This window comes from Fundulus heteroclitus, chromosome 10, assembly GCF_011125445.2.
Source record: "Fundulus heteroclitus isolate FHET01 chromosome 10, MU-UCD_Fhet_4.1, whole genome shotgun sequence".
Lineage (NCBI taxonomy): Eukaryota > Metazoa > Chordata > Actinopteri > Cyprinodontiformes > Fundulidae > Fundulus > Fundulus heteroclitus.
The window spans coordinates 22,713,876-22,840,499 of record NC_046370.1 but is presented as its reverse complement, the minus strand read 5'-3'; the positions used below and the strand labels follow the sequence as shown (position 1 = coordinate 22,840,499).

At 41.0% G+C, this 126,624-nt stretch overlaps 4 protein-coding genes and 1 long non-coding RNA gene across 10 annotated transcripts; 2 read left to right on the top strand and 3 right to left on the bottom strand.

The window, feature by feature from the left end:
- Positions 1–5,125: 5,125 nt before the first annotated feature.
- Positions 5,126–25,768, bottom strand: a1cf (apobec1 complementation factor). Of its 3 annotated transcripts, none has more exons than XM_012879090.3 (13): positions 25,671–25,768; positions 18,613–18,763; positions 18,390–18,524; positions 18,176–18,306; positions 17,486–17,724; positions 15,798–15,962; positions 15,110–15,207; positions 13,566–13,703; positions 10,387–10,531; positions 9,657–9,901; positions 9,395–9,531; positions 7,365–7,519; positions 5,126–7,168 (listed from the first exon to the last, which is right to left on the bottom strand). In XM_012879090.3, the coding sequence occupies exons 2-13, from the start codon at positions 18,712–18,714 to the stop codon at positions 7,014–7,016; spliced, it is 1,845 nt and encodes a 614-aa protein (XP_012734544.1). In that variant the 5' UTR covers positions 18,715–18,763; positions 25,671–25,768; the 3' UTR covers positions 5,126–7,013. The 3 variants fall into 3 exon arrangements, with proteins under 3 accessions (XP_012734544.1, XP_012734545.1, XP_012734546.1); XM_012879091.3 differs by having other exon boundaries at positions 9,657–9,877; XM_012879092.3 differs by having other exon boundaries at positions 7,043–7,168; positions 7,355–7,519.
- A 5,095-nt stretch (positions 25,769–30,863) lies between these two features.
- prkg1b (protein kinase cGMP-dependent 1b) lies at positions 30,864–89,165 on the top strand. Of its 2 annotated transcripts, XM_012879098.3 has the most exons (18): positions 30,864–31,652; positions 43,539–43,705; positions 63,718–63,831; positions 69,214–69,319; positions 69,638–69,701; positions 69,784–69,861; positions 69,948–70,042; positions 70,659–70,724; positions 71,347–71,421; positions 77,681–77,777; positions 86,557–86,696; positions 86,833–86,922; positions 87,740–87,881; positions 88,112–88,275; positions 88,356–88,478; positions 88,563–88,625; positions 88,699–88,765; positions 88,862–89,165. In XM_012879098.3, the coding sequence occupies exons 1-18, from the start codon at positions 31,333–31,335 to the stop codon at positions 88,958–88,960; spliced, it is 2,070 nt and encodes a 689-aa protein (XP_012734552.1). In that variant the 5' UTR covers positions 30,864–31,332; the 3' UTR covers positions 88,961–89,165. The 2 variants fall into 2 exon arrangements, with proteins under 2 accessions (XP_012734552.1, XP_012734555.1); XM_012879101.3 differs by lacking the exons at positions 30,864–31,652; positions 43,539–43,705; positions 63,718–63,831; ... (4 more) ...; positions 70,659–70,724; positions 71,347–71,421 and adding an exon at positions 76,806–77,561.
- Positions 89,166–89,267: 102 nt separating this feature from the next.
- Positions 89,268–92,421, bottom strand: LOC118564378. Its single transcript, XR_004931817.1, has 2 exons — positions 89,343–92,421; positions 89,268–89,311 (listed from the first exon to the last, which is right to left on the bottom strand). It is a non-coding gene; the product is annotated as an uncharacterized LOC118564378 (long non-coding RNA).
- Positions 92,422–94,552: 2,131 nt separating this feature from the next.
- On the top strand, positions 94,553–107,817 carry LOC105937658 (protein FAM13C). 2 transcript variants are annotated; one of them, XM_012879096.3, is made up of 11 exons: positions 94,553–95,264; positions 96,084–96,399; positions 98,137–98,278; positions 98,980–99,061; positions 101,135–101,195; positions 101,437–101,557; positions 101,652–101,735; positions 101,875–101,970; positions 103,804–104,015; positions 104,124–104,225; positions 104,494–107,817. In XM_012879096.3, the coding sequence occupies exons 1-11, from the start codon at positions 95,051–95,053 to the stop codon at positions 104,615–104,617; spliced, it is 1,554 nt and encodes a 517-aa protein (XP_012734550.2). In that variant the 5' UTR covers positions 94,553–95,050; the 3' UTR covers positions 104,618–107,817. The 2 variants fall into 2 exon arrangements, with proteins under 2 accessions (XP_012734550.2, XP_012734551.2); XM_012879097.3 differs by having other exon boundaries at positions 94,554–95,264; positions 96,087–96,399.
- Positions 107,818–108,085: 268 nt separating this feature from the next.
- On the bottom strand, positions 108,086–126,246 carry asah2 (N-acylsphingosine amidohydrolase 2). Of its 2 annotated transcripts, XM_021324787.2 has the most exons (22): positions 126,214–126,246; positions 123,835–123,963; positions 123,041–123,109; positions 121,017–121,084; positions 118,939–119,082; positions 118,492–118,668; positions 117,968–118,095; positions 115,003–115,080; positions 114,220–114,340; positions 113,652–113,777; positions 113,256–113,342; positions 112,872–112,976; positions 112,207–112,288; positions 111,999–112,114; positions 111,695–111,789; positions 110,981–111,020; positions 110,798–110,896; positions 110,552–110,647; positions 109,808–109,957; positions 109,307–109,363; positions 109,100–109,188; positions 108,086–108,461 (listed from the first exon to the last, which is right to left on the bottom strand). In XM_021324787.2, exons 2-22 carry the CDS (start codon positions 123,956–123,958, stop codon positions 108,230–108,232), a joined length of 2,283 nt encoding a protein of 760 aa, XP_021180462.2. In that variant the 5' UTR covers positions 123,959–123,963; positions 126,214–126,246; the 3' UTR covers positions 108,086–108,229. The 2 variants fall into 2 exon arrangements, with proteins under 2 accessions (XP_021180462.2, XP_012734549.2); XM_012879095.3 differs by lacking the exon at positions 123,041–123,109.
- Between the last annotated feature and the right edge of the window lie 378 nt (positions 126,247–126,624).

Below are 126,624 nucleotides of genomic sequence, written 5' to 3'. Positions count from 1 at the left end.
CTCACTCTCAGAGTATCGCACTTGAGATGTAAATAAGATCATCCCTGTTTTGGGAATAGTATTGAACAGATGAACATAATAATGACCCTTTCTTTTGAAACCTGCAAATCCAGTGAATTAAAAAGTAACAACAGCAAAGAAGTTATTGGAGCTTATGGTGCTGTAGAACCATTTCCTCTTTGGAAAGTTTAAGGCAGTGTGTCACATTTCCTTTCTCCTGAGAAACATCCAGAACCACTGCAGATGTATGACTGTTCACTGCCTTAGAGTGACATCTTCTTCCATGGATTAACACACAGCTGATGGAGGATTACAGACTGCACTGAAAACTGAATTAAATGCGCGCTTACATAAGAGGATTAACTGCAGCTCTCAAAACAGTGTTTTCCATTTCTGCTGTCCCCCTCCACTGACTGGAGCAAATACGGTGTTTGTCTGCCTTTCAGCTTTAAAGGTTTTCACTCAATTGGTTGTCTGTAGGTTTAAACACAGGGCTCCGGAGTGTGTTATTGCAAAGCCAAGGGAGCAAGACATTAGCAATGATCTTGGAGTAGCGACTGTTGTGGCATATGAAGGATTAAAAGGCCATTCTTGATCCATCTTACATCTATCATTCTACATAGAGACAGATTTATAACAAGTGTAAAACATTCAATAAAACCACCAGAAGTCTCTCCCTGAGTGGATGTTCCAGCAAATGAGTCCAAGGTCACATTGTGCAATGCTCAGAGAACTTAAAAGCAACCCGAGAGCTCCATCTCAGGCTTCAAATGCCCTAGATGTCATGCTAAATGTTAGTGTTCATTAGCCTCGTGAGACCATCCTGATCTTGCGAGCTTTCAAGGTTTCACTCGCAGATCAGTCTGGCTACTCTCCGTTAAAGAAAATTTGGAGCCGTTCACCAAACGAACGTCCAATCAGCGTTGGCTTTGAGGCGGGTTGAGGTGTGATGCAACGAGAAGATTGACAGTTCAGTCTAAAGAACATGGCGGCTTCAGCCGATGAAACTAGCGTTAGCGTGGCTATCGAGCAAGTTTTATCGGAATTACAGAGTATTTCTCTGCTGAGCTAACGAGCCTTTACCTGCAGCAGCAAGAGTAGCTTGGCTTGTGGTTGTGTTTTCGTCGTCGCTCGTAACAGAGCGACGACGAAAGCATGTTGACGAGTACGTCATATGCTTCGTTGATCTGATTGGTTTATTTGGCCCGTCTATCACCAACATAGGCCAATCAGCTAACCAGTATTTTCGCCCCTTCCCAAAATTACTTCAACGGAAGGTTTCCAGATGGATATGCAAAGCAAATCTATCTGGCGGCGTCAGGTTAAGTGTTCATGGCAGGAAGCTTAGAAAATGACTGAGCAGGTATGGCTTGTTTGAAAGGGTTGAAGGAAGTTTTATCTTTTAGAATATGGCAGCCAATATCTGTTTTGCAAAGCTGCATCTGAATATGAAGCATTCTGTCTCAGCGTGACAGTGTGGCATGGAGGCTGCACGACGCAGGAGAGGAAGATTTAGTACGGGTGATGAGGTCAGTACAGGGGATTGTGGGAAGCCATCTACCAGATCTAGACACTGTTTATGCTGCTCGAGTCCAGAAAAGGGCCAGATGTATTGCCACATATCCCATCCACCCAGGCAATGCACTGATCCATCAGATAAACAATTTAGAAACATTAAAACAAAAACGATTAGTTTTAAAAACAGCTTCTTTCCCAAAGCGGTGAGGGCAAGCACCATCTGCTGAGAATCAATAGACCACCATCCCAGTTCATAGTTTGTTACATGTTTACAAACATACTACTGGTTCTACAAGTTCCCGATCTGATGAGAATCATTTACTCTATCTTTTACATTCTAATGTCTGTTTTCAAAGTTCAGTTTCTCGGGGAACATTTGTTTGGACATACATGCAAATTGGACAGTTCTGTAACTTGAAGACCTACATTTATTGTACAGTATTTTACTGTGCATGAGTATCAAATGACGGAGCGTTCATGTGATACATTTATGCAACTGCACATTAATTTATATTGTGTGTAAAAGGACAGCTATCTGACTTTTTGACTTGAAAATGAGTCTTATTATATTGCAAGGAGTATTTCAATTCAATACAATTAAATTTTATTTATATAGCGCCACTTCATGAAACATGTCATCTCAAGGCACTTTCCAAAATCAAATTGAATTGGATTATACAGATTGGGTTAGATTATACAGATTGGTAAAAAAAAAAAAAAATCCTATCTAAGGGAAACCAGTTTGCACACTATAAGATTCTTAGGAACTGGTGTTGGTCAGTTCAATCAACTGCATTCAGGAAAAATGTTTGGGAAGATTATGTCTTGTTGTGTCTGTGTGTTATGTGCGATCTTTGTGTATTCAGAGCCAGTGTCTGTCATAAAAATTTAATATGGTAAAATATAGTGACAATAGAGATTCTTATTTTACAGCCTGCCTGTTCTCAGTTCTGTTGGTGAGTTTATTCACCAACATAACTAACCCTGTTTTTACGGTTCCCTCCTTGTTACGTTCCTGATCTCACCTGCCTATCTGTATGTTTTAGATATTTATTCATCATTAAACTTCCTTTTACTTCAACATGTGACGACCAAGCTCTTGCCTGCATTCTGGTCCACAAACTCAAACCTGACAGAATCTTTGCATGACTTCAAAGTATTTATAAAACCAAGATTGTTGTCTGAACATCTGTATATATATTTCAGAGTTCCTATTGTCTTATTGTGCGACTTTAATTTAGGAAAGCTAAAACGCTGGTGTGGTCATAGAGCTCAGAGGCAGCGATGTATGGCAGCCTTGCCTCTGTCAATCTGCCTCAGCGCCGCTGTGGCTAACATAGCTCACCACCGTCAGGGTGTGAATGGGTGAATGACTGATTGTAGTGTAAAGCGCTTTGGGGTTGTTGGACTAGTTAAAGCACTATACAAATACAAGCCATTTACCATTTACCAAAGCCTTTTCAAAAATCCATAATTTATTAAAACTTTAATTGTGAATTCACAGTTTAATTAAACTTGTTTTCCTACAGTATAATGATGACATGGTTGTTACCCTGAATTTGGAAACCAACTTAGCCTTAAAATGACACATGTTCAACTTGTTTGGCCTGACTCAGTCTAAGTAATGTGAATTTAATCATCAGCTGCTATTCCTTCAGTTTTGAGTTCTGAAATGAAAATAACCAGAACCAGTAGGCAATGCCTAGAATTGGACAAGAAGCCTGATCAACATGTCGAGATTTGGTAGAAAATAATGTTTTGTATGCATCATGAAATTTCTTTTGGTGAAGTTGTGGAAGTTTTTTTTTTTTTTTTCCCATCATGTGTTGGACTTGCTCAGTATGCATCAGTAAGCGCAACACCTGGTTCCAAAACTGGTGAAGCCACCAGACAGCAAAAAGCCAGTGCCAGCCAAAACAATTACCGTGTGACCTCCAGACAGAGGGAGCCATGGTTTTAATCAAAGCTGATTATGCCTCCAGTCAACCGAGGGACCAAAGCAGCAGAACCAGAGATGAAACAAAGTAGGTACTCTCTTTTCTTACTCTTTTGTGGGGGTTCCGATGTAAAGACCTGATGGGTCAAAGAGGGTTCTGCAACCATGAATTCCTCGTCCTTTCTTTTCTATTCTCTCACAGATTAATGTATTAGAGTTCAGAAGTCTGGGACCTAAAAGCCCTCTCCTTATACACCTGAGACACCAATAATAATCAGATTGATAAGAATTCTAAATACTCAGTTTCTTTCCTAAAATTTTAATTTCAGCATTAGTAATTTATTGATGCTAAATAAATATTATTCTAGGAAATCTACTTGTTTTTTGAATGAATAATGGAATTTGTTTGTTTGGGATGGAAGGAATAGTCCAGTACATGTTACAGTACATTAAAATATTTCAATGAAGCTGACAATACTACATACAAGCCTTGCAGAACAATGTCATATGGACAGACCAAAGTAGAGATGATTTACTATAATGCACATACCATCGTTAAAAAAACAAAACAAACACAGCTCATTGTTAATAAAAGTCTTTTTCAGGCCTTACGGTGTGTACCTTTTGCCTTGGAGGTCAGAACTAACGAGTCACAGATTCCATTATCGCCGCCTTTTTGCGTTCCAGTTTCCCTCTTGTTGGACAAACAAGAGTGAAAGGTTTTTTCCTCGTGGAAAAAAGAAACGACATTCGCACAGTTGTTAAAACAGTTATGATACTAACGCTACTCTAGGCGGTATTTTGTGCAAATAAACAGAGCTGAAACATCCCGTCTGATGAACTAAATGTTAAATAACAGAGTGCTGCTACGAAAAGTCAAAATACGATGTATTATGTTGCTGCAGGCAGCAGCCATCATGAATGCCAAAGTCGGGTACCATCCTGTTGCACTGACTTTTCGACTTGTGAAGGCAAATGGAACGCACTATTAGGTTCCAAGATCACCTCTGATCAAGCTCCTCTAAAACATGTGAGCAGCTGTGCAAGAGAGGATGTGAGATGGCCATTCAGTGTTTGATAAAATGGGCAATGGGTTGTTTTTGTTATTATTGTGAAACATGCAGCTTGGTATAACAATGTGCAAGCGGCGGTGGCTATCAGAACATAGTTGGGAGAGAGGTTGCAGCTGAGCCTAGGGTGTGTTTACTTTGGCTCTGCTTTTCAACAAAGTGCTGTGCTGGAGCTGGATCTATTCACCGTTTCCTTTTATTTCTTAAGTAACTCAGGGATCAGTTATCATCGTTTTCCACAACACTTATAAGCAAAGACATCTGTTACGAGCTGTTAAAACACGGTGGTGGAAGGCTGATGTTTTTGGCTTGTTTTGTAGCTACAGAAACCTGGGTACCTTACAGTCATTGAGTTGACCAGCAACTTTGGTCTACCAAAGAACACCTGAGTACCTTTAAAACATACCACATAATTGTTGTAAAAGAAATGGATCATGGTGTTATAGTACCTTAGGTCCAGACCTAAACCTGACTGAAATGCTGTGATGGGATAAATCCTGAAACCTCAATCAACTGAAGAGACATTGCAAAAGACTGGGGACAAAAACTGGCCCCCGATGATAAAATTCTGAAATTCAATAAAAAAATGGAAACTATAAAGTGGATTGTAGTTCTTTATTTCAACAATTCAGATTAGAGATGAGAGAAAATAATTCACAACAGTTTCATAGAATGCCCACAATTTTCTTCTTTCATTACAGATCGGTCCTGATTCAGCATCACATGTTTTTTTTTTTTCTTGCCAAGTCAATTATGGCAGCAAAGACAAGTTAAAATACCTCTGTACAAATATGTCTGGATATGTCAGATTCCAGGTACAAAAATAAGTTCTAAGTGCTTCACACACTTTAATACTGTCTCTGCTTCGGCATGTTCACAGCTTGGATGCCAACATGTGTCATCTGTTCCGAAATCCTCACAAACCTTCAGTCAAAAAGAAGAAACAAAGGGAAAGCGTCACAGCTGCTGTCAGCAGCTGCTTTTGTCCAGAGACCAATCCTGATTCCCTGGAGCATGACACCATATCATCAATGTTTTTACCTATAACCTCACTCTAGTCACCATGAAAGGTGATGGATCTGGACTAAACCTAACACTCTCGATTGAAAGGATCCAGAGAGGAGGGAAGTTTTAACTGATGCAACAGACTCATGAAAGACAATAAAAACACTAAGGACACTGAAAACTAAAAGGAAAGTTAAGGAAATAAAACAACAAACATAATCCGAAAAAGGTTCCTGAACGTTTTTACGCTGGCAGAAACAAACTTGCTGAACCGAAGATCGTACAAATGAAAAACGTGCTTTCAAAAAGCTTCATTGAACTTGTACAAAACAGGAAGATTTACTTTGCTTTGATTTTTTTTTATAAATACAACCTTTAAGGCCTACTATCCTTTTTTGGTACTTCTGCTCTCAGCTTAGTGTTCCTCCCTCTTCACAGGAGGTTGTCATGGATATGCAAGCATGTAACCATAGCAACGGCAGAACCCAGAGTGACTGTGTTAATTTCACCCTGTAGGTTAAGGTTGGTTGTTTGGTGCAAATACTGTGGAACGTGTCTTAGAAGTGCTGGGCGGAGCCAAAACAAAGGTATGAACATATGAGGAAAGAATGTTTGCAAAAATATTAACAGATTGTAGTTATATCTATATTTGATTTTCTGGAAAAGTATGAAAGGTTCATCATCGTCATCATTGGCATGGCATGTACAACTGTCTCATTCCTTCATTTAGGCCTACATGGTTTAAAAGCTTTTTTTTTTCTGAAAGCTGAACATTAAAAACCAGGTTTCAATATAGGATACTTTGTTGTGAGTTTTATGGAAATAAAAAAAAAAATAGAAAGCAAAACTAAAGATATGTCGGCCTAAGGTCTTTGTTTTCCGCATCTTTTCTCTTTGATTTTGTTTGAATTAAATTTGAAGAATTAGCACAGGTTTTAAAGGTTTGACAAAAATAAAGCAAACAGCCCCAAAACCGATCGCAATCAACAGTAAGACACTCAGAAAGTACATAGTTAGAGAAAACTCATACCGTAAACATCTAACCAGGAAAAGTAAATCAGCCAATCATAGGCTGTTTTTCAGCATTGCTAATAAAAATGGACTAGCAGGCAATTCAGAATAAATGAGGAGCAGATATGGATGAGAGGGAGGAAAGAACACAGATGAAGAGTTTGTTTCTGGGCGACTGACGAGTCTGATCTGGTTTTTCAGCAGCAGCTGTCTGGGATTAGAATGAACTGGTTTTAAACTGGGACTGGAATGAGTTGGATTCCCCTGTCTAACTTGAGGATAACAGCAGAATGCTGCATTCACACCAGTCTACTTTAAGCTTTATACAACTGTGATCGAGAAACTTCCAATCAGCTTTGCCTTCCTGCCAGGTCACAGTGTTTGGAGTTTCTAAACGGAATCAAACTTTGGGGCAAAGAAACATTGCGGTATGAATGCAGCTCCACAGTTTAACTTCCCTAGAAACAGCTGCTTTAGAAAACGCCGTATCCGTCAGTGTGGCGAGCCGCCACAGCAAAAGCAGGGTAGCCCTCATAGGTGGTGTAGGCGGTTAGGTCCTGACCCAGAGAGACAGCCTGCTTCAGCTGGGAGGCCACTGCGGAGGATGCCGGGCTCGCCAGAGCATAACCTGAATAGAATCACAACATAAACGCATTTTAGTAGACGATAACTAATTAAGTTCTTCTGGTTTAGAGAAACCCACAGATCACATTCTTAAACCACATGGGTGATCTGGTTTTCGTACATTCTGAGCGACGCTTTGACTCTGTTGGGGCTTTAGTGAGTAAAAAGTTAGTTGGGCTTGGGTACGGACCTTCACATACCTGGGAAGGCTACTGAGGCCACAGCAGCTGCAGTTGCACAGCTGGCGTCAGCAGCGCCCTCTGTCTGCAGGCCAAGTGTCTGCAGGGTGTGTTCGGCCGCGTGGATCTTGGCCTCTTCCACAGAAGCACACAGTTTGGCAGGAGTGAAGGGATGTCTGCAGAGAGATGAAAACCCACCCCATGAACTAAAATAACACCGTCCGATCCAATTTATTTTCTTTCACCTTTATTTAAAAAGGTAAATCTTAATGAGACACAAGGTCTCACTAGAGTGAGCCCTTAAACGCGCTCCTGCTACCCTGTACTCCTGGACCCTCTCCAAAAAAACGCCTTGTGGGGAACAGTCTTAAGTCTTCTCCAGGTCCATGTAGACCGGACATCCAGAACCCTATGATCCCTTTCAAACCTGGTCCGCCACTACATGACCAGGACAGAAACCATAATGCTTGTCTAGGATCCAAGGTCGAACAATTAGTTCGACCTTCCTTTCCAACATCCTGGAGTAAACCTTACCAGTTGGAATACACATTCCGTATGCTTTCTTAAAAAATGGGTCTGCCACCCCAGTCTTGTCTGCAATCCTAGTCCTCTTTGCAATATTAAAGAATCATGTCATCCTTTGGCATGATGGGGCTTATCTCCTACACCGAAGGAGTCCCACTGCCAGGGAGCTTTTGAACGCAGTCAACTCTCCCTGTGGCTCTACGCTTCTTCAGGAGGAGTGAATGCTGCTTGTCAAGACTTGATGCAATCTACTAGGTTTCCTTAGATAGGAAACTTTTTTGACCAATATGTATAATCTGACACAATCTGTATAATCTGATTGAGTTTGACTTTGGAAGGTGCCTTGAGATGACATGTTTCATGAATGCGGTACCGCGCACGTGACGTCACCGTCTCAAGAGCAACGCCCCTTTTGCCGCTTAGGTAGGGCATACAGGAGAGAAAGCACGGATAACCCAGCTATTACAAGCGCAACAGAACCAGCGATCTGACCGACTTTACAGCCGTTAAACTTTCCCAAGACGATGTCCCAGGCGCACGGATTACTGGTCGCACTGTCGAAGAACACACCAACCTTCAGCTCAAACGATGGCTTGAGGTTCGAGGGCTTAAAAAGACTGGAAAACTGGCCGAGATGATGAACGGTAAGCTTTGTTTTTTTTCCTGCGCGGCGATCATGGCAGCGTCGGCCGTTTTTTTTTGTTGTTGTTTGCAATCACCGTCCAGGAATGGGTATATGTTTAATGTTTGTCTCATTTGAAATGTTTTTGAGTAAGCTATCCTGGTAGCAGGCGCTACTTTATTAACATGTCGGCCACCAAAATACTCTTACCTTGACTTGATGTCGCTGGAATTGGGTCAGGATGTTCTTCGGTTGTGCCCTTTCCTCCGACAAAATGCTTGCTACATATGTACTTGAATTTGGTAACTTTTTCCGGGTTGAACTGTTGTGTAGGCCGACCGCCCCGGTGTTCCAAGCACACACATTTCTCCTTGGCAGTCTTGAAGAAAACATCCTTCATATGCGGCCGATCAGCGTACCTCGAGTCGCTGTTGCACGTTCCATAGCAACAATGTTTAAAAACCATGGTCTTAGATTTGGAAAAAGCAGTCGTTTACCGAGTAAAACCTAGGCTGACGCATGTCTCTTTTAAAGCAAAGCAGCGGCGGATTTTCAGGAGTTTGCCCCACTGCGTACCACGTGATGTGACGTCATTGTGACGTTGTGTTTCTAAAAATAGCTCGCGCGTGGTACCGCATTGGCGCTTTTTAAATAAAATTGACTCCAATTAAATTGAATTGAACAATAGTTCAAAAGCTTCGGCTATCATGATGAAACCTCCTTCTCGCGAGTCTTCCGATCCTGCCTTTCCAGTAGAAAACATTTGGACAGATTGAGAAAATGTTCAAAGTGCAACTTCAAACATCCTCAGTCCAGATCTGGGGTTTCTCTTCAAAACACACAGGTGTGAGATGGGTACTGCTTTCCCTTTGTGACATGTTGAACAGTCTCCTAGAATACTCACACGTTGGGGTATTGGGTGGCCAGAGCTGGGATGGTGATCTTGTAGAGAAACAGCTGTCGCTGGTCTGGACTGATGGCCGAGTGGAGCTGATAGACGGGCTGACCCCAGTTATTCTTCTGACACAGCTCCTCCAGAACCTGATAGGAGCACAAACATGACCCATCTCAGAAATCTCAGAACTAATCTTCATCAGAAATGAGAAAAGTTTTGGAAATGTCAGGAAAAAGTCATAATGTCATGTTGTTTGGATGTATCCCTTTACCTGAGTGGGTGGCTTGATACCGGTGGCCTTCAGGCTCATAGCAGCAGGGTTCATCGGCGTTAGCTCCATCCCCGGCAGCAGGTCATACAGCTTTTCCTCTGCCTGCTTGTCCCCTTTCAAGCCATAGGAAGCACTACTTCCTCCCCCTCGTCCCATGGCTCCTCCCCCAGCGGCGTAGGCCAGGTAGCCCCGCCCACCCAGCCCTCGTACCCCCGCAGCCCCTACAGGTACAGTCATGTAAATTTCTACAGGAGATCGGAGAGGCAGTAAATCAATCAAATCACCGGAAATCAGCAAGGAAGAAGAATCAAGTTTTCACAAAATTAACAAATCACAATAAAGACCGATAACAATAATAACATAAGTGATTTCTCATTTTTTTTCTGGTGAATTTATGACCAAGCTTCAGCTGATTCAGAGGATCTCACATGATTCCTACCACAACATGTTCTGATTTTTAAACCACATTCATTATATCCAGGTGATTCAGCAAGATCCACCCCTCAGTGTCACACCTGCCAGTGGTAAAGCTCAAAGTAAACAGAGGGCAGTGTTTTACATCAGCGTTAAATCCAGTTTGGCTGTGACAGCAGCTGAGTCGTGACTGGACAGTCTGTGCTGAGGGGCGGAGCTTCAGCATCAGATTAACCAGTTCCTGCTGTCAAAATAAACTCCGACGGCTGATCTGCTTCCATCATGTTCTCCAGATTTGAACAGAGAGCGTCCTCACCTCTGACCGATGGCGTCCTCATCAGACCTCTACCCCCCACATGAGCTTTGGCTGTGGGGAAACGAAACTGACCCGGAATGGCAGTGTAGGCCTGGGGGGCGTAAAAAACTGGAGCCCCAAGATACGCTGCTGTGGGGTCGTACACCTGCAAGAGGAGGAGGAGGAAGGTTGTCCCTTATATCAAGAGAAAAGTTTCTGACTGTCTTTTTTAGTTTCATTTTTAGTCATAACCTAGCAAGGATTTACACTAAGAACTTCCATCAGAAAAATCTTCAGGTTTCCTGTCAGATTTCCTCATTCTGAATATTTGCTGCTGATCAGTGCCAGTTTCTTGATGAATTGTCGAGATCGATCTTCCAAAGATCACAGAGACTTGCCCAGGACTACACCCCCATCTTCCTAGCGCAATTTAACTATCCACAAGTGAAAAATGCGTTATCAGAACCATTAAGAAGTACAAAAGATTAAATCCTGTAACCTCATTCAAAAGATGCAATCAAAGCAGTGACATGTAGTTAGGAGAGCCAGGTGAGGTCACCATGAGAAGATACTGAAATAATATGATAAGCGAAAATTAATTTACCCGTTAACAGTTGGACAAATTTGTTTTCAGTTTGATTTCAACTTTTTAATTGTCAGAATCGCTGAATTTATGCCTTGCCCATTCATATACATGGAAGAAGGGCGAAATGAGGCAGTGATGAGTTTTGCCTCACCTCTGTCAGGTGTGGATATTACTTCCTGTCTTTATATTGCTAATATACATGTTTGATTATGCATGCACTACACACGCCGATGTTTCACAGTCTGTCTAATATATTTAATGAAAAGCTGTAAAATTTTTGGTCTTTCTGATCCGTGGCTGTAGAAAATGCGCAGAGTTAGACAAAAAGGACCATGCAGCGCTTATAGGGGGCAGTACTGAGCCCCAAAGGAACAATTAGTAGCCGATGCACATCGCGGCGTACTCTTCTTCTACACAGACGGCATGGCTGTTGCAGTGAGCTCATTTAAATTTGTTTCAATAAAATGAAAGACTATATCTCAAAATCCAAGGATTTTCCTAAACTGAATTTTCGGTTGAAACAGGAGGTATTAGAGAGAGGACGACCAACTCTAACCCGCTCTTTTCAACCAGAGTAGTACTCATGAAAAGACTGGTTGTGTTGTTGTGCTACAAGATGTGTCTCATGGTTTCCATGCCTTTTATTTTTATACTTTTATTTATTTTCTCTACAATGAAAAGAGTAAATAAGTACAGTTGGAATAAAACTGGTCCAGGACGACTCTCCTCCTTCCCGATTATCTTCATTGATCAGCCAGACATTGAAAAATGAAGGCAAAAAAATAACAATTTTCTACAACAAAATGACAGAGATATTCATGGAGGATAGGCACATGGTCATGGACTTTGTATACAAAAAAAAATGAGGGATCAGCCCAAAAAATATTCAAATCGGTGAAGTGGGTTAGGGTGACATGGCTGCATTTTCAGCGCAGATTGTTTGCGAGAGAAGGGCGAAATGTCAAGCGTACAACAGTAGGCGATCCGAAAAATTCAACTGGATTGTGTTAGGTGTGAACATACCCTAAAAGATCAGATTTGACCTTACATTAAATATTATTTTGTTTTTCTTATATTTTTTAATGGTATTAAATTTATCAATGGATAAAGGCAAGCCTTTAAATCAACTGAATTGTTAAATTAAGGTCAAAATTGAAATGTAAGCATCTAGTTTGGTTTGTTATATTTGTACATCCAACTTCAGAGGCATCAGTACCTCACAGGTTATGAACCTCACTACAGGTCACCGCATGACATCTACATTTATCAATAAAGCTTACTGTTTAAAATGAGAAACTAAGAATCTCTGTTTTTTTAACAGAGATAAATTTTACAAATCCAACTTTTTATTTGACAGAAACCAGACTTTCTATCAGCTAAAAAAAATTCACTCAAGGTTTGACTGGTGAATTTTTTGCTTTTCTTATTCAAAAGTGGTCTTGGTGTCAAAAAAATCCTTGAACATGCTACTTTCCCCAAAAAAACTGAACCAAGAGTTCTTGAATCTGAAACTGTGTTTTGAAGAATCTAGAAATGTCCAGCTCAGACTGAACCAACCTGACATACAGATCAAATGCAGTCCATACTCATAAAAAGAATAGTAAAGCAGTATTTTATAGGTAAGATGCTAATTTAAATTCAGATGCTAACTTCATTGTCATTTGCTCATACTTTCGTAAGGTGCTTGCAAAGTAATCAACATATGGGGGTAATAAATAAATAAAAGTTTGTTTGTGTGCTTGTCCCGCCCCCTGATGGATTGGTACCCTGGCTGGTAACGCATATCAACTGTATCCAACACCACCTCTGCTGCTGATGGAGTAGCATATAATAAAAGCCTAATTAAAAATGTTTTCTTTAAACAACACTGTGCATGTCAGTCATCAGGGGCCAGTCTTCAGCATGTTTTCCTGCTCTAACACTCCTGAATCAGAGGATTACATTTTCTCATACTGTCAGAAAGTTCTGCAGCAGCCTCTAAACGAGCCAGGAGTTCTGACATGGAAACATCTAAAACCTGCTGCACGTCCGCCTTCAGTTACCGTCACTGGTGTAAACTCCTCCGCCTTCTTCTGGAGCGCTGACTAAAACTGGTCCCTGGATGGAGCTGTTTGACATCCTGTAATTTTTGCCTCTTAATCTTAACTGCGTAGCTGAACAGAACCCCAGCGCCTCTTGGAACTCAGAGTTCAGCTCATTATCAGCTGCTTATCTTCTGTTTATCTGTGGTTCAGGTTCAGCTAAGTCCCTTTTATGACTTTCGTGTGAAAGCTTTTGTTCTAATGAACAGAAAAATTCCCTTTTTGTAGTGTTTCCTGCTCATTACTCATTATTCCAGTAAACTGTGAGTAAGTTAATTTAAAGGTTTATTCTTTTTATTTTCTTGCAAAACGGTGAAGATTTTATTCAATGTGACTATTTGTTTCTCTAAATATCTTGCATATCACCTTTTATTCATATTATGGTGTATGCATGATTTTATATTGATCCCATCTGAGGGCGATGCATAAACTATCCTGACAGATTCTATATCAGAGTTCTGAAAACCTAACATCCTGAACAAGAGGTTTCTGGATCCTATTTCCTCCTCAGAGCTCAGAGTTCCCAGTCCTACCTGACCAAGAGTGTAGGCCGTGTAGTCGGTCTGCAGAACCGAGCCTCCTCTTCCTCCGGTTCCTCTGGTGTACCGAACATAGCTGTCTTTATCTACCGGCTTTGCCAGAGTCACCTCGATAGGAGAGCCGTCCACCACCTGCAAGCAGGAAGAGAGTTTACCTCTGTGCTGAGGGAGTGGAGAGTGCATCAGACTGCTGTCCGTCTGTCTTCTTGACTTGAACATGAATCTTATCAGATGCTATTTGCATGCATCTGATATTATTTGCATGCTTTAAGCTTCTCGGGAGGTGTTGTTGGTGCGATCAACAAATTTCTTGGGGGAAAAAATAGTTTGAAAACATTATATCTTGTGTCTGTGTGTTAAGTGCAATCTGTGTGCATTCTGAGTTGGTGTCTCACCAAAATTGCATTACGGTAACGCATAATGACAATAAACATGTTTTACCACCAGAATGGTTCCTCTAGGCCCAGTTTGAAAGCTAAGAGCTCTTAAAAATATTTTCAGATTGAGTTTATATTAATCGTTCTCTTTGCATTGCTTGAAAACACAATTGATTTTAGTTGATACGCCGTAGCCCTGCGACAGACTGGCGACCTGTCCAGGGTGTACCCCGCCTCTCGCCCAGTGAACGCTGGAGATAGGCACCAGCACCCCCCGCGACCCCATGAGGGAGAAGCGGTTTGGAAAATGGATGGATGGATGGATGGATGATACGCCGTATTATTGGAATGCCATACTTTTTGGTTCAGAGGAGATCTTGCAGGTAAATCTTAAATTTTTTGTTAAGCTCATTGTCATCAAAATTCCTGGAGTTGTTTGCAGCTGTTTGCCTGGTTGTTATGAGAGCAGCCTGCTACATGCTCTTTGAGGCAACAGTCGTGAGCTTGCAGAGCAACTGAGATACTCATATTGATGTCCATCGGCACAGGGAAGAAAAAAAAGAAAATTAACACGTCCAGAACACAAAACAACCGTTTCTTCATGTCCTGATCATGGATCTGTTCTGTCATCAAATGGGGAGCACTTTGGCCAACACCCTGCTGAGTAATCAGTATGCTTTCAGGTTTTTGGGGTAGATGATGTGCAGTGTTGATCTTGAACCTAAATTGTCTAAAATTACAGATTTTAATATTCATTGTTTAGATTTAATAGTTTGAACCATTGCTCATTTTTCTCCTTAAATGTCTTGCTCTGGTTTTGTTGGGTGGTCTCTGTGTGGTTTTGGGTGTATTTCTATCTATTTATTGATAGACCAGACGGTTCATTAGTGTGTTTTCTCAATTACATGTCACAAGATTTACAACAAAATGTAGAAGTTTTGTACTCTGGAGCAGAACAGTTTCATTTTGCCTCTGAATTTTTGGAATTACATGTGTGAAGAGAAGGTCACAGGCCTTGGGTCTGTAACCCCCGGTTTGGTTCTTTTTGCCTGTCACTCCCATGTACTCCAGTCATGTGCCGCTGCTTTCACTGTTTCTACTTCTAAGAGTAAATCAGATCTTTTTCTGACTGCAAACTGGTAACGAGGGCTGAGAGCTGACCTTCCCGTTGAGAGCGTTCATGGCGTTGACAGCATCTTCTCTCTGACTGAAATGTACGAAGGCGTAGTCTCTTATCTTCTTCACTCGCTCCACTGCACCTGCAACACAGCAACACCCTTACTCACATCAAATTTAACACTTTTCACTCAACACATTTATGATGCCAGGAAACGCAAACACAACAAAGAATTATGTTCATTCACAGTGATATAAATGGATTTATGGAGATAATGACTAATGGCTGATCTAAATACAGAATATGAACTCAATGGGAGTTTTCTGGAGAGCTTTCTAACTTATAGATTTGTTTTTGCCAAATCTTTACTAGACCACTTCACTAGACTTTTATCATTTAATTCCACTCTCTTCTTATAAAATCTTGTTGGTGATTATTCAAATCAAGGTCAAATATATTTCATATACAGGATTTTATCTTGTCTGTTTTTTCCTTAGTTTTTGGTAAATTTTGCATGCATAAACCATTCCAATGCAGAAATTATAGGATTTCTCTCGTAATTTTGAATTCAAAACCCTTTTCTATATTTCAGCAAATTTTTAACTGATATTTCTGACTGTGTGTTATTAGTTTGAAACTAACAGATCGAGCCTTTGGGGTAATTGTATCTGCTGTTACTGCATCAAGGACAATCTGAGAGCACAGCTTTCAGTCATCCTGGGTTGGCGGTACCTGGTTTCAGGCTGTTGAACTCCTTCTCAATAGTTTCCTCAGTGGTCTGCAGCATCAGGTTCCTCACATACAAAATCTTAACAGTCGCCATGGTATCCTCATCAACCTCCACCTCCGGCTCTGCCCAGTCCACTGCGATGGGATGACCCCACAGCTGGATCCGACCTGAAACAAAGGACACGTGTGTCTGTCATCGTTCACGTCGCATAAAGTGTTTAATGACACGTGCAGCTCAGGTTTCTGATCCAGATAAAGTTAAGTCCTGGCATGATCTGCAAACTGATGAACTAAAGGAAAAGACTCAAGCCGTGGTTGGAAAAACAGAAGTAACAGTAGCCAACGTCCAAACAATGCTGGTTGTTAGTGGAATCAGTAGTGGGTTTTGATATGGATCAAATGGGCAGTTGTGCAAAGCGTTGGTAGAAAAGGAGCTGCATAAGCACCACACAAAACATTAATTTTTTTCTGCTAGCTTTATCTTGCACATGTTTTTATTGCAGCTGAGAACAGGGAGACATTTCTATGTGCCTGTGGGACATACATTGTTGTTTTTATCCTGCCCCAGTAGTTTGATGATTTTTTTACATTTTGTATAGTTGGTTGTTGGCAGAAGTACGGGCTCCCTGTGTGAGCCATTCATGCAGGAACCACCACCGGGTGGAATTATGAGGTTTTAAAAGTTTTGAAGAGATGAAGGAGTTTGAGTTTTGGTTCTACGCAGCAACTGAAACATCAGAAGATAAGAGTAGAAAATGATAAAACTGATAGAGTCAAATGCAAAAGTAGGATTAAAATATCCGTCCATCAGTCCGTCAGTCCCTCCATTATTTTATGTTTTTTTCTTGGAAGTGGCAAGTCCAGGAGCAAAACCCAGACATCTGACTCTCCTGTAACACTCTTATGCTTCCAGTGTGTTCTGGGTCTCCTTCTGATCAGATGACCTGTCTTCTCGATGTGGAGAAGCAGCAACTTTACGCCAATCTCCACTCAGGGACAAATATTGAGTTCCTCTCAATATTCTCTTTCTCTTGTGTCAGGAAGCATATCTCAGGACCATATAGGTGAGGACCAGAATGTAGTTAGAGCAGTATATTGCTTCCAGAAGCGACAAAGGCAGCACTCATCTTTGCAGATGCAGCTCTGATTTGTCTACTGATCTACAGCTCCAACCTGCCGTCATTCAACAACACCAAGATACTGGAATTTGTTCTACTGAGGTAAAAACCTCTTCCTGAGCTCATGTGGTAAAATACATTTACTGAAGCAATAAACCAAATACCCATAAATTATTGTTTGTATAGGAGTTATAAATCTGATCATCACATCCCCCAAGCTTAAGACTCACTTTGAATAAAGATACACATAAAGACAGATTTATCGGTGATCTCACAGAGAAACACAGGAAATAATAATCTCTGATAGCTTCTCTTTTATCATGAGACCCATCAGCAGTAAATTTGGCTTTGATTGGAGGGCCCTTGTAGAGCCTGAGACTTTGACTGCTTTTACAATGTTGTGTTAATGATGTCATGGTTCGTTATCAGCTTTGCTAGCTACATGCATTCACTTCAAAAGTTTGAGATCCACCTGCATAGTCTCAGCATCACAAAGGGGAAAATAGATTGATTTTAAACATCACAGGGAATTCTGAGACAAAACTACCTCACGGAGCAGTGTTTGGTCTCTACCTGGCAGCAGCTTGCGTCGGGCCATGGCAGCTGCTCGGTGACTCTCATACTCGACGAAGGCGAAGCCTCGGTTCTTTGATTTGTCTGCAGCGCTGGGATACACTATAACGTCCACAACTCCGTCGGTCACCTTTCGCATCTCTGTCAGGATCTCATCGCGCTTCTTGGTTTTAGGAATTCCCCCAACAAACAGGCGACAGTTGTCCACGCTGGCACAGACACCGAGGAGGCGCCCATTCCTGGAAGACGGTGGAATAAATGTTCTATGAATGTCTGAACAAACAAGTGTACTGATCTATGCAGATGATGCCGCTCTGTACTTGAAAAACAAGGAGATGGCTACAGATGAAGGGGATTAAGATCTTAAGACTAAAAATTAAGTTTGCATCTCTATGCTGATGAAATTGTTTGCCACATCTCCATGATACATGTAGGTGCTAATAGGGATTAATATACATTGGTCCAAATAAAGTGAAAGTGTTTTTTTGGTCAATTGGCAGTATAGTTACTTTGATTGGTGACATATTCATTGATAATAATCAGGATTTTAGATGGCTGTTGGTTCTGATTGATCGGGTTTAGGTTAGGAGCTAACAGCAGGTCATTTTTAAATGAAGGCCGATGCTGCAGGAGAGTCATTATGTCTGTTCGTTTTAAAGTTTGTCGTTGAAGGCGATGAACCGTTCTGACCTGATCTCGTAGTTGTTGAGCTGCTTCATGGCTGTTCTGGCTTCCTGTTTGTTGCTGAAGGTGACAAAGGCGTAACCTCTATTGTTCCCATTGAAGTCCATCATCATCCTCACCTCATAGATCTTTCCAAACTAATGCCAGGGACAGAGAATGCCAGAACATTAGAGTATGAGCTCAACAGACCCCTTGTCAACCTTATTCCTCAATGTCTCACCTTCTCGCACAACGGAACCAGTTCGTCCTCAAAGAGATCTCTTGGGAGTTTTCCCACGAAGATCTCACTGCCTCTCTCAGGTGGTGGTCCATCCCAGTCAGGCGGTGGGCCACCATACCGTCGCTGACCGTTCTCCTGAAAAACAGAACACCAAATGAGGAGCAGAGGCATGGAGACATGTCTGTTTTCTGGACTCCATTTAGGCCTCAGGTTCTGTCCTCACCTGCCTTAGCTGGTATCCGGTCCGTTGGGTGAGTGCCCGGAGAGCTGCCTCTTTCTGCGTCCCCGCCAGCCCGTCCCCACTTCCCTTCTGATTGGATTCCATTGGGTGTGATTAACAGCAGGTTGTGAATCAGGGAAATTAGGGGTGCTCACTGCAAAAAGAGAGACAAAACAGGTTTTAGTTCCGGCGTTCTGACCTTTAATCCGGATGGACTTTACTTAATTACAGATCCGGGTTCATACTGTCTGTAATGGTAATGCATTTTGGTTTTATTTTGAACAGCTTGAAAAGTTTTTCTTCAAGTTTCTTTTTCATTTGCTTGAACTCATATTACCCACAGTTTATAAAAGGTTTAATGATTTATATTTCCTAAAAACAACGCTACAGTGCACCAAAGTGTTTTTTGTCTTTAACGATTTTACTTTTATAGACTAATTTAGATTGCAGACATTAAAGCCTTGTTTTGTCTTGCAGACAGTCTTTTCTCTATAAAGTCCGAACTGAACAGAACCAATCCCCCCAAACATACAGGTAAAGAAAAAGAAACGTGGTCTGCAGCCGGCAGGTTTATGGTGCAGTTCTGAACCTTTGCATAAAAGTTTTGGACAGTTGGAAGAATGCAGACATTCCTAAGAAAAGAAACATCTGCAGCTACTGTTCAATGAGTTTACAAATTAAAGTTTCCATTATAGATTTATACAGCAGTTGAAAAACGTTTTCACACTAAATATTTTCTGTGATTTAAGAAAATCCAACTGTGATAAATAACTCCAAAGTTTTTTTTTTTCACATTTAATGTGAAGTACATACAGATATATTCAATAGGAAAGCAACAAGATCTGTTAGTAGGAAAATACAAAGATTTTCTTTTTATTAAAAGCTGCACCAACCTGGTTGCATCACACCTCTTTGGGAAACTCCCTTCTGATTCAGTTTCAACATTCAGTCCTCTTCAGTTCCCACCTACCATCAAATACAAGGAATTCATCCTAGAAATGTTCAGATGACTTGGTGGGACTTTCTTGATGATACGACTTTTCTGACCAGTTTATTTTCTTTGGCTAAATCAATATTTAGCTGAGGTGTTACAAGAGAACTGCGATAGACTGGTGACCTGTCCAGGGTGTACCCCGCCTCTTGCCCACTGACTGCTGGAGATAGGCACCAGCACCCCTCGCGACCCCACGAGGGATAGACGTGTTAGAATATGGATGGATGGATGGATGGATGTTACAAGAGAACAAATTAATCTCACTGATCAAAGGTATCAGTCTGGAAAAGGTTAGTGTTGATAATTAGGACTTTAAAAAAACTGGATATTTTTCTGACACTGGTGAAAAACACAACACTGAAACTGGTTAGGGAGGCTGCAATGAGGCCAACAACAGCATTAAAGGGGCTGCAGAAATTCTGTATATGTTCTCTCTCTCTGTCTCTCTCTGTCTCTCTCTCTCTCTCTCTCTCTCTCTCTCTCTCTCTCTCTCTCTCTCTCTCTATATATATATATATATATATATATATATATATATATATATATATATATATATATATGTATATATATATATATATGCCCGCTGGAGGCGGGTGAGCGGGCGCCCCCCTTTTGTTTCTCCCAGTGTTAAATGCACTTCAGAACAACATGCAAGAACACAACATTTGAGCAGGTGGAGGCAGACTCGGGGTCTTTCTTACACCCCTGTTCTCCGATTGCCATCTGGAGTTTGAGGCCTGGAGGAGGAGTGGCCCACATAGTCGGGGTCAGGGCTGGGAGTGGGTGTTGGGTACCGGGGGTCGGCTGCGGCTGGCGCTTCTGCTGTCCCCCAGAATATGGGGGTAGGGCTTAAGTATTGAGGGTAGGGTGTGGGGGAGGAGGGTTTGTGGGGTTTGCTTTGGTTAGCTGGTTCGTTTCATTCATGTTGGACCCGGGTGGATGGGCCCGTGGGTCATCTGGGCTGGGGTCGGGGTGAGGTGTTAGCCTGGAGTATGGACTGGGTAGGTCGGGTGGTGGGGACTGTTGGGTTTGATGATGTGCATGACCTGCCATGACCTGCTGGTGCGTTGGTGGTCCTCGGTGTCCGGGTGTGTGCCGGCTCACTACTGCTGGCTGTTTTGCAGGGCCTGGGCCCCATGGCTCTGTTGGGGGTCCACCAAGGGGCAGGTTGCTCCTGGGACTTGGGTCTCTGGGCCCATGGCTGGATCTGCTCCTGCGTAGCTGGCTGCCGGTGGAGCCCGCAGGATCGTCACCGCAGCTCCCAGGGACTTTGGCACTGTGGCTGTTGGGGGGTTTCTTGGGGCTCCCCTCTGCTCTTCCCTGGTTTGGGGGAGAAAGTTATCCCTGTGTGGGTCCCTCTTGGGCACCTTTGCTCTGAGGTTCCTTTCAGGTGTCTGTGGCAGCATCATGCTGCGCGGTTATTTTTCTTGATGTTTAAATTTAAGTTTTTATTAAGGTTAATTAATGAAGAAAATTCATTCCTGACCCAAAACCTTCAGGTTTCTGCTAGAAAGCTGAAGAAGCAGAGAAATGTTTATTTTTTAGCTTCACAATTGGTCCAAGAATATGGTAAAATAGTAAATAGCATGTACTAGTATAGCGGTTTATCAAGTCATGAGGACCTCAAAGCGCTTACACTATCAGTCAGTCAGTCATTCACCCATTCACACGCTGACCATATTATGCGACATTGTAGCCACAGTTGCCCTGTGGTAGACTGACAGAAGCAAGGCTGCCTGACAATCGGCACCAGTGGGCCCTCTGACCACCAACGGCAGACAAAGCGAGTGAAGTGTCTTGCTCAAGGACACAACAAATGAGGAAGTCAGAGCGGGTTTCAAACTAGCAACCCAGTGATTACAGGGCAGAGTTCTAGCTCCTGCAAATCGGCAACAGGATGACTTGATAAGACAAAAGTTAAGGTTTTGGAATGGCTGAGCCAGAGTACTAAATCAATACTAAATCTGACTAAAATACAACGAGAGGACAACAGAGGTATTCACAATCTGAGAGATTTTTTCTAAGTATAGTGGAGAAAGTTAAAATGGGGATTCCTCATAGATTCCTATCCAAGAATACTGGGTGCTTAAATTGAATCAAAAGGCACTAAAGTTCAGCACTAGTTTAAGGGTGCTCAAACGTATGCAACTACACTATTGCAGCTTTTTCATTTTTGGATATTTTCTCTCTCACAGGTTTGATTTTTTTACAGTTGAATTGTAAATAACAAATGTCAAATTGAATTTCTTTTAGATCCGCTCTTTTTGTTTTATTTCAGTGATATTTTTTTGATTTGTTATCCCCATTCAGCACTCAGCCTCTGTTGGATCAACTCGTGTCCCTGCTGAGACACTGTGTCCTCACAGATCTGCGGCTCCTCGCCTTGTTTTCCTAATCTGAACGGCAGATATGAACAGCGAGGAGGTCAAGGTCTGCGGGCTGATCATTAACAGGGACTATGGACAGCCTGACAGGCCATCTCTCCGTCCTGCAGGGTGGAAGCCCACCGCAGCTCAAACCAGGAAGAGCTTTCACTGAATTTATTCAGCATAATAAATTATGCTGAATAATGAGACAAATTGCCTCCCTGCTGTAAACAAAAACCTGGGACACATTCCATTATGAAGAGAGCCTGTTGAAATCTTCTCAATGAAAGCACAAATCCTGACCTTCTGCAGGTGTTCCTAACTTCTAAGGTCATGATGACCATTGTGAAATATTTCTCCCTAAACATTCAGCCTGCATATCTATCAGCTGCCCTTGTTGGTAGGGCTCCAAAAAAGACCAGCTAAACTCAGTTTGGGAAAGCTTGCGGCTCAGAAACCAGCCTTCTGCTGCCATGAAGATGCTACAAAGAACAAGGATGAACAGCAAGCATTCCACCTAGGTAAGATAAATCAGCTGGAACGCCGCCCAGATGTCAGAAGTCCAGGTAGTAAACTGAGACCGACGCCGCCCTGATAATCCAACATGGCCGCTGTGTGTAATCGAACTGTCAGATGGTTGGGCCAGTCACAGTTAGTGTGACTGGCCCAACCAGTCAGTAGAACAATCAGTCCTGTCCGGCAGGTCAGTAAGCATCTTCCTGACAAACTGAATAAAGAACAGAAAAAGTAAAAACATGCAAAAAAAAGTATAATTACGTTAAATTTAACATTTTATTCAGTTTTATGTTCCATCAGTAATTAATCAGTTATTGAAACTCTGATCATTATCAAATGTTCTTTGATTAATCATCCATTTAGCTTCAACCTTTTTTCAGATTTTTGCAGAAACGCAGATGGGGGATGCTCCTCTGGAAATTGGTTCATGGAAATTGTCCATATGGAGGGAGTTTTTTGTTAAAAAAGCAGCTTCAGGTTTATTCAGCCCTGCATCTGAGGTCATCCTCCTGATCTGTGAAGTCCCAGCCTCAGTCACCCTGCTGCCACATCATGACAGTCATGAATAAAAAGACAAATCTCAGCGTCTGTCACTAAATAAACATTAGCATTACCTGCCTAATTTATATAGGATGGCTTTTCTCTTTTTCCCCATTTTTTTTTACCAATATTTAGCATTCAGCATTTTTCTCACCCATCAGGAAAAATATTTGTATATTTATCCATGAGTATTTTACTGAGGTGTGTGATGCAGATTTACAAATTGCAACAACATATTGTGAATGAAGATCAACTGAAGATTTACTTAAAATATTGGGGAAATTCAACTGTTTAGAATGACTATATGAAGGAACAACAAAAGACCAAAGCATTAGACTGCATTGTGAAGTCTCATAAAAATACAAGATAAAGTTCACCCTATTTAAGAAATGTGGCACGGATTCAGTTTGATTCAGATTTTTTTTTCAATAGACGTTGCTGTTTTTTATTTCCTTTAATGTACAGTTTTGTTTTTTATGCTTTTGTAGCAAGTTGATGAAAAAAGAAAAGAAAAATGTGAGTGAATGCTCGCAATCAAAGGTTGTTAAAAGCCTAAAAATAAACCAATGCAAATGTTTTATGCCCTGATGTGGGGCCTCTGACTTAATCTAGGGAGTTTTATAATCTTATTGTGTGAGGACACATGGCTCAATGAAAATGGGAATTTAATGTAAAAACTTTTTTTTTTCAACCATGGCTTGAGTCTTTTCCTTCAGTTCTGAAAATTGTATGTATAATCCTCTGATTGGAAAACTATCAGTTTGCAGATCATGCCAGGACTTAACTTTATCTGGATCAGAAACCTGAGCTAAAAGTGTCATTAAACACTTTATGCGATGTCAGAACTTTGATTTAGAGGCAGCTCATTAAATCTGAACAACTGTCTCTGCTGCAAACGAAAAATGTGATATTAATTCACGAACAAAACAGCTGTATCTCCCTTAGAGCATTTTTTTTTCTGCAGCTTCCCGCCACTTCGAGGACTTTGATCTGCAACGCAGCACAAACTGTTTCGTGAAAAACGTCATGCATAAACCTGATTTCATTCTCAGCCAGCACTAGAAGCTTACTTTTATTCACACTGAAAATGATTCATAAATACAGCCTTTTAATCACCAGAAAATAATCTCATTTTATTTAAAAAGATTAAAAGCTCGGCTCATCTGATTGTTTAGAAACTCAAGGCATAATCCCATTATCTATGATTATTTGCAACCAGAATGTGTTTAGTGAGAAAGGATCTAATGGAAATGTTTTGGTAAATCAAGCTGCCCACATGGACATACCTGGGACACTGTAAAAAAAAAAACTCATTGAATCCTTCATGTTTACTATAAAAAAAGCACTGAAATACCTGCAAATTAAACTTTACTACTTTATGAAGCGGAATCAGCTGTTGAACAGTTCAGTCTGTTGGAGCTGCATTTTGTAAGAGGATGGCTGTCATCTCCACTATGACCATAAGGGGGCAGTAGTCCTCAAGCGCTGTTGGCTCAACAATTGTAATTTGTAACTTGAACATAAGAGCTGAATGTGTCTCGAAGTAATTTTTTATCCAGTCTTTTTTGGGGGGAAAGGAAATCTTGATATTTTAGCAGCTATACTGACAAAGACAGTGAATGAACCACATCATTTCACATTTGTTTTTCTTTAGATAAAACCCCTTTTAAGATTTAATAATTTATAATGGTGTTGCCTCGATAATTAAAATTATTTTTCAAAATATTCAATGTAACATGTGTCTTCATATTTTGTCAATTGAAAAGTTAAAAAATTACAACTCAAGTGAATTTTAACACAAAAAGATCTGACAATGTGTCACGCTCTTTGTATTTAGATTTTAATTGAAAGTGTTTTTTTCTTTCTATAAATTATCCTCAGATGACTTCTGCTGTGAGTCAGAGCCTTATAAATAAACTATCTGATTAACTGCGCATGCTCAGTGAGGATGTGTGTGACAACGTGATTGGAATAGTCCTCCTCCACAAAAGACCCTGACAGGCAAAATTAATAAAGCAAAGCTTTGATATCCTGATCAGAGTTTTCTCATTTCTTTTTTTTTATATATCTTTGTTCAGGACCTGCTGCAGATCCTGTGGCAGCTGATTGAGTTCAATCAGAACTTTAGGATCTGAATCAAATCTAAAACTGTTGTTTGACAAGAAATATTTCAGCTAATCTGGTTTAAAGTTTAATTAAAGCATTTAAGCATTGTTCCTACATTTGATGGGATTTTTCTCTCTCCATGGTGTCCACACTGATGTGAAGCTTTATGCAAATTACAAAAGAATACGTTTTTATAAGCACGGCAAAAGCTCTCATATTTTCTTGAATTTATTAGAGCATCACAAATAATTAAAATGTTTATTTATACACCAGAGCACCCAGTTTATGTCCCAGTAAGGACATTAAGCTTCAACAGATGTACTTTCACTGACAGAGGGAGCTCAAACAGCTGCTGAACAACACTCGCCCGGCAACAAACTCGGCCTGTTTGCTCAGTTTGCAGCTTTCAGCCTTAACACACAGCGGCGAGGAAGAGAGGGAGCAGAGAGCGACACTCTCCTTGTTGTCTCTCCCGTCTGGTTTGATGCCTTAAAACAAATTTCAGGTAAGAACCAAAAACGTAAATCAGAAAAACTCACCTGAGCAATTTCAGAGATCACCTCCCTCCGATCAGAGCTGTGTCATTCTGAGTGTGAGTGTGTGTGAGCGTGTCGTCAGAGCCCTCTGTGTGTGTGTGTGTGTGTGTGTGTGTGTGTGATCACATCATATCAAACTCCAAAGGTTCACTGTCCTGATGTTAGCTTTACAAGCTGCAGGAGGTTAATGTTTAACCTGCTGCTATCTGTGGACACACTGAGGCGCTCCAGTATGTATGTGTGTGTGTGTGTGTGTGTGTGTGTGTGTGTGTGTGTGTGTCTGGAGGCCTTTAACCGACAGGGTCTGGATCAGACGCCTCTCCAGCTGCTCACAGATGTTCTGAGAACTGTTTCTAAGGGTCTGAAAATGTTTCTGATCAACAATATTGATCAGAACGGTCACATTTGTTTTACTACTCAATCTCTCCTCAGGATAAGAATAAAATAACTGCGAGACCAATCGGTTGCCTGTAACTATTTTTAGCTGTTTCACTCCTCTTTAGTATTTTAATAGTTATTTCTGGTTGAATTTACTCACATCTCAGCTCCCATTGTAACCTTTGTTCTGATAAGGGTGCCGACGGATCAACAGAAGAAACCAGCAGCAGGAAACAGCAAAGCAGTTATTTGCCTTGTATAATAAATAAACAGTGAACGCATTCAGTGTCGCTGTGGACATTATGTTCCTTTGACAAATCTGGTTGCAATAAAAATATCAAAAAGTGTCTAAAAATGTGTTCAGTGTAACAATATGTTGAACACACTCTGCAGTGAAACACAGACCTGAACCAAAAGCAACAAATTCACAAACAATTAAAAAATGATCACCACAAAGCAACATATATGCTGGCATGTTTCATTATGGCTGTAGCCCACAACTAATCGGGCAGCTGAAACAACTCAGAACATTGCAAACTCCATCTCTGACATTCGTTAAAATATTTCTTCATCCTGCAAAATGAAGTAAATGACTAGAGCTGGTGCAGACCGATTGCTTTGTTTGTACAGCTTTGCTCAGTGTTTTGAAAGGCGCTTCTAAGTGCAAATTAGCATTGTTATTATTATTTGCAAGAAGCAAATTTAAGTGTGAATAACCATTCTTGAACAAAAAGACGACCCACACACTGGTCAGTCCAAAGTGCTTTGAGGGAAAAATTAGAATAAAAGCAAGAAATGGGATGAAAAGGCCAGAATGACTTGATGACAGCTGCCTAGCATGCAGCCAACACAGATGCAGGAAGGGATTTGGAGGGATTTACAAGCAGCTGGAATATCAAGCACAGCCACCAGGAGTCAGGTGGGAAGTGATGGTGTCATCAGGAAGTTACCTTTGCTTCTGGCAGTGAGCGTGGTCAGTGAAAGTCAGCTGACACGAGGGACTACTCATCGGACAGCCTCAAAGCGCTTATGGAGATAGACAGAGGTCACCTGTTGGGCTGTCATGGGGGCAGCTGATTGGATCATGCTGACTAGGAAAGGTGGAAACGATTAGTCCACCCACACATGTTGAATTAGCTGCTATATCTGGATCATTCCTTTTTCTTTGCTTAGAAAGGACCTTTTTTTTCCCCTCGCAGGATGATGTCCAATAACCAGAGTTTCTGGTTTTACGATTAAATAAATATATCTGAAGGACGGATAATGATGCAACGACCCTCTCTCAGCTACAGTCCTGAAAGGATCACTAACCATGCAGATAGGACCCCAAGGGACAACCCCGTCCCCATCTTGACCGATTGCTCCATCACTCACTCCACTTCCTTTCTGTGGTTCTAAACAATGCAATACTAACTGATTTCTTTAGAAATCAGTTAGTATTGTAGATCTTTAGAATTTAGTGCTGCATTTCTTTAGAAATCGGTCTGTGTTAATGATGGCCAGCTGATTGGACGGACCTTCATCAGCTTCCCTGAGTTTTTCCTGAACACGCACAGGTGAGGAAACACACCTGGAACTCAATGTGCCGGAGGCTACAATTCACACTCAGTGAGTACTTTTGGCACTCTATGTGACATCCTATTGTTCATCTACGGGGGTTCACATGATGTGGGATGCTAGCTCCTGTTTCTTCTGGGAAGGATTTCCACAAGACTTATGGGTGCATTTATGGGGATTCTTGTCCATTTGTCCAGTAGCGTATTTGTGAGGTCAGACACTGACGTTGGACGAGAAGGCCTGGCAGCAGAATCATGCATGCCATTACCAGACAGAGAGGCAAGCTTTGTCACTGTAGAGAACATGTCTCTATTGCGCTTTTTGCATATTTCACACCACTGCAGCAGGAGGCAGAATATCTACTAATGGTTAAACATCATGAATGGATGGCATCCTAACACGGCACCGCACTGGAATTCACCGATCTCCAGAAAGCGACCTCTTCATACTGAAATGTTTTTAGAAGCAGCTTGCATGTCTAAGTACTGAATCTTAAACCCTGTCAACATGGAAGTGGTTGGAACACTTAAATACAATGATTTTGAGGGGTGATCCAATCCGTTTGGCAAAAAGGTGTAAAAGTTAACAAATATATTGGGATTTTTTTTTATATTGGTTTTAGTTTTAGTGTTTTGTTTGGTTTCAATCTCACTGTCGACTGTTCAAACAAAACAGAAATCAAACGATGAATTAATCCGTTCATTAGTCAGCACCACCTTAGATCATGCGTGTAACGCATCCATTTATTCATTTTTACAGGTCTGAACTGGATCTTAAACCAGTTCTAGCTCAGGCTGGTGTGTGATGCTGAATTTTAGTTCAGTCCTAAGAAAATGTCAATTTCTCAACAGCCATTCTCTACCACCATCCAACTGGAGCATTAGGTGTGTTTAATCCAATAGGTTTTTTCACTGAGACTGAAATAGTACATCTATTAAACCGGTAGATGAACAGGGTTAAAATAAACCCTTCTTCTCTGCTGCGTCACCTGTTGTGTAAATGTGTGAAGCACGTATGGATTCTGGTGTTTTAGCTGCTAATAAAACATCTATAAACGTCCTGGGCGGATTTGAAGGTAAAACATGAAAAAGAAAACAAACAACACTGTCCTGACAGCCACATAAAACTGGTTCCTCCAGGTCCTTCAGGGTCAGTGAGGGGCCGGCCGCCTGCAGAAAGACTGAAAACAGGAACAACGGTCTTTTCATCTTTGAAGGTTTCTCCTCGTCAGGTAATCTAATTATCTTAATTATTTTGCTGAGCATGTCCACATGAACAAACAAAAACAACTGAATCTCAAGGAGATTAAACATCGCAGAAAAGCCAGCAGGAATATTTTGAAATCCTTCTGGAAGATTTTTTGTCCACATGTGGGTAACGAGATGAGCTTCAGGAACCACACCTGGCATAGGTTTTTGGGTCGTTTTGGATTGTATGTTCGGTTCAGATTATGTTTGTTCTCCTTGAGAGATTTTCTAAATATTTTGTTTAATGACATTTCCTGATAAAAAACAGGATGTTTACAGTCCAAACCAGGTTCATTTCGAAAGAGTTTCTAGGAGGATACATGTTCCTAACTTTTTTCACGCTGTAATGACATTAATTGGCCTACAGAGAGCGCAATCTGACAACATAATACTTCTCTATTCGGTTCCAACAGAAGAAGTTGTTAATTAAATCGCCCTGCTGTCAGTGATATCCTTAATTTAATCTGATCAGAACAATATTAAGCGGGTAAACATGATGTTGAACAGCAAAAAAAATTTATTGTAGCTCCTGTTTTCGTTTCACGTGAGAAAAACTTCCAGTTGAAACATTCTAAACTACTAAACTAAAGACTGAAGGAGTTTGTTGGTCAAACTTTCCTAAAACAGAGGGGATTCTTTCCCCTCACTTTTTTATTTATTATTTGAAGTGAGTCCTGCAGGGTCACACTGAATGAATAAGAAAGCATTTCCAGGTTTTGAATCGCAAAATAAATTGGGTCGTGTGATCTGATTGAGGCAGACTTTTGTTTTCCCGACGCTATTCACGGCCTTTATCCCTTTATTATCCACGTTTATCTGCCTGTTCCTGGTGAGAATGTATTGATTTTCTGTTTCTGAGTCGACTGACTCAAACAGACGCTGCTCCTCAAGCAGGCAGCAAATTCCAACACAGAAACCGAAACTTAAAATACTCCAAGTGAAATCAGTTTGAGGACAATCAGGATCGGAGACCCTCATTTTACTGCACCCAGGTTGGATCGGCATGGCCTGATAAGGTGCGTGGGTGGGTGCGCGCGCGCGCGCGGGTGTGTGTGTGTGTGCGGGGGGGCATGATTTACGCTTAGCCAGCTTTTGCTCCATCTGAACATAGAAAACTTTTCAATGAAGCTGCACAAGTGAGGAGGCGAAGGAGGAGGACAGGTGAGGAGGAGGACAGGTGATGAAGAGGAGCTAAGGCAGCCCAACTTTCTTCCTCTCTCTCCGCCTCCACTTAAGCGTCAACTGTTTGGGCTTAAACTGAAGCGGAGCAGCTCTCCGGACTGCCGGCTCTCGCTGCGGCTTGCAGCGCCTCTTTTCTCCGCCGTTTGTCCTCTCATCTCCCTGAGCATCCATCCCTGCGGAGGCTCCGGGATTCTTTTTTATCTCGGATCCAGTTGGGATTTAAACGCGTTAGCCTCATTTCCTGAGTCGGGAGTACATTGGGAGCAGCTGGATTATTGCATCTTGGTTCGCTTTTGCATTTATTATTTTTTAAATTATTATTATTATTTTTTATTTTTTCGTTTTCACACTTAATAAATCCAAGCGGCGGAGGCTTATTCATGCGCGTAAACTGTTCCTCAGCGCACCCAAACACGCAGCAGCACTCTTCTCGGATCAGCCTTCCATACTGATTGCAAACTTTGTTTCTGTCAGTCTTACTCTGGATTTTTCCTGACATCATCAGTTTTTTCGGGATGTTTTCACACCGAGAGGATTCCTTGGGTTCCAGATTTGCTAATTAAGGAAGATCATCCATGATCCAGAATTGTGGATCATGGGGTTTGTTTTGATTGGATCCAATCGGCAGGATGGAAAGTATGACCCGCAGTGTTTCCAGGGTAAATCACTTTTTCATCATCTGATTTTATCTTTCCCTAAAAAAGAATAAAAAAACACCAATAATATTTATACATTTACCTCTGGCAAGCAACTCAAAGTGCCTCAAAACCCCAGAGAGCTATTATTATTTTTTTTTGATATCCAGGAAGCACTTCTGTTTTTTGAACGAACCCAAGAATAACAGCTGCAGATATTCCTGGAATGTCTGCTAAATAAATGTATTCGCACCAAGAGGGAACACGGAAGGTACCACTGACAAGGCAAAATTTAGTTTTGAAAGACCTTCAACAGACGCAGCATTTGTAAAGAGGATTTTCTTCAGAAACTTTGAAGTTTAGGGAATTCTTTCAAGAATCTGGAGTTCCAAGGACTTTAGATCAAAAGAAACATTTGGAAAGCTCCAGAAAGTCATTAATACTCCAGATGTTCAAGAGAAAATCAGGCAAAGGCATTTTCTGCTGCATTAAACGAAGAAGCTTCAGGAGGATGATTAAATCTTTTGCCTTTACATGTCACTAAGACTGAGGGAGTGCTATAACGAGACTGTGAGCGGGCTAACATTTTAAAAAGCAACGAAGAACCCAAAGACATCTCAGAGGACCTTGGCGACTGCAGTCCTTCTAGGACCACCCGAAGGATCGATGGGAACCCTGAGGGACCTGCAGTACGCTCTGCAGGAGAAGATTGAGGAGCTGCGGCAGCGTGACGCCCTGATCGACGAGTTGGAGCTGGAGCTTGACCAGAAGGACGAGCTGATCCAGAGGCTGCAGAACGAGCTGGACAAGTACCGCTCAGTGATACGACCCGCCACGGCCCAGCAGGTCCAGGCCCAGCAGCAGAACCTGGTTCTGCAGCCGGACCAGCACCGCAGCAAGAGGCAGGCCATCTCTGCAGAGCCCACTGCCTTTGACATCAGCGAGCTGTGCCACGTCACGTTGCCCTTCTACCCCAAGAGCCCACAGTAGGTCCTTCACTCATTCCTGCAGAGGTTCTAACATGTCAGGAGAACTCCCTGTGCCCTGAAGGTTCTGTCTGGTCTGCTAGGTTTAAACTTCCTTGATTTTAGTGGGTTAGAACCAGCTGACTGGATAGAACCTCTCGCGAAATCCAATACCTCATTCAAAACCTCTCAAGCTTCTATGGGCATGCAGAACATTCTTCATACTACAGCAGGTTACAGGTATATAGCTTCATTATATATTTAAAAAACAAAACAAAAAACAATTTGATCATGATAAAATAAGGTTGTATACACCAATGTTTTGACGGTCCATTTTGTGGATAAATATAGCCCAGCGCCGGGTGCGATTAGCAGATATAAACAGCCGTGGTGACATCTAGCGACAGTATTGCAGAACTATGCTTAAGTGATAAATCAAAATTAAATAATGCTGGACCAAGCCTGACCCTCTGCAATGCCTCGCAGTGAAGCGGCAGCTCAGGGTACTCGAAATCCAAATGTTATTAATTAAATAAAACAATCTAACAGCAACTTTAAGAGCCTCATATCAGAACATTTACTCACGTCAACTCTGCGGTTACATCTGAGCAATCGGCAGGTTTGACGTCCGCTTCAGTTAGCACCAACGTTCATACTGTATTCCCAGCGACATTTCATTTTTGTCCCTCCTGGAATTTATTTTTTGCATAATTTTTCACTAGATCTCGGGACATTGTTCATTGTTTAGCCTGGAGATGCTAATAGCCGTTTGCCGCATCCTTGTTTTAACCACTGCTGCGCATGCTCAGTACGTACTTCTGTTAAAATCGTAAATAAACACGAAAGGCTGTATACAAATTGAGCAAAACCAAAGCTTAACACTCCAAAAATAACAACTAGTTTTTAACTAAATTAAAAACTTTGTATGCAACCAGAGTGAGCTACTGACATATCAATAAAAAAGTCAAATAAAGTGGCTCTGCACCTTTAAAATCTGAACAGGGTGTCCTGCAGGATTGTTGGGAGGGGGGGGGGGGTCTGCAGGAGGTTCTGTCGTCTCAGCTGGAACCTGCAGGACATCCTACTGGGGATTCTGTCCTTTCGGCTGGTTTTAAAGCACAGCCTGTACAGCCTGCAGGACATGCTGCACTTTGCTAGGGGTTGTGACGGGTTGTTGGAACATGACCTCCCGCAGACTACAGGAGGTTCTGTCCTCTCAGCAAGTTTTAAAGCTGTTTACTGTCAGGAGATATTCCATGGCTCCACATGTTTCCTCAGCAGGTGCAATTAAATCAGGTACCTGAGTGTAGAAAGCGTTCAGTGCATGTCTGTCTGGTTTAAAGGAGTGACTGCCAGGGTCTGAGGGAAATCTTTCTGATTGGTTTGAGGCCTGCAGCTGCTCATTAGCGACAGGAATGAGTTCTAATGGATCTGCTCTGTTCTGCGTTAATGAAGCTTTTCAGCTCTGTTTTGGGCTGATTGCTGAGCTCTGATCAACATCAGATAATGCAATGACTCGAGCATAGTGTACACCATTATGGGGCGAGGGGGGGGGGGGGCTGCACTCCTCAGAATTAACAAAAACACTCAGTGAGTCACTGTAAAACTGATGAAACTGATGAAACTGATGAATCACATGACGCTGACCGAAGTCAGGGCCTCAGGCTGAAGGTTCCTCAGACACAGGCTTTGATGGAGGGGGAAATCAGAGAAATGTCTGTTAAACCACCTGCTCTGTCTGCAGCTCAGTGATTTAAACACAGCCGCATCATCATCTGATTCTGAGTATTCTTTTCACACAGCTGCACACAGATGCATCTCCTGGTCAGCCTCCCATTGTGTTCCTTAGACCTTCGGATATCCAGAAATACGACAAGCTGTTCTTCATCATCAGAATTCCTGCCGCATGCTGCCTGTGTCCCTGCAGTCTGATAATTACTTTTAATGTTTCTCCCCAGGATAGCGGATGCAGTAGCATTCATGTTGGCTTTGCTTTGAATTTGCTAAAAAAAAAAAAAGAATACAAATTAGGGCTGGACCATATAGAAAAAAAGCATATCGATAAAATAAGAATCATATTCATCGATATCAATAATTATCAACAAATTCAAAAGATATATTTTAAGCACAGCCCCAGCCCTTTTATACTGTTGTTTAGCGACTTACTTTTAGATACAGAACACACAGACACTGAATTCAAACTCAACCCTTTATTCAAATCAACTTTTTACCAAAACAGTAAGCTTTTAAAAAGAAAAAACAATGCATGCTCTCTGAACTCTTTGAAGGGGCGGAGCTTGGTGATGGAGAGTTCCTGGGTCTGTGTTTGTGATTGGTTGGAAGATGTAACGAGTGTGATATTAAGCTACATGATAGGCTAGAATGCATAAGGAAGGAACACTGTTCTATTGAACTTTTTATTGACCTTTTTTTTTTTTCAAATCATAGATATACATCTATTGACCGATATATATCATATTTGAATTATCGTCCATCCGTAATACAAATGAATAAATAACATAAACTGGAGGATAAACTGATAACGTTCTGTTTGCTGGAGGACGTCTGCAACAGTTTGATGTAAAAACCTGTTGATTTTCAACGAGGCAGACAATTTTATTAATTAAATGAATAGCAACAAACAGTAATAAAATAAATACAATTATAGTCTTCAGTATTTGACCTCTCTGGCTGATTGATCCTTGCATCCCTACAAAACGTGTAGATCCGTGCATCAACACAGTGGCAGGATCTCAGACTGGAAAAAACTGGCAAGTTTAGAGTACTGCAACGCTCTACTCTTTATTTTTTTACTGATCCATAGCATGGAGAAGATGGTTGAAGGAAAGATCTTTGTGTGGTAAGGTAAGATGGCGTAAAATCTGCAAGCAGCAGGTCTTATTTTTGTCATTTTGTGCAAATTAGTTTTGCCCCAAAATGCACATTACATCATAGGGCTGTGTAGTATATAGGCTCAATTTATAATCTAATTGAATTCTTCCAGTTCTTTTTTGTTTGTTTGTTTCCTAGTTAAACTCCATCATTTAAACAACATTATTCCTGTTCCTTTGCTGCAGAGTATACAGTAGATGTTCCTGAATTTTCCTGGAGGCTCTCCTGGCTGTGAGGCAGGAACCTCAGCGGCTTCATGATAACAATAGATTCAGGGTCCCAAACAGGACCTCCACCCAGAAAATGAAGGATCCATAATTTAAAAGGAAATAAATAAAATATTTTTCTGCTTCTTTATCTATTTTTTTTTTATATATCTGAAAGGCTTTTATGATTTAATGATTATTATACCCAGATAGCCTTCGGATTTAGTTATCCTAATCAGGTTTTAGATCGCTAACAGATGTCTACATAAAAACCCAAGAGGTCCAGACATTCCATGTGGTGTATGTCAATTATGGTCGGAGATTATCATTCGTGGAGACTTATTGCCGCTATTTTCATTTCATTTTACAAATAGGAATTCAGCCCCTTTAACGGCCGGGGCACACTTGGTCATCAGCACGGCTCCATATACCTCCACTCTGAGACCTGCTCACATCTCCGTGAGTTCACCGTTCAGCGAAAACTGTTTGCGGCATCGGCTCATCAGCGGTCATGCGGTGCCGTTCTAGCTGAAGTTTAGGTTTCAGCGGCTGGATTAGCTCGGCCCCTTCTGATATCCAGGAGGCTCGGCGTTTCGATGATGATGTCTAAATATGGCTGGCTGCGGTGTGGAGCAGTGCTAAAGTGTTTGGGCTCTCTGCGTGGGGTAGAGCTACACAGCAGGCTGAATTCCAGTTTGTGCCGTGTTACAGTCTGAAAGGAAAGCTTAGATGCAACATTTAACAGACTATAATATTTCTGGTGCCACACATTCAAACGGTGTCTGCCAGCAACGTATCGGGGCCACTTGGTTGGAGTCTCACTGTGTCTTATTGACACTCCTGCTATTCTGTAGCTCTGAGTGGCTGAGATACTGAAGCTCATGTAGAGTTGGAGTAATTATTAGGATGAAAAATGTATGAGAAGAGTAAGGGCAGTTGTTATGTTCCTCCTAGTATTCAATAAAAATTTATTTTTATATCTCCTTTAAATGGTGGATGATCTGCTGGGATCGGTTTTGGGAGGTTTTTATAGACGGTGGTGTTTATTCATCAGTGTGGCGGCTATCACTGAGCTGACATCTGACACTTTAAGGACTCCCCTTAATGGTAGTTCTGCTGAAAGCTGCTTTAACTTTTTACAGACCGTTAAAAGGCTTGTTTTTTTTTTTCCTGTCTGTGGCAGCTAGAACAACCAGCGTGTTGGTTTTTATCTTCCCACACAGAGAAGCAGATGACAGGGTTTGCTTCCCATCTCCTCTCCAAGTCTGCAGCACGCCTGCATGTGTCTGTGTGTTACATGAAAAAATACAAAGTAATGGAGAAGAGTGTGTGTGGGCTGTGGACTCCCACCAGCTCTCCTGGTGTCTGCAGACGAGTTAATGATCCGCTGAAACTGTCCCCGATTCGCGGCTGACAGAGTTTTGAAGTGATGCACATCAGAGGCAGACCTGCGTTGGGTCCACATCAGGACCACCAGCTGCAGCGTGACGCTGGAACCAGAAGTTGGTAAACCTTATGGTGAGTCTGTGGCAATGGCTGCTGTGGTTCCCGCAGCTGTAGAAAACTCCCTTCAGATACTGGGGGAAACACTCGCTGCATTTTTAAACACGTCTCTGCCACAGCTCTCCTGCTCTTGATGAGAGATACAAAAAAAAAAAAACTGACTTGTGTTTTAGTTTAAAAACCGTCATGCAGAACTTTTGAAAATCATGAAATTTAATCTGTCTTTAAAATCAACTTCTCTGTTCAGTCCAGTTTTGGTCTACAGGACATCACCGATTGTCGTTCTTTCCCCTGAAATACCACCTCTATAGTTATTGTAATCCCATTTTCTCCTAAAGGTATTAAACGAGAACTATGACAGATTTGAGTGCTCCCACAATGGAAGTGTTGGAGTTAAACAGCCACAAAAATCTGATCCTGATTCAATTCCAATAGTTCTCTGTTTTATGGATTAAATGCTACTTTATTCTGGATAAAAAACAAGATCTGGGATACATTCAAAGAAGAAGAGAATATGATTTTATTGATCCTTATTACATGTCCTCATTTAATTTACTAATTCACTAATTTTAGTAAATATTTATTTGTCAGTTTTTTTGTACAAAAAGATGGAACTCAGCTGTTTGTGTTGAACGGCCAGCAGTTTTAAAATATTCAGATTCACAAGCCATAAAAAGCATACATAAATAAAAATAATAGTTAAATATATTTGCATGTTTCAGCTGTGAATGAGAGTTGAACAGCTTTCCTCACTGCTGGTGGTCACTATCCCCGTGTCTCATTGATGCTGTAGAAACATTCAAAACATTTTCACTCTGAACAGTTGTAAGTCCACTTAAAATCTGACTGGAGCCCAAGTGGAAAAAAAAAACACAGTTAAATTCATGAACAAGAAATTAAATGGAATTCTGAAGTAGATGGAAGCAGCTAAACACATCATAAACATCTTAAGTGTAGAATGAAATATCCAGGCAGACCCTGCAGGCATTACAAAGCCATAAAAAAGAATGGATGGATGGACAGATGGATGTATTGATGGATGGTTGGATGGATAAGATATCTAGACAACTTCCAATACAGTTTGCTACCAGTAGGTGATGATGTAAATGTTTTACCAGAGCTCTCAGTCAGGTTGTAGCCATGCGCTGCCCTTTTATTTCCACAAGCAATCACACGTGTGCATTGTACATCTTATACCCACATTTATCATATCGTAAACTGCGATCAGATGATGGAAAATGAACATGGTTGCACAACATTAGAAAGAAAACATGAAATTGCGATACAAAAAAAATATTTTGTAGTCAACATCTATTAGATTGAGTCACTTTATTTTGTAATTTTTCTATTTTAAAACCACCCCACCAGTCTCCCTGAGCTTTAGCAACTTACACAGATGTTATACAGGTGTGGGCATAAAGGAGAAGTCCCAACTGTCAAGAATAATATTAGCAAAAAAAAGTCTAAATGCAAGTAACCTGCAATATTGCATAACAAAAGCTGCATCCAAGCAATATTGCATGTACTGAAATTAGGATGATGACCGTGAGTCTATATTTTGTAACTCTAAAAGACAGTTTAAATCCTTTGATGTCAAACTTCTATGAAATGTCCCCATGGCAGGTATGAAATGATGTGGATGGCACTAAATCACTACCTTTCATACATGAAAACATAAAGGGTAAAACTGCTAATGTGTGAAATGGAAGGCACAAAATAAGGGGCAACTATTCAGCAGGTGTAATATTTACAAAGTTGTTATTCATTGGAATCTTCTGTGAAGAAAGATACAGTAACTTTGCTTTGTTTCAACATACACCCAGAGGTCCTCACTTCACAAAGTCTAACTCTAACAGCCCTCTGGATCCTCCAGGCTTGGTGCAGGTGTTATTCTTGTGGATCAAGAGTGTACTTTTTTTTTCAACCCCCCCCAGAGGATCTTTTAACAAATTTAAAATGACTGCAAATGAGTTGCATTCGTCCTCGGTAGTCGGAATTCTCAAGCTTTTAAATCAATATCCAAAATATTTCATAATTTTACTCTTACATTAAAGTAGCACATCTCCTTAGTACACTTTTAAAATCATCTTTTTCCTCTTATGATGAGTGCTATTGGATGCTAATGTAAAAAGCATCATCAAATTGACTGGCATTAATGTCTTTACAGTTCTGTATGTAACATTAAGCGTTAAGGAACGCAAAACAGTGCAATTAGTTGACATCCTTTTCGTTTAATGTGTGAGATACGTGCTTTCCAGTTAAGTCTTTGATCTAGAAGTGCTAAAAATGGCACTGAAGATTATTACTCATGGAAATCCATCAGTTACTAATTAATACATAATATTTTGGGTTATTCGAATTAAAAAAATAAATAATTATCATCAAACTACGTCTTGAGTTTTAACTATATTCTTACAATAATTTTGAAGTGATTCCTAGATTAAAACTATTTGTATCTTCTGAAAGCAGGATAAATGAATCTTAAGGTTTTATTGCCTTATTATTCACAGAACAGATTCTTTATTTAGTCAGGTGTGCGTTGCTCATCATGATCTTCTAGTTCGGCCTCTTCTGTAGCTGTGATGCACATAGAAGTCTAGAAATAGGGTTTATGGATTGTTAATCTACTGCTGTTTCTGCCTTGTATGAGGTTTTATTGATCTCTAGATAGACTGATAGTATTTTAAGATGTTTTCAGTGTTTCTCTTTCCTTTAGTGGCTGATGGTAAAGAGTTAATGACTCCCTGCTTACCTGTTAAACACGGAGTCGGGGCCGAAACAGCAATTGTTCATTTCCATAAAGCGGTTTTACACAGATATTTTTGTTCAGGTTTATTTTGCGTTATCAGCTCCTTTTTAATTGTTTTTTGTTTTCATGCTCTTCTGTGTGCTTTCCCATTAATCCCAGCTTCTTTCTTCCTCTGTCTTAATTCTCCCCTTTCATCCATCTGTTGTTTTTGTATCTCCTGTATCGTCCTTACACCTTCTCCCTTCCCCCTGTGACTAATGCGGTAACAATGTAAGGGCGCGCTTCGTCACTCCCTCCGTCCAGATCACACAGTGTCCCCGCCGAAGCTGCTTTTTCCTCCTCAGTCCTGCTCATATGCAGAACCTGAAGCAGGACAGAAATACATCTTGTCTCTGCGGAGTCACCGAAATAAAATCCAGCGCTAACAGATCTCTCAGCGCTTGCTTCCTCTGCAGATTAACTCAAGCTGAATTTATCTGGCAGACATTAGTGAGCATTTCCTCCATGTTAACAATGAAGTTACATCGCTCAGCATTTCCTCCCGTGCCTCAGAAAGTAATCTTGCTCATCTCAGCTCAGAAAGTTTGAACTAATATTTTAGCTGCAGACCTTCTCAATGAGGTCTGCTGCTTGGCGGGGGGATGCTGTGGATTGGATTGAAGAGTAAAGCCACAACTTCTCCTTTTAGAAAGTTCTAAAGAAAATAATTTTTTGTATTTTTTATATTTACCTTTTAGTCCCGATTTACCTAATGATTCATGGGTATGTCTCATGAAACCTGATGGATGATATATTCAGGTGAAATGGATACTTTTTTTGTTGCTGCTTTAAAGAAAACTTAAACAACCAGAAAGTAAACAGATTTTTTATATACGTGGGATTAATGCAGTTATACATTGTCTGCTTGTAGCAGCTTTCCAGGCTTGTTCCAACAGATCGTGGAGATCATATGTTTGGTCTTCACCCACTGTAAAAACACATTCAAAACTTCTAGTTCAGAATATAACCCTGATAATTTGACTGGTACATTTCTAATTAGAAGACTTTAAAGAGCTCATGTAGTTTGACGTCGGTGTTTAAGGCATGTAAAAAAAGCTACAGTAAAGAATAATGTAATTTTATTCAGTGTTTTGCTCCAAAGCATGCTGCTCATGATGTACATTTATTTTTAGTTGCCTGATGTGATGCCAAACTTCAAATTCAACCAAATGAAATTCTTTCTCCTGTTAATTGATAGTCCAGTGTTACACCTTTCTACTAAAATCATATTTCTGCAGGAATTTAGCGAGGTTACGTCCGACTGACTTTAGGTGTTTTTTGTTGGGATACATCCTTACAGGGCTATTTAAATTTCAGCAGATATTCTTCTGGAAATCATTCAGCAGCTGCCAGTGATGATCTTTGGAGCATTCACAATCTTCCTTCCACTCGCTTTGTCTCTTTCAGTCCATTTCAATACAACTGAGCTCTCCACTCTCGACAGGAAGGAAACCTTTGGCTCTGCTCTACCATCCTTCTCCTCCCCTTTAGTTTCTGCACGATGACGACGGCTCAGCTGCTTGCTACTTTCTCCATTTAAAGGATAGAGCAGCTCCTCTTCTGAACAACCAAGCCACAAGCCAGAGTTCATGTAAGACACCAGCTGCAGGGATAATATGACCGGAAAGCAACTAGTTTCCACGTGCGTAGCGTTGACAATGATCAAACTCAGTTTAAGTGATTTGTGGTTTAATGTGTGCAGCTGGACTCCACATTCTCCACGTTCTTCGAGTAATTGATACATAGAGAAGACCCAAATATGGTTAATTTAAAATAAACACTTTCTAGCCTGAGAATTTTTTTTTTTTTTTTTACATGTAAATGAAAACTTTTCCATTTAATTTGTGTCCGATTTTAATGCAACTCCTTTTCCAAAGGATGATCTGCATTGAGTTAGAAGTATTGTTACTCCTCTCGACTTTAATCAAAGCTCAACATTGTCCTTTGATTTCAACAGACATTACTATCCCTCACAGTGCCCAACAAAATGCCATCAAAACCAAGAAGGTAAACACAACCTAAATTAGTTCACAGGAAATACAGAAATTCACAGGAAATACAGAAGAATTACATAAATAAGCACACAATAAAGTAAAACTAATACCTCATTAACTCCAGAGGATGAAAGATGAGTTTTATAGCTTCTTCTCAACAACAAAAAAACACCCCTTTCTTCTTTTAATCGGTCTCCTGCAGACATATAGGATACAACGTATTATGTGGCTCTCTGAGCGTATCAATAAGTCTTACCCATGTTCAATTGCAGGTTGTTACATATCTATTTTTGAACGTTTTATCTCAAATACAAATGTATTTATTACCCTTTTACCTGAATATTAAAAATAATGAAGTAAACACCTGACAGTTGCCTTCTACAGCAGCTACAAGTATTATTGTAATAATAAAGTCTATTTGCAAAATAAAATTATTTGGAATGCAAACAGAATATGAAGCCGCTGGATAATCTTTTATTCAGTCGGTAATTGTCCTGACGAATGATTTCTGTTAAAACCTTGGATTTTTGTCATGAGTTGTACTGGTGATGAAGCTACTTTACTTCCTGTTTCTCATTTTATACTTTTAGTTAATTTTACTTCCATCAGTTCAGTTTTTTTTTTTTTGAAGAGTCTGTGCCTTGCGAGTGGGGGCACTAGGGTGGAAAGGTATGAATGAGATTGTGTATGTGTTTTTTCTTTTTTTCAGTTTACTTGTCAGGTTGGTATCTGAACTGCTCCCTCTCCCAAGAACATCTCAAGTCTCCGCTAAGTGTGGAGCCCATCAGTTCAACTGCAGGACTGTAGCAATATCCTCATGGATGTATATAGAATGTAGCTCCCCATTATGCATGACAGTGAGAGATTTTCCTAAACATTTATAGCAAACAACAAACTTCTGCATTAAGAAAGGGTTTCTCTGTTGTCCCGGTGGCAGGATATTGACAGAGGAGATCATAGAGAATTTTATGCAGTACTGGACACCCTGGCTTCATGTTGAGCGTCCATCTTCATGAGGCCAATATGTTGTTAGCACAGCTAAATGCATCTGGCCCAACTTGTTGTTGCTTTGACAAAAAATGCCTGCTTCATGCTCTCACCATGCAGAAGCAACAGTCAAGTCACTAAATACTGCGCCTTAACACTGACGGATGTATTCAAATAACTATTTATATATTTCATATATTTTACAACTATTTAACTATTTAAATTTTTTTGAATTACAGTAAATGCATCATACTAAAACAAACATCCTCATCAAACTAAGAAGTAACTCAGCAGTCAGTAGTTGATGCTGGTCCTGAATGTTGATGCTTTGTATGACTATCCAGGTTCTGTTCATGGCCCGCACCTGTCTGCACTTTGGACAGTCAAATCCTTTAGGTCAAGTTTCATTCAGCACGCCACTGTGATCACAGTTAACTAGCACATACCAACAATCTGACAGATTTTTTTTTTTAGCAAAATACACAGAAATGTTGCAGACCTCGGTGGAGTCCTCTGACGATAAAGTGTTTTTTATTGCCTGCCTCCGATTTTATCCTGAGCTACGGGAATCATATCACATTTCTTGACAACCTGTTAGATTTTCATCAGTTTGGTCGCGATAATTCCTCCTGCACCCAGAGGCACGGCACCGTTTGCAAGATCAATCTGTGCTGGAGGACGTTTTGAATGAATCGGCTGTCTGTTCTACACCACCCGGCTGCCATTGATCAGAGACGCGGTTTCAGTGTTTACGAGCTCGGAGGAGTTATTTGATAAAAGAAAGGAGCTGAAGCTGTCTGCTGCCTTCCTGCCACAGATCCTCATACTGTCAGAGAGAAGCGGGAAAATAACTGCAGACAGGAGAGTTAATTAGACACTGAGACGCTGTATGAATGTGAACAGTTTCGGATGAAGGTTTCTCTGCTGCTCCTGCATTGACAGAGTCACTGCAACAGCAACAGGATATTGAGTTTCATACAGGACAGAGTAGCATTTTATGACTGAATGCAACAAATCTACATGTTGCATCTGCAAACAGGGTTTTTAACTTTTTCAGAGACTTGAAACTGAAGTTATTTCTTGAGTCCTGACTTTCCGACATTAACTGTCCTATTTCAAAGAGCCTTTACGTTTTTAGTTTTCTCTGATCCATCAGAAGGATTTCCAGTAAACTTTAAATATTTCATAGTTTTAAAAAGATCGTTTGACCCTAACATGTCTCTTGCAGAAAATAATTTCGATTCTAAAAAATGTTTGGATCTAGTAAAGTTTTCTAGGTTTTTCCTTATAGTGACCTGTTTTTCTTTTCTTCCTTTTTTGATTATTTCATTTTGGAAAGTCCAAAGTTTTACTCCTGAATCTTGATCTTCACGGACTACATCCAGATGTTTTATCACATTTTCCCCACCCAGAGGGAATATTGGATATCGGATGGATGGATGGATGGATGGATGGATGGATGGATAAATGAACAGTTTACTTGTTTTTGCAGATATTTTGGTAAACATCCTTTTTTTTCTTTTGCTCTTCTTACCAGGTCAAAGGAGCTGATAAAGGATGCCATCCTGGACAATGACTTCATGAAGAACCTGGAGCTCTCTCAGATCCAGGAGATCGTGGACTGTATGTACCCAGTGGATTATGGGAAGGACGCCTGCATCATAAAGGAAGGAGACGTGGGCTCACTGGTGTTCGTGATGGAAGGTGAGAACATGAACACGGGCTGGAACCGGTCCTGAGATGGAAACTAGTTTAAGCGAGTCCTCGGGGATGCTTTTATTGACCAGAACTAGAGGTTTTAGAATGTCATCTTCTCTATGGTCCCCTTTTAATGTCTGTCCCCAAATGGAGACAAAATCAAAGTTCTTTTGTGGACAGATCACATTATTGGAGTTTTTACATCTGATCTAGTGAGCTAGCTAGAGCATGGGAACATGTCTCCTTTCTGTCTGACAGGACCTCCTTGTCTCTGCACCTTTTACTGTCTCCAGTTTTTTACTGTCTGTCTGAACCTCCATCTTTGTTCCACCCTTAATTTGTTCCTCCTTTATTCCTTCGTCTGTCCTCACCTTCATCTCCCTGTACCTCTTGTGTGCCTCCATCTGTCTGCACCTTCATCTGTACGTCCTTCTCTCTGTATTTACAACTGTCTGCCGTCTGTATGCACCTTCTTCTGTCTGGACCACCTTCTGTTTTCATCCTAAATTTGTCTGCTCATCATTCTGTCTCTGCATCCATGTCACGGGAGGAGAACCGACGTTTTCAAAATCCAAAACCTCCGAAGGTTCTTGTCTTCATGGAAGTCTGCCAAGTAGTCATTCTTCAGCTGCATCCTTCCAGTCTCAGTGTGTCAAATCTCAGTTTAAACCCTACGGATCGGATCATTATTTAATACATTATAATGAAGACAGCTTCATTTGAACTTTGAAACAAGCAAAATAATGATGAGCACTATGTTTGGCATGAAAGCCTGTGACCGAAGGAAGTCTCCACACAGAACAAAGCGGTTTCTCTTGTGTCTTAAAATGCCTATGCTGTGGGGAGATTAAAGATTTTATGTGGCTGACTGCAAAACAAGTTCAGAGATAGTTCATTTAGTACTCCTTCAGAGGTTTGCAAAGTGGGAAATATTCTACAAAAATAATAAATCTCTGTGACCCGTAAAATGCATAGTAACCTTTCCTTTAATGAGCAGCTGGTTGAAGCTGAAATATTCAGAAAGTTTATCTGAAAGGTCGGTTTAATCTTGAGGACTGAGCATTTCCAGATGCCTTCTTTTAGCAATGGCTCCTGGAGTCTATGCTACTGGTTCCTCTGATATGCTGGCATTGGAAATAAAGTTTTTTTTTTTAATGGAGCTGCTGCTGGTCTCAGAAGCAAGTTTGAATTGAGGTTTTCCTCCTTCGGCTGGAGGTTTGGTGTAAAGCAGAGTCTCTGTTTCCTTTAACCTGTTTGTGGTGATGAGGAGCGAAGCAAAGCACTCTCTGTTGTCCTGCAGAGTTGCTGCAGATGCAAAATTTGTCAGTATTTCCTGCTGAGGTGATACACAGCCAGTCAGCTTTGCCAAAAAGAGAGAAAGTTTTCCTCTGTAGACAGTCAGAAAACTGAGAACAACATAAAGGTAGTGGGAACATCAGAGCTCTGATTAACTTAGCTCATCATTAACACCATGTTCTGATGACCAGATTTCCTCCATCAGTCCCTCCTCTCTGTGTGTAGAGCTGAACATTTGGTCCGTGGGGTCCTGCCCTTTCTTGCAATTAACATTTAGGAGGTGAAACACTGTGTCCATGACAACAGTCTTTATGAAGCAGGTATATCAGATAATACTTTGAAGCTGAGGTTCTTCAAGAGTCTTTCCTTGCCTGCTTGCTGCCATGCTGGATGCATCATTGGACTCCAAACTCATGAAAAGCTGACATTAAAGAGTGATGAGAAGAGGTTCTAGAATTTTCCAATGTTTCTAATATGCTTCCCTTTTTTTCTGTCCCAATTTTCCCCCCCTGCAGGTGGTTGGACATACCTTTAGGAACATGGTAGATTGAAGGGAGAGTGAAGGGAAAGGGCTTTGGATCCTTGAAATACTAAAGCTGGGCATACACTGAACCGTCTTTTTCTTCTTCTACTGTTCAATCCCATCAGAGCGTCAGGCCATACAGTGTAAGAACAGATATCGTGAGCTGTGAACTTTTAAACCTGGCGGTTTCGTCATACAGTTTGAGCTGCATTTACGATTGAAAATATCGTACAGTGTATGCCTGAGCTTAAGAGTTATTTTTCCCAAGTTTGCATGTTTTTAATGGCACAATATCCATTGAAATCTGTTGTTGAAAATGTCCTCATATAATGGGACCAAACTAGAAACAATGAGGAGAACACAGAGGTGCAGCCATATCTGCAAGTGCCACAAAAACGGAAAGATTGAGCTCACTGAACACCAAGGGACTGCCTGTGCAACCTACACTGGCGTTTTTCACGTCACTTGTTGTCATTTTGGTTACTTTGTGAGAAAACACAAGTCAAGATGAGATAGGATCATTGTACCTCTGTCGATTTCTGTTGTGGCTTTATGTTTCGATGGAATTATCATTTTACTTGATCATTCACATTCATGAATACTCATGCAAAAAAACAGCATGGCGTGTCTCGGAAGAGCTGTCACCGTGGTGGCATTTACAGCATGCTTCTAAACTCTGTCGTCTGTGACTACAAATCTGACAGGAATTGGCAGAGAATGATTTGTGGCTTTAATTGTTTCTTAGCTGAATAATCCAGCTGAATGAAATAAGTGAAAACGATTTACAGACAACTATGGCTGTTTATAATGTACAGCTAAGAACAGAGGAGATTTACAGCAATGCTTTTTTTCTGCTAATGTGACCCCATGTCAACTCACACCTTCATCCCATTCTACTTTTTGTTGTTCAAAGGATACAGAATGGATTGTTTACACCTGCTTTATCCTTACAGCACGTATATCCATGCATCATGGATTTTGTGGTTCATCGTGGACTTTAAAATCAGAATCAATACTCAAAGTGGATACATTCTGCTTTAGCATCTGACCCAACAGTCTCTGTATATTCACAAAATCCTTTGGTATTGCCACACAATGCAGCAGCTAAGCATTCTGGAATATTTCCTACAAATATGCCATAGAAGCAAATAAAAAAACACGGTTATGACAGATGCTAATGAAAGAAACACAGCTTCCCTATTTATAACTTTGTGGTAGCAAAGGAGGCTTTTAAATCTTGGAACAACATGTTCCATGAATAGTAAGAAAGAGTGCCTGCGCAAACTCTCAGTAACCGGGTCATCGCAACAGCAAACAGGCTTAAATCAGAGGCAACCGGACTTTCGCTCAGTTCTTTCTGAAAACCTTTCGACTCCTATCCAGGAGTCTTTATCAATTCTGGTGGCTCGCACTTGAGCAACCGGCTGAACTGAGCTGAACTGCTGGTCTTTGCTCCTACCCTCAGCCGTACCTATGACCAGAGGTTAATGACCTAAAAAACGCTGATTAGCTGCTGTGAGCTCACTCTGCAAAGTTGTTGAATTTGTCTTTATGGACAAGGTGAGGATCTTATAGCCGTATCACTGCTCCTCTGCATCAAAAGGACACATGTGGTCAAAATGCCTTCCTTGACTCTTTTGTATTTGGGAATGTTCCAACTGGAGGAGGCTTTGGGACAGACCGATGTCATAATCACACAGTCTGCTGTGAGTTGCCTCAGAATCACAGTGGAGAAGCGTTTAGCTGTTTAGGGTGAGATGTGAGGATTTCTAGTAAAACGGCTAACTCCATGAGCTAGTCTTGGTTGAGAGGTAGTGGGTGGATGGATATAACATTTAAATTTAAACATCTGAGATACTTTATGATAACAGTTTAAGCCACACATGAGTGATGCCCATCTTGGTCTCCTTTCTCTCTGCTGAAAGGATGAAATAGGACGAGGACTGAGAGGAGTCTTGAGATCAAACCCGGATCCTCATCAGCTTTGCTCTGTTACTACGCTCAACTCCTTTGTTATATTTATAGCCGAATTTGAGGTCAGTGTGTTACATAATAATCTTGTTTGGTAACATGATCCTCCCACTCAAAACACACCATGATGCCGGCGTGTTACTGTACGGACCTGCAGGAAGAAGGCGTTATACCCGAAAGATTTGTCTCTTTTTACATCTGGAAGAATGATTGTTGCATTGCGGGCCATTTCAGCAGCACAAGGATGATCTCCTTAAGAGGGAAAAAATACTGTTTGAATAAATTCGAAATGAAGGAAGTTCACGTTGAAACGCCCTCCCTCAGTCATAGTCGGATATGTTCTATTATGAAGATGCCGTGAGGATAAATTTAGCTCCACCTCCTCATTAGAGTCCACCTGACCTTTTCAGAGCAGCTGCAGACCTGCTTCTGTCACGTTGTGTCTTCGGGTCCTTTCAAACCTTTGTGCGGTTGTGACGCTGGACTCACTGAGACCCGACAACAATCCTCCAGATGGCCGGTCCTGTGTCGGTGGGCGGCAGTGCGCAGTGTGAAACAACTGATGACATTTATGTCCAAAAAAAGCCTGCCGGGTGGATAACGCACGCGCTGAGTCTAAGAGCACGTCCTCGCAATGTGAGAGGCGTCTTTCTGTCGGGTTTTATATTAGAGCCAGATTAGATAATTATCTAATCAATGTTAAAGGGACTGGTTTCAGAGAGGAGTCTGCTGGTGGGCGGCTGAAGTTCAAACAGACATATTGAATGCATTTGAATGGATTATAACTGTACATGTGTGCCTGTGTGTGCGTAGCCTTGCTTGTCTGTCTTGTGTCAGGACTAGCCTTTATTATTTGAGTCTGTGAGGACATTTTTCTTTCAGAGCTTGAGTTTCGGTTTCAGTTCGGTTTTAGGATTTAGTTCAGACTCAACTTCAGGGTTTTTCTTCATTAAGACCTACTGATCTTTAAAATTCCACCACCACCTGATCCTAGTCATGAGTGGTGTTTTTCATTCTAAATGTTAATATATACTGAAATGGCTTTGCCTAAAAAGACTCTGGGTTGGACCCACTCCCTTAAGTTCTCATTGGCTAGTTTCATATAACCCTATATGTTATGAGAAAGATTTAACTATTTTTTTATAACCGATTTCTAACTTAATATATAACATTAATAAAGTCAAAGGGGGGCAAAATAATCTAGATGAAATTCTGACAAAGCAGGGTTGCATTCCCCTCTTTAGGTACTTAAACAGAGAAACCACAGGAATGAATGCTGTGTTTCCTAAATTAAAGCAGTCCATTGCGATTTTGATGGAGAAATTATATTTTATTTATGCTTAATTTCAAGATTTTCCATGGACCTCTGCTGACTCATTCATCTACAGGGCTGGGTGTATTCTGTGGTCCATAAAATGCCTAGATATGGCCTAGAGTCTGTGTGTAGTAAAAGTAATATTTAAAAAGAAATTCCACTCAGGCAGCGACTAAACAGTAGATGAAGGAACACACTTCATATATTGTCAATAATGTATTTGACTTAAAATGACTTATCTGTACTTATGAACAAATTAATTAAAACGCAAAGTTTGACATAATTACATTTATTAGAAATTCTACATGACCTGATGCCATGAATGTACCAGAACCACCAAGCAGTGAACTGAAGGATGGATGATATTTCTAGGAGAGTTAGACCTGTATGATGGTGGTAAATTTCACATATGAGTTGAATAACAACATGTTGAGCTCCAAACAGGAGAACTAGTGGTGATGTTGGATTTGATGAAGCACTGATTCTCTTGATTCAAGTTTCCTGCTGTACATGAAGGAATCAGTGTTTCACTATATCACCTAAACCCAACCACATTTAGTGTGTTAACATAAATATTTGTGTGTAAATAAATCTGTTACAGAGTCACCAATCAGTATTTCAAAAGTCGGTCACACAGCCTGAGATTGTAAATAAATAAATAAATAAATGCTCATCCTGAGTGTCCCCCACAGTTTTCCTAGTTTTCAGGTGACGTCACGAGAACAGATATAGAACAGATTGTTGATGTTGAGTTTTTCTTCATTGAACTTAGAGGGGGGAAAAAAAGCTTCATTGCATATTGATAAATGAGAGATGTACCACAGGGCTGTGTTCAAGGACCTCTCCCATTGTTACGTATGTGCTAGATGCAGTGTTTCCGGTCTGAATTTTGTCTTGGGAGGGGGTCGACCGAGTTTGGGGAGAGCAGAGATGGAGCTGAAAGCGAGCACAGAACAAGCGGAGTAGAGTTTGTCAGAGTTAAGTACACGCCAGACACGTGTTGAGAGAGCATGTGTGAGATTTAAACATGCCCACCAGTCTCACTGCGCGCTCAGATTGGTGACTGCTTGCAAATCAGCACCATATCTGCTTGGGTGACAAAAAAAAAAGAAAGCTGAAGGTAGATGAGCGACCACGAAGAAACAGAACAGCTCATGATGTGAACCGCCGCTATATAGAAAGACTAATATATTTAACAAAATGAACTGCGAACATGTACAGTAATTTATTTATTTCATACATGCCGTGATCATCTTGGAGGGGCAGGCGGTCTCGTTGTTGGGGTGGATCGCCCCCGATGGCGTAATGGTAGGGGAATTGTTGACATGAATTTAACGTGACTTTTTTTAATGCAGGTGTTCACTGTGATAGCTCAGACCTAAAACTGCTTTTTCCAACAAACAAACAGCTGATCCAAGAGAAACATAATGGACAAAAAGATTGCATAAACTCTCCTGGAAAAGTCAACACAGTGTTATGCATCGCTCAAGCCTTCTGAAGGTTTTTTATTTTGTCAAAAGTCAGAACAAACATTGCGCCTCAGCTTTCTGACATGGCATCAATCTGACCAGAGAAGGACAAATAAATGCTTTGTGAAGAACGCTTCTGTTACAGTGAAAAGGTTCCAGCTGCAGAATTATACTCCTGGCTCCGTCTGCTTTGTGTTAAAACATGTCGAGTTAATGTAGATTTTGAGCATACGCCTGCTGAATGCTTTCTATCACTTTGGGTCCTCGCAGACATACATAAACATGTGTGTATTCTAGGGGGCGGAGGCGGAAGTTTAGGGAGTGTGAGGGGGCGCAGATGGCGACTAAATATAAAGACTCCTGTCACAGGAAGAGGAAGTGATCCCTAAAAACGGAGCATGAGAAAGATGAGTTGATATTTTTTTATGTTTGTGTGTGTGTGTGTGTGTGTGTGTGTGTGTGTGTGTGTGTGTGTGTGTGTGTATGTGTGTGTGTATGTGTGAGAGCGTGTGCACATTACAAATATGATGCTCATTATTTATGGTTTGGCGGAAGAAACAGATGCAGCAGATTTGTCTCATAAAGTCGCACAATCAGACACAGAGCTTTCTGGTGGATGTGGTTGCCTAGCAACATGTTGGCAGACTATATTTACAATAAGAAATGTACAATTTCAGTATCAGTTATTTAAAAAAAGGAAGAAAAAATATAATTATACTGAGAAAGAGGACGAGCGATGTGAATGGTCAAAAAGAGAAGGAAGAAAGCAAATGAATTCAAAATAATCGGAATAAATGCTATCTGACAGTAACCCTTAAAATAGATGTTTACATTTAATTAAATCGAAACATTATCCCCATAGAAAGATCAAGAAATGCCTGAGCTAGGGTTACAAGGAGTTTACAAAGCCTCAAACAGCTTGCCGGGAAAAAAAAAAGAGTTAGAAGACTTGGAGGAATGTATGACAGCTCAGAAAAGACATTGGAAAAAGAGGAGGGAATAGATGACATCATGATACATCTCAGCTACTATCTTTGAGCTGTGTGAAGTGAGATTCAGTCAGATGATGTTAAGCTTAAATACAATCAGAATTTCATCAAAGCGGATCATAGAGCTTTTCAAAGTTTTGTTCTGTTAGTTGATAAGGAAATATGGCCGTATTTCCCAGTGTTGTAATTGTATTTATTCAATCTACAACTGATGTGAGCACAGAAAACTGGAGAATATGAGTGTATGAGGCATTTACTATAGTGGCTGAATTTAATTTGTCATCTACTAGCAGGTTAATAAAAACTATAGTAAATCAACTAACAAATCCATCAAAATAATATTAGTTTGGAACTATAATCTTATTTAGATTTTACAAGGGAACTTTGAATAGTTAAAGCTGGACAATGGTGCTGAGTAATTTAGTGTGATTGAGTCCATTTCCAGACTGAAACCTGTGGATGAGAACAGACAGAGTATTAAATGTAAAGATTTAACGGTGGTCAGAGTAAAGTAATATTTGTGAATATCATGGAAAATGTCAAAAATAAAATGGTTTAGTTACTGAAATGTTTTTTTTGTAAAACACACTCTACCATATTACCGTAATAACTTTGTAATTCATTCTAAGAAATGTTGACTGCAAATCAGCCTGACGTTCTCTTATCATTGTGCTTTATTTTATTATTCTGAATAAGTATAGTGTTTGCTATCGAGTTATGAGAACAGCAATTAGCAGTGTATTTACAGAAATTCGGCACAAATAGAACAAGCTGCTTTCAAAATGATCTATCGTATATCCTTAAATTGATTTCCCCATTATTGTCCTGAGGGCACTCCGCCTAATCAGATGAATTATGATGATGCATTCCATGTTTATGTCGGGTAATTACCTGACCATTGGTTTTGTAATTGTTATTTCTTGCAGATTGATTTCTAAGTCCATTTTCTTGTTTTCAGTAAGTCCTTCAGGAGAACCCTGATGAAACCATAATGTATTTCAGTTTGCAGCACAGGTTTTGTGCTCTTCATCCGACAGTTTCGACAGAAATGATGAGCAGCAGCAGATGTTAAAAGCACCATCGTTTTTCATCCTCTTTAAATAAAGCCAGTTCCCCAGAAGGTTAAATGATTCTTTGCTTTGTTCGGATCTTCTTTCAGACTGAGAGCTGCTGTTACCTGCAACAAAAGCGGGAATTAATTTTCGCTCCAGCTAACGAGAAGCAGCGTTTGTAATGAATTCATGGCAGCGTTTAGTGGTTCCCTACTCGCTGCTGTCGGCCGTCATTCTGAAAGCTCTCCCGCTGCTGTAATGAGCTCCTGAAGCCTTATCCAGACTGTGTAGAGGACTTTTTTTTTTTTTTTTTTTTGCAGTGATTACAGGAACAAAGACATGAGCGGAGGAGGTCTCACTCTGATCTATGTTTGTTTGTCGTTGTAAGAGCTGTTTAGGCTCCTACACGGATAAGTGATTGCACACGCTCGTGTACTGTTTGGGGCTTTGAAGGCAGCAAACAGATTGTGTTTTCGGGCATCAGGCCAGAATCTAGCAGCTGCTTCTGTGACTCTGATAAACACCTGAATCTCAGTCTTGATTGGTTGGTAAAAATGTGTTTCTCTCACCGGTAAAACATTGTTTTTTTGGCGCAAACCTGTGGCCTGTTTACACTGTTAGCTTTTAGCATTCCTCTAAGACCGCTCCATGACACACTGTATGACGTGGATCTCATAAACTTTGGTACGACCTCAAGTTTGATGCACACATTGTACGATCGCCATATACTTCTAAATCGGTAATTTTAATAAGCAACTTCATCAGCGTCTCTCATCCATCTACACTGCTGTCTGTAGTCAACTGCTCAGCTGTGTGCTCTAATCTTTATTCCCAAATCCTTCCAAAACCAAAACCACAATCGAATACGTCTCATACAAATTAGTCCAGTTTTAAATGAAAGAGTTCTCTTTGGATGATTCTGTGAAATCAAATGTCAATGCCCTTTCATAAACAATATCGGGGTCCAAATGATTTATCAGTCTCGTTATAAGCTGTCACAATAAGAGAACGATAATGATAGCTCTCACTGGTTTGTGGGTGCTCAAACACAAAAGTGGAGTGCAATCCAGCACGCACCCGGCTGATGAAGATGCACCTGTTTGCAGACCTGGTCGATGCTCTGTGTGTTTGTTTGCTCCAATCAGATAAGTTGGTCTGATTGGAGCAAACAAGACAGGCTATCCCTGTCAGGAATTGATTCAGAAATCCAAAGCTTATGCCCTCTTTTCCACTTTTGCGGGACACCACCGTTCGGAACCTGTGCTTCCTCTCATATTTTGACGGCGCTGATTAGTAGACGCAGGTCGTAGCAGCTGTCACACTGTCAGATTGTCATTCTGTATATCTGACACTGTCAGATATTGATCCACGTTATCTTTGGTCGCAAGACACTGCCGTCTTTAGGATGGATAACATTTCTAACACACGATCAGACAATGAAAGACAGCAGCTCTGCTTCTCTGGTTCAATTGACTAATTCTTAAAAGATTAGCTTGACTCCTGCAGCAGGACCTATTTAAGCGTGGAAACACTGAGGACAGAATTTGTATTTTCTTTCTGATCAACTGAAACTCTCTGTTGGGTCAGGATAATTTCTTTAGTCACCTTATTATATTTTGTCATAGGCATATCAGTGTTTGGTATTCTTGTTAGAGGAGAAATCTCACATTAGACGGAACAGACGCTTTTCATAAAGAAGGTGGACAGAAAATGACAGAGCAGCAAAGAGACAAGTGTGGGCGCATGTTTCAGTTCAGGCTGGCACAAGTCAAACTCTTGGTTGGTGTGGGAATTGTGGAGAGATTTGACTGTCCATCCAGCTAGTACAATAAATGATGTGGACTGACAGCAAGGGAAAACCCCAGAATGATTACTAGTAGCTTGCACGGTGGTGTACTGAGCTGTTGCTTCTTTGAAAGAAATTGTCTGCAACCGTCTTTCCGTCTGTAGTTTCATGGTGTTTTCACCTATTGTTCCTGCAGAGTCAAAAGCCAGATTGCGACAGTCTTTTGTTTGAGACTGGAGGAAACACATGAAAATGAGATTAGGCTCCAGTTTTATAGTTTACCTGTAAATTCGGATTCCAGCTCGTTTATTTGTTTGACTCTCTGACGCCAGTCTAACCTCCAAGTGTAAATTAAATTATGTCACTAAGGAGTTGAAGTTTAACTTAGCATTTCTTTTATTTCAAGATATTTTTTTTTCAAAAGTCAAATGGGCAGACCCCAGGAAGTGCCATATTTAACGTCTGATCTGCTGAATTTGCAGTGTTTTCACTTGCTTGACAACAATAAGAGACACTGTTGCAATGCTGCAATCCTCACTGTTCACCTTCAGCAGCGCCTAATTCTTCATCCCTGTTTCTCTTCTTTCTTTGATTCCACTTCCGGGCTGAAATGAGCAGAACTACTTGACGAGGAGGAGTAGCACCCATCTTTCAGTCGGATTTATCAATTAGTCCCAGGCAAATTAATTACTTTAATTCTTTTGTACATTTAACCCATAGTTTTCCTCATCCAAACTGCAAAGCAATAAAACCTCTTCTGTTTGTTGTTTTTGTATTGTCCACCAGGCCCTTACTCAGTTTTTAGATCAGTTCTCAGACTTCTTGTCTGATTTAGTGTGAAACACAGACAAGGTTATTATAGTAGGGAATTTTAAAACTCGTGTTCCTGTACTATCTGACCATTATTTAAATAACCTTTGATTTGATACAGAAGATCACAATATTCTCCTAGAAAGACTTGAACATACCCTATGGATTAAGCAAAAAGCATTACAATGGTTTAAACCTCATGTGTCTGACAGATTCCAGTTTATTCATGTTAATAAATCTTCTTCAAACTCTAGGGTCACTTGTGGAGTACCACAGTGTTCAATCCTGAGGCCAATTCTCTTTACTATATATATGGTTCTGGTTGTATAATTGTCAGACAGCATGGGATTAATTTCCACAGTTATGCTGATGACACTCAGCTATATTTATCCTTAAATCCTGATGAATCCGATCAATTACTTCAACTACAGGCATGTCTTGATGACATCAAAAGCTGGATGACTTTAAATTTCCTGCATTTAAATTCTGACAAGAAAGAAATTGTAATCTTTGGACAAGGGTCCGCAAAAAACCCTTCTTAATCAATAATTTAATCAGTACGGCATTAAATTGGCCTCTGGTAATAAAGTAAAAAACCTTGGTAATATTTTTGACCAAGACATGTCATTTAAATCCCATATTAAACAGGTTTCCAGGGTGTCCTTTTTTCACCTCCGGGAAATGACCAAAATTTGAAATATTCTGTCCAGGAGTGATGCTGAAAAACTAGTCCATGTATTTGTTACTTCAAGGCTGGACTATTGTAATTCTTTACTATCAGGAAGTCCACAAAATGCAGTTCGTAGTCTTTAGCTGATCCAAAATGCTGCAGCAAGAGTTCTGATGAAAATCAACAAGAGGGATCATATTTCTCCAATTTTAGCTTCCCTTCACTGGCTTCCTGTTAAATCAAGGAATATAATTTAAAATTCTCCTTCCCACCTATAAAGCCCTTAATTATCAGATATCTGATTGCCCCGTATGTTCCTAACAGGGCACTTCGCTCTTACACTGCAGGTCTGCTGGTGGTTCCTAGAGTCTTTAAAAGGAGAATGGGAGGCAGATCCTTTAGCTATCAGGCTCCTCTCCTATGGAACCAACTCCCAGTTTTGGTCTGTGAGGCAGACACCCTGTCTACTTTTAAGACTAGGCTTAAAAGTGACATAGGTTATCCTGAGCAATCTCTGTAGTTATGCTGCTATAGGCTTAGGCTGCTGGAGGACATCAAGATCTTTTTCTCTCACTCTGCTGAGTTCTCCTACTGTTCTCCAATTTTGCATTGTTAGTTGTTATTTCAAGTTTTAACTTTATGTTCTCTCTCTCTTTTTTCTCTTCATAGAAGGTACACCTGGCCTGCCATTCTGTTAGCTGTGTCATCATCCAGGGGAGAAAGATCATCCACCACTACCATATAACATTCCTGGATCAATGTGCTCTTCTGTGCTTTTTGTGTCTTTGCTCTGTCTTCTCTAACCCCCAGTCGGTCGCGGCAGATGACACTGAGCCTGTTTCTGCTGGAGGTTTTGCCTTCCTGTTAAACGGGACTTTCCTCTCCACTGATGCTTCATCCATTCTGAGTATGAGGGATTGCTGCAAAGCCATCAACAATGCAGACAACTGTCCACTGTGGCTCTACGCCGTTTCATGAGGAGTGAATGCTGCTTGTCACGACTCGATGCAATATGCTGGGTTTCCATAGATAGGAAACTTTTTGACCAATCTGTCTGGGTATATGACTGAAGTTGATTTTGTAAAGTACCCCGAGATGACATGTGTGGTGAATTGGTGCTAAATAAATAAAATCAAATTGAGTCGAATTGAACAAGGGTTATATTAATCAGGTTCTGCCAGTTATTTTCTTGGATCATCAAACTCACACAAACCAAGGAACCTTAATTACACAGAACGCTGTGCATAATCAAATTTGGTCCTAAGCAGGATGAGGCTCTGGGGATCAGAGGAAAAAATATAGAGTCATTCACCAGTTTCAGCCTAATAAAAACTCAAATTTTATATTTGCAATATAAACACACAGTAAATATGATCCCTGATTATAACTACTGGTATGTATACATTCTAATTCAGATCTTTCACAGATACAACCAAACAGATATTTTAACTGTAGTTAATTATTTCATACTGTTTTTGAAGTTAACTGTCTCCTAAAAAAGTCAATCTGACTGTAATCTTTAATAACAAAAAAGGTTATAACAAGCGTGTGTTCTGCTGAAACTCAACTATGATGGTTAGAAATGTTGCAGAAAGATTCTTTCTGACCCATCCAGATGCTTTTGATCTTCTTCTTCGTTTTTTTGTTTGTTTTTTTAGTTTCTCATAAGCTGGATGATCTGAATCAGATAATGGAGCACCCTCTGTGGGTTCAGCTACAGCCTGTGATGAAGCTGTGTTTGCGTGTGTCTTTTTCAGTCCAATGATCATTACAGCGTGTGATTACTGCAACAGATCCTGTGTGTTATCCTGTTTGATAAAACGATTGTCTACGTGCATCTGCTGTGTGAGTTAGAGACACCGCAGGGTTAATTATTGTTTTCTCTGTGTGTTTTTGGTTGTTTGTTTGTGCTGAATGCCAAGCTGATAGTTTCTCATAGAAAAAAATCCTATAACCTTTATGCCGATTTGATGTTCCACTCTAAACAAGTAAAAAAAAAAAAAAAAAAAAACTTGGAGTATTTTTTTCTTTAGAGAAGCTTCGTGAAGCATCACCTCTCAACATGAATTGAAGCTGTTACTAGAGAGAAATAATCTGCTGTAGCTCTTCTGCAGATACACAAACAACCAGACCTTTCATTTTCATCGTAGCAGAGCTACATAAACCCCAGCGAACCAATGATGGGAGATATTTAATTAGACTAAAATCTTCAAAACCAAATTCTGAGACATAAGACTTTTTAAATCCAGCGATTTACATTGCTGAACCTACAAAACTCAGACTCAAACAGTTGTAGTGAAGGTATGTGATAGAGAATAGACCCAGATCCCGATTAAGACCAAATGTAAAAGTTACAAAGAGGCTGCAAAGCACAAAACTAAATAAATAAATAAAAATAAATGTAGATACTGTCTGGCAATGTGGCTATAAGAATTGCTGTCTTATTGCCAAAAAGAGCTCAACAGATTTCACTTTCACAAGTGGAGCCTTACTGCTTTCGCCATTGTGTGCCTCTTGATTTATATATGCAAGACGCTTTCTTAGATTTTATGTCGGTACTATTTCATGTTCAATTGACACTGAAACGGGAAGGTAAAAGAGGAAAAAAAGAAGATAAACAGATGAGTAATATAACATCCTCTGAGTTTTCTTCTACACCTGCAAAGAGAGATATATCTGTGCTAGTTAGCAACCGCTACTTCTGGCTTATTACAGCCAACGTCAACGTATGGCGACGTTACGCTGTGCGTCGCCAGGTCAATTCGCTACAAACCAGCAAATGGAGAAACGTCTGATGCGTATTTTCCTTTTTGCGACATTTTAAAAGTTTGCAAGAGATTTTTGATGGAAACACATCTATCTTATAAGCCTTGCCAGTCTTTTTATGTCATTTTTAGATTTAAATAAAATGCTTGTTTTTTGTCTTGGATTTTATGTTTTTATTGGCTTCGTGGGGTTTGTTGTTTTAATTTCTCTGTTAATTTCACTGCTTCTTAATCTTGTAAGTAAATGTATTGATCTGCTGTGAGATGCTGAATTGATCAATTGACAGTTTGATTTATTGATTGTGGCTGCTGATATGTCAGTTAACGTTACTTTGGTTTGATTATTGAGAGTAAGGGGAAACTATCTGGGATGTTTAATGTCGGTGGACAGCGGAAATCCTTCAGCTCACACATGACCACATGCAGCAGGTGTATTTGTGTTGTTGATTGCTTTGACATTTCTGTCTCCGGCTGTATTAATCTGTCTTCATTTATGTCAGCCAGAATCGTCTGAGTCCAAATGCCAAACACCTTGCGACATCTTTTAAAGATAAAAAAAAAAAGTGACATTCAGACTGTAAAACTCTGGACTGACTAGTTTCTCAACCAATGCAGTGTGATTTCTGACTGGACAGTTTCTACAACACCGTAGCCAATTAGATCAACAGATTGTGCTGATAGACCTAGTTTTTTTTTTTTCGTCAACTGGGACCAAACGAAATATACTGCTCAAAAAAATTAAAGGAACACGTAAACAACACAATGTAACACTTACTGACAATTCATTTCACCTGCTGTTGTACAAATGGAATTAGACAACAGGTGGAAACTAGAGTTAATTAGCAAGACCCCCCAATAAAGTAGTGGGTCTGCAGGTTGTGACCACAGACCACTTCTCAATTCCTATGCTTTCTTCCTGATGTTTTGCTTACGTTTGAATGCTATTTTTTTTTACTCTAGTGGTAGCATGAGATGGAGTCTACAACCCACACAAGTGGCTCAGGTAGTCCAGATCATCAAGGATGGCACATCAATTCAATTCAATTCAATTTTATTTATATAGCGCCCATTCATGAAACATGTCATCTCAATGCACTTTACAAAGTCAAATTCAATCATATTAGATTGGGTCAGATTATACAGATTGGTCAAAAACTTCTTATATAAGGGAACCCAGTCGTTTGCATCAAAGTCCCGACAAGCAGCATTCACTCCTGGAGAAACGTAGAGCCACAGGGAGAGTCGTCTGCATTGTACATGGCTTAGCAGCAATCCCTCATACTGAGCAAGCATGAAGTGACAGTGGACAGAAAAACTCCCCATTAACGGGAAGGAAAGCCTCCAGCAGAACCGGGCTCGGAACGGTCATCTGCCTCAACCGACTGGGGTTACAGAAGACAGAGCAGAGACACAACAAGAGAGACAAACAAGCACAGAAGCACACATTGATCCAGTAATCTGTTCTACATTAGATGGTAATAGCGGGTGATCTGTCTTCCCTGGATGATGTCACAGCTAAAAGAACACCAGACCAGGAGCCTGATAGCTGAAGGATCTGCCTCCCATTCTACTTTTAGAGACTCTAGGAACCACCAGTATACCTGCAGTCTGAGAGCGAAGTGCTCTGTTAGGAACATACGGGGTAATCAGAGCTCTGATATATGATGGAGTTTGATTATGAAGGGATTTATACGTTAGAAGAAGAATTTTAAATTATATTCTTAATTTAACAGGAAGCCAATGAAGGGAAGCTAAAATTGGATAAATATGATCCCTCTTGTTGATTTTCATCAAAACTCTTGCTGCAGCATTTTGGATCAGCTAAAGACTTCGAACTGCATTTTGTGGACTTCCTGATAGTAAAGAATTTCAATAGCCCACCCTTGAAGTAACAAATGCATGGACTAGTTTTTCAGCATCACTCCTGGACAGAATATTTCAAATTTTGGCGATATTCCGGAGGTGAAAAAAGGAAACTCTGGAAACCTGTTTAATAGGGATTTAAATGACATGTCTTGGTCAAAAATAACACCAAGATTTTTTACTTTATTACCAGAGGCCAAGTTAATGCCACCCAGATTAAGTGATTGATCAAGAAGTTTATTTTTTGAGGACTCTGGTCCAAAGATTACAACTTTTAGTTGCAAGATGTGGCAAGAAGTGTCTGTCAGCGTCCAGAGCATGGAGGCACTACCAGGAGAGAGGCCAGTACATCAGGAGATGTGGAGGGTTACAACCCTGCAGCAAGACAGCTACCTCCACCTTTGTGCAAGGACGAACAGGAGGAGCACTGACCAAGCCCTGCAAAATGACTTCCAGCAGGCCACAGATGTGCATGTATCTGCTCAAACGATCAGAAACAGACTCCATGAGGGTCGTATGAGGGCCAGACATCTGCAGGTGGGGTTATGCTCACAGCCCAACACCATGCAGGATGTTTGGCATTTATCAGAGAACACCAATATTGGCAAATTCACCACTGGCTCCCTGTGCTCTTCACAGATGAAAGCAGGTTCACACTGAACAGATGTGACAGATGTGACAGAGTCTGGAGATGCCATGGAGAACGTTCTGCTGCCTGCAACAAACTCCAGCATGACCGGTTTGGCAGTGGGTCAGTAATGGTGTGGGGTGGCATTTCCTTGGGGGACTGCACAGCTCTCCCTGTGTTTGTCAAAGTTGCACCACAGACTGTCCAGGAGTTGGCGGATGTGTTAGTCCAGGTCTAGGAGGAGATCCCCCAGGAGACCATCTGCCACCTCACCAGGAGCATGCCCAGGCGTTGTAGGGAGGTCATACAGGCAGGTGGAGACCACACACCCTACTGAGCCTGATTTTGACTTGTTTTAAGGACATTACATCAAAGTTGGATCCGCCTGTAGTGTGTTTTTACACTTTTTTTTGAGTGTGGCTCCAAGTCCAGACCTTCGTGGGTTAATACTTTGGATAATTTGTGTGTGATTTTGTTGTCAGCACATTAATTTATGTAAAGAACAAAGTATTTAATTACAATATTTCATTCATTCAGATCTAGGATGTATTATTTTAGTGTTCCTTTTATTTTTTTGAGCAATGTATTTAGGTTAGAGAGGAAAATATCCAAGTAGAATAACAAAGGCAGTATTGCTTTCAATACAGATGCAGTGATGGATAATGTTAAGTCAGAGAGAGACGCCTTCATGGCCTGAGTGGTTCTGGGGTACAGTGTACATTTTAGGATATCTTTGGTCTCCAGAAAACATCCTTAGACATCAGATCAAACGGTCTTAGATGTCAGGCCATGGACAACATCCCATTTAATATTAAAAAACATTAGACATATGACTTGATGGCCTCAGAATAAAAAGTCTCAGAAGTTACACAGCATCAGACTAGAAAGTCTCAGGATGCTATTTTGTCCATGGTCTGACATCTGAGGACATTTAATCTGATGTCTGAGGGTGTTTCATTCAGACCAAAGAACGTCCTAAAATGTACATCTTTGTAATGCTCAGACAGAGAGAGAACCCGATGTTCAAACCTGACACAGTGTTGTGCTTTAAAAGGCTTATTAATAATCAAATCAGAGAAGCTGGTGCAGACAGATGTGTTGGGGGTTGGCAATGTTCATGGTCGAGAAACAGCCCAGGTCATGTCCAGCACTGCAAAAACTGAACTAAAAATAAACAAGATTTTCTAAAAATCAGTGTGTTTGTCCTTGATTTGAGCAGGTAAATAAGTTTGTCAGCCAATGGAATAAGATTTTTGCACTTAAAATAGGAACAACTCATCTCCGTCATCTTATTTCAAGTGCAGTTTATCTAATTTTTTTTTATTTTAGGAGTCAAAATACTCGTTCCATTGGCAGATCATCTTGTTTCCCTGCTCAAATCAATGACAAATACACACATTATAAGAAAAGTTCACTTATTTTTAGTTCCCTTTTTGCAGTGGGAAAGCAGAGAGCCTATGAAGTGGACGAGGGTAAGGTGATGTACGCACTCTGTGCATACAAAATGACAAATAAAGTTGTCTAAGTCTAAGTCTAAGTGAGATGAGGAAATCCAAGAACGAGAACTTGATCAAAAAGGCAGGCAAGGGACACTGGACATTTACTCCCTCAGTGGCTTTCAAAAATCTGAAGCTAGCTGACTGCCCCATAAATAAAGGTAGAGAAACAGGTTAATGGAATGAGGCTGACTGAGTTGCCGTTGGAGAGACTCAGGTGCCGCTGCTCACATTAATTAGGAGAGTCAGTAAGACATCTTCATGACCCTCAGTGGCTGTGTCTGAAGCATATTGCTGACCCTCAGTGGCAGACGCAACAGAATCCATGGTATGTGGAGAAGCAGGCCTAGCAGCGGAAGATGAGGATTATGGTTGCAATAAAAAGTGCTGATAGTGACCCCATAATGGAGCTCCAACATCTTAATTTCTCCACCTATAGGGGTGATGAACGGAGAGATATATGTTAGTTTGTTCCCAGAGTGGGTAGAACTCCAACAGGGCTATGCCTTGTCCCTGCATGGTTAGAATCTCAATAAAGACTGATAAAGAGGATGGTGTCTAGTTTGAGAACCTTAATATTTTTTCTTTGCTTTTTGCATATGATGAGTTGATGTTGCATAGTTGGCCTTCAGCAGAGCAGCTTTCAGCAGATTGTAAAGGAGTCAGGGTGAGAGTTAGCCCCTCTAAATCTGAGGCCATTGTTCTCACCTGGAGAAAATGTGGACTGCTCCCTCTGGGTCAGAGTCAGTCTCTGCCACAGGAAGAGGTGTTCAGTTATCTTGTGGTCTTGTTCACGAGTGATAGTAGGAGGGACCCGGAGATAGATAGATGCATTAGAGTTGCTAAGGCCTGTAGTTGTAAATAAGGAGCTTGACCCAAAAAGCAAAGCCTTACCAGGGGTTATGAGGTCTAGATCATAACTGAAAGAAGATTACTGCAGAAATCATGCAGGTGTTCATGGAAAGCTTGAGTCTATTTTATCAACCCATCTTTTGTGTTTTTGTTGCTTCTCATTTATTCTGGATTGTTGAAGTTTCCAGGTCTTAAAAATGGAAAATGGAATGAATCCCAACTTGGAAAATTTGCCATTAAACATAACCTCAACTTTCGCATTATGTTTTTTTTCGTATGCAGTTTTCATCCTGGGGTTCTGAGCGGAATTCCTATTGGTTTATTGAGTCTGTCTGAAATAAATGTTGTGCGTACTTTGTCGACCTGCAGGTGGATCTAGTTTTATGATCTATATTTACTTAAAGCATCCACCCTGATCACTGAGATCTTCATGAGTATGAGAAAGTTTCTATATTTCAAAAACTTCCCATGATGCAAATGGACACCAACGTTTGTTGGACAGTGACAGTTTATGCTCTGTGTGTCTGACCCAGATGGGAAGGTGGAGGTGACCAAAGAGGGGATGAAGCTGTGCACAATGGGACCTGGGAAAGTTTTCGGAGAGCTGGCCATCCTCTACAATTGCACCCGCACCGCTACAGTCAAGAGTGAGTATGCCGTTAGAGATCCCACAGGTCGAATCAGGAAGAACAACCTTGTGAAAACTCCCAGTCCAACCCACAGTTCTTTCTCCTTTTCATCTTCTCACCTCAGTGAAAAGATCAGTAAGGAGATCGTGTAGAAACACCTGATCAGACTGGTTTAATTCCTCTCGTAAGACTGAAAACAGGGGAAAAGAGACATAATTTAAATAAAATTGAAAAATATCCTCTGTTGTTGTTTTCTTCCTGTGCTGAAACCAGCTGACAGTTTACTGTCGCTGATTAAATTAGATGTTTGCCTGGATATCATCAACATCTCTGCGGGGGGTTAAACTGAAACAACAGTGGCATCCCTCCTTCCAGCCCTGCAGGCTTAAATTTTGATTTCTGAATTATTTTAGTTTGCAGCATTAGCTTTGGACTGTCTAATGGGAGGACATATGGGGTTTCTGTGGTGGGAGTTCTTCTGGGATTCAGTGAGATTTTCTTCCTGATAAGGAGGAAATCCAAAGGAACTGTTGGAGACTCTGAGTGTGTTCCCAGCTGATCTGATTTCAACCACCGTGTCTGAGTGGAGAAACTGAATCACTGCTTCTGGAATCAGCTTCTCTGCCGGTGTTTTCTTCACCAATGAGCAGGGAGAGTTGAGCATCCAGAGGGAGCTGATCTGAGTTCAGCACGAGAAACAAGGCTGAACACCATCCAACAGCACCGTGTGTCTAAAGTGTGCGATTCCAACTTCCTGTCAGCTCTTCCTGGTGGAACGATCGCTAAGCAGCTGTTGCCAGGCAACACCATCCGGTCCGGCCAACCCGTTTTGGCACCTGTGCGTCTCTTGGCAACAGGGCCGGGTTTCACATGATTTGTTTGCATTTTATGAAGCTTTGTGCTTGTTTCTCACACTGACACATTGGGCCCACTGCATTTAATTTGCTCTGTTTCACCCACATGGCTCTAATCTGCAGTTTTATAATTAAATTTGATTTGATTCTTCAACCCCATTGCACAGACTCAAATCCCTCTGATCTATTCTGGGGTTTTCAAAATTGTATTTGTTTACCTAAAAGTAAAACCGGCATAGACATATGACCCTGATTATCACAGGTTAAAAGTTGCTGCAAGTTATCCTAAGCCAACGGTTCTACTAAGCCATCCTCAGATGGGGCTGCCTGGTACCATCTGAGGACGCTTGGCTCCACAGTGGAGCAGTTGGTAGCAAAAAGGCCCTGTGTTTCTCTGTGTCGCCCTGGATGCACTGGTGACCTGCCCTGGGTGTACTTCTGCCTCTGCTAAAGATAGACTTCAGCATGCCGATGTCCCTGTAAGGAGAAATATAGACAGTGAATGGAGCGATTGATCTCAGGACCCTTCCACTTCGAGGTTCAAGACCCAACATTGAGTCAAAGCCCCAGCTTTGGGGATCTTTGTTCTGATGCACTTTATTCCAGAGAGACACTTTGGTAGGGAGATCAGTTGTACTGTGTACTGTTTGTAAGGTTCTGTCTAAACACAGTTAGGTCCAAAATGATTCAAACCGCTCACAGGTTTATGTTTCAAGGGGCTTAGTGACATACTACGATTTTATGAATTTCTGCACCAGTAGCACACTCTGGTTGAACACATAGGTTTTCTGATTAAATTATCGCGCCTTGTTGACTTATTATATTTCATTTCTGAGTTTTACCCTTTTTTTGTTGCTTGATTTGTCAGTAAACAAAGTGCTTTTGTGTATATTTATCATAACAAGACCACGTGACCAGAAGCATGATATTCTGCATGCAAATATTAATCAAGGACCATGCCAAGCTGTCACTTTGCTGCGAGGCATTGCAGGACAGACTACTGGATCTTACACTAGCTGTGTCAATTGTCGCCATCTTGCTTTCTGATGGCTCTGCGGTACTGTCAGCAGATAGCCCAACAATGTTTATGTCTGCTGATCGCCCCCCATGCATGTTCAAAAGGGACTAAGTAAATACTCTCAGGACGAACGCTTGGATACAAAAAACATGTTTTTATGGTCAAAATACATGACTAGGCTCCTTTAAAGTATTCTTAATTTTATCAACATGTTTCTTCTGAATGAAAGATAAAGAAATCGATGTACCAGTGGAAACACGCAAAAAAGCTGATCAGCAATTGTTCGAAGGGTTCGGATGCTTTTTTGCTAATATTTTTCCATTGGTTAATGAAAAGGGTTTGAACTGTATTTTTTAACGTGCTATTTTTGAATAAAATATAAGCCAATTGCCTGTTAGCTTCGAGGAGGAGAACAAAGTTAAATTTATAGTTATTATGATATTTTTAATAGTGACATAAAACAGTTCAAGGCTTCAGTGCATCAGTATGATCAGTTCAAAGTTATCAATGAAAAAACACACATTTTGGATGTAGAATCCTCCTACATAGCTAGGAAAGAACTGATGGTTGGGAAGCGGAAGCCTTTGGTGCACAAATATAAATTCTGTAGTTTCTGAGTTGATATCTTAGAGCAGACTTGATACATGCAGCAGGGGGAAACCAGTTTAGTTTAATTTATAAGATGTTTACATAATGATCCCTTCACACTGGAACTAGGTTTTCAAAATTCATTGTTATCCAAGAAGGTTTGAACAGTTATAAATCTCTTCATATGGGAAAGGACCCTTAAAAAATTTGTTGTAAATGCAGCTGCATGAGTTTCTGTATTTAACATTGAAAATGCAACTGGAGACAATAAAATAGACAGCTGGAGGATATTACAAAAAATTCATTCTGCTTCAACTAGTTTTTATTTTCTGTCAGGTCTTCATTAGGTTTCTCTCCTTTTTATCTGGACCAGAACAGGTTTGATGTTCATACAGTTTTTTTTTGGGTTAGAGATATCTAGTGCTAAGTTAGACACTGCTTCTGAACAAGAAATGGAGACCATTAATGGGAAAACCCTTCAGAATCCACCAGCATATCCGGGTCCATCATCAGACCCCAACATCCTTCCAAATGTAGAACCAAACAGGTTCAGACCAACGGGTTCAGAATCACAAGGTTTCAAATGTTCTAAGCCAGAATACTGTCAGTCAGTTCTTTCTTTATGTGTTTTCACATTTCACTGTTGTTTTCAGGTTCCAGTTATAAAGTGTTTCTCTTTGGAAAAACTACATTTATGGCTCTCAGATAATCATTTCGATTTTTCAGCACGAAACGGGGATTTGAGCTCTTACCCACAGAAAACTCTTCACATAACGCCCGTATATAACACAGAGTTTATTTATAACCGAGCAGAGCTTCTCTCTCCTCACACTCGCTCATGTTTCCATAAACACAGTGACACAGTTTGAGCTCTACGCATTAATGTTCTGCCTTCTGGACCTCCACGCAGACAAAAAGACTCAGTTAACCTCTGAACGTAGTTATTTCCCCCCCGCCACGCAGCCTGGAGGCCTCGCAGTGACAGAGCATCAGAAAGCCATCCTCACTGCTGTTGACTGACGGAAATAAATGTGCTGCTAAAGCCACAGTCTCTCTCGCACACAAACATCATTAAAGTGCAGGAAGTTTCTGAGTTCTTGTGTCTCCACAGTAACTGCCAGCAACTTTAGGTGGATGCCTTGTAACCATGGCAGCCGGGTTTGTCTGTCAGTGGACCTGTTGAGGATTATAGGATGTAATAAGTTGTGGATAACCTTTGTGCATTTGTGAAGACTTTCCTTCAGTTACTGAGCCTGGAGTTATTTTTATCCCCGGGGTTTGTCTGCAGGTTTAACATTTGATAAACGGTTTGTTTTCTTATTTTTATGCTAATTGTTTTCCTTTTATTCTTTTCCTTTCATGTATCCCTTTTGGGCTTTTCTTTATCCTCTCTGCTTTGCAAACTTTATCTTCCTGTTTCCATCTGGTTGTCTTACCATATTTTTTTTTGTCTCCTTTTTTTAAGTAGATACATTTCTTTCCTCTGTTGGTTTCTCAACACAACTTTTTTTTTTTTGGTTAATTCACTCTATTTAAGATTAAACTATTCCTTATGCCGTCTTTTTATTTTTATTTGCTTCTTCCTTTTCTGCTTTTTCATCCCTCTCCCATGTGTTTTGCTCCCTCCTTCCTTCTGTTCTGTCTGGTTCTGTCAGGTTTTCGTGTTCCGCGTCTCCCTCGGAGATTTCCGAACCGAAGGATTCTGTGCCACAAACCGAAACTATCACAGATTCCTCTGCAGAATGAAGATTCTGCTGCGTTTCAGTCACAGTTATTTCTCATCCCCCTATCCTTTGTTCTGTTTTTTTCTGGCGAACCGAACACGTGTCACTGTGGATGCATGAAGTCTCCACATGGAGCAGCTAGGTTGTTGCGGTGATTTGGGCTTGTTCAGATCAGATTCTGCTGTTTGACTCCTCCATGGCATGGATCTATTTTAAGCAACTTGATTGGTTGATTGACTTCGGGCTGAAACTACTCATGTGTCTACAACCAAAGATGATCTCTGTGAGTGATGCTTCACTCCGCAACCTCGTTTTAAAACACAAAGGTTTCATCAACAGAGTGAGACACCGTAATCTGATCTCAGTTTCAGGACACATTTCAAGTAACACCATTTAACTACTTCAAGCATTTTCTTACATTTTTCCTAATGGTTTTTAAATAATTTTATGTCTTACAAATAAAACCATCGGCTTAATCCATATTCTTCCCTAAACTCTGTTTCTCTCTTGTCAAGCTGCTCGCTCAGGGATAAATCGAGCTTCCATGTGGCGGCGTTTCTCTGTCTGAGCTGAGGTTTCTTCCAACCTGAGGAACATGGATCTCTGCAGATCTCAAATCGGAGATGTTGCCAAGCGCCTGAAATATGCCACTGCTTAAAGACAGACTGGTTAATGTTCACAGACATGTTAAATAAGCTGAGGGATGTGAAACCAAGGTCCGATGTTTTTTTTTTTTTTTTTTCCGTTAAATAGAAAAGTCCGCTGCTGTTAAACACACTAGAATTTGTTACTAAGCAACGACTTCAACTCGGTGCGCACAGTAAACGCATTCCAGTTCATATTAAAGTTTATCTTTTGGTCGCAAACCCAACCTGAACGCCTAATTACCCCTGGTCGGCAGCTTTGAACACCTGACATTTCCACAAGGATGTGAACTGTTTCCATGACAAGCTGTGCATATGGTGCGCACATGGCGTGGCACTTACTCCGGTCTCATCTGGTGGATTAAAGATCATCCTAAAAGGCAATAGACACTTATACTGTGCACATATGAATATGTGTGCAAAGGTCTAACCATCTATATGCAGAGTCAGCAGCTCTGTGTAACATCCAGATCCACTCATCCATCGAAACTATGTTAATAACTTCTGACTGATGTGAAGCTGAATATCTGCTGCTTCAGTTCCAGTGTGTTTCAGCTCTAACTGTGTTTCAGCTCTGACCCATGTGAAGCTGTGGGCCATCGACCGGCAGTGCTTTCAGACCATCATGATGAGGACCGGCCTCATCAAACATTCTGAATACATGGACTTCCTGAAGAGGTGATTGTCTAAGAAAGATGAGCTCTTGACACCATGAGCCAGTGGCTGCAGAACCCAGTTTCAAAAATTTCGCTCATTCAACTCATTCTCATGCACTGCAAAAATGATCCAGATCAACATTTATCTTATGAAGCTGAAGCTGCTGTGTGCAGACTCCTGAGAAAAGTTACATGTGATTTATTTTATTTTTTTTTACATTTCATATTGAATATTTAGTGTTCAGAAGCACGGCGGAAACCACACACACCAACTGAAGCAATGCAGACTTCCTAAATACAGAATATGTGACCGATTAAGAATTTATTTATTTCTTTGCAGTGTTCCAACTTTCCAGGGTCTTACTGAAGAAACTCTGAGTAAACTGGCAGATGTCATGGAGGAGGTGAGTCCATCATCATAATCACCATCTCTTCTTCTTCTTCTTCTTCTAAATTGTCCAATCAGCCACTTTTCTCTGTGCCCAGACTCACTATGACGACGGAGAGTACATCATCCGACAGGGAGCACGAGGCGACACCTTCTTCATCATCAGCAAGGGAAAGGTTAGTCCACCCTCCTCTTCCTCATTGCTGGTGACATCATTATTTATGCATAAGATGACCTGCCTTTTAACCACGCGTCTTGCCAGGTGAACGTGACTAAGGGGGATTTAGCCAATCAGGAGCCAGTTCACCTGAGGGAGCTCGGCAGAGGGGACTGGTTTGGAGAGCGAGCGCTCCAAGGGTAATACCACCTGACTCGAGACAACCAATGACCCTCAACCTTTCAGCTCCATCCATCCATCCATCCATCCATCCATCCATCCATCCATCCATCCATCCATCTTTCTATGCCTCCTGCTCTACAATGTTCCATCAAACCAGCTCTCTGTCTCTCGGTCCATTAGACTCAACTCCCTATTATGGGTTTGATGGACAGCTCACTGCCTGACTCCATGTTCATGTTCATGAAGCTGAACAGTTTGCCGAATTTGGAACAGGTTTTTCACACACTGCGGACACTTTGTGGAAGCAGTATAGAGGGAATGGTTCTCACTCACAGCTTTTCAATCTTAGCTCCATCTCTGTTTTTGAGGATGAAAAACACAAGGTCCGTTTTTTTTAAAAGTTCTAAAACATGGATGTTTTAAGTTGATGAAAAGGTTTGGTGAGTTGGGATGCTGTAGTTTTAAGAGAGGAAATATGTAGGTTTTCATTAAAGTTTTTCACAGTTGAATTTATCTCAGACAGTTTATTTAAAATAAAAACTTTATGGTAGATTCTCCTGTGTTCTGAATGAGGATGTTGCCTATCAGGCTGATGGTTTTGTCTCCAACAATATTGCATTTGTGTGTTCCCAGGGAAGACGTGAGAACCGCCAACGTGATTGCTGTTGAGCCCGTCACCTGCCTGGTCATCGACAGAGAGTGAGCGATCCCCATTGTTTCAGAACTAAACCCTCCTGGATTCACAGCTGACGGGTCCACTCGCTCTGGGCCCAGTTCTTTGTACCATGCTGCTTTAAAGCGGACCTTGCTCTGAACAATAGATTTAAATAGTGGGAAAAGCTGTTGCAGATTTGCTAAGTTGATACTGCCCTCTGTTGGCTTTCTGGGAAAACTACATACTTATTACAACCTAACAGTAAATCCTGCCTTAAGATAGTCCAGAATGCATTGGGGCATCTGGTGTTCCTTGTGTTTCTTCACTTGCTCCTCATTGGCTAATGTTGCCCATAGAGGGAGCTCTGGTTCTGCAATAGGTCTTTAAACTCAGTCCCATATATTTATTTTCCTTTTGGACAGCTGAGGTCCTCTTAGAAACATTTTACAGTTTGAGGCAATCTGAGTCCAGAATGGTTCCACCATGGCTCTCAGAGCCTTTCCTCTCTGCCTGAGGAAAAAAAACTCATCCTAACAATGTAACACTAATCCTCACTGACTTCAGTTCTATTGGGGCTCTGTCCTCCATGTTCCAAACTGGACTCGTGCGCCTCATGTATGTCCTCATTTTGATAAATTGAGTGATTATTTCTTCCTCTCTCTTCAGCTCCTTCAAGCATTTGATTGGCGGACTGGATGACGTCTCAAATAAAGTCTACGAGGATGCGGAAGCCAAAGCCAAGTAGGTTCCTGACAGGAAAGGTCTACGGCATCGTCAGGAAGTTTTTTTACTCTGACATGAAGCGCTTTCAGCTGAGCTTTTTGATTTCATCAAAAAAACATTGTTGATCAAAGAGAACATTCACAGCTCCATCATTACACCACAAAACAGCTCTATTGTGCTGGTGTCAAGATGATCCTCTCATTCACCTCCCTCTGGCTGTGCACTATTCCCATCTGGGACGCTCGTGTAGGCTTTTATAAGTGAAGAGGCATGGAGTGGAACTCAGAGGGGTCGTTATAGAGCTAAATGGACTTACTCTGTTCTAAAGGGATAAAACATGTCAGTGGTGTAGGAGTTGCATCAAAAACACCCCTTTAGATGTGCCAGCGCCACCAAACCCACTATGACTGCGCAAAGTCCAGGGATCAGTTCTCCCTGTGTGCCCATGAGCTCATCCGATGTGTTGATAGAGATAGCTGGTTTCACAGCATGTGATCCTGTTGCGTTTTCTTCAAAAAATGGTTTAATCAGTTTTTTAATCACACAAGCTGCCGCCGTTTGATCAAATAATTTGAGTATATACCGAAGTAAAAGCAAGCATGTAATCTGAGGTCGTGTACCGTTAAGCCCCTTCACGTTCCTCAGCAGTAACTTCATATGTGTGAACCAGTCCTTCCAGGGTTTTTTTTTTCTTACATCGTTAATTTGCTCTTTTCTTCACATACACCTGAATTTCCCCAATGTGGTACAGTAATGGATATTTCTATTATGTTCAAAAAGTAAATTCTGAAATAGCTAAATGGCTTGATAAATGCATTACACACTTAGAGTTAATGGGGATTTGAATCTGAAAAACTCACACGAAAAGAAAAGACAATTAAAGTAATTTTGTTGATACAATTATTTTAAGACTTTGGCGCTCAGACCTCGGCAGGAAACATTAGCGCTGAATTTTACTTTAATATGCATAAGCAGGTGAACGAGAACAGGGGTGTTCCCCCCCAGGCCTGAAACCGGTGGTGGAGTGGAGATAGATGAAGTTTGTTCATTCCATAAACGCTGGTTGGCGAGACAATCTGCTTGAGTTGTATTGGTGAGATCCAGTAGACTGGGTGAACCTATACCAATGCTTCACTCAGGGACCCAGAAAGATAGATGTCCACCTTGGATAAACACAGGTTTGTATGAACCTGTCCATGAAGAGCAAGCATGAAGCGACTGTGGAGAGGAAAAACTCCCCTTTGGGAAGAAACCTCTGGCAGAACCAGGATCAACATGGCGGTCTTCAGCCAGACCGATTGAGATGTGACAGGGAATGCAGTAAGAGTCCAGGAGGAATTACACTCTGATAGGGACGAGGTTGAAGGAGCACCATGGGAAAGCCAGATGGAGCTTGGTCACGATGGTGGAGAAGGGGATGGAGGTGGGTTGAATCCGGGTCATCTGAGTCCAAATCAGACATTGTGCAACCACTGCTTGTGCTTGGCTGGGTAGCAGGCTGAGACGTGGATTTGAAGACCTTTTAAGATGAACTCTACATGCTGATTGGGCTTCGTGGAGGTGTGGTTCAAAGCTGATTGGCTTGCGTCGGAGGCGTATGAGCCTCTGATTGGATGAATGTAAGTAATTCAGTTTCTTCAGTTGAATTTTCACCTCGGCTTCATTTAAACGCAACAAAAATTATTCAATAACTAATCAAAACATCAGACATAAAATGGAGCTAAAGCAGAAATTCAATTGAAGAAACTCATTGCTTACCTCCATCAATCAGGGACTCATTCGCCTCCGACGCAAGCCAATCAGCTTTGAACTGCTCCTCCTCGAAGCCAATCAGTGTCCTGGATTCGTCTTAAAAGAACTTCAAATCCAGCTCAACTTCTACCCAGCAAGCAAGCAGTCGCTGTGCGATGTCTGATCTGGACTCTGCTGACTGGATTCAACCCACCTCCATCCCCTTCTCCACCATCATAGCAGCTCCATCTGGCTTTCCTATGTGCTCCTACAACCTTGTTCCTATTAGAGTGTAGTTCCTCCTGGACTCTACAGAATTTGCTGTCTCAATCGGTCTGGCAGAAGACCGCCATATTGGGCCTGGTTCTGCCAGAGGTTTCTTCCCGAAGGGGAGTTTTTCCTCTCCACAGTCGCTTCAAGCTTGCTCATCATGGACAATCATGCAAACCTGTGTTTATCAAATTGGACATCTAGCTCAAACAGATCATCATATGGACTGAACCAACTTCTTCTATCTCCACTCCACCACCAGTTTCAGGCCTGGGGGATCATTCCTATTCTCATACACCTGCTTATGCATATTGAAGTATAATTCAGCGTGAATGTTTCCTGCCGAGGTCTGAGCGCCAAAGTCTTAAAATATTGTATCAATAAATTCTTCTAATTGTCTCTTCTTTCCGTGTGAGTTTTTCAGATTGAATTGATATTTCAATCAACCTTTAGCTATTATATTGAATATTTTGAATATTTGATTAGAATATCCTTTCAGTTATTAAACATAGATGTACCCATCTCAACATCCATCTGGAAATGCAAAAATAAAAGTTGCTGGACAGAGATGGGGTTGTTGGAAGAATGTTAGTCAGGATCGTTTCTGTATGCTGTTGACTCCAACAGAGAAAATACTTCTGTTAGCCAGAATATCAAGAATTCAAAATGAAAGCATGACTCAGTGACAGGCTATTTTCCAAATCTAACCAGCAGAAAGATATTTAAACATCAAATTAGAGTCCTTAAACATTTCTAATGATATTTTCTAAACATACACATATAAAAAAAGGTAAATATCACCAATATTATTCACCATATTAATAATATTTTTAAAGTTGATTACCAGTTCTGTCCTGGTTATGAGTTCAGTTTCTTTAAACGTCAGTCTGAGATTTTTATTCGGATTTCATGTGGAATTTTAAAATGCAGAAACAATAACCTGCTCTATGTAGTGTTAGTCATAAACTAGAATGTGACTGCTTTTTTTTATGTAAAGCTAAACATTTAATCGATGACTTTCCCTTTAAGAAGTCCCCGTGAAGCAGATGGAATTTAATTCAGCCTTAACTTTACCAGGTGGAGAAATGACAAGCACCAGAGGCTTTTGTGGGCCGTGGACACCCGTCCAATCAGGATTCAGCTGCTGCTGTAAACAACCAGATATACAGTAACATTCAGGTGTCAGTCGACTGCCAGTCCTGTAGCTGGATGCTCTCATGTTTCCTCTTATGGTATAGGTTTGATGCGGCACATGCTCACAAACCAGGCGCTAGCTGTCAGTCACAGCTGTCGTTATGGCAACGGTAAACAGAAAACCGAGCACGCAACCTGAGTGTTTGTTTGTCCTTCGGTGCTCTGTGTGAGCTGAACGTTGTTCTATCCAGTAACCTGAATTAATTTTTTTTCTTCTGTTGATCAGAGCTGGCTGAAAGACTCTCTGACATGCAGGGAGAGTTTATGTTAGTCCTTAACTGGCAGGGTTTGTTTGTGGAATGATAAATATCTTGGGACCGCAGAAAAAAATAAACCTAGAATAATATTGGAATTATTACTAATCATCTCAAACACTGTCCGATAAGAACATGAAAAGGATAGAAACTGCTAAAACAATGCAAAATTTCTCACTTTCTTGATATTGAATCTCCTCCATTAATATGAGCTTTATGAAGCTGCTGTTTCGCTCTGCTGTGTCTGACTTATCCTTGTCTGTGCTTCAGGTTCTCTGAGCTCATAATCCGTTTCTTAACATCACCAACTAATTTAAGACCGTTCACATAACTTTTTTTTTTTTTGTTCAGCCACTCTGTGGTAGAACTACGTACTGCTGTGTCTGATCGTTGTTCAGTTGATGATCCAGTATAGGCAAGCTTTTCAGTGTTGGACAGAGAGCATCCCATTTTACTCCAGAATTGTTTGGCATCACAAAGGGTCAAGAGGCAGAAAAGGACCCGGTCATTAGACATCTACCACCATGTTTTATTCCTTAGTATGAGGTGTTAGTGCAGATATCCTGTGCATTACGGTCTCTACTTTAGTCTGATCTGTTCAAAGGGTTTGGTTCCTAAAGTCTTGTGCTTCATTGAAAATGCAGCTTTCTAAATCAAACTCATACTGCATTATTGTGTTTTAGAGAGAAGAAGCCCACTTCAAACACGTTTTTCTTGTTCAATCTTTTCCAACTGTGTTTTAATGAGCTTTTTGCTCGCTGACTTAAGTTGTTAAGAGTCTGTGATGGAGCTCTTGTATTTTTTTTCTTTTGTCATTTCACTGAGCAATGCATACTCTGATCTTAGGGTGAATTTGCCGGGATGTCAACTCCACTGAATAATCTTCCTTCTCTTTTTTTCCCTCTGACTAAATGATTTGTTTTGTGATGTGTTACTCGTTGGATGGCTATGCTTCAGATCTTTTTTGGACTATAATGACCTTCGTGCACAAAGGGATGGTTGGTGCTATGGTGACAATACTGTTCATTGTTTCTTAGCTTACAGTTGGCTACTCTGGTTAGACATGGAGATGTTGGAACATTAGGCTGCAGTTATTGGCCAGTTCTTGTTTAAGAAGTTCAGAGGATGATCTGCGCTCAGCTACGTCAGATGGTAAACCCCTGTGTTGTTTGTGGATATAGAATCAAGTTGGTGAAGATTCTCATTCATCCAGGTCATGATCAATCCAAAAAAGGTTAAAAAATAAAACAAATGGACTTCGTTAGGCTCATCGTTTGCCTGGCTCACTGGAGGAATGTTGTGGTCACATGCACGGAGGTGTGAGTTAGGGTGAAACTTGGCAGGAATCAAACCTATTGTGTGTTGTAGGGTTTTTGAAAGTTGAAACCTGAGCCCTCCTCCTCTGTTCAAAGTTGCTTTTCCCTCTCAAACCATCTGCTTTCTCTGTCCAAAATGTGAATATTTTAGTCCTCAAAAGAGTGTCCTTTATCCTTGAGGTGCAGGTGGACGGCTGAGTCTTGTCCTGAGGAGGTAGCTCTCCTGTGGAGAGGTCTCCACAGACGCACGGCTCGTGGCTCCTGTGTTGAGCCATGCATTATGAATTGAGAAGGCTTCCTAGGTGGGAAGCGAAACGTCTTCAGATTCAGAATAGAAGTTCAGTTGTTTTATTTTTTAACCTTTTTTGGATTGGCATAGAATGACCTCCTTCACTTTTAAGGCAGAAGTAAGCTCAACCCCACAGTGGATCCACGGGTACAGAAATGCTCAGGAAGCTATGAGGAACTCCCGTAATCCCTGAAAATGAAACCTGGGCGTCCTGTGGTTTTTAGGTCAGGACAGTTTGTGCTGCAGCCTCCTGACACTCAGCCCAGCCTCTTTGATAACTGACCTTCCTTTAGTGGCTCAACCTCTGAGCAATGTTTCCACCTCCTAAAAATACCCATTAGCTGCGGCAACTCCCACCATTGGGGTCGTCTTCTCATTTCCAGCCCGCAGGAGTCAGCCTCTGCAGAAGCGAGGCTCGTTTGGGCAGAAAAGACGAACCTCTCTGGGTCAGGGTTACAGTCCTGAAAGCGTCCTCAGTTTAACCGTTCCACTATAGGCGCTTTTGCTCTCTTTGTATCGGTCAGAAAACAGAAAAGTGATTTCAGCGGAGGTGATGCTGTTTTCAGTCTCTCCTGGATTCTGACGGCAGTTTATTCACTTCAGGATCAGCCTCTTTCTCTAGCTTAATGCAAAAACCTTCGGAGGACCCGGCACTCTCACCACCACGCCGGTACCTCCACAGCAGAACTCTGCAGGTCCACTGCTGCCATCGGTACTACCCACACCATGTAAACTGGACGTGGAGCTCATCGTTTGAGACGGCTCTCTTACAGACGCTCTGCCGAACGTTCTCGTGAGGTTCCGAGATCTTTTTGCAGTTCAGTTCATAACAGCTGCAGGATCCTGCTTTTTTAAGTTTCATTCCTAAATATTCATCAAACGATTAACGGCTGATTCAGCCACTCTGTTCAAGAGGAGCGCTATCTTTTTAATCCATTTTATCGAGTGAAGTTTGGAGATGAGAGAGTTGCTTCCCATCCCGGTGAGGCGGCAGAGGGAACGCCTCCCCAGCCTTCCTTCTCCCTCGCACTCCTTCCCCATCACCTCTTTCTCCATCCAGACTTCCAAGAAATTTCCATTCTTCCGCGTGATTAAATGCTGCAGGTAGGACAGCCGGGTCGTTGATTAACTGGACAGTTTTTTTTCATCTGCTCGAACTCTATATCAGAATGATCCATTTGTAGAGACATTCCCATCATGTGATTGTGTGTTTACCTGTCCAGGTACGAAGCCGAGAACGCCTTCTTCTCCAACGTAAAGCTCAATGACTTCAACATCATTGATACGCTGGGAGTTGGAGGCTTTGGACGAGTTGAACTGGTACGTTTCGATCCTCACATGTTCCTAGTTAAGACCAGCGATTTTCACCCTGAAAAGCTTACAGTTTTAATCAGATCTGTTGGTTGAGATCAATATTCTAATCTAAAAACGAACCAAAACCTGGAAGTGAGAGATTTGTTCCACACCAGTCTCTAACTGGTCATATTAGTTTCAGGAGGAACCAGTTTAAACTTTGATACCAGTTCTTCATTTGGAGTTACAAACGCAGCAACAGCAGATCAATAATGTGAAAATTCAAAAATCAAATGTACCATAAAACAGTTTCATTGTGACTTTGTGATATTTGCGCTAACTTTATAGTATCCGTGCTAGTAACTGGAAACCAGCACACATGTGATTGAGAGATCATAGACCTGCCGTCCTGGACCAGAACAGGTTAAGGGATGGAGGGATAAGCTTGTTGACGCACTGCAGCTCAAGGAGTTGGGTGTCTTTACCGCAGGAGGCGGTGCTGGAGGTGACTGTTGGTTAAAGGGAAAGCCCTGCTAAGGGTTTGCCCAAAAACAGATTGGATTCCAGGCTTGGGGTCTCCTCCTGAGGTATTTTTAGTTGTTCTTAGCGTAACTCTGTGCTGAGAGGAAAGAGGTGACCTCTGACCTTCAGACCACCCTGTCTGATCTGATCGCAAATGATATCATCATAACTGAAAATGTAACTTTTTTTATCTTTTTTGCAACAGGTTCCTCTGCTACCTTTACGTCAGCATGGAACTAAACGTTTCAGAAGGGTTTCTGTTTTAGGCAGGTTGCAGGAATCACAGTATTAGATAAAAATAAATAAAATTAAATAAAAGCTGTTAAAAGCGGTCAATAAAAATATCTATATGTCTAATAAAGAAGGAAGGTTCCAATAAAACCAAACCGAAGTAGTTCAAGTCCTTTGCTGGAAAACTCTGTGAGTGGAAACCCATCTCCATTTCCCGGTGACTTTCCATTGGTGCTGGCAGAATTGGAGGGTGGGGGGTCACTGGTTGGAGCTCAGATAACTTGACGTGGAGAATCCATCCAGGAATAGAGGATTGTGTCATTATCTAAAGAAAGCACTGGGAGTTGTTTACAGCCTGAACACTCCTCAGACTGTACACCATACGTGTCCTTGAACCATATTATCTGAGTTTTTAACTTTGAGAAACCAGAAAGGTGTCAGGATTTGTTTATTGATGAACTCAGAACACACACAGGACAAAAGTTTGAGAGGTTTATTGAAGGGTAGATGACTGATGGAAGATGTAACCAGAGGTGCAGGAATACAACGGCTCAGGGGTGCGGGTGAAGGCAGGGGCTGACGGCCAGGAGAGAGAGAGTCCAACAACGCTGAGTGGGGTGGCACTGAGCAGAGCCTTCTCAGAGCGGCTAGTCAGTTTAACAAATCACTGGGGACACTAGAACACAGAGCAGAACTTCCCAGGAACAACGGTGAGGCACAAAGTCTTTCAACGAGGCAAACTAACCTTAAATCTGAAAACAGAAATCGACCTTCCAAGGCGAGGACGAGGACTGGCATGGAGTGGATGATTCAGAAGACGGACCAGCACTAAAGTGAGGCAGAGGGAGGTTTAAATAGGGAGACTAGGAGGTGAAATGCATCTGACTGATTACCAACAGGTGTGACTAATGGCTGTGGGAGGGAGAGCTGGGTGAACTAAAAAACAAGAAAGAGGCCAGACAACTTAAACCATGACACTACCCCCCCCTCAAGGCCGAACACCGGACGGCTCAGAACCTCTTACCCTGGGTGGGGGGAGGGGGTCTCAGGACGGCGGGCACGAGTCAAAACAAGAAACCAAAGAACCAAAAGGTCAAGAACACTGGGAAACCAAGGGGCTAGAAAACCCTGGGGAAACCAAAGGGCTAGAGACCACTGGGGAACCAAGGAACTAAAGAACACTGGGGAACCAAGGAACTAGAGAACACTGACGTGCCAGACCACAACCAGTGCGCGGCACATCAGGAAAAGGCACGAGCGCTTGACAGCGCCGGGGAAAAGAGTGAGCGCTTGACAGCGCCGGGGGAAAGAGCGAGCGCTACACAGCGCCAAAGGGAAGGAACGGGCGCAACACAGCGCCCAAGGGAAAGAACGGGCGCAACACAGCGCCAAAGGGAAGGAACGGGCGCAACACAGCGCCAAAGGGAATGAACGGGCGCAACACAGCGCCAAAGGGAAGGAACGGGCGCGACACAGCGCCAAAGGGAAGGAACGGGCGCAACACAGCGCCAAAGGGAAGGAACAGGCGCACGACAGCGCCAAAGGGGAAGGAACGGGCGCACGACAGCGCCAAAGGGAAGGAACGGGCGCACGACAGCGCCAAAGGGAAGGGATGGACCAACGGCAGCGCTAAGGAAGGCAACGGGCGTACAGAAATGCCTACGGAAGGAACGGGCGTATGAAACGCCAAGGGGGAAAGAACAGGCGGACTGACACGTTAGAGCTCAACAGCGCAAGAAAACGCTGGAGCACAACTAACGTACAGAGACACCGGGGAAAAGGAACGGGCGTGCGAAAACGCCAAGGAACGGGCGTGTGGAAACGCCAAGGAACGGGCGTGTGGAAACGCCAAGGAAACACAACGCTGGAGCGTGAGAGGAGCGCTGGGGCCCAAGGGACGAGATTGCCGGGGCGTGAGGGAACCGCCGGGGCGTAAGGGAGAAGTTTGCCGGGGCGTGAGGGAAACGCCGAGGCAAAACAGACGCATGACAGCGCCAAGGGGAAAATATAGGCGTACGAAAACGCCAAGAGGGAAAGAACGGACGTACTTAACGCCAAAGGGAAAGCACGGGCGTACTTAACGCCTAAGGGAAGGAACGGGCGTACTTAACGCCTAAGGGAAGAACAGGCGTACGACAACGCCAGAGGGAAGAACAAGCGTACGACAACACCAGAGGGAAGAATAAGCGTACGAAAACACCAAGGCTCCACAACTCCTGCTGGAACACGACTGGTGTACAGAAACGCCAGGGGAAAACCCGCCGGGGCGTGAGGGAAACGCCGGGGCTTGGGGAAGAGAACGCCGGGGCGTGGGGAGAACGCCGGGGCGCGAGGAAAGAAAACACCGGGACGCGAGGAAAACGCCGGGGCGCAAGGAAAAAGAACGCCGGGGCGTGAGGGAAGCAGGAACATCTAAACGCCAGGGAACAAGAACGGAGGGCGTACTAACACGCCGGGGAGCCGAGGGCATCCTAACATGCCGGGGAACCGAGAACAAAGGGCGTCCTAACACGCCGGGGAACCGAGAACAAAGGGCGTCCTAACACACACCAGGGGAGCCCTGAAATCTAAAAACCAGGATACAAAGGCGTTCTAACACGCCAGAGAACCGAGAAACAGAGGGCGTCCTAATACGCCGGGGAACCGAGAAACAGAGGGCGTCCTAACACGCCAGGGGAACCGAAAATCAGAGGGCGTCCTAACACGCCGGGGAACCGAGAATCAGAGGGCGTCCTAACACGCCAGAGAACCGAGAAACAGAGGGCGTCCTAATACGCCGGGGAACCGAGAAACAGAAGGCGTCCTAACACGCCAGGGGACTAAGGAACTAAGAGGCCAAAACAAAAACCAAGGAAGCTCGAACCAGCCAAAGCTAAGGAGCATGAAACGGCTCAGGACCAGGGGTCAGAAATCTAAACGAGCGCTAAAACCTAAGGAGCGCTGGAAACTAAGAGCGCAGGACAAAAATAAAGAATCAAACCAAGAACTAGAAAATAAGGGCAAAACTAGAGCAGGGATAACACCACAAAACTAAAGCTAACCATTAAATCAAAACAAACACTAAAGCAGAAAATGAAACTAAAGCTAACTACGAATGAAGGAAAAAACACGAAAAACTAGGACTTGAACAAGTACACTAACGGGACAACCAGAGAGCTAAAGCTAAAATGACAAGGCTGAGCAAACCTAGAAAACTAAGGCAAAATCTAGACTCCTAAAACAGAGCAGGAAAAAACAAAGCAAAACAGAGACTAAGTACTCTAAGAAAACAAAGAACCCCCTAAATAATTCTAAACTGAGGAATTCTAAATCAATCAAAACTAAAGCCGAGCTTAGACAAAATAAAACAGAAAGCACTGGCCTTAAGGGCGTAGGCAAAGACGGCTGCTAAGCCGCAAGAGTTCTCGTGGAGGTCGTCCTGGACGAGGCAGGCGGCGGAGCAGCATCGCCCGACTAAGCCCTTGAGGAGGGCGGCCCTGACGAGGCAAAGTCAAGCGGCCTGGAGACCGCGGTCGGCAGCTCCGGCCGAACAGAAAAGTCAAAGGCGGGCGCCGTGGTGGACGGCCCCGACGTGGCAAAGACGAGCGGCCCGGAGTCCGCAATCTGCGGCTCCGGCCGAGCAGGAAAGTCAGAGGCGGTCGCCGTGGTGGGCGGCCCCGACGAGGCAAAGTCGAGCGGCCCGGAGTCCGCAGTCTTTGGCTCCGGCCGAACAGGAAAGTCTGGTGCGGGCGTCGTGGAGGACGACCCCGGCACGGCGAACTAGAAATAGGAGTAGCATCAACTAAGGCCTCATCCTGAGGCGAAACTACTCCCTCGGAGGCCTCATCCTGAGGCGAAACTACTCCCTCGGAGGCCTCATGCTGAGGCGAAACTACTCCCTCGGAGGCCTCATCCTGAGGCGAAACTACTCCCTCGGAGGCCTCATCCTGAGGCGAAACTACTCCCTCGGAGGCCTCATCCTGAGGCGAAACTACTCCCTCGGAGGCCTCATCCTGAGGCGAAACTACTCCCTCGGAGGCCTCATCCTGAGGCGAAACTACTCCCTCGGAGGCCTCGGCCTGAGGCGAAACTACTCCCTCGGAGGCCTCGGCCTGAGGCGAAACTACTCCCTCGGAGGCCTCGGCCTGAGGCGAAACTACTCCCTCGGAGGCCTCGGCCTGAGGCAGGGCGGCTCCCTCGGAGACCTCGGCCTGAGGCAGGGCGGCTTCCTCGGAGGCCTCGGGCTGATCTGCGTCGGCCGGCGGAGCGGAGCTTTCAGCGGCCGGCAGAGCGAAGCCTTCAGAGGCCGGCAGAGCGAAGCTTGCGGTGGCCGGCAGAGCGGAGCTTACGGTGGCCGGCAGAGCAGAGCTTACGGTGGCCGGCAGAGCGGAGCTTTCAGCGGTGGCCGGCAGAGCGGAGCCTACGTCGGCCGGCGGAGCGGAGCTTTCAGCGGCCGGCAGAGCGAAGCCTTCAGAGGCCGGCAGAGCGGAGCCTTCAGAGGCCGGCAGAGCGGAGCCTACGGTGGCCGGCAGAGTGGAGCTTACAGTGGCCGGCAGAGTGGAGTTTTCGGGTGGAGGCGGAACCATCTCTTCAGCTACCTCGGACGCTGCCGGGCTACAGGCTTCAGAGGGCGGGTCCTCCTGAACCCCCTCACGGGACCTGAGCGGAAGCGAGTCTTCGGAGGCCTTAAAGCGTCGGAGTGCCCGGCGTCCTAGCCGGGAGGAGCCAGACGGGGGTACAGAGGCTGTCAGAGGGGTGGCTGCAGGCCCACGGGGAAGAAGGTCGTCCCGGTCACCGTAATAGAAGCTCCACAGCTGGTCCTCCTCGACATGTGGGGCTCTGATGGATGGAACATTGAGCTTTACTCGGGGAGCCAGCTGCGAGTCATAGAGGTGATGACATAGGCGACGAAGGGATCTGCGGCTTCTCTTCTCGTGCCCTGGGGTAGCGGCAACAACGCCCACGTAGAACACCTGGGGAGTGGAGTCGGCCTTGATCGGCGGCGCAGGGTCCTGGGCAGAAGCCATCCTGGCGTACCTCTCTTTCCTCAGGCGTTCGCACATGTCCAGGTATGCGCGGATCTCCGGGGTGTCAGCCCCTGCAGGTAAGTTCCATGTGGTGTCTGAGTTCATCCTTTGGCTGGTCCGTACTGTCAGGATTTGTTTATTGATGAACTCAGAACACACACAGGACAAAAGTTTGAGAGGTTTATTGAAGGGTAGATGACTGATGGAAGATGTAACCAGAGGTGCAGGAATACAACGGCTCAGGGGTGCGGGTGAAGGCAGGGGCTGACGGCCAGGAGAGAGAGAGTCCAACAACGCTGAGTGGGGTGGCACTGAGCAGAGCCTTCTCAGAGCGGCTAGTCAGTTTAACAAATCACTGGGGACACTAGAACACAGAGCAGAACTTCCCAGGAACAACGGTGAGGCACAAAGTCTTTCAACGAGGCAAACTAACCTTAAATCTGAAAACAGAAATCGACCTTCCAAGGCGAGGACGAGGACTGGCATGGAGTGGATGATTCAGAAGACGGACCAGCACTAAAGTGAGGCAGAGGGAGGTTTAAATAGGGAGACTAGGAGGTGAAATGCATCTGACTGATTACCAACAGGTGTGACTAATGGCTGTGGGAGGGAGAGCTGGGTGAACTAAAAAACAAGAAAGAGGCCAGACAACTTAAACCATGACAAAAGGTTTCTAAAAAAAACAAGAAAGCAACAGTTTAATCTAAAACAAGATAGGCCAGACTCAGTTCTGCAATTCTGGCTGTACTGAAGCAGAACCAGAACTCAGAAAAGGATTATGTTAACGCATGCAGAGAAAGTGCACTTTATGTGGGGATTTAAAGCTGAGGTGTAACTCTCTAATGTAGTTTTTTTAGAGTAAGGAAGTTCAGGGAACAAAAAAGAGGACTAAACCATCATTAGAGCTAATCTCATTGTTATAAAGTGATGAAAATGTAATGGCTGAGAGTCCAATAAAACAGCTGTTCAAAAGCTGAAAGTGCCTTCACAGAACTGACTGGTCTGAATATCAGGGTGTAACAGAACTTGTTAATCACAATATGACATGAATCTCTCACAACGGCAAAAACCAAATGCTAAATACTTGGTTGCATTTGTCTTTGACCACAATAAGTTTTTATCCTCAATTTCTTTTAGCTGTTATATAAATTATTTATATTCATTATTGAGAGAATGAAATAAAAATAAAAATGGAAATTACTTTGCTAATGATATTAACAATAATATTAATTTCCTAGCATCTACTTTATGAAGCTAAAACAGTGTGCTAATATTTGGACATCAAAAAGTAGAATAGTGAAGTATTAAAATCAACTGAAAATAAACACACACTGCCAATGAGAAAACGATCAATAAATAAAAATATAATAGCCATGGGCAGAATTTTAGTTGGTGCACAGAATTATCTGCATTTTGCTTGTGCAGGTGAAACTAGTAATTACAATTAAAGTACAAAACTGTGCACATCTCCACTCAAGCATTCCCAATGAAATAAGTTTAGTAATAGTAATATCATCTTTATTGTCATTGAAACTTACATTACAACAAAATTTGTTCTCTGCTTTTAACTTTCATCACCCTTGGGGAGTAGTGGGCTACCATGTGCGGTGCCCGGGGAGCAATCTGGGGTTAAGGGTCTTGCTCAGGGACCCAAAGTGCAGGCGCTGGGGATTGAACCGGGTACTTGCATCCTTCTCTGAGTGCAAGCGCGCTGCACTAACCACTAGGCCAACACTCCCCATACACCAAGACGCAGCTCGGTAGGCAGTTTGGGGTTAAGTGCCTTGCCCAGGGGCACAACGACATGTGGCATCAACCCATCAAGCCACAGTCGCCCACGACACACCAGTAATTATCACAAAGTTATATCAATGTTATCAATGTTGCATCAGCCTTTTATATTTACAACACAGCTATTACAGTATTCTGTTAATTATGGTATCAGTTGATTTGAACACTGAATGGGAAAACATCATTTTAAGGTCCACATTACTAAAAAGCAGCAATATACTCAAATCACGACTAGTTTCTTCCGAACATTTTTAAACATACCTTGTTAACTAATTACAGACATTACTATTTCAATAATAACACAGACATATATATATATATATATATATATATATATATATATATATATATATATATATATATATATATATATATATATATATATATATATATATATATATACGTATGCTTACGTATGTTGAAACTGGATGAGTACAAGATGAATTCATTCAGAGACATCCCTGCTTTCTCTACCTGAGGTCAAAAAGTGACATGTGGTAGAATAACTTAAAAGTAAATAGATAAAATCTTGTTGAGATGTTACTTTAAACTCACACTGAGACTAGGCTGAGATTTAGCATGCCTTTCTTGCCTAATGATGAATGAATGGAGACTGACATGAGACAACATGAGTTCATACAGAGACCTCTCCAGTGTCTCATCTTAAGTTCAAAAAGAGATATACGATTTTAAAGAGCAGTAAAGGACCCCTTATTGCGATATCTCATTAAACTCACATTGAGACCAAATTGAAACTTGCTCTACTTGTTGCTCTTGGGACGTATTTTAGCCACAAGAGAAACAGGCTTCAATCTCACTTTGGTCTGACGATCTTATTGTTGTCTAGGAGAAATAGACAAAACATTTTTAGTCTTGTCTGTTTTTGTCATCTCACACCCAGTCTTCCTTTCCTTTGGGAGGTTTAAGTACCAGGTGGCATTTTTACCACTGCTGTATAGTAGCAAAACTAAGTCTGTAGTCTTTCCTCACCTTCTCAGATGAAGCTGAACGTTTTTCTGTGCGATGATTAACAAACAACACGCCTATTTTTTTTTTAATCAGTTCCTGCACTATTGTGGTGTGGAGCACTTTAGAAAGCAACTCCGGCTGCTAATTTTCAGACATGGCAACAAAAACACATGTTAGAATGGTACCAAATTATGAGGTTTGGTATTAATAGATAGGTGCTATATCTTTACTGTTCTACAGTATAAAACACATGACACACAAGACTGAAACAGTCTGTGTTTGTTCAGGTGCAGCTGAAGAACGAAGAGGCCAAAACATTTGCCATGAAGATTCTGAAGAAGCGTCACATCGTGGACACGAGGCAACAGGAGCACATCCGTGCAGAGAAACACATCATGACCGAAGCACACTCAGACTTCATCGTCAGGTCAGGACCCTCTGAGTCTTTGTGTTTCACGAGATAAATTATGAAGAAAAGAAAAGGGTTAAGAGAAAACGTACTAGTCTCATATGTAAAACGTTTAAAAAAGTGTGCCGTTTGACTTTGTATTCTTGATGCTCAGGTTGTACCGGACCTTTAAAGACAGCAAATATCTATACATGCTGTTGGAGGCGTGTCTGGGTGGAGAGCTGTGGACTATTCTGAGAGACAGGTAGGCTCGTCACCCAGAAGAAGCTGCAACCAGTTGATAAAACGGCTGCATGGCTCTCTTCATTTTACAACTTGTGTAAAAATGCTGCATGAGACCCAAATAAAAGGGGATGACAATTTCATCCCTGCTTGACTAACGTTTCTCTTAACTTTATTATCATTAATCACTAAATGATATAAGCTAATGTGAACTTCCATTAACCCTTTTTATAATCAGTAATATATTTTCTGACCATTTTATTTCTTCATAAAAAGCTTTTAGATGTTATTAGCGTAAATGTGTAAACTGTAAAATTCTTAATTTTTTTCAGTTTTTTTTTATTTTTATTTTGTATGAGTGATAACATAATGTGTATAGTTATAATGTACTTTATGTATAGTTATAATTATATAATTTATTCAATTCATTTTGTTTCTGTACAATTACTTTAAAAATCACAGCACATTTAAACTAACCACAAATGTAGAAAAACACATTTTCATTATATTTTTTGTAAAACAAATAATTTATTTATTCTGTTATTATGTGTTTATATAGTATGATTTATTAGAAAAACTTATTCCACAGTTTTTGGTTATTTGAATGAGGTATATGTTACTCAAGATGATAATTACATATCAATACATTTTTTATGATATAACTGAAGTTTATGTAAACTGAATATTTATAAAACCCATCTGCATATATTTAATTACACTTCGTTAAAAATATATTTATATTTTAAACATTTGAATGGTCCGATAAAGAACTTGATAGGTATAAAATGTCTCAGATCTCCAAACAGATGAATAATTACCTGCATCTTTGTTGGTTCCAGAGGTTCATTTGATGACTTAACCACTCGGTTCTACACGGGCTGCGTGGTTGAGGCATTTGCCTACCTGCATGCCAAAGGCATCATCTACAGAGACCTGAAACCTGAGAACCTGATCCTGGACAGCCGGGGATATGCCAAGCTGGTACGTCCACTATCAGCAAGCAAATACCTGTGATTAAGTGATTTGGTTTGTTATGCTCATGAAGCTCTCACCATTCTGGACACATAAACTAAATCTGTTGGATCTAGATCTTGAAGGCAAATACGCTCCAATAATCTTAAACCTTATTACCATCAAATTTATTTGAATGGACCTGATATTTTTGTCTAAAGAAGTAAAATCAAACTGTGACCCGTTTTGCCGGTTTTCAGGTGGATTTTGGCTTTGCAAAGAAGATCGGATTGTGTAAGAAAACCTGGACGTTCTGTGGAACGCCGGAGTATGTTGCGCCGGAGATCATCTTGAACAAAGGTCACGATGTGTCAGCAGACTACTGGTCTCTAGGAATCCTGATGTATGAGCTGCTGACCGGCAGGTAAGGATGCACGCACCTGAGGTTGAGGAAATCCAAATTGTACCACTTTGAGTTCTGCATTGTCCATTTTGGGTCTGCAGTCCTCCGTTCTCAGGACCTGATCCAATGAAAACTTACAACGTCATCCTGAGAGGCATTGACATGATTGAGTTCCCCGAGAAGATCACCAAGAATGCAGCCAACCTCATCAAGAAGCTCTGCAGGTAGGGGACACGGTTTCCTACAGCATAATTCACCAACTCCGGCTTCATTTCAGCTGTTTAACTGTCTCTCGGTTGTGTCCGCAGGGATAGTCCATCGGAGAGACTCGGGAATCTGAAAAATGGAGTAAAAGATATCCAGAAGCACAAGTGAGTGAGCTGAGATGGTTTTCTCTGATTTCCTTTGAATCACCTTAACGTTAATGAGAGTTTGTGTGTTCAGGTGGTTCGAAGGGTTTAACTGGGAGGGACTGAGAAAAGGAACTCTGACTCCGCCCATCACACCGAAGGTAGGTGGACAGGAAGTTCAAACCCCTTGGGAAGTGATCTTAATATTTAGATTTTTTTTTCATACCCTAAGTTTTATTTTGTGTTTTTCTTTCCAGGTGTCCTCTCCAATCGACACCAGTAACTTTGACAGTTTTCCAGAAGACATGGACGAGCCGCCCCCTGATGATAACTCAGGATGGGACTACGACTTTTAAACTGAGTCGGCCTCTCTAATGCGGCATTAAGGATGAAGACCCACTAGGCAAAACTTGGGTCGTTAAACGACTGGAGCTCAAAGTGTTACCAGAAGCAAATGAGGACGGATCTCTGGAAGATTAATCTGATCCGGCGGATTCGTTCAGACAGAGCTAAACGATGAAGGAGCTCAAAGTCCAGAGATGGGGGTTTGTTCTCTGGGGCTTCACTTTCTTGATTCTCCTCTGGTTCTTGGAAGTTGTTGGAAATGTTGAATGGTTTAACCAAACAGAATACTACTGAGGTTCTATATGAATATGAGTTTTATGTTTGGCTGCAGAGGAACTTTGAGGAACTTCTTCCATCAGCTCCTGGATCACCGTGTTTTTTTTTTAACAGCACTTTTTCGCTGCAAGACATTCTGTCCCAAATATTTTTGCAAGAAACAAACTGATCCAGCCGCAAATGTTGCCATTCTTCAGTTTGCGGTTTATAACGTGCCATTTTCAGTATTTCCATCTGCTGCTAAAAATCCCCTCAGAAAGCTGCCAGAACCTAAATAATAATCGGCTTCCAATGAAATGTAATGGAAATGAGGACACATCTCGAAGAGGTCAAAACGCTCTCAGATGTTACTCACAATACATCTCGACTTTTATTATTGTTTTTTTCTCTCTCACCAATGAAACTTTTTAACCTATTTGTCCTAGGAAGTATAATTTATTTAACTTATCATCTTTAATAAATAAATAAGTTTTAAAATACACTTCTTATATACAAAAAGTTTAGTATTATTGTAATATTTATTTTCCTATTATTAAATGTCATTATTTCAAATTTAATTGATTTATTACATTTTAAAAATTATTAATTTAAACAATTTTTTCTGAACTTTAAGTTTCTAACAGACTGAAAATATGAAAAGTTGTGATTAAAAAGCCCCAAAGAAACATGTATTTACGTACTTTTTGCATCGGTATTTCCCGAAGAGATACAAGGCAGGCGTCTCACAAAAAAGGGGATAAAGAATACATTTTTAAAAACTTTAAACATGAAGTTAAATGTGTTTTGATATGGAAAAAAAACTGATAATCAGATCTGACTTTGGGTCAGAATCACAAGAAAGGAAAAAACAAACATTTTAAATATGATCATTAGAAACTGCTAACCTTCCAGCAGTTTCTAAATCATCATACAGTGGTAGATGGACTGAGATCAGAGAAGTTAAAGGTCAGCTCTTCGTATGACACAATACCAATGAAGTAGCTCTCTGTTTCAAAAAGGTTGGCGACCCCTTGTTTTAGAGCATCGCAACATTTTTCTCCAAGAAGTCTGAAAACTGCAGCCTTATTAACCTCCAAAGTCCAACACTGCCCAAAGGCTGAGAGCCTATGTTACATATTGATAAAACATAACTGAAGACCTAATCATCAATGAAACACTGAAATATAGCCAATTTGACAACAGCAGTTAATCTGTTCAAGGACAGACGAAACAGGAGAATGTTAATCTGGCACTCTCCGCTTTGTAGGAAGAACTTTCTGAAGCGTTTTCCCCAGCGAGGTTAGATTCAGCTCTCTGACTGAGAGTCAAGGTATATACAACAGCCCAGTGGCAGGAATGACTTCCTTACAGCCACCTTGATGCCTTTAGTCATGACTCATGACTCCCTTTTGCCCAACTTCCTAAAAACTTAAAAACGTTGACAATGACTTCAATAGTTATGATTTAAAACTTCATTCTATCTCTGTCTGTATGCTGCGAATCTTTGAGCTGCAGCATGAAACAGATATTTGGCGTCATTCATCAGTACTTCCAACATCCACAGGCACTTCCATGTATTCGTTCCTCATCAGGTGATTGTTTGGGGGGTTGTGCATGGTCAGTGCAGATCTAACCATTGAAGGATTTCCTTGATGATAACGATCAATGATTTAAATCCTGCTGGTTCTAAAGTCAGCAGAATTCCACTGACGCTCTGGTACAGCTCCTGTGCAGAAAATCCCTGAATGAAGGCATAATCTCCGGCTGAGAACTGGAAATTCATGGAGCTCCGAGAGAAAAATCATCGAGTCAATGCAATCTCCCAGTCAGCAGCTCATACTAACATCCATAATGCTTTCCTGGCCCCTGAAGGCGTTTTACCGCCTTCATTCCAGACTGGTTGGGAGTTTCCTTCCTGATTGTCTGCTACTGGGGGAGTAAACAGCTGTATAAATGTATAAATAGGATCACACTGACAACAGTTAAGCCTGAAACGTTCCACTGATCAGGTATTAAAACAAGAAATGAAAACCATTGGTCTTCTCGCATGCATCTCAGAATCATCACAGTGTTTGCTGCCATCTGGTGGTTAAATGTTACCTCTGTGATTTTCTCATTGTGCCTGGGAAACTTTAAATATAGATATTTTTTTGCCCTCTGTGCCTAACTGTGATGTGGGGGTTATGTGAAAGCTTTTAACATCGGATTTGATGCGGCTCTGGTCTTCGACCGAAATGAAGCAAACTGTCGAACTCCTTCTTTAACTCCGCAGACATTTCGATCTGCATGGATGACTGTAGTTTTCACTTTGTGCCACTTGATATCACTGCTTACACGATGCTGGACTGTCAACTCCTATAACTTCCTTATGCAGCTCAAGATTTCTGCTGCAGATTGACGTTATGTTGAACTCATATTGAAGGACGTCGGTGAGAAGGTTTGATATTTTTCTGGTGAAACAGTTTCTGATTGATCAGCTAAATGTGCAACAAGGAAGGTTTCTTAGCAGTTTGTTAGCATTTGCAGCCCTGCCTTTTTCTTTTTTTTTTTTGGGAAAGTCAAAATTTTACTACAACTCAGACAGGGATTTAATTAAATCTGGTATCATGGATGACCTTTGCATGTTAACAGAGTTGAAGTGAAAGGGTTGCAACAAATATGCAGTTTTGATGTTTATCTTCTCAAATAAGTATTTCCGGTCTCTGTATTTTGTGCCATTTTTAAGAGTGAACAGCTGTGTGCATTTTGTATGAAGCTTTTGTATCATCAGTCAGACTTTAATGCACTATTTTTGTAAAATAATCAGTGGTGTGATATCTCTGCATGGCAACAGTGGTAACGGTGTGTGGTTTGCACCATCAGAGGGTATTTAGTCATAAAGGTGAAATATAAAGATACTTTTTTTATCTTTTTATTTGTGAGCAGCCAGTCAGCTGTGGGCATCCTGTATTCACTGACATGATGAAATCATGTGACGCTCAAGGTCAGTGAGGTCGTGTTTGACTATTAAGGTTTAGTTTGGACCACACGGAAAAAGATGTGTATATTTCAGTGATACCTTTTTGTGTTCATGGGCGATTTATTTGTATATTAAGGAATGTTCCTGCCGTTTCTATAGATTTAATATAATGTTGCGATTGTAGCTGAGGAAAAGTTCTGTCTTCTAGTCCAGATAACCTTTATGAGTCTGACTGTTAGAAACCGAAACCTGATGCCAAACTCTACCGATATGTTTGGAAAATAAAATGCTCAAGACTAAACTGAGGCACATTCTTTTGTCACTCACTCACTCACACACTCACACACACACACACACACACACACACACACACACACACACACACACACACACACACACACACACACACACACACTTGTTTAAAAGATAAAGGGAAGACCATGACTTGACTTTCATTGACTTCCATTCATTTTCAACCCTTTCTATGCCCTTACCCTGATAACTTCGCCCCAAACCTAACCCCTAGCCCAGAAAAAAGTGAGGACCGAAAAAAGCTCCTCACTTTACATTAAAGGGCTCACTATCCTAGGAAAATACGCAAAAGTGTTCTTCACACGCAGCTGCAAGTACAAGAACACACACACACAACTCTCCAAGTTGATGCTTCTCTACCAGGCCATTGCTTGAGACCAAGGTACAAGTTGATTGCTTCAGGTTTGGGATCTTTAAAACCCTGCACAGCTTCCTCCTCCCATTCCTCCATATCTTGCTCCAATCACACTCCATCAGCTTGTTTCCTTTAGCAGGTACTGTGTTCCTGCATCTTCAGTCTGACGGTGGCTCACATGGCTTTAAAATGTGGACATTAAAAATATTAAAATAACACCTGATTTGTAGGAGCAGCTTCACCTGCACTGATCCTGATTATCTTCATGGGTTTCACCTGTGACTCTGCCCATTTCTACCTGCCTTCCAGAGCCAGATCAACTTCAAGCCTTGAGTGAGCAGTTATCTAGCATTTGTTTGCACTGCCTCTTCTGGCCAGTTGTTCTTGTTTTGGAAACAAGAAAAAAACAGCTGGTCATGACTTGGACTGTCTAGCCCTTTTGGGCCTGTCTTCCGCCGTGTTTGACACCTGTCCATCTCATGGACCCGCTCTCTGCTTCCTGCTCACTGAGCTCGTCATCTCTTACCATGTACTGTCTGCTGTCAACACTATCCGTCTCCTCCTATCACCTTCCAGCTTCTCGCTTTTATTTGTTTTATAGTCAATAAACCTTTTAAGTGCAACACCACGTCTGGCTGAATTATTGGGTTCTCTGTCTGGTGCAGTACAAAAAAAAAAAAACATCAAAGTAATTAGAAGTTTTTGTCTCTAGTTAGTTTGAGGCAAGGTTTGACTTAACTAAAAAAAATAAAATACTCGGAAAATTGTTGATGCTTTTGTATTTGTCACTTATTAAGGTGGTCAGTGCAAATTTACAAAATGAATTTTGCAACTGTAATTGATAAATTGAAAAACTTCACCTGTATTCATATAAAAGTGTTCAAACCTGAATTTAGATTTTTCCATTTCCGAGTCTCTTGAAACGCAGCATTTAGGCATAGATCTCAATTGTAAGATTATAAATGGGACACAATGAAAGTTATTTATTTTCTGACTCCATATTTTAATTTGATCTGAGTCGTTTTTGTCGGACATCGTCTAACGTCTTTCTGCAGTCAAATTTACATTTATAGTTATTTTGTGAGCTGCAGCACCGTGAGCAGAACAGTGTTATTCACAACACCGTCGTGACAATAGGAAACGTGACCTGATTTATGATTAAACCATTGCAGTTTGACTGAGCGTCTCCTGGACACAGGGCTTTTTCCATCAGCACCATGTGTTCATCAGTATTATTATGCCTTAATACAAAAATCCAGTTTCATGACCGGTGTCTCAGACTTTAAACCATATCAGTTTATTTACATCCAATGCAAACCCTAAAAACATTGTCACACCTGGAAGGTTTTCCTGGTATCACTGATGAAGAGGAGGATGTTTGTGTGCAGCAGCTTTCACTGACTCTGTGACGAAGGATGTCCCTCCATCCCCCTCCTCCTTCTGCTCCTCTACCTTCATCCTGCACTTTTATGAATGAGACGATGACGCCAGCAGCCGGCCCCTCCCCCTCTGATGCGGGAAAAACCTCACCATCAGATAGAGAGATGCTCCCCACGCGTCTCTAATCCTGACGGAGGCAAACATCTCCATCCTCCTCCTCCTCCTCCTCCTCCTCCTCCCTCCTCTTCCTCGCAAGACTGAGGATGAGTAATCCAACCGGGGAGGGAGGGGAGACGAGAGAGGCACGCATACAGTGAGGGAGAGAGAGAGAGAAGGAGGAAGGGAGGAGACCATTGCATCATCACCATCATCATCATCATCAGTGAACGTGCAAAACGACAGGCAGAGAATTCAAAAAAAGCGTCCTGCTGAGCTAGGTCTGATCGGTGCAGGCTAATTCTGGAACACTCGCCGCCAAGCACAGGAGGACGGGATCAGGAGAATATTATCCACGCTGCGGATTTTTTATTCAGGAACAGACTCACACCTGGAGCACCAAGCTGAGAGCAGGCATAAATTATATTTAAAACCTCTATACAGCTTGCTGACTACAGGGATGAGGCTAATTCGTGGATTAAAGGCTGAGTGAGTCATCCTTTCATTTGGGGCACATGATTATTTTCAGAGCAGCTACCAGCAGATCTTCCTGCCCCCTCAACATGTAAAGATCCAGGGGCCGGGACCGGACTAAGATTTGGATCCATCTCAGGGACAGGACAGCTGTCTGCACTGGACACATTCCTCTTGGGACCTGGTTTATCGCTAGATCAGTGTATTGGCATGTTCTGTTTCTGCCTGCAGAGTTCCCTGCTTAAGCTCCAGGCTTTGGATGTAGAGGGGGGGTCCTCACAGGGGCCGTCCCCGGAGGAAAGCCCCTCTGCCCTGGGCAGCAAGGACCAGAAGAGCCCCTGTGTCCCTGCCGAGCTAGGTGGGAAAGATGGAAGGACCACTGCTCTCTGCCACAGAGCCCCATCGGATGAAAACCACCCACCAGGTACACCTGTCTCTCTCTCCCTCTCTCTCTCTCTCTCTCTCTCTCTCTGCCCCCACATGTCTGTTTCTGTCTCTGACTCTCCTTACTGTTCTGTGGATGCCCCCACATGTTTATCCTCACCTTTCTGTCCTTGCCACAGCCTGTCCTTGTTTATCAGTATGTTTACAACTGTGTGCCCGTTCGACCGCCATCACCTTTCTGTCCCTGCCCCCACCCGTATGTCCTCAACTGTCTGTCTCTCTCCCCATGTCTTCCCCGTCAGCCCTCCCCTGCCTGTTTTTTTTTTTTTTTTCCGTTTCGTTTTATCTCCCGTGCCTGCCTCCGTTCTCACCTGTCTGTCGGTCCGTCTCTCTCTCTGTGTGTGTGCAGGTCAGACGTTTTCCTTCATAAGCTCCTTCTCGGTAGATTTAACTGGTTTGAGATTGCCGTCTGTTTCTGATGAATCAGCTCCTTCCTGCTTCTATCGACGTGTGGGTGCGTGGATGCCAGTGTGTTTTCAGCCTCCCACCTCCCCTAAGCGATGAGCTATTTATAGCCACAGAAGTAAAACTCTGTGAAGCACACTGACCTCCTTCGGCTCCTCTTCTTTCATCCACACTGCTTGCTTCGCTCAAGCCGCTCTCTGTTAGAATTTGATGAGTATTTACGGTCTGTGCACAACTTATACTGACACTGGTAACCACAGAAGATCAGCTTATTCCGTGGGAACATGTTTGCAACTAGTTAATGATTGAAAACACTGGGAAACGGTTGCGATCCAATAAAATATACATGACAAATGAGTCAATGTGAGTCCATCAGTTTGTTGTGTGTGTTCAGCAGAGCTCCTGACAGTCCTGACCAGACCTGCACAACCTCCCAGACATCAGCCGTTGGCTTCTATCCATCCCAGCCAACAGCCCCTGGTCTCGGATGGGGTGTCGTCCCCGAGTCCTCACCATTCCCCACAGAGGAGCATCCCTGGATTTGAGGTGGGAGGTGGAGATGGATCAGAGGGAGGAGGCGGAGCTCTCCTCCAGCTGCTGGCGGGACTCCCCAGTCCCCTGCCTTCTCCACGCTGCTGCAGCCCCAGCCTGAGGTTCAACTCTGACCCAGATACGGCTCCATCGCCACCCTGCAGCCAGCAATACATCCTGTGAGCGTCCTAAGCCTTGTGTCATTTGCCATTGTCTTGCATGCTTGATGTATTACGGTGGTTTGAAACAGGGTTAACAAACTCCAGTCCTCGAGGGCGGGTGTCTTGTATCTTTTAGATTAGAGTTTTTAGCTGCTTGATTCAGGTGTGCTCAATCAGTGGCAAGACACTGGCCTGCAGTTTGAGACCCCTGGTTTAAAGGAACGTGTCATAAGCACATTTCTGCAGAGCTTAGGGTACTTGGTGATGAGAAGCTCCTGAATTAGGGGTTACGATTTTAATATAGAATTTGATTTGGTGCACTCAGAGCACGATCAGTTTCTCTACTATTGAACGACTAGATTTAGTTGTTGTTGGTCGTGAAGTATTAAGGACTCAGAGTTTCGCAGACCTAGGACAGGATTTAGAATTTGACTGGATTTGTGAATTATTGACCCTGGCGTCCGTCCAGTTTAGCTACTTCCAGATATGAGCGGGAGATTTACCTGCTATTGGAAACACAATGCATTGTGTTGACCCAAGGGTGGCTCTGTCCTCGTAGTTTATTGGTCTTCTTTGAGTCTAGAGCTGGATTTGGCTTTTCTAGATGTGGTTGTGTGTGGATTACTCTTGAGATTACGTTTGGATACTTTGGTCCAAATATTTGTGTTGGGTTTGGGTTTCAAAATAAGAATTGTCTTAATTTGGCCTTGATTGTGAGCAGAATTAAAGAACTTGACTTTGGCTCCGGCACTCACAGCGTACAGATATTTGGTATAGAGTACGCATTAATGTAGCTAACTGGTCAGGCTGTAAGGTGTCCGTTGTGTTCATCAGATTGACAGCTGGGGGAATGAAACTGTTTCTGTAGTGGCTGGGTTTTCCATATAGCGCTGACGTTATAAGTCTAAAAAGTTCGTATCCAGCGTGTTTGGGATCTGCAGTGGCCCTTTCATGACTCTAGACTTGTACAAGTCCTAAATGAAGCGACGGTGATCTTTACTGCAGACTTACCTGATCATTGCAGTCTGGACCTGTCCTGTTTTGTGATGAAACAAAATATTTATCTGATGTTTTTTACCATCACAAAAGTGTGTTGTTTTAATGGTAGTGTTTAGACTTTTTATATCCACTCTAGGCTTATTCAGGCTCTGATTTGCACTAATAGGCAATACCACTGTTTAGGACGTATTATACTGGTGGGTTCGAAAGTTTTTTAGACTAAACCATGCCAAGCATAGTGTTACGGGATTTGTAGAGAGAATTTTAAAGAAATTGGGTCAAAACGTTTTCAGCTTGATGGAGTGCTTTCAGTTTGACCTCGATATGTCTGCCTCTTTAATGCATCTTATATAACCATCCATTATTTGCCTATTTCATTCTTAGAGCCAAAGCTGGAGGCAGAGGGTCAAAGTGTGTTTATGACCCAGTTGGTGGTTGCCATGTCTCACTAGACTCTCTCAGTATCATCTGTTTACCAACTAATTTGACTTTGTGTTCTGCTAAAAGATGCAGAGATCATAAATTATTTGTATGTTTTGATAATCCACTCCCTAAAAGAACAGTATCCAAAAGGTTGACTCTAGAGAATTTCATTGTAGGAAGGGTAGAAAGCTGAGTGAACCACCGAGGGTTGAAGTTGGACAGAAAGCGATACATAAAATCCGATTTACATTTGAGGCTCTGGCTTGTAGAAGATGTTCTGCAGAAAGACTCAGTGGAAACCAATAAATCCTTACTTTAACTACTGGCCTGCAGGTGCAGGAGACTCGGGGACAGGACTGATGTTTCAGAGGATGAGTGTCCCACATCCATCCCTTTCCTCACCCGACACATTCAAAGCCTGAAGAAGAGGGTTCGCAAGTTTGAGGATCAGTTCGAGCAAGAAATGAACTTCAAGGTAAATCTGCACCTCCACTGTCATATGATGAGGTCGCCTAAACCAGTTAAAAGGCTCCTTTTGGTTTTTTGCTGCTCCACCTTGATTTACAGGATAAATTTCCATATCACCTGCAATAGGAAATGCAGCAAAATGCATACTTGTCAATATTTCTTGTCTATCTATCTATCTATCTATCTATCTATCTATCTATCTATCTATCTATCTATCTATCTATCTATCTATCTATCTATCTATCTATCTATCTATCTATCTATCTATCTATCTATCTATCTATCTATCTATCTATCTATCTATCTATCTATCTATCTATCTATCTATCTAGCACAGCAGGCCAAAAAGAACAAATTATTTTAACATGCAAACAAAATGAAGACATCAATGAAATTACCAGCAAGCTAGGGAAACCTATTCAACACACGGGGGTTCCAACTTCCCAATGATTGCATGTGGATAAAAGCAGTAGAAAACTTGCTCTTGTCACAGCTGTTATATTTTCTGCTGCTCATTTGTCCCCCTTTTGAATGCCTGCACAACTTCCCATATCAGCAATGTCAAAAACATCCACTCTCAACTTACAGGTAAACTTTAGTGATTGATTGTTGGTGTCTTGGATATCCGTTGTTATTATAGATGTTTTAGACTAATTTAAATTTGTGAGTTTATTTTAATACCCTGTCTCCGTTGTGTGTGTTTTTCAGCCATCTCACAATGATAAATACTCGAACCCAGAGATGGTCAGAGTGATGAGTGAGCTGGCAAAAGCTCGCAAACAGCTAAAAGGTAAAATACAACCAATGTCTTGAGTTCCGTTCCAGTTTATAAAAAGAAACTGATCTAAATATAAAACATTAGCATTTACTATTATAAAGGTGCAATGGTTTTAATAAACATAAACACGGCAAATAAACACAATGTAGTTAATTATAAAATCTTTCTGCCCATAATATCCGTCCATTTCTCCTTTTCAGTCTGCAGCATATTCCATAAACAGTTGGTTCAGTGCAATGTTTTCTGAGTTTATAATGTTCCTATTGTTTCTAACTAATCGTAATGCTGCCCTAGAGGATTCCACACTATTCTTGCATATATGTGTGAAGATGTCCAACAGTTGGGAATTGTCACTTCTTCCTCAGTTAGGCCATTTGAATAGGTTTGAAACGTGTTTTTTCTATTGACCTGTTGAAAAATGCATGGATGTCCCAGGAAAATGAAAGCAACACATCTTATCCTGAGATCACTGCTAAAATTCTCTGCCTCAATGCTAATAGTTGGTGACAACAGGCTGGATGCTCCTTTTTCGAAAAACATGGTTTAACATGGACCCAAATGCACGCTGAACGAAAGACAGAGAGATAAAGTGAATAGTCCTTGATAATAAAATAAACAAAACCTACAATTTTGACATGAAGGGAACAAAACATGGCTGGCGTAGGAGAAACAGGCAGAGAAATGGAGCAATGGAGCAAATTGCAGTTTAACAGAAGAATCCAGTGGTGAACAAACAAAACAGTGAGCTTATATACGTTGCAGGGCTGGAGAATTATTGATTAGCTCATATTTCCTCTGAGCTAATCAGAGGAAATATGGAACAGGTGAGGCAGAGTGAAGGCAAGGTGGCTGAGGGAGGGAGACTTGTGCTGCATTCCATTTACTTAAATAGGAGCTGGTAATGGGGTAAACCAAAGTAAACAGTGTTCCAGTGAACAAAGTCAGAATCAGGATTCCAAAATAAAAACAAAAGGTTAGGATGCCAATATGGTGACGGCCAGTAAAACCTGTAGTTTTGTTTGTAGTACCTCTTATGAACGTCATTGTCAGCTGGACTTTCCACATGAAAACACCACTTTTGATTTGTTTTGTTCAGAATTGAAGCAGTTACATGTACCATTGACATGTTACATTGACATGATCTGATGAGCTGGCATATTGGATCTGACAATCGGCCTTAAAATCTTTTACTGACTTTCCAAGTGGGAAAATGTTCCAGTTGATTCTTCCTATCAGAGGCCAGGATTTCTGATTTACAATTGCAAATGGCATGCAGCATAACTAACACAAACGGAGGCTGGACACACACAGAGACTTCTCACTAAAGGAAAATGATTGATGCTGAATTGAGGAAAATAAATTCAACAAAACAGAACACAAGAATAGATCAAGAAATTAAACACCAAAGCAAATTAAACAAGGAAATAATAAAAACATGAACACAAAAGAAAACCAAAACTCAAATACCCTGAGAACATGACCGTCTCAGGTTTCTTAAAGGGCCAGAAAAGCTGACTCTACTTTTGAGAAACCAGGCTTCATTTTAGCAAAGTAAAGCTTGTGAATATAAGTCTGTGATTTAGAGCTGGAAAATATAAACCGTGCACCATTTGGTTCCATCAGCTGTGGATGAATGATGTTTGTAGACACATTGATTTCTAGGGGGAGCAGAGCTTAGGCTGCTCCCTGAAATCTTCCCAGGTTCCTCAGGTGTTTTCAAGATATTCTGTTGTGTAGATGAAAAAATCTGTAAACTCTTTCTCAGTTTTCCAGTGAGGATCTTTGGCAATTAGCCAATTCAGCAATTTTCTCACACATTTGTTGTCAAATCGGAAAATCACCTCAACATCTTTGCTCCTCAGAGACTCAGACGGTCATGGATACTACTTTAGGATAAAATAACTTGTTAATCTTAGCTTTTTTGAAATCTTGAAAACAAAATGGATAGATTTAAAAAACAAGCTCGTGGGACACAATCAAATTATTACAGCAGCTACAGTTTTTATTACTTTGCTAATAATGCACATCCACATCAGAACTAAGGTTTACACTATTTGCTCTGTTGTGATTGCCTTCCTTCTGCAGAGATGAGACTTCGACAGTCGGTGTTTGAGTCGAAGGAGACGGAAACCAGTGACACCTGCAGGTTGTACTGAGTACATCCACACTAAACATAACAGTTCTGGACGGACGTGTTATCTGCCAATGTTTTCTGGAATATTTATTCAGACAGAGTAGAACATGTTTACTGAGCATTGTCAGGATTTGTACATTTAATCAATCAAAAGTAAAAAAATAAAGGTGTATTACGGTTAACATGTAAACAAACATAAACAATTTTAACGAATATTTTGTGTCCCTTCGGGTTCTTTACTGTCAATCTGCAGATCGGGTTCTGGTCACCAGGGGACGTCAGACCACAAACCATCTCTGGAAGAAACTGTGGAATCTCTGTTCAGGCGGCTGAGAGAAAAGAGACAGTCTCTCGGTCTCCCTGACAACATAAAGGTTTGTGTTCACCTGCAGGCCGTCTGAATCGTTACTGTAAACAGAAGCTGCAGACCTCCAGTTTAATTTCCTGTCTGTTCATGTTGGTGTACAGGAGATGACGCAGGCGCAGATGGTTCTGGAGAAGATTACACTGCAAAAATGTCTCCTGTACTTCGAGAGCGTTCACGGCCAACCGGTAAGGCCCCAACAGAAACGTTTCCCCTGTCTCGGATATTTTATGAGCATGCCTTTACAGCAGTTTGTATATAAGTGCTGAGTAAAATCTGTAATTCATTGCAAAAGGTTTCAGAGGTTTATCTTTTTTTGTCCATCAGGGAACGAAACAGGAAAAGAACCTAGTGAAGCCTCTGTATGACCGTTACCAGATGATCAAACGGTTATTGTGTGCCAGCCCAACCATCACCACAATAGTGAGAAACACACACACACATGCACGCTTGCGCACACGGACATCCGCGTTTTACATACTTTCTGAGGACCTTGGATTGACTTCCATTCATTTTCAAGACTTTCTATGGCCTAACCCTAACCCACCATCAGTACATGCCTAAACCTTACCAAAACTCAAGTTACACCTTAGTCTTAAACCTAACACCCAGCCCAAGAACATGTCTTTTCCATGTGGGGACCAGTCTTTGGTCTCCACAAGGACCTATGAGTCCTCACACAATTGTTTTTAAAAAATACAAAAGAAACTTTGAATATTTTTTACTATTTTCAAAGTTAAAAGTTTACAATATATTTACCCTAATATTCTTACATTTCGACATAGAAACATAAACTGACACAACTGACCTAAAACAGGAAAGGTGTTTTCTCATTTTTGTCAGAAAGTGAGAAAAAAAGTGATTTATTTTTTGTCTAGGGTATATAAACATCTGGATTAAAACACCATTTAGATTAAACTGTCTTTCTTTATCTAAATGTAAACAAAATGTATGGGTCAGAATCAGGGCTATGTACAGATTTAGGCTGCATTCACACCTGCCACATTTGGTCCAATTTAAACAGTTTAGAGTTTGTTCCCCTCTTGGTCTGGACCTTTTGTGCAGGTGTGAATACACTCAAGCGAACCCTGGTCTGGACGAAACAACCGGACCGAGACACATTTTTTGAAGTGGTCTTGGTCTGCTTCCAAACAGATTCTGGTGCAGTTTCCTTCTGGCCTCGATCCAAACCAACAACAAGAAAGATACGTCTCTTTGGACTTAACATGCCACCAAAGCAGCGACCATAGTACCTGTTGCTTAGCAACGCTGATGGGACTTTGTCGTCTTGCAAGATGCGTTCCTGCATACTGTTCCAAAAGTAGAAATGAAATGTCTTGAAACCTGCGATGAATGAGTTCACAATGATTTGGCAGCTGTAAAAACAGCACAAATATGCAGAACAGAGGAGCTGCTGGGAGGTAAAATTTCTATTTGTTATAAGTTGTAGTTCTTTTGAAAAAAGTGCAATGTAAAAGGAAACCACGCTAAACAAAGAAAAAAAAAGTCTGCTTTTGTTCTGGATCAAACAAGCAGACCTAAGGACTATCCTGGTGTAAATACACCTTTACAGCTTTTTAGGACTGCATGCACGCTAAAAGAAAAAAAACTAACATGTATAAGTGAAAATTCACGCTCACTGCAGACAGCCTCCCAGATATTAAAAACTGTATGACTTTGTAGATTATTTTTTTTTGTACATCTGAGCTGCTGTTTTGCTACCTGAGTGTGAGTTTTCCTCAAATTCAGCTGCCTGTCTCCCATGGTTATGGTTTAGTGCGTCCTGGGCAATCCCTTGACGGGTTCTCAGTCCATCACAGAGACTGACAAAATATATATTTTATGTAATAGCAGATATTCCTTCACAGTCTGTGTGCGCTTAAAAATAAAATAAGTAATAATTATCAATCACACCCACTAACAAGCACACAAATTGGGGTTAAGTGCCTTGCCCAGGCGCACATTAACATGTGACAGGGGAAAAAAGGAATCAAACCCAGAACCTTCCGATTGCAAGATGACTATGCTACCCATGTCGCTCCTGTAGAGAGATTAGTTCCAACCATTTGCATTTCCAGCTCCCCAGCATAGCCCAGGACAACTGTTTAAAATTAAAATCCCCTGGTTAAGTGAACAGGATGAAAGAAAACGAGGCACGTTTTTTTACTTTCTGAAGCTTGATTTATCCACCTCTGTAAAATGCAGTTGGTTTGGAAAAGGGATGGTGTTAAACAATTTTCTGTTTCTGTCCCTCAGGAGGAAGAGGAGGGTTCGGATGAAGAATCTCTGAGCTCCTCGTTGGTCAGTGATGTTCTAGTTCCTCCTCCTTGCAGAGGGACGTGGCCATCAGCCAGCGAAGAGGACAGCGACCGGGAGAGTGACCCGGCCTTCGTGTCCCCCATAGATGAAGTGAAAGCCGTCCGTCCGCAGGCTGCTCTCACCACCGCCAACTTGCATGAGGCTTCCAGGTCTGCACAGGATCACCGCCGCAGCTGCATTAAGTCTGCAATCTTCTCGTTTTACATTACACTGGAACTGAACATCTCTTAACACTTTTTGTTCTCCCGCTGGATTAGGTCTCAGCTGCTGGAGTGTTTGCGGCAAACCAGAGCTGAGAAGAAAATCCGGAGGAAAGTTCTGAGGGAGTTTGAGGATGAGTTTTACCATCAGACTGGGCGGTATGTAAGCTAAGCTAAGCTGCAAATGTTTATATCACAAGCAACTATGGATGTGCAACTAATCAAGTCTTTACTTTTATACTGACTCCAAATGATCACAAAAAAAGACATCATAAACAAGTAATCACCGTCAAAACCATTGCCAGACAGTTTTATTGGTAAAAATGGTTTTGCCTATATTGGAAAAGATCAAATTCAGCATCTAGATTTGTCCGCGCCCTCTGTTTTCTTGACAATCCTGATTTTGATGACTGGTTTTCCCCAACAGAGTCTGCCAAAAAGAGGACCGCACTCCAATAAAGGAAGAGTACCAGGAATACAAACAGCTCAAAGCTAAACTGAGGCTGCTGGAGGTCCTGCTTAGCAAACAGGATGTCACCAAAACGCCCTGAAGACACAGAACACAGATGTAAACTAAGAAAAAACTGTATCAGATTTTTAAATTAGTGCCAAATGTCAGACAGGACCGTTACATATATCTTAAAGATAGCTGTGATTCTGGTGTGTTCCGACATGCTTCTGACATGGCTCCTCTGACAAATGTCTTTCAAACATGTTTCAGGTAGTCAGTCGTATTCACCTTTGCACTGTCTGATATTGGTCCAACATGTTGGACAAGTGCAGAATCCATCTCCAGCGTCATTTATCCCTCAGCAACATTCCACCATGTCAATGACTGACACGAATTCCCACGCGTGTTCACAGAGTTGTGTCCACAATATTACCAGTATTTGTCCACCATGACCATGATTGATGGAAAACCTGTTTATAATGTGGTTAACAGGTTGTCCTCATAAGGCTAAAGTGTGTTTGAAGTGTTAAACGTGTCGGCTTAAGTCCGTTGTCTGTCTCAACTGTCTGACTTCGTGTTTGATGTTTCCGGTGTGAGTCACCCCCCCCACCCGTCCTCTTAAACTGCCCTGAAGCTGATCAGTCAAAATACCCGGACTAAGTTTTGCTCCCGTTTGGTCCCAGTTCAACATGAATGAAGTTTCAGTCTGACTGATTCCTGCTCCAGTCTGGGCCCAGTTAAACACTAACAAACATTCCTTCCGTCTCAGACATAAATATATTTTTTATAAAGATTGAAACAGTCTGAGCACACTTGGATTTGTGATGAGGGTTGCAAACAATGAAAAGCAGATGGTTGAGAGGCTTCATTTTGTTTTGCCACATAAAGACAACAAACCTTTACAAAGAAATTGAGTCATTTAGATCCACCTTACTCCTGCCTGTGCTGCTGAAAGATTGAATATGTTGGCTACTTTCACTATGATGACCGCAGCTGCGGCAAAACGGTTTGTGTTTGGAAATGTCTGGTTTTTATCTTTTACAATTATCACACAGCATAAATCGTGTCCGTTATTATCTCAGACATGTCTGGAAATACCTGCTTTTTGTAGTTACGCCTGTAATAAGACAAAGCTTAAACCGTGGCTTCCGCTGGTGTGGGGATGATTCCTCATGCATGGATTTTTTTTTATTGGTTACCATCAGATGAGGAATCAAAACGAATGGGTTGAAGAATAGAAGTTTAAGTCACCGCCTAAACCCCTGAAGGTGTGCTCTTAAATCTTAAATTTGTAAACCTTAAATAATGGAAGGAAATTCCTCCCTCCACTTGTGTTTGGCTACGACAGACAGACGAGAGAAGAAAATGTTGGCTTCTAAAAGGATAAACAGCTCTACTAAGAGCACATCTAGTCAGATCTTGAGTAGAAAACAGCAAGTAAAATAATTACGTCCTTTTATGATTCATAGTAATTTGCATGAGACACCCTGGTCTTTCCATTCCATCTCAACAGGCAGAAGGATATTATAATTCAAAAGCAGTCTAATGCACAACTAATGTTTTATTAGTAATTCAGAAGCATGTTAATGATGAAATGAATACTGTGCTGAATTATATACTTACCACTGTTTCTGTCTGTAGCGGTGGAGTTGACCACGCAGATAAAAATGCTGCTGTTCCTAATGACAGTCCATCTCATTAGATCATCCCCCAATCTTTAAAAGATGAAGGGCCTGGTGTGATAATATCCGATTTAATATGTAAATGCTGATGTTCCCTGATGTTTCCTACCAGTTTCTGCTCACTAAGAGACCTTTTTTTTTATATGCAAAAAAAAAAAAAAAAAAAAAGCCAGACTGGAAGTTTTCAAAAATAATCAGTCAAACGCATCACAGGATCTAGGAGTATAGTGGATAGGCAAACAAGCTTTTCATAAGGCAGAGCAACACAGATCATTGATAAAAACAATGTAAGAGGAGTGTTATAGCAAAGACATGGCATCAACAAAAGACTGGTGACTGGGAAACATTTATTTAAAAAAATATTTGTTTTAAATAAAAAAAGAAATAGGAGGTGTGCCTTCAGTTAAATTCCAACACACTCCAGACAGTTATATGAATATTTAAGATTATTGGACTGTGAAGCCACAATAGTTTTTACATTTATATTTTTGAAATGTTGTTTGACATTTGTGCCTTTAATAATCACCATGTTAATTGAAAAAATATGATACTGTGATTCAATCATGAGAACAATCTATAATGTCAGCGTAGGGAAGAATATTCCATGGCAAGGATTTGTTTTAATCCTTAAAAGCCACTTCCCAATATAAAGTTGAACCAAAAGATTAGAAATATATTTAGTTGTTCAATTACAGTTGAATAAAATGTTTGTTGCTATATGTCCTGGAGATTGTTTCCGAGAAGTAGGCTGGAGTCTCTGACTTCAGCATCATTAATCTACCTGTAACGTCACTTTAGGTGCAGTGGGACATTCATCTTTCAGAGTGTTTAATGCGACTCCCAGATGAAGAGAGAAGCATCTTTAATTACTTCTGAGCACTTTAAAGTTAATAAGGGAAAATCATTTTCACCCAAAGGCCAATATGCAAACTGATGTTGTTGCTCCGGTAAGTTTTATTTTTCCATATGGATCCTGAACAGAAAAAGAGTTTCAGTAGTTTGGGAAAAGAGTGCTGACAGATATGTGTATATAATCTGTGAATGTGTGAGTTGTAGAAAAGGGCTTCCACAGGCTGCAGGGCTCAACTGTCAAACGTCTCGTCAGTAATGTCATTGCTTCAGTAACATCCAGACTGAGCCACGATTATTTTTTTACTCTTCTGTGCCGAGTAAAGTCGGAGAACAAAAGTACCAACAATCCATTTCCTGAGAGTTTTTTTTTTTTTTTTTGATGATGATGATGAATTTGACAGCCGACTTAAAAAAACAACAACATGCCGAGCATCACATGTTCAAAAGTTCAAATCCACTCCCTCATTGATGAAAAGCATGTGTTGATATGATGTAAAATAATCATACTCAAGCTTGTGGGTTCCGTCATGTACAGAGAAACCTTCGTAGTCTTCTGTAACCTCGATATCTCTGATGAAGCGTGTTCGACTTGACTGAGGTTCAGTTGTCTGCTGACTTCCTTAAACTGCTGAATGCACGTCAGTGTTGATGTGGTGACCTTATTCATGCTGCTGTGATGATTAATATTGTCCCTGTAATGTATAATCCTGGCCGGGCTGAGACATTTCTATACAGACAAGTTTAAAATAAATATTTTTGCTATAAATATGAGTTTGGCATTTTTAATTCAGTTAAATCTTCAGCTGAGGCCTAGTAACGAGGACTAGACAAGAAACAGGAAGAACATGTGCTGAGACAAAATAGTCTCAAAAGAGACAAGAAAACATACACATGGGAGGCCCAAAACGCTGCTGAGAAGAAATAGGACACATGAGATGTGGGATATTTGTATGGAAATACTACAGAAAAGACTTAAGATCAAAGGCAAAACACCAAAATGCAAAGCAATTTATTTATGCGTGAAACTCTATTACATAGAAACATACTTTTGCAGAATTTACAGTTTTCAATTTTGTTGTGGCTCATTCTTTAAATCCAGATTGACATTTTCTGAAGTCCTAATGGAACAAATCTTACACTTTGGTAGAAGTTCTTTGAGCTAATCTGCTCTTCTGTGATCAGGAATTGTGGTCGTGGACAGGTAAGTTCTGTGAGTGATAATAGTAGCTGGACATGACTGTGAAGACATCTGATGAGCCTTCATATGGTTTGATGATGGGTCTCAGGTCTTTCAGCTCTTTGTAATGTCCAAAGTGTCGGATCCTGTAGGAGCCAACGGGAGCTGAGGGGGGGATGTGCCATTCAACTGTGGCATTATTCTGTCGACCCGGACCCTTCAGCCAGTGAAACCTGTAGAAATTACAACTGGGGTTAAGTTTTGCCTCAAGGTTTGTAAAAACTTAGGCAACAAGACCAGTAGGTTCTTGTCTTAGGCCATGTTTACGTAACAAAGTTTTTCTGTGAAAACATTAAGGTTTTGTTGCCTTTCTCCTGTGCATGTACATCGCAACGGAGTGTCTTCTCTGAAAACAGCACAATTTGAAAACGGGTTCCAAAATGTTGCATTTTAAAAACACCCTGGTCTCTTTTGTCATGTAGACAGGGAAAAAAAAAAACACGTGTGTTTATGCCGTAGCACCAGCACAATGCGCGATACGCCTTAGTTGTGGTGCCTTTTTAAGAACGCACCGCCTTCTAGTGGCATGGCAGGAAAATTACACAGTTCTTAACATCTCAGCTAGTCATGTGCATCGGGATCACATTTAAAATGTCACGTAGATGTATGAACAAAAAAAAGCTAAACAGCTCAGAAATCAGATTACGAGAAAAATACCCACAGAACCTGAGGAATAAAATAATCTGTGATCAAATCTCCCCCCTAAGGAGTGTAGTGCATACATTATGGTGAGTGGGCTTTTGTCTAAAAATTATGTTAATCACATAGTTTTTATCTCTTTGTTCACCACAGAATTTGCAGGTTAACCAACCTGGTCTCCCATGATGCATCATTGTAAACAACCTTCCAGGTTTCTGTTCTGTTTTCATAAATCTCCACTGTGACGAATGTTTTATCACTCTACAACGAAGGAAAACAGGTAGGTCAGCAAGGATGAAACAGAATTTTACAACAATCCAAATGAGTAAAAACCAACAGGGTATAAAAAAAAATAGATACATGAAAACTCTCTCCTTACAATATCTCCTGAATGTCGAGGATTTCCTGCTACGAATGTGACTGAGACGACATCGCCCTACAAAATAAATAAATTGTTTTGTTTACAATTTTACATAAAAACAACAGTGTATGTAATCTGTTTACATGTAGATTTAACTTTAGGATAATAAACAGTCTTCTGGGTCCCATGTTGGCAAATTTCTTTGTTCATCTTATCGATCATTTTTAGCTAAAGCTAAACATTTCTGGGGGTTTCTTAAGCATTATTTGTTTCACTTTCAAATTAAAACAAGCTTTACTTACAAGAGTTAGAAGCTCAGAAATTAAACATTTGAGTTGCTGAATAATTTATGCTAAAGTAGTTAAGGAGTTGATGATTTAATGAAGCCAATAATAAATTGTTATTAAATCTACATATGCATGTTAACAGCATATCAAGTGTGAAGAAACAGGAGCAGCTTCAGGTCTAAAAGGTGAAGCCTTGAAGGAGACCTATCAGGTGTGAGTGGGGTCCTCCTACCTGTCTATAGAGGGGAAGAACCTGCTCCAGAACATCTCCAAAGCTAGTATTAATAGGTTTTCTGTCCACTGCTGCTGCGCCCATTAGATTAAAGAGGTTTTTTGTAAAGAAGGGAGGCTCAGGACCGACAGGCAGCTCTGACACTCTGTCCTGAAAACACCAAAACAAAAAACATCAGTACTATATCACTGTTAGAAACATCATGGATTTTTAAAAAATATATATTTTGTTAGTTTTTTTCAATATTCATTGCTAAGGTTTTACACATCAGACAAGGAAATATAGATGTTTCCAGTCCTGCTTTTTTCAGAACTTTCTTTAACAATGACAAAAAAACAACAACACAAAATTCTATTTGTTAAACCTTAGACATTAAAAACCCACCAGAAAACCTGTGCACATGCTTTTCTCTTTCTGCTTTCCAAGCTACCTCTTGCTTTAGTTTTTAGCCGTCCTTCAATTCTTGCCATTTTATTCGGGCTTAGAATTCCTTAACATGCAGTTTACACCTTTGGTTTTCTTATATTTAAAACTAAAGTTTATGTACTAACTTTATCTGGGCCCTCTGCTTCTGATGCTTCCTTCCATCAGTCTATAAAGTACTGTCCTTCTAAGTGTAACATTAAGCAGAACATTTTTCAATAACACACTTAGAATCAACTAACAATGAAGATAAATCTTCCTGTGTGATAAATGACATTAATCCATTGTGTCGTATTGAACTCATGCTTTGCCTGGTCACACCTGGGCGATGGCTTTGGCTAGTTGGCGGTACTTGGACAGATAAGCAGTCAGTGTGTGAGGGCCATAGATGGTGGATGCTCCTTCATACCGCTGCACCTGAAACAAACCGGGGTAAATTTGTTGGGTCATTCAAGCCACACCCAGAAAGTAACTAGAAAAATACTCATAAATTAATTCACTTCAACATTTTTAGTGTAATTTAATAAGGTTCTATGTAAACTATCAGAGGATTTTGTGTCTCAGTACCTGGTACTCCTCGTAGGTGGTTATATAATGAGTGTAGACGTTGCTAAGTCCGGCTATCACCACTTCTGTGTTACTGAAGGTATCCACAGACTCCAACTCCTGATTGGCAACAACACAAGGTAAGACTTCAGAGTAGTGCCACTTAATGTGCTGCACAATATTTACGTCACTGATGCACCTCACCTCTTTGACAGCTTCCCGAAGCCTTCTCCCTGACATGGTGCTGCGGAAATACCCACAGAAACACAGATAGCAAGTGTTAGAAATGGAATCTTTTCTGATCATTTGTGTTTAAAGTTGTATCAGACATGTACTGAATAGTTATTAACTGTGTTTCAGTTGATATTAGATGTATACAGGTTGATCTGGGGTAGAATTCATTTAATGTGTTTCATAATGCTTAATAGAAACTTCCTTTGAATTCAACACAAAATTCTCTTTGCCCTCACAATCTTCTCAGAGCTGCGAAACAGCAGGAATCTATCCTCAAGGTCTTCCCTCTCCTATCTGTAGGTTTACATACAGGCCTGCCACCCAACACTCATACACTTTCTAGTATATTCCCCTGAATTAATGTGTGCAGAAGGACCAATTATATCGCGCTGCGTAAATCCAGCCTACGGTACGGGACACGTTCCTCCAAGAAGATAAATATGTATTTTGTTCTGATGGCAATGCTCATTCTGTGGATAGATCCTCACGCTGTACAACTTTATGTAGCCAAAAATAAATTAGACTTTGGCTTCTGGGAACTAAAATCTCTGGCTCCTTTCCTTGGGCTGCCAACAAAATAACTGGGTTATAGAAAATGCTAACATAATAGTGATTCCATCAAAGTCAGGTTATTGTCAGGCTTCGTTGTTGTTGTTGGTGAGACTGTAGGTAAAATATTGTTACGTCATTTCTCCAGGGACAGCAATGACAGCAACAGATCCAATGGTGATGATCTGAACATCCACAATCTGAGGATGCCAAGGCAGAGGCCAGTTCATCTGTAGAGCACAAAGACAAAATGCTCAGAAAAGATCAAAACTCACACTGACAGTCTTCATTGTAATCAGAGGGCGAAGCATTCACATACGCAACAGGTTAAAAATGACAGTTACAGAATCTGTCTTTTTTTATCCTCTGTATGGTTATCTATTGCAAATACCAATAAAAAAATCAGCATGGTTTATGTCTTATTTCTGCCGTGCCTCACCTCGCCGGTGCTCAGCAGGATCGGTTTTGGGTGATGACACTCCTTTGTCTGATTTGACGGTGGGCCTAGCAGAGTATCCCTGATCCCATCCCAGAATGGGTCTCCTTCCACAGCGCCTTCACACACAATGAGAGACACAGGCTTCATGACTGAAAGAGCAACATATGAGAGTGACTTTGAAATAACAGTAAGATGGCAATATAATCACCTTGAGTGAAATTCAAGTCTCCTCCCCCATCTATTGTGCCTGCTCCAAAGCTGTGACCCAGAGCTGGTTTACATGTACTGACCTACACACACACACACACACACACACACACACACACACACACACACACACACATATAAATGTATATATATATATATATATATATATATATATATATATATATATATATATATATATATATATATATATATATATATATATATATATATATATATATATATATAGAGAGAGAGAGAGAGAGAGAGAGAGAGAGAAATACTGCAAGAGCTGACAAAATGTTAAACAGTTGTATGTAGAAGTATGTAAAATGAGTCACGTGATCATTAAGACTCCAGACGGATCATATTCAAAGTTTGTTACTATCACCCAAAAATAAAGAGCTGTCTCCAGTTTCTTTAACAGAATATCTTCAGATTTTAAGATTATACATACTTAACTCTTAAGTTCTTAGCTGTTAAACTCTACAAAAAACATCTGTACCATAAAAGCATTTTGCAAGACGGACAAGGATGCTTGTAGGACAAGGATGCTTGAGTTGTAACATTTTTGCCCATGTACAACATTGTTAAATTTCCAATGAATGCCTCACATTGTGGACTTTTTTAATTGTCAGGATAATTCTAAATAAAAGTGTGCTTTCTCACTGTGTGCGTGTCGTTGATCTTAACAGTCACATCGGTCATGTTGACCCACTGGTGAGCAGACTGAATTGGACCAGTGACTTCTTCAGATGCATTGGCATACAGTTCCTGCAGGGGGCAGCAGCACACCGACAGACTTTTACCCCCAAGGAAAACAATAATGTACAGCACATATTTTCTCTGACTGTGAACTTCTGCAACCATAAAAACACATTATAAAAGTAAGTAGTATATGACATGAAGACATGATATAATATGTTACAAACCAGGATTCATAAAATCCAAGACATGCAGTCCAAAACTGCTGTTTTACTTTTTTTTTTAATTAAATTTACATATTTTTAGTTTTTCTGTGATCCTCAAATGTTCTCTTCCTCAGATGCATACCTTGGCCTTCAGGTAGATGTTGTGTCCAATGATCCTTGTGCTGTCGAACATGTCATCTCCTGGCCCAAACGCCTGACACATTTTAGTCTGAAAGAGACACACTCACTGTTCATCTCTTAAAGGGTACATATGCAAAATTCACACTTTTTTGCCTTTTAATATATTTTGTTGTTTATTTATATAGCACTTTTCAGAAACGAGACAATTCAAGTCCTGAATCTGAAACCAGTGCTTTGATCTGAAATGTGGATTTCAGATCAAAGCACAGCAGTTTGAAATTTTACATTTACTGTAAATGTGGAAAGGAAGGATTTAAAAGCATGATGTGCTCCCCCTGATGATGCCAATAATGATTGTGCATTAATATATGGTGTGTGTGTGTGTGATTTTTCTCACCCCTCCGACAGGACAAGAACTGTTGAGATAGTCACAGGGCAGCCCCGTGTTCACACAATAAGGACCTCTGGTGTTTGGAGTGACGTCGCCAAGGTTACTGGAGGAGAAACCAGCCACAAAACTTCCCTGAAAAATACAAAAAGGTGATACAATCATTGGGCGTTTCAGAGCAAAGTCACTTTAAAATCACAAGAACATAATATTTTGGCTTAAAATAAAATCAATCAAAATATCAAGTAAACATAGATAAGATGTAGTGGACTCATGTAGCCATGGGACTGCATCTGAAACTGCTCTGGTACTTTTAATCTTGATTTAGGGACAGATAATAGGCCACATTCACACAACCTCGGTAAACTTGTGGTGACAAAAGGCTGAAAAAGGTCAGAAATTTGTGTATTTACATACAGAGTTAAGAAATTTGAAAACTTAGGTGGCTATCGATTTACAACACTGAGGATAACCAGATTAGAGCTTGTCTTTGAGTGTACAATCCAAACATTAAATTGCATCTGATTTAAGTCAATAAAAAGCTTTATTGTGACAAAGTGAAGTTTCCTTCTTGTACCTGTCCAGGTAGCTCTCCAGGGTTCTTGTCCTTCTCCAGCAGGTATGAGGCATAACCCATGTTGTCACTGCTCACCATGCGATTGGTGTAGTTCATGCTGACAGCATGCACAGCAAACCAGCTGTCAACATGGAAGCATGATATTACTATTAAATGTTATCAAAGTTCAAAATTCCACCTTTAAAATATTTTACGCAAACTGTAAGATAATGGGAGTAAAATGTTGTTTGAGACATTGGAGAAACATTCACCAAAGAAAATCTAACAGATTTGTTTTTTTTAAAAAGAAAAAAGATAAGAATATATTGATCTTTTTTGAAATGTAAAACTTGATGGCAAAACATTAGTGAAATATTAAAACTAAAGAGTGGTTAGGATCCACTTTTACAGTTTTTAGTTCTGCATAAACTGGATGATAGAGTGGGAAATTACATCCCAACTGATAACTTTGGAAATCTGCTGCATTTGTTTAATGCATATTTGTGAATGACACTAATGCAGGACTTAAAATATATTCACAGATACAGGCTGGATACTAATATGTGATGGATTTAAAAAGAAACAGGTACTAATTAACATACAATTTGCATAGGTTATGGTTCTGATTTGTTGTATTGAACAGAATAACCCCGCAATAACCCTAATAGATTATCCAAAAACAGTTGGCTCATGAAAAATTTAGACACGTTAATATTAGGTTTCAAGAAGAATGAAGAAATTTTCCCAGAAAAAAATCCAAACTTATGTATTTGTTCTTCTAAATTTTTAAAAAAATATCTTTACCTGATCATACCCATCCCATTGCCATCCAGATCTGTGAACTTCAGCACCAATACCTGTTTGTCTGTGTTCGACTTATACCTGAAAAGATTAATAGCAGCAAGCATTAATAATGTCCACAGATGTCTTCAACAGTTGATTAAATCAGCACATCATGAATATAAAGCAAAGTTGGGCCACTCTCCTATTTGGACAGATCTCTCTAGTGGTACTGATAGAGAGCAATAAAACCAGCGTTCTGTATTGCTCTGCGGGTTCAACATATCCTGGGTTTGCTCCGGTGATTTAAAGCAACTTGTGCTAAGAATAAATAGAACCTCCTAATGATCAATTTGATAAGTTTAAAAAAATAAATAAAAAGTATTTCTGAGCCCTTGCAAGAAAAAAATACTCAACATCAAGTAGAGCAAACTCAAAAGCTAAAGCATTGTGAAACAAACAGATAAAAGGAAAAACCCATGAGTTTGCCCGGAGAAGAAAGTCGGTTTCTGTGTGATAACGGCATTTTTCTCCACTAAAAAGCACACCGTATTCTCTAAAACACCTTCCCGACTTTCAAAGCCTTACTGGGACAGTGAACAAATACTGGGACCCTTCTGCATCTGTGACATTGGTTAGCCGAGCAGAGACCCTTACAAACACGGAACATATGCCAGTCACATCTTTAGAATCAGGACTTTTAAGGGTCCTGGGGAGTTCTTTCTTTTGTTTCCACCACAGCAGTTCGCGGAGAGATCCAACTTAATTAAACTCTATTGGCTGTGCAACAAACAGCTCTGGCCTATCGGTTTGGCTGCATTAGTTCAGTTACTGTGTTAAATTTATGAATCAGAACTTAAAGTGAGAGGCAGATTTCCTTCCACCAGAGTACAGTAAGTGTATGCCTGTAAGTATTGGGAACTTAAACAATGGAGCAAGTGCAGCAATAGTTTTGTCATCTTAATGAAGAGAGATCAAATGTCTTTGAAAGGTAAGAAAGAGAGATAAGATTCTGAAAAAAAATCTGCTTTTTAATTTTTAGAACAGTGCTTTGTCTCTATCATACATGCAGAATTGTGTATTCAGGCATTTGGTCAGTCAAAGCATGTGAATCTGCAGAGAAATGTTGTGACATGACACATGCAGGAGTGATACGATAAATATCTTCACTCCTTGTACATGTAACATTCTGTGGACGCATTTAAAACTAACTATATAATCTCTAGCTTCAAACCCTGTAAAGAGGTGAAAAAAACCAGCAGACAGCAAAAACTGCCAACAAAACACGTTTTTACAAAGGATTAAAATCTAGTGTCCTAACACTCTGGGTCACCGTGTATGAAAATTATAAATTGTTTAATTAGCTGTTGGAGGTCGATGTACACATGACACAGAATATTTGTTTTTCGGATTTTTTTTCTCTTTTATGAGGGGACTTTCATGTTTATAGAAGAGGTTTAAGTTATATATTTTTTCAAAATCACTACCCCCCCCCCCATTCTATCCTTTTAACAAAATCAGATGACAACGCCTGTAAGTATTTAAAAACCATGTTGTAGTTATGTTATGGCAACAATGCCAATCCATAGCAATGAATGTGATTTTCCTGAGAAATTAGCCGTAGGGTAGAGAACTTGCTACTAATAGCAAATCTTTAGCATTTTTTAATATGCTGTGATTGTTACATGCACTTCAGTACTTATAATAGTTTGTGATAGTTTAATATTCAATAAACTACCACGTGGTTACACTGAAAGGACTCAATTGAAGTGGTTTGGGGCATCTGTTAAAGGTGCCTTCAGGGAGTCTTCCTTTGGAGGCTTTCCAGGCACATCCCACTCAAAGGAGACTCCAGGGAAGACCCAGAACTCGCTGAAGGGAATATATATCCCATCTGGCCATGAAAAGCCTTGGGATCCCCCAAAATGAGCTAGAGGGGGTGGTTGCGGAGAGGGATGTCTGTGGTTCCCTCATGGAAATGTTGACCCTGCAACCTGATTGTGGATAAATGGAAGACAATGGTCTCACGGATGGATGGATGGATGGATGGATGGATGGATGGATGGATGGATGGATGGATGGATGGATGGATGGATGGATGGATGGATGGATGGATGTAATTGCCCACGCATGCACGTTTAATCCAAATAATTGTGTGTGTTTTGCTTCCTTATTTTCTCTGTATGCCAAGCTGTGCAAGTGCATTCAGAGAGAGAAGATTTAGAACATTGTTTGCATTCATAAAACTGTATTTATAATATCTGCATTGACATGATTTCTGTAGTTGCTTAGCTACTATGCTCCTGAGAGCTCTGTTTATAACAATAACACATATTTTAATCAATATTTACTCCTTCAAACATCTCGTTATAAGAACCTCAGTAGTCACCATTAGCACATTTAGGAAGTGCTACACAGAAGTGCATCGAGACAAGACAGATTACTGGACGTCCGGTGGGGACAGCCTTTTTCAGAAGAGGCAATGCTTCACGTTATGGAACAGCAAATGGCAGCCATACATCTTTGGATGTGATGACTGAAATTTGTTTTTGCATATATCACATTCACACAACAGCAATGTGTTCTTGGTCTCAAATCTTTTGGAGTCGGCAATTTTTTTTTAAACGTGATAAAGTCTGAAAACCTTAAGGTTTTCAGATGCAATAGTTGATTTTTTTGAAATGCTTTGAATAAATACAGAAGGTAACACTAAGAGAACTTGAACTGGTTTTGGGGAGCTGTTTTCAAGTGTAGCATCGTTTATCTGGATACACAACCTGCTCTAGGGTTCTGTAGGTTTCCCACATGCTGACAGATTTACACTTGATCCTATTGTGCTGACCAATGACTCCATCAGCAACTACAAGTTTACATGAGCTTCATCATAATAACGCAAGATATCGTAAATGAGGACACCAAAGCAGGCGAGAAAAGGAAGAAAACAAAAATGTCCAACTTGTTTTTTTTTTTAATCTGCATCCATTCATACCTTTGCCTTTCCTTCTCTGGGTTGTTCAGGTAGGAGTGAGGACTTCTGTTCAGACTGCTGTCGCCTAGCTCTCCTCTGTGCCTGTAAATCCTTCCCTGTTTCATGTTACTGTGGGCTATGTCAATGCTCTGAAATAAAAATGAAAGTCCTTCATGAGCTTATAGCGGAAATGTTTTTTCCTGACTTTACAGAGAAATGGTCATTATAAAACATCATGAAATTAAAAGTTTATTTTCTTTCAACATATCTTTATCCTACAAGTCAAACAATGCTTTAAAAGCAGAGCAACAATATTTCAGGTTGTCTCAAAAGTTTATTTTTTTGCTTTAACTTGTGCAGTTTCACACAACGTCCACTAGATGTCACCAAACAGCTGCTTTGAGTCAAATACCAACTATCTTCCAAACATAATCTTTATGAGTGTCTGATCAGAAAGCTGCTCATCAAAGGCACCACTCTATATCATACGACCCCGACCAGAATCAGTCGGGGACCACACCTCTCTAGTGCACACAGAGACAAACCTTCACGATGCCGTTGACCAGTGGCTCCATGGACGCTTTAATGTATCCCTTACTGGTGAGCATGAAAAGTGTGTACTGGAAGTATCCCGCCGGTCCGCAGTGGGTGTGTGTCCCACTCAGAACCACATTATCCTGTCTGTACAAGTCCCCATACTTCTCCTTCAGCGCCTGTAGAACCTAAAAACACGGAGTTGTGCAGGAACTACAATTATTGTCATCAGTTGTGATGTCACACAAATTGTTGTGCTACAGCACCAGAAGAGAAATTTTGACTAAGACATACAAATGACAAGTAATGATAATAGTGTGCACAGTACTGGGACGTTGATCGCACAAGCTGTGCAAGGAGGACCGATGCTCCATCATTTATCTCTCGTAGCATAGTAGATGTGTGTGTGTGTGTGTGTGTGTGTGTGTGTGTGTGTGTGTGTGTGTGTGTGTGTTCACCTCCAGCCGTAGCCTCTGAGAAATCATGCCCACATCTGCAGTGACGAACACAACTCTCCGACTCCCGTCGTCGATGATGAAAGCTCTACTGAACAGACGTGTGTGTATTCCTGCAGCTGTCTGCTGAGGGTTTGCATAACCCATCTGAAATGCACAGGAGAACGTGTTGGGGCAGGAGATGTTCATATCACCACGTTAACAGAAGATTAACGCTAAGCGTTGCTGTGTTACAGTTCAAGCCTCCCTCCTTAAAAAATTAAAAGGACACCAGTGATAAACACTTCTGTGTGAACATAGAGGAAGAGGAGCTTGATCTTAGTCTGTGTTCCCTCATAGACCAGCAGGCAACTGATGGTTGACACTTGGGGATTGGGCAAGCTTAGAACAAAAAAAATTACTTGCCCCCGTCTACATGGGCTCAGCACCTGCTGGGCGGAACGCTGTGTTCTAACGTCACGCCGGCGAGTGACAGGTACGATCCTAATGTGGGGAATAATCTGTAGGGGAAGTTGTTTTAACCTGGAGGAATTTTCAGCGGGTCGTGAACGACACCCAGAGAGTGTCTGCTGCAGCTTTTTTCCTCTCGTTCCTTAATTTTCCTATAAATGAATCCTTCGACTTATTCAGTGGGTCAAAATGTTGTTAATCTCACATCCTTGAGTGTGTAATAGTTTTGATTCGGACACAAACGGCGTTAATAAACCGAGACACCTATTTTACACTTCGAATGTGAGATCTTAGATTTTAACGGGGGAAATTATTTATTTCTTCAGAACTGCAACACCTCGCCTGCTGTTGAACACACTCCAGTATGTCCTCAGCTCTTTTCTGCTAACTCAGGAGATGTGTTGTGCAAGACTGCTGCTGCGTGACCATAAAGGCTATCAGTCCAACAGACCCAGTCAGATAAAGAGGCACCTTGTCTCCGATGAAGACTTTAGAGCTTTATTTTCCAAAGCAGATTAATCTTCTGTGGACTTTCCTCTTATGGTCCTGTATACCTGCTTTAGTTAAGTGGAACATCCAAACACTGCTGTTACAGCCTTCCGGCACTGATTAAATGATAATCTGCTGATAACTAACAGATAAGGACCCAACACAAGGATGAAACTGTAACATCAGACATGTTTTTGCTAGTAGTCTCTGTGTCTTTGCTGTTCTATCAGTGTTGCTGTTGTCTGGAATTGGACAGGAAAGTTCTGAGTGTTAAGGGTTTTAAAAAAAAATAAAAATTCAGGACTTCCTGATTACTTTGTACTATAAGTATGGCAATCTGCCATTGTTACTGCTGCAGTGATTATACTAGCTCAGGTCTAATTTATGCAAAAATAAATATTTTTGCATAAAGGTTTTTACATTTACAGAGTGCAGGTATTTCTTCCAGTGTTGAAATCTAACAGGAGACTCAGCAGAAAACAACTTTTAATAATATGCAGCCTCTCATATAGACAAAAGAGGTCCCCAGTAGTTTTACTAGAATAAATTACAGCCACAAAAGATAACAGTGTTTGACAAAATATAGCATTTTAGCACCAATACGGTGGTTCTTTGTAGCAACTATACACGCAGCAAAATACACACAGAAACAGCAAAAGGTCCAGGACCGGGGCAGCCTTATTTAATATCCAAAAGAGCCAGCGGAGGGCATTGATAGCGGCCAGACGGAGATTGTTTTCCTACAGTTGCTGGGCCTTAACTATGTATGCATCACAGCGTTCGTTTAAGTTCTCATTAACTTTCAGATTCTTAATTTCCCCAATAAGCACAATAATCGGTTTCCCTTTTACCTGTCTGACAGTATGTACTATAATTTGTAAAGCCATCAATGAAACTACAAAAAGTTAACCTCATGTTGCCCAAAAGCAACCAAGCCCAAACTTGACCAGACACAGAGAATAAAGAGGAACTACACGAAAAAAGAAAACATCTTTTTTGTAGGGAACCCTTGGTGGTTCTCTCTTGGTGGTTAGCGAAACACTCCTTAAAGGAATTGGGAGTTCTGAAGCTTTCTCTTTGTTGTTTTATGAACTTGGACAGAAAACTGCCTCACAGGGGACCTTGAAAGTTTTGGTACTGACCAGAGGGATTTCAGCTGGTGGTCCTGTGCAGTCAGCTCGGCCAACACCTATCAGGTAAGGTCCCTGGTCTGGCAGGAAGACAAAACATTTATAAGACTCTATTTATGCTTTTATTAAGACCTTATCCTGGAGATGGGTTGAAATATTATCATTTAGGTTTTGATTTCAAAATAGACAAAAAGACAACCAATAAATAACTTAAACATACAGTCCTAAAAAAAAGCTGGTGGTGTTCTGCATTAAATAAAGCTCTCTGCTTCTGTCAATAATCTAAATATGACTTTGCTTATACTCAGGGACAGGCAAGGCGAGTTTATTTGTATAGCACATTTCAGTAACAAGACAAGTCAAAGTGCTGTACATGAACAGAACATAAGAAAATAAAACTGAGAAAAGCACATTGCAGTGGAATAGTAGCAGCAACAAGTTGGACTACAAACTATAACATTAACATTCAAAGGAAACTTTAAACAAATATATTTTTAACCTTGATTTAAAGGAACTTGGGGTTTAAGCACTTTTACGGTCCTTTTGGAGTTTGCTCCAGATGAGCAGAGCATAAGAACTAAATGCTGCTTCTCTGTGCTTGGTTCTGGTTCTAGGTACGCAGAGTAGATTTCAGTCAGAAGACCTTAGTGGTCTGGAAGGTTGATACTCTGATAACAAGTCTGTGATGTATTTAGGTGCTAAGCCATTCAGGGATTTATAGACTAACAAAAGTATTTTAAAGTCTATTCTCTGACATACAGGGAGCCAATGTAAGGACTTTAGAACTGGGGTGATGTTCTGTACATTCTTAGTCTTAGTCAGGACGCAGGGAGCAGCGTTCTGGATCAGCTGCAGCTGTCTGATCGATTTTTTTGGCAGACCTGAGAAGATACCCTTGCAGTAATCGATTCTACTAAAGATAAACGCAATGTATTCGTTTTTTGAGATCCTGCTGAGACATCCATCCACCCATCCATCCATTATCTAACATGTTTATTATCCCTTGTGGGATCGCAAGGGGTGCTGGTGCCTATCTCCAGCCAATGGGCGAGAGGCGGGGTACACCCTGGACAGCGCAGACTGCTGAGACATTAGTCCTTTAATCCTGGAAATGTTCTTCAGGTGATAGAAGGCAGACTTTGTAATTGTCTTTAGATGCTTTTGAAAGTTTAGGTCTGAGTCCATCACTACACCCAGATTGTGAGACTGATCAGTGGTTACTAGCTGATGGTTACACTAGTTTACACTAGGTCCATAATGATTACACAGGCAATAGGATGCAGATAGTCTCAGACATAGTTTAGATTAGTGATATACTTCAGCCAAAGGTAGCAAATTTATGTGATGCTACACTTCCAATTTCTTGGAGAGGTAAATTTTGAACCTATCACATTATACACGTTGTCTTTATAAAAATATAAACTGGAGGACAACTGAAAAGATTACTTTGATGTGTTCAAGTGAATATGTTTAATTCACTTTTAACTAAAATCTCCTCCATGTTTAAATAATAAAGCAAATCTGTGTTTCCATTATACAAACCAGATATTTACAGACACCGAATATGGAAACATGCTACATTGTTCTTTTATCACTGTCTGAGACTGAACTTTTCCGCTTATTTCAGTTGGGGCAAAATATGACCATCAACACTTGAGCTAAAGAAAAGATGTTGGCTGATATTAAGTGTCAGTATTCAAATTGCCATGTCCTGTAGTGACATGGAGTGCAATGCCACTTCTTCAGAGACGAAGAAGGAATTACTAAAATTCTTAAATTATTGAAAGCAACATAATAAACCAGGTTGCATTTTACAAACTTTAACTATTGAAGACTTGTGGTTTGATGAAACTAAGATTTAAGTGTGTGACCATAATAACCATTGCTATGTTTGTGTTATCTGGGGTCATAGAGAGGAAAACCTGACACATCAGCCAGCAGGTTAAAGCCTAAGCACAAATTGGTCTTTAAAATAAACAGTGATACTATCACAATAGTTGCATAAAAAGTATGTGTGTGCAAAGATGCTTGCAAACCTGTCACTGTTACACCAGCACTGTTGGGAGGAACGGGTCCAACTTCCAGCCAACTATTGTGAGAATCTTCTGGAAGAATACCAAAAGCGTTTGACCCATGTCATACATAGGAACTTCAACCAAATACAGAGGAAATGTATGTGAATTTGAAGACAGCTTAAAAATATCTGTCTTATGATTCTGGATTTGAGATTTTTTTCCCCCAGCAAGCCTAAAACAGAAACACCTTGGTGTGATCTACTGTCAGACATTTAGAAAAAATGTTAGGTGTCTTCATGTTCAGTATATGTAGATATCTGGTTTCAGCTGTGTAATTTTTTTAGAGTTAGTTTTATAGTTTTATTGGTGTAATGTATATACAGTCATTTTCAGTATGGGTTACAATGAGATTGTCAAATAAAAAGTACCTTTTGAAAACAACAGCTTTTAAGCAAGTAGTAAACATTCTTATCATTAAATCCACATATCTGGATTCATGTAAATTCACGTAAATCTGTTTCATGTAATCAAATTTTAAATGTCACGTTTTCATTAAATGTAGATAAAAAAAAAACAATTATTGACAGAAACAAGGGCTTTAAAACATCAGTCTAATTTATATAATGTGGTTATGTTAGTTAATGGGGTTACTTAAACAAATTGACTTTTTGATCATATTTTAATTGATTGACTGTATATTTCTACTTCCCTTTGAAAAATCTAACAACATGATATATTTTTGCTCCCTGAATATCTAACCTATTTTTAACAGCCTGGAAGCTGCTTGTACATATTTTAAGAGCACATTTGTTTACCTGTGTCTGTTTTTCTGGTAACGAACACTACAATCAGTGACACACAGACGACTGTCAAGATGATGAGCAGAACGATCAGCGCCACCTGAAGAGCAGAAAGTCTGGAACACCTCTTGCCTGCCATGATGCCTGTCAGTGTAGAAGAAACCCTTTAATTATCACCAGGCCTTGCTTACGCAATCATCTCATTTATGTTTTATTCAATTTTATTTAACAAAACAGCCTATAACCTGAACAAAATTCAGAATACATCCACACACATATATATATATATATATATATATATATATATATATATATATATATATATATATATATATCGTCATTTATTTTGATCAATATGCAGTCATAATATTTTCATGACTATCAGTACAGTCATTGGGAATACTGAGGGTCTGAACCTCCTTACATTGGCTGAACTCTTGGTAGATCCATCACAGAAACTCAGTCAGGTTCAGGTTTGATCTTGACTGGACTATTGCAGCTATATCTTCTCTTTTTCAGCAATTTTATTGTAGGTTTTGTGCTGTGTTTGGGATCATTGTCCCACTGGTGACGCAGTTAGTGTCAAACTTCAGCTGTCTGATACATGGCCTAGAATCTGACTCTAGAATATTTTGATCTGTTGAGTTTCCTTAGATAGATAACTTAATAAGTCTGTCTTTATGATTTGATTAAACTGAATTGACTCTACAGAGGAGTTTGTGGTCAACGCAAAGACTGCAAGAGGCCCAAGCCCTGTGGCTGCAAAACAAGCCAAAATCATTATCCTTTCATCTGTCCTGTGTTTTGCATGTGGTACAATGTGTTTGTGGTGATACACTGTTAGTTTTCTTTCAAACATGGACATTGTTCCAGAGGTCTTGGGTTTCTTTCATATGCTCAGATACAAACCTGAGCTGTTCTGTCCCATTAGTTTTAAAAAGCTGATGATTCTATTTTTAACCCTGTCAAACATTTCATACTTGTTCAGTATTGTTCTAGTTATCTTGTCAAGAATTCTAACATGCAACATGATAACAGAGGTCTGTAAAGTTTGAAACTGAGCTATTTCATTTTTATTATTGGGCTAAAATGTGTGGCCTCCACGCCTAGGAAGACTGGTGCTTTACAAAAGATCATTCATGCTTTTAAATCTACTTTTCCTGCTTTATTCTATCCTGTCTTGTCACTGTTGGTGTCTAATCCTCCGTTTGCATTTGAGCAAATTGCGGGACATTTCCACCAGTGCATCTGAGCTGCCAGGGGTGTGACTTTGATTGATAGGTATGATGAATTAATCTGATTGGATGAGGAATGACACATGTCTGACAGTACATCAGACACCCTATCATACTGTAACGCAGGAAGACCAACAGCATTTGTTGCTAAGCCTGTATCTTAATTAGGGAGTACATTAACAGCTTAGCTGCTCTCAGAACATGGTGTGAATCCGTTCTGGGTTCTGAGAAGAAAAATACTTCTGCACTTTTTGTATATGTATTTGTTGCTTGTTTTCCATGTTTGTACATGATTGTTCAATACAATTTTAAAAATAACACCTTTCCACTTATTTCAGCACAGACGGAAGTACAATATCTTCTGTGGTTTTTAGTGATATTGTGCATGTCACAGTGTTTTTATTCAACATAAAGGCTGGGGCATCTAAACGTACTTCATGATCAGATTAATTGATTTTGTGCCCATATAAATGATGGATTCAGATTAGTTTTTTCTTTTCAAACACATTTCAATCCCACCAAGGAATTATGCACATGTAAACATAGCTATTGATAATGATCATTTAATCAATCCACCTGATTAGCAGCAGCTGCTTGATACTTTCCCTCTTTATTCTGGAAATGGGAAGAGTTTTTTTTTTACAAAACTGTTCCTTTAATCATAGTTACACAAAAGACAAAATAAATATGATATTTGTGCTCATAGACAAGTAAATGATGCAAGAAAATATACATATTTTTAATGTTTTGGCATTTACTAAATTTTAAATTAAATAAAACCCATATTTTATTTTTCTAACTGGTAAAGTTGAGCCAATTTATAATATTATATTAATAAAAATGATCAACAAAATATTTTCAGTAAGACAAAGCAGATAAACATAATGTGGTCATCTGAACAAAAATTAAAAACATTTTTTTCCTGGGAATATTTGGTGAAGAAAGTTTAAAGTCTAGGAAAAACATAATTTTCTATGCTACTGGATCTGTATGTCAAAGTTGATTCTTTCTGCTCTGTCAAAATGTTTATTGGAAAACTGGTGAGATACATATTATTTACTCTGCATAATCAATCTTCTAACATGCACCTGAAGATTTCTGATATGAAGAAACAAGCAGAGAAGATGAAAATCTTTTGAGTCACAGACATCGTACTTACCTTCAGTTGGAGATTTGGCCCGGATCAGACAAAGTGTATGTTTGTTAATTCAGTGCCTTACACAGTCTTCCAGCTCAGCTGTTATCTACCTGTTGAAGGTTGTTCCACACAATCTGCAAGTACACACTCCAAAGGTCACCACCTGAGATTCAAACTGCTCATAGTATTGATAGTTTCTTCCAGATAGAACTGACTACACAGCTAATATAAATGTTATAAAAAAAAGGATTGTCTTTTGATTGAGTCTCAGACTTCATTTTTAGCTGGAACAATCCTCCACCTCATGTAAAGGTTTAATTCCAGCAATATTAAAGGTCTGTAATAAATATAATTTCAATATGAACATAAATTTTAGATCCAGAATGTGCAATAATTAAAGGCAAACCTCCATTAAAGGCTTGGGTTGGAGTG

Bases quoted from the DNA above. Each gene is read 5' to 3' on its own strand.
- prkg1b (XM_012879098.3), top strand. From the start codon at position 31,333: ATGGGAACCCTGAGGGACCTGCAGTACGCTCTGCAGGAGAAGATTGAG. The intron at 69,702-69,783 runs GTGAGTCCATCA...CTCTGTGCCCAG, and splicing joins TGGCAGATGTCATGGAGGAG to ACTCACTATGACGACGGAGA. The intron at 69,862-69,947 runs GTTAGTCCACCC...GCGTCTTGCCAG, and splicing joins TCATCATCAGCAAGGGAAAG to GTGAACGTGACTAAGGGGGA.
- a1cf (XM_012879090.3), bottom strand. From the start codon at position 18,714: ATGGAATCCAATCAGAAGGGAAGTGGGGACGGGCTGGCGGGGACGCAG. The intron at 9,532-9,656 runs GTAAAGGGATAC...TGCTCCTATCAG, and splicing joins GTATCAAGCCACCCACTCAG to GTTCTGGAGGAGCTGTGTCA. The intron at 7,169-7,364 runs GTATGTGAAGGT...GATTCTATTCAG, and splicing joins GGCCTCAGTAGCCTTCCCAG to GTTATGCTCTGGCGAGCCCG.
- asah2 (XM_021324787.2), bottom strand. From the start codon at position 123,958: ATGGCAGGCAAGAGGTGTTCCAGACTTTCTGCTCTTCAGGTGGCGCTG. The intron at 112,289-112,871 runs GTGAGAAAGCAC...GTGTGTGTGTAG, and splicing joins AGATCAACGACACGCACACA to GTCAGTACATGTAAACCAGC. The intron at 109,958-110,551 runs GTGTGACCAGGC...TGGTGTTTTCAG, and splicing joins TAGCCAAAGCCATCGCCCAG to GACAGAGTGTCAGAGCTGCC.
- LOC105937658 (XM_012879096.3), top strand. From the start codon at position 95,051: ATGTTCTGTTTCTGCCTGCAGAGTTCCCTGCTTAAGCTCCAGGCTTTG. The intron at 95,265-96,083 runs GTACACCTGTCT...GTGTGTGTTCAG, and splicing joins GGATGAAAACCACCCACCAG to CAGAGCTCCTGACAGTCCTG. The intron at 104,226-104,493 runs GTATGTAAGCTA...TTTCCCCAACAG, and splicing joins TTTTACCATCAGACTGGGCG to AGTCTGCCAAAAAGAGGACC.